This window comes from Oryzias latipes, chromosome 20 (assembly GCF_002234675.1).
Source record: "Oryzias latipes chromosome 20, ASM223467v1".
NCBI classification, from domain to species: Eukaryota; Metazoa; Chordata; class Actinopteri; order Beloniformes; family Adrianichthyidae; genus Oryzias; species Oryzias latipes.
In genome coordinates, this window is record NC_019878.2 from 6,534,869 (window position 1) to 6,679,047 (window position 144,179).

Here is a 144,179-nt window from a genome sequence, read left to right on the forward strand (position 1 = left end):
TTAACAAAAAAAAAGAAAAAAAAAGATTTATCTTAACTGAAACCAATAATTAAGTTAGATCAATGTAAAAAAAGTTTATCTCTACAACATCCATACGTGGTTTTATCACCCTCTTACGGTGGAAAAAGTATTATCTGAGCTTCTTCATCCACTAAATCATTTTCAAATGGACCCAACATGCTGCTTCACTATGGAGTCCCATACTGTTCATAATTAAATAAATAAATATTTAATTAAATAAATAAATATGGCCTCATGCAAATACACAATCAACCAATAAATCTCTCATAAATATATAAAAAGATCATGAAATTGTGAAAAACCTGCACACTGATTTTAAATAAGCCATTATATTATTCAATATATTTCCTTTTGCTTTAAAAACCTGTTCATTATTTTAAAACATCATTTTAAAATATTCATTTTTAATCATGTTGAATGGGAGCCAGTTTAGCTCGTGCTGGTTTGCAGCGCCTTCCATCCGTGAAACCCGAGTTCGACTCCGGGCTGCTCCCTGTTCCCTTCTCTACCTCTGCCGGTTCCAAGCCCGGTTTGAGAAGGTTGCGTCAGGAAGGGCATCCGGCGTAAAACATTGCCAAATCTACCGTGCGACTCGTTCGCTGTGGCGACCCCTGATGGGAGAAGCCGAAAGTGGAAGATTTTTAATCATGTTGAATATTATTATAATTCTGTCTTTTTTCAGAAGCTCGTATTTCAAAATCAATATTTTCCAAAGTAGCTTTGTTTTTATTTCATGTTGTTGTTTTTCACAATGGCGTATTTATTTCATGAAGACTTTTTTTCAGGAGAATGGGTCTATCTGTCAATCAGTGAAAGTGGGCGGGATCTAAACGCTCATTGGCTCATCCATGGAAATCGACTCTTATTCCTCGATACCCGCTCAGTGGTGTGCCAGTCAGAGAGATGACATATTTCAGCGATATCCGCACGGCTTTGCTGGCATTAGAGATCAAATAGAGACAAACAATCTGTCTGCTGCAGAAGATGCAAACATGGACCACTCTGTTTTTGTAGTTTGAGGGTTTGTGTAGACCAAACCACAGAGGAGCTCCGGTCGTCCACGTCTATGAGTCCCCGTTGAAACACTCCTTCTTACGCCATTCACTCGGAGCTCACATCGTGCCCCACACTGTGTCGGCTCGCAGGAGGTGAGCTGGCGGACCGACAGAGTCAGACCAAGCAGGCAGCTGCGCAAAGCGGAACAAGCCTGCTCAGGCCTCCTGAACCTTATGATATTTTTCTATTTTCATTGAGACACTGATTATAATCAGGTCCTCAGATTTTATTTTTCGGAATATGTTGAACCTTTCCTACGATGACGTTTCTGACCGTGGTCGGAAAACGGAGCGGAGATCCGGGATTGATTGAGCAATTCTGCAGCCAGGGCTTACTCCAAGAATCAGGTTCTGTACTTTGGAGGAAACCTTTTTTTACTATTACTTTTCCAGGGAACTGGGCAACAGACCCTTAACTTACGCTCACACACACACACTCTCGCACTGCCTGGGCGCTCTGATTTACACGTAATTAAGACGTAGTTTGACTGCAGGACCTAAAGCAGAGACTCTCTCTGGGATGATCTCATGAACTCAAACATGGAAACATTGTTATCATGTGGAACTATTCAAAATAAATAAACCTGATCCACACTCCATGTGCATTGTGCATCCATGCATTTTTACTGAGATAAGCGCAGGCAACCGCTCCATGTGGCTATCAGGCTAAAAACATTAGCTGGTGGCCCCTCCCACACGCGGAATGTTGCATTCATGGAACTCCAGTTCATAGAAGTTTTGTGGAACTCCAACAACCACCCAGCCTAACTTAGGCCACTACTAGATGTTCATGAGAAGATGAAAATTGCCGAACCGACCACAAAATCCCCCGAATTATGCACACTCGCTCAAAGCCACTTTTATCCGCAAATTTAGAACAAAAACTGCCCAATTTCGTGTAACACTGTGGATGTGTTGAGGTGCATACTCCCCCTAGTGTTGAAGAGTGTGCATTGCGCCGTCACGTTTGGTGAAGCATCTTCGATCGATGTAGTCAGGGTGCTGCTGCTCATGTCTGAGTAAAGGAGTAGCCAATCACAAAAGTGTCTCCACCTTGTCTAGTTTGATTGACAGACAGACACAGTCTCCTGAAAAAGCTCTTCATGAAATAAATAAGCCATTGTGAAAAACAGCAACATGAAATAAAAACAAACCTACTTTGGAAAATATTGATTTTGAAATCCAAGGTTCTGAAAAAAGACGTAGAATTATAATAATATTCCACATGATTAAAATGAATATTTTAAAATGCTGTTTTAAAATAATGAACAGGTTTTTAAAGCAAAATGAAATATATTGAATAATATAATGGCTAATTTAAAATCTGTGTGCAGGTTTTTCACCATTTTATGATCTTTTTATATATTTATGAGATATTTATTGGTTGATTGTGTATTTGCATGAGGTCATATTTATTTATTTAATTAAGTATTTATTTATTTCATTATGAACAGTGTAGGACTCCATACTTCACCTCTCTGAAAATAAACTAACCTTCACTCAAAAAACGTTCACTTTGAATGAACATAAAAAAAATATGGAAAGGATTTCCACCTGATTAGATAGCTTTACTCGAACAAAAATGAATCATATTGGTTCTACTTAATGTATTTAGGTTGGGTCAACTTAATGTATTTAGGTTCAAACTAACACATTTAAGCTGATTCAATTTAAATACTACAGTTGGACCCAAATTTAAATTAATATTGTTGCTCACTCTAAAAAGTTGATCCAACTTAATTGAATCGCTTCAATTGGTCACACCTAATTAAATTAAGTTTATTCAACTTAAATTTGTATGACTACCGAACTCAATTTATGTTGATCCAACTTAAATTTGTATTTCTTCTTTAATTTTATTTAAACATCTGAAATTAACAGGTCTTTTAATTGTCACATCACAGACATGAATTACCCAGCAATGTCCCACATTACAAGGCAGGAGCTGAAGTGCCACAAACTCTGGCTTTAGAATTGAAACATTACCAATTTGCCGCACAAGGGGTTGGGGATCATCCCCTACCAAACTCTAACTCATGGTGCAGAAAAAAAATAAACATAACAGTTTAAATTACTAGTTAAAACAGATTTAACAGCTAGACAGTAAAACCCATGGACAAAAACTCACACTTACACCCCAATCTGCCCAGATAGACAAATAAAATGGTATCCCACAATTCCTTGCGATTAGTAATGTAATCCAATTTAATGGTATCATGTTAGATCAACATGATTGAAATTAGTAAATGTTAAATTGATCATTTTTATGTACAATCGACATGATTCATTCACATAAGATTTACAAACATAAAATTTTCTGGTTGAAATGACAAGTTGCATTTTTGTAAACTTAATTGGCTGGTAATTTCCTTTTTTTGAGTGTTCAACTAAACATGCTCCAGACCAGCTTATGTTCAGAGCCTGAGCTGCTATGGGAACTAAGCATATCCTGAAACATACTTCTGTTTTTGGAACCGAAAGCTGAGGTTATCCGCTTCCTTAGCCTCAAACTTAAAGTGGTAACTCACATAAGCTGCTTTTTGGAATACCTCCCTGGACCAAAGCTTGTAAACAAACAAGTGACTAAAGATCTCTTCAGTCATTAGCCAGGAATTTGGAGGGAAGGGCAAAGCAACTAGAGACAGAAATTATCGAAGTTTTGCACTTTGTGATCCTTTTCGAGACGGTTCACTTATTATTATATTTCAATTTTTAATACCTGTATCAACGTCAAGTACAACACTTTTTACTGCTACTTTGGTATAGTGGAGGCATGCTGCAAGGTGGTTGCCAAGGAGACATCGGCTAGGAAGGTATACACTGATAAGTGTTTATAACATATGGATTGACAGGGAAAAAGTGATAAGCAATGTGTATTAAAAGTTGTTGTAATCTGCCTGCATTCATCCGACCAAATTTCAATGAGTTTCTGTGTCGCATCGTTGTGGTTTTATGGTATTGTTTTTAAGGGGAATTCTCTTAAGGAACTTAAGGTATCTTTTAGGATGTCAGCAACGCTGTGAGTGCTGCGTAACGAGACACAGAAAAGCATGTAAGAAGAGTTTTCAGCTGTGTTAAAATAAATGTTCTAATAAGTAAAGAGTTGGACCCTTTTTTCTGATTGATAACACAACAACCGTCTGTGGCTGAGCGGTTCTTTGATTCCTAATCTGTTTACATCACATGACAACCAGCTACGGTGGCCGTTTTGGTCCAGTTATACCGCTCCTAGGACAGATTGTATTCAGACTGAGAAATTTCAGAGTGAACCATAGCTCAGTCCGATTGGAAATGAACTAAGACCACCTTAAAAGATGGGTCTGAGAGCGGTTCCTGGTCCCAGACCATCATTATCCATTAATAAGGACAGAGTTTGGTACAAATAAGACAACTCCCTGTTTAAAATTTCACAGCCTTATTGCTTTAAACAGTTTTTATGTGTGAGCCCCATGGAGACAGGTGTTTGCTTACACTGCCAACAAGCATACATACGCTTTATAAGGTCTGATCATCTTTTGTAAACAAGTTAGATTTCAGCCAAAAATGAAAAGTACTTAAAAAGAATTAAAAAAAAACTTGCACTTTTCTTTCCTTTTTTTACAAGCAAGATCAAAGCTCCTCAAACTAAATAACCACTTATCTCATCTTTGGAACTGACTTGACACCAACCTTTTGGGCATCCAGAAAAAAACAAGAGCATCAGCATTCAGGTCCGGATCCTGCGCCTGCAAAAAGCCCACTGACAGATCCATGAAGTGCCGGTTACAGTCTAGCAGTTTGTCTGCAGAGCTCCCTCCGGGGGTAACTGCAGACTCTTTTCATCTTACCTGCCGTTGCAGCTTACGGGACCCTCCACTATCTTGTGAATGAAAGATGACATCCATAAAGTAGTTTCTCCGAGCCCGAGGGGACATCGAAGGTGGGTGATATGTTTTCTTACTTTTTATAACACTGAAGCAGTCTGCTGAAATACAATTTTTAATACAGAATTGGGAGCTTCTGTATAATTTCACCTGTAGATTGCAAGGTTTTCAGTTCCCCTCCTGCTTTTCCTCTCCTGCTGTCATGTTACAGGAGGTCTGTATTTATCCATCACTCTGTCTGTTTTCTGATGGAGTCAAGATGAGCCTGACTGCCTCCTTCTGCATGGCTGGCTGGATCTGACTTTTTGTCTGCTAAAGGAGCAGGGGCCATTGTCCTGATCATGCTGCTTACAGTGACAGATGGGTTGCTGCAAAAGCAGAGGGTAAAGTACTGAATCTTTTAGACTGTGGCACAACTTGAAGTCCAGGAAACAAGAGCAGTTTTAGCTTAATAGAACATAAGCATGTCCGCACTTCTGAGAAAGGGAAAAAGAAAACTAGACGAAAGCAAACTTTAATGCTACGGTCACAAGTACAACTGTCACTGCGCAATGGGGAGGCATCGGCAGAATCTTCATACTGCCATTTTATTTTTCCGTTGGCGTGGTCATGAATGTAGATGGCGGCCATCGGGCGGCAGTCAGTCAGGCGGGGATGATGCCATTATATTAAATTAGGCGACAGCTGAGTGGCTATAGCTGCATTGCCAGCTAGCAACAGTTCTGATTGGATGATGTGTAAATGTCCCTGGCAGGCCGACGTCCACATCAAGTGCGACTACTGGTCCTTGAAAACTCAGATTTTGAGCACACATTATAATCTTATCAGATTACAAATTGACAAATTTTCAGACAACATGCCCACCAGGAAACCTAGAAAAGGCAACACCCCAGTGCCCAAGAAAACAGTGGACCAAGCGGCCCTACAACAGCAAGAGTCTGCATCGGATGAAGAACATCAATGCAGCTTCAATGCTGTCTCCCCATTCTTATGTAGGACACTGTGGCCAGGATTGGCACATTGACTTCTGGAAATTGCCGGCCCTCCGGCCCATGTCAACAGCCCTCATCAACTCCACGTGCTGCTACTGCACAACTTCTAACAATTGCACAGTGGCAGTGGGACGGCAGCACGAGGCAGGGAAATGGCAATTAAAAAAAGTAATTCTTTGCAGATAAACTTGAAGTACCATATTTTCTGCATGGTATGGTGCACTGGATTCAAAGGCGCACCATCAATAAATGGTCTATTTTTGAACTTATGTCAAATATAAGGCAAGCTGAACTAATAGGCGTAATAATACAATAGAGTAATTGATAAGTTCATCAGTCAGGCATTATTAACTGCATTCATAATAACTCGAAAACTTGTTTGTAAAAAATAAACTGTCCAACATCACTACATGTAAGCTGTGTTAGCATGTTTACAACACCTGTAGCCTGACTACCAACTTTGCTTTTTGTTTTTTACATGATACAAACAGCCACTAAAACAAATGTTAGTAAAATGTAATAAAAATACAATATAACCCCCTTTTTTAGGGACCAGGGACACCCGCAAATACGAAGAACCATCCCCACGGCCGAGGAATGACTTTTACTCATCAAAAACCCTTTTGAAACATTTCTGCTGCTTTCTAAAACATGTATTAAAAAAAACATTGAAATATTGGTCAACATAAAGTTTTTTTTTTATTCAGAGGAATAGACTGTACCGTAGCACACTATGTAACACACATAAGAGTGTCACTCTGTCTCTCTGTCCCTTAAAACCAGTAGCCTGTCCATCCTCCTGCATCAGTTTAGTGCAAGGGGGCATCTTCTTCCAGAAGAGGCCTTTTTCATCCATCATTCATTCATCCGGATCATAATTATTCTCCACGATTATCTTTATCAGTGTTTCAGGATGTTTTTCCAATGCTTCTGGGTCAGCTGATGCCATTTTTCCGCGCAGGGGGCACAAACTTTGGTTGGTAGCAGAGAGGCTTTTTATCTCTGCTCCCCTCCTTCTCTGCAGCACCTCCTTCGGACCCAAAAGTCTCATAATTGAGCTGGGTTTTTGTGATGAACCGGAGGAGTCAAGTTATTAAAAAATAAATCTGTGAATACGTGAAACCGCAAATACACTGTAGTCCAACACTGTTTATTGTTTATTGAAATACAGTTTATGGGTAAATCAGCATCTCCTATTCTAAAAGTCTGAGTAGCTAAAAAAAAAGAAAGGCTGGATTTGTTGAGTTGCTGCTTCAAGTACAGCAACTTCAAAGGTTTGTTCAGAGAATACCTTTGAGGCAGAATGGGTTGTGGCAGCAGCTGTAAAGATTACTGAAAGCTACTTATGTCAAACTTATGCCTATATGGTGACAGGGACAAGGTGAAGCTTTCGGTGATCCTGAAAGAATCTCAATAAGCATCACTGCTTCTATAACTTGGATCCAGCCGCTTGAAGTTGTTTGGCAACTTGTTACAATGTAGGTTTCTTTTTAGATAGCTCCCACTAGAAGGAGGCCTCATGGGACATCAAAGATTCAATGGGGAGATTATGTCTTTGGTCTGAGTTTGGAACAAGGTGTCCCCTCAGATCCTCTGGATAAAGAAGCTGAGAGGAGAAGACCTGAAAATCTCTTCGCCTGTGCCCTGAATTTCTAAAGGGAAAAAAGTATGAGAATGAATATATTTTTACAAACGTTACCAATTCAATTCTTTATAAATTGTATGATGTAACTTTTTTCATAAAATCAACAAAACGTGAGTAATTATGCCTAGAAATGATTATTTTTTATGATTATTTTTACATAAAATTTAAGTTTACATATTAAATGTTTCAGTTTCCACCATCCTGCTTTTAGTCATTTGGATTTCAGGATCACTTTCATTCCAACTCCTGGCTGAAGGGTCTAACCTTCACCATGAAAAACTCTGCAGTAGCAGGCCGTATTATGGCACTGTGTTTCACCACAGGAAGTTCAGATCTTGGGCTCTCATCTATTTCACTGGATTTTAGCATATAGCATGCCCAATTATGAATATTTGCAAATGCAAGGGCATTTTCTAACTTTAATAAGTGAGCAGCACGCACTTTCATGCAGGCATATGTCAGCTGTGCGTGACTGCTGGTGTGATGTTCTCCCTCCACTCCCCACCCTCATCTATCCTTAGGAGGTCCATGTTAACAAGAAATGAAAATGCAAAAATTAGCGAGGATATCCATTAGCCAATCAGGAAACAGAAAATGAAATAGAGGCAAAAACCAACCGTACTGCGGACTTGAAACTCTGCTTAAACCCGATTAAGGTTTTCCTTTCAAGCCTCAGCCATTTCAAAACTGGATATCTGCTATTTTTAATAATATTATCCATTGTGTTGGATCATAATTTACTTACTAATAGTTTCTTTAGTTTGTGTCCTTTAGTACCATATTCTTTGACTAAAAGTCGCAGCCTTGAGAGAAATTTGTTAAACAATATGGGAACAAGAACAGACATTTTATCTGTAAAGGCAAATCATGATAGCAAAATAGATGATAATAGACTGAATATCTACATGCTTCACTAACATAACACATTGAGCTCTATGAGAGTTAGTAGGAATCTAGGATGTTAGCGAAACATATTAACAATCATCCAGATAACGATAAAGAACTTGCTAACAAGTCAACTAAACTCTATAACACTTTAGATCATTAAAACCAATTTCGTTTTGCCAACTCAGATGTGCTTCTTCTTCTGTCAGTGACAAATGCTGACATGCAGTGCTACAGTGCCATCTAGTGGTTGTTGCTATTATTTTTTTTTTAATGACATAAGTTGCACCTGGGTGTGTTGCACCCCAGGCCAAACTGTAGCCTGTTAAGCTGCGTTCACATGAACAGAATTCGCTTGTCAGGGTAAGTAGTCAAAATCAGAAGTGCTGTGCCTCGTTTTAAAGAGTCACGCGCAACGCAATGGTATGGCGACCAATGCTTCCATGCAGCGATCAAGTTAAAAGCTTTTAGAAGGAGCTCCTCCCACATGCATCTGGAGAATCAAGTTTATGAACAGATTTTTGGACAAGAATCCGATGCGCCTTGCAACACAGGCGGCAGATGCAAATTTGCAGCGCAAATTGTGTTTAGTGTGGATCCCGCATAAGGTAATTTCAATGAAGAGAGGTCTTGAAAATCTGATTAAAGGATTTAATAGTAAAACAAGAATCTATGCATGAAATATAGTCTGTAGTCTTTGGCGGTTAGGCTCTAGACCAGAGACATGTTTCATGCTTGGGATGACCTCATACCATGTGTAAAAAACCCAGAGCCAAGCCACTGATGATGGTTAAGGCCAGACCTCGCCAAAGCGAAGAGCCAAGGGGAGAACGAGGCAGAGGTGGGCTGGTAAAAATTTCTGGGATGTAAATAGACAAACTTCTGTGACTTTAAAGACAGGAATTTGAATGTAATTGGCTGTGAAACAAGTGAGCATGTTTCCATTAGTTCAGAGTGAGGAATAATTGATGACGTGATGTTAATGATGTGTGGAGCGATGAAACCAGCAACCCAGCATACCTGAAGATGTGGTAGATCTTTTTTTTTTTTTAATTGCACCAAAGCTTCAACAATGACAGTATTGTCATTTTCTAGTCATATCAGATTAATGAATAACTTATTAAATAGTGACAAAAAATTAAATATTCTAGCACAAATGTGTTTGCGGTCAATATGTGTCATGTCTCAGTTGTGTAACTGCATTATATCCTGTCAAATGACTCAAATTACCTGGAAAACTGTGTCTAATACATAGTTCTGCATGAATGTCAAAATGTGTGCAAATAACCACATCTTTGTCTTCAGATTAATTTTATACCATTACTAACATTTGTTTTATATTTTGCTTGTGCACATTGCCATCTGTTTTTACAATTTTCATTTTTAGCCCTTTAGAAGATGACCCTGCAGTGACTGCCCATCCTGTCTGTTTTGAAGGGGGTGGCCTTCACACTGCCTGAGGAGGTCTTAAGGGATTCGCCTCACCCTGCTTCAACTCATTCTACTATATAAAACTGCTGTTCCTATGACTATATTTTCTAAGATATTAAATTTTTTAGATTGCTTTACTGCAAAAAAAAATTCTTAAGAAAGTAAAAATACTCTTGTTTCAAAGAAAAAATGTGTCATTTTCTGTCTTGCAAGAAAAATAATCTCAGTTCTTAGTTCTTCTAAGTTCTGCAATAGCAAAATCATCTTAGTTTAGGAAAATGTGTATCAGTGACTAGAACTTTTCTCTTAATATAGGAAAGAAGATGTGTATATATATATATATATATATATATATATATATATATATATATATATATATATTATATATATATATATATATATATATATATATATATATATGTGTGTGTGTGTTTTTTTCTTATTTCAATAGGTTTTTGCAGTGTATTTTGGCCAGTTACAAGAAGGAGTCTATTTGTGACAAAACACTATAGGAGATATGTGAATTGTAATCCTAGATTTATGTTTTCATGAAAATGAGCACTTAAAGACCTGTTTAGAGCTAGCTGAACAGCGGACAGCTATTTAATAGGAGATTTTCTGAATGAAGGGACTAGCTGTGCATCAGACTAAGGAGCATTGGAGACCGCTGGTCTTCTCCACACTCTGCCCATTAAACCCTCAGCAGGAGGGGTTTTTCACTTGCTGCTCACTTCCAAACAAGACCCGTGCCTGAACATAAAGCTGTTAAACTGCAGCACTAATGCTTTTTTCAACAGTTTTGCCAACAGCATAGATTTCCTCTACTGTGCTGCTTTGCAGAGCTTGAATGAATTTAAAAAGGTTCCAACTGTCATTATTGCCATCCAAAATATGCCGTCTGCCTTCATGTCGTATGATGTGAAAAAGTTAAATGTTGCACAGTAATAAAAACGTTTTGAACATATTTGAATTCCTCCCAATACATTTTATTCAAAGCTTTTTTTTAGTTGACCTGGAAATGAACACACTACAAGCAAAGTGACAAAATGATAAAAACAATACATCACTTAAAAATAACTCAGGTCTCATAATGGTTTCAGTCTTTATTGTTTGTGTTACTACGCAGGGCAGGGTATCACCAATCATTTATATACATATTTTTATAGAAATACATGAACATTCTAAATATTTTTGGAATATATTTATTTTAATCTGATACAATTCATATTCTGTAAAACGTCGACAGACAGACAGACAGACAGATAATATTTTGAATCTAGAATACTATGTTTAGTAAACAATGTTATAAATTATAAGTACCTAACTTTTTTTTATGTACTAATATTGGGCACATCTATCTTTCCTTTATAACTCTATCCATATAGAGTGTGTTTGGGTGTGTAATTGTGTGCCCTATGACAGACTGGCAACCTGTCCAGCCTTCGTCCAACAGGCTGGGACCCCGTGACCCAGAAAGGGATACATGATGGGGGGGGGGTTTACTAGGCAGTGGCCCCCCTCCTGTGGTTGCCGTATGGAGTGGGCCCCCCCCCTTTCGGTTTTATTTGCACCTTAGACATGTAGGGCCCTTGGTAGGGGGGGTGCTTGGACATCACTGCCAGCAAGCAGCGGATGTCCTCCTAGCACCCTACCCGCCAATTTTAACCGCACCTTAGACATTTAGGGCCCCTTGGTGGGGAGGGTGAGGGGACGTCACTGTGAGTAATCAGGAGATGTCCCCTTAGTGCCCTACCCGCCAATTTTAACCGCACCCCCCTTAGTACACACACCCCTCCCCCCTCAATATATACATCCCAACATAAACACACACACATGCACACACACACCCTTTCAAACACACATACACGCACACACATTTTGCAAGGAAGGTGGGACCTAGGACCATCTGTCCCCTGCCTCTTCCCTGGTGGGGGGTATGGGCCCCTTTGCAACGGCGGCCGTGTCCCCGGGGTGCCGGCTTCCTGGGCCCGGCGGTGCTCTCTCCGCGCGGTGGGGGGGTTCACATTACATCTGAGCCGGGGGTGTCTGGTCCCTGGGGGGTGGGTTCTGGTCCTTGCTCCTGAGTGCTGGGCCCCGCCAAATTTCCAACTGTGGCCGAGCCTGGTCGGGCCATATTTACAACACCCCTTGTGGGCCCTCTTTTTTCCCCGGGGTTCCCCCCTCCTGGGCGGGGGCGGCGGGCCCCTGCCTCGCTCCTCCCTGGACCAACCGTGGGCCGGGCGGGTGGCTGCCTGGAGTGCGGAGCGGGTCTCCCTTGGGGGGTCCTGGCTCGTACCTGGGGTTGGGGCGGGGGGATGCCCGGAACTCCTGGGTGGTGGTGGGGTGCTCGTTTGGGGCTGTGGGCGTCCTTCTCCGGTGGGGCCCTGCGTTGGGCTCTCCCGGCGCGGCGGGGGGGCTGCTCTCCTGGTTGGGCTGGGGCGGCGCTCTCTTTCCCTCCGTGCGTCCCTGGCCTCTGGCTCTGGGGGCCTTGCGGCGGCCCTGCTGGCCCTGGCCTGGGTGGCAGGCTTGGTCGCCCGGGCGGCGGTTGTTCCCTGCCGGTTCCCGTGTGGCGTTGGGGGGATTCCGGCTGCCGCTGCTGCTGCGGTGGGGGTCTTGGGGTGGGGATGGCTGGGCACTCTCCCTCCTTCTTTTAACGTTCCACCATCCATTTTAGAAGAACATAAACACTCACCTGAGCACTGGTGTTAGCTCACCTTTGCACTAACAGTTTGCATGACTGAATGACTGAAATATTTCACACTAGTTGGTTTTAAGGCATAAGTATGCGTGTGAACACTATCTGTTTTGTGTACATGTCGACAGGTGGACATTTTTGCAGCTAGCAGGTGTGTTTATAACATTTGAGTGTGTGTGTGGACAGGCTCCGCCCCTTTTTTTTTTTTTTTTTCTACATTTGAACCTTACCATAATGATTAACAACCAGTAAACTTGTTGCTTTATGCTGCTTCATGGTCTTATCCCCCTTCCCCTCCTATTATCACCCCCTACCCCCCCTCTCTCTAACGTCCCTCTCTCTTCTTCCCCTCTTTCCTTTTCCGTCCGGTCCAACACCAAAAATTTTCAGACATGATTGAAATTAATAAAGTTTGGCCTCAATTACAAAAGGGGTTTATTCAGACATACCTTTGGTTTGTCTGAAGATTAATAACCCCTCTTGTTAAAGTAAAATATGTCCAACACAAGAGGCCCTCGGCTCTCATCTGTCTGCCCAGCTGTTGGACAGGACAAGTTAAAAAAAAAAAAAAAAAAAAAGAAAGGGATACATGGATACAGTTTAAGAAAGTGGATGAATTTAGATGCTGTTGACGTAAATCCGGCCTTTCTCACAGAAACTCAGCCAGGACCATAACGTGTGAAAAAAGAAGCTTTTTTCCTCTTTTTAAGCAGAAGTGAGGCCGATGTTGGTTTTTCCTGCGTTCCTCTCCAGTTGTGGCGTGTGTTCTGTCCATGAGTGCACTCTTTGTTTTCTTCAGCTGCCGTCAAAGCAAATATTTTTTTTGGCTTCACATCCAAAAAAAATCAGTCAACGGACTGTTAATAGTATTTTGACCTTTATTTGTTTTTAGTCAGGGCTGGAACAGACAAAAACAATTATGCTACTGCAGATTTGAATAGAATGCTCAGATTTACCTGGAGGGATTATTAATTATATTGCATCAAATGAAAAATAGATTGCTAACAAAAAGGTATTACGTGAAAGAAAGAATAAAATTCAGTTGTCCTTTTTTGTTATAGGGCAGCTTTTATTGACCTGCAGAGCAGCCAATACATCCTATTGTTAACGAGGAGCAATCCAATCTCATCAATTTAAAGTTAAACTTCTATAACCGTTGTGCTATCCTATGGGGTAAAGATGACCATTGACGTGTTATCCCTACCATGACAAAGGTGGATAAAGGTGGAGAGGATTTCATGTAATCCATGGAAACCAGTGAAGATCACAAATCATTGAAGGAAAAAGATCAGCGCACTGTCTTGTGGGTTCTAGATGACCTCACTCTGAATGTCAAAGTGCCTAAGATAGGGTTAAACATTCCAGAGGATTTAACCATAGATTCAGAGTCACAAGATGTTCTCCATCTCACATTGTTCATTTCAGTGCTTCTGTTTTTCCACTTCCAAGCCAAATAAACCAGGCTTTTTTCTGACAGCTTGGTTTGTATTCTTAGCTGTCAGCTGGGTTTTTTTCTTAGCTAGTTCTTCAGCATCTAGAAGTCCAAACATTCTCCATAAATGAGCTAAACTGGAACGTTCTTGGCCTTCTATATGCTTTCTGTTGTTTCTAGGATCAAGTTTTCTTTCTTACATTATGGTTGCTCAGTTATGCCCCTCCTCTAAATGTACCCCTAAATAATTGAAAGGATTTTAGACATGACGACAGTTCTCTCTGTTTCTCATTCCCACTTATTAGATTCTCTTGCTCTGAGTTGGTGATGTTTTACCTTCTCTGTTCTTTGTTGAGCCAAAGAGATTTCTTTCTTCAGTGTTCAACAACCATTAATAAATTAAGTTTGATGCCACCAAGAATCTTGTCTTCCACTAATGGGCCCTATGCAAAGGAGCTGTATGATTTATTTCTGGTTGAAAAAAACACCACTGAGTTACCTGTGACTAACTGCATAAAGCGATTTCCCAAAAATAGAGAACGAGTCTGCATTTTAATTGATTTATCATTTAATTATTTTGTGTTGTATGTTCGTTTGTGGCGTTTTTACACAATGACATCAAAAAGTCATGGTTTGCCTTCCAAAACTGAGTCACCAGCACTTCAAGCTACCATTAATGTGACCCTGAATTGGCAGATCAGCTAAATGTTCTGCACTTATTGCCCTTTCCCAAAAGATGGTGAGCAATGGAAAAAGTGGGTCAATAATATTTGGTGTGAATTTTGGCAAGTTTTCATTTTTATTTTTTCCTGGTGACCCGATGGAGCCATCAGATCCTGAAACCATTTAAAAAGAGGAGATGTCCCTGTTCTTTGTAATTGGAACAACTACTCTCTTCCTGCCATACTCCCTGGTGTTTGGGAACAAACAGAACAACCAAAAAACAGCCTGTAATGATGGGGAAGACCAGATCATAGATGTTGCCTATTGCCTATTACTACTGGGGGGTATTCCAGAAAGCAGGTTATGCTAGCTCCCAAGGTAAGTTTGAGGCTAAAGAAGTGTACAACCACGGCTTTCGGTTCCAAAAACAGAGGTATGTTTCAGGGTATGCTTAGTTCCCCTGGCAACTCATGCTCTGAGCATAACCTGGTCTGGAGCAGGTTTAGTTGAAGGTTAGTTTGTTTTCAGAGAGGTGAAGCAGCATGGCATGTCCATTTGAAGATGATTTAGTGGATGAAGAAGCTCAGATAATACTTTTTCCACCATGAGAGGGTGATAAGACCACGTATCGATGTTGTAAAGATAAACTTTTTACATTGATTTAACTTAATTATTTGCTTTAGTTAGGATAAATCAATTCTATTTAGTTAAGTTAGCTTAAAAATAATACGTAGTTATCAAACATTTATTTTACTTTCATTTAAATTAATTCAATTAAGTAGGTGTAACGTTGCTGCTGCTGTTAGATCGGCACCGCAAGGAATTGTGGGATACCATTCCCTTTGCCTGTCTGGACGGATTTGGTTTTTTTATTTTTTTATTTTTTTTACTTGTCCTGTCCAACAGCTAGGCAGGCAGATGAGAACTGAGGGCCTCTTGTGTCGGACATATTTTACCTTAACAAGAGGGGTTATTAATCTTCAGACAAACCAAAGGGATGTCTAAATAAACCGCTTTTGTAATTGAGGCCAAACTTTATTAATTTCAATAATGTTTGAAAATCTTTGGTGTTGGACCGGACGGAAAAGGAAAGAAGGGAAGAAGAGAGAGGGATGTTAGAGAGGGGGGGGGGGTAAGAGGGTGATAATAGGAGGGGGGGGGGTAAGACCATGAAGCAGCATAGAGCAGCAAGTTTACTGGATGTTTATCATTACGGTAAGGTTCAAATGTAGTACAAAAAGGGGCGGGGCCTGTCCACACACACACTCAAATGTTATAAACACACCTGCTAGCTGCAAAAATGTCCACACGTCAGGGCTGTCAGATGTCACCTTCATCTTCAAACAGGAACGTAAGCTGATGTCTGTGAGGCGTGAGCGATGCTTTTTTTTAATAAAATTCATGTTGAAAAAGTCCTGCTCACAGATGTATGTGGATCCGAAGATTGCCAGGACCCCAAATGCATACCTTTTCATGTTTATGTAGCTGTCGGGTATGGCATTCCATGTCTCAAACACAAGTTTGTCCTGTTTGGGAAGGTTTGCAATGTCGCCCCATTTGTGATTCTGAGCGAGAACGGCCTTCTGACGGGACACATTTTCTAGATCAGCTGTCAAGCTTTTGAACTTAAACACCCAGATGTCCTTGTCGGCGATGTTGGCCAGTTCCTTCTCCAGATCAGGTTGACTTACACCTGCAAATGCAGTCATGTTCAACTGGGATGGATCAATGGTCAGGGGAGTGACAGGGAAGGACGAGGTGTTTTTTTCTTGTCTGAACTCACAGAATCGTTTTCCAAATGATGTTTGCATTGCAGGGATTACAGATTGCAAATACTGTGAATTTATGGCATTGCCAGCTTGTTGGAACTGTCTCAAAGCGGGGAAGTGATACAGTGTACCTCGCTGTAAATCATAAAGCGAACACTGTCAATTTGCGCTCGAATCCCAACACCTCTTCCAGCATGTGCAGAGCTGTGCCTCCTTTCCCTTAAAGAGATGTGTTCAACGTGTTCAGGTGCGCTGTCATATCAACCATGAAGAGGAGTTTTTTCTAGCCACTCTGGCTGTTCCAGCTCAGGAAAAGTGAGCCCTTTGTTCCTGAGGAAAACTTTCACCTCTTCCAGACACGCTGCAAAGCGTTTCAGCACTTCCTTTCTGGACAGCCACCGGACCTTGTTATGCAGCAAGAGATCAGAATACACGCTGTCCAACTCATCCAGAAATGAGGGGAACTGACGGTGATTTAAACCTTGACGACATCCATTACTTCTGTGCATTCTGGAGGAAATATTTGCGCACACAATGCTTCTTGATGCAAGATGCAATGGAATGTCAGCAACTTTCTATCCAGTGACTTCTGCAGTAAAGCCACAAAGCCCTTCTGAGCTCCCGTCATAGATGGTGCCCCATCAGAAGCCACGGACACCAGGTGGGTGGTCTTTATTTCTTTGGTTCTTTAACAATTCAAGACAGCCTCGCAGATAATAATAATAATAATAATACATTTTATTTAAAAGCGCCTTTCAAAACACCCAAGGTCACTGTACAAAGTTAGAGGTAAAACACAATAAAATCACAACATGTTAAAAACAATAAATAAATTGGATTCATTAGTAAAATCAGCTGACAGAGAATGAGAAATTGTGTTCCGGAAATGCAAGCTTAAACAGATAGGTTTTGAGTCTGGATTTAAAGATCAGAAAGGAGTCAGTGTTACGGAGGTCTGGGTGGAGAGAGTTCCAGAGTTGGGGAGCAGAGGGACTGAAGGCACGGCTCCCCATGGTGACCATACGGGCCGGAGGGACAGAGAGCTGTAGGGAGGAAGAAGACCTTAGAGAGCGAGAGGGAGTGTTAACATGGAGGAGATTAGAGAGATAGGAGGGAGCCAGGCTATGGAGGGCTTTGAAAGTGTAGAGAAGGAGCTTGAACTTAATCCTAAAGGCTACTGGAAGCCAGTGCAGCTGCTGGAGAACGGGAGTGATGTGATGGAAGGAGGGAGTTCTGGTGATGATGCGGGCAGCTGAATTCTGGACCAACTGAAGCTTATTTAGAGTTTTGTTGGGATGACCAAAGAGAAGTGCATTACAATAGTCGAGACGAGAAGTGACCAGACTATGAACTAAAATGGAGGCGGAGTGGATGGTGAGGGAGGGGCGGAGTCGAATAATATTGCGTAGATGAAAGTAGGCTGACCGAGTAATGCTATTGATGTGGGATTGAAATGATAATGTACTATCAAGGATGACACCCAGACTATTTACTTGAGGGGAGGGGAAAACTGGAGAGGAATCGCTGGAAAGGGTTAAATTAGAAACTTTGGAAAGGGTGGATTTGGAACCTACGATGAGTTATTCGGTTTTATCACTGTTAAGTTTGAGGAAGTTTAGGGTGAACCAGGTTTTTATTTCAGACAGGCAGGAGGAGAGGGAGGCAGGTGGAATAGAAGAGTTGGGTTTACTGGACAGATAGAGCTGAGTGTCATCCGCGAAACAATGAAAGTCAATATTGAATTTACGAAATATATTGCCAAGGGGTAGCAGGTAGGTAATGAAGAGGAGGGGACCAAGAACAGAACCTTGAGGAACACCAGATGAAATGAGTGAGGGTTGGGATTTGAAAGAATTCAGTTGAATAAACTGAGTGCGGCTTGAAAAATAAGAATGAAACCAGCGGAGGGGGGTTGACTTGATACCGAGGGCTGAAAGTCTGTGGAGGAGGATGGAGTGAGATATGGTGTCAAATGCTGCGCTCAAGTCGAGGAGGATGAGGATGGTGGTGAGTCCAGAATCAGCTGCTAGGAGAAGGCCATTGGTGATTTTTAGTAAGGCAGTTTCTGTGCTATGAAGGGGACGGAAACCAGTTTGAAAGTGTTCAAAAAGATCATTTTGGGTGAGATGATGGGAAAGTTGGGAGGCAACTATTTTTTCAAGAATTTTTGAAATGAAGGGGAGGTTAGAAATAGGACGAAGATTATGAAAGGAATTGGGGTCTGAGCTGGGTTTTTTTAGGATGGGTCTGACGGCAGCGATCTTAAGGAGTGAGGGGACAATACCTGGTGTCAATGAGGAGTGGATAATGGCACAAATGAAAGGAAGAAGAGAAGGAAGGCAGGATTTAACCAGGGATGTTGGAAGGGGATCAAGCAAACATGTGGATGGTTTGGACTTATGGATGAGGCGGGATCAGGGAGGAGAAAGGAAGTGAATATATGAGTTACAGAAAATGAGTCAGACGGGATCGGAGGAGAGGAGGAAGAATGGAGATGCTGATGGATATCTAGAATTTTCTGGTTAAAGAATAACTGAAGAGAATTACAGTGCTCATCTGAATAAAAATGAGGGGGAAAACTGTTACGGGGTTGAAAGACATTATCCATTAGAGAAAACAACATTTTGGAATTTCCCTTATTTACATCAATCAGTTCAGTGAAGTAGTTTGTTTTAGTGATAGAAACCAAGTCCTTGTATTGTAGAATCTGCTCATTGTAGATTTCCTTATGAACGGGGGAGCCAGTTTTTTTGCAGAGCCGTTCCAACTGGCGGCATTTGGCTTTCATTTTATGGAGTTCAGGGGTGAACCAGGGGGAAGATTTAACAAATAAAACAGACCGGGTTTTTACAGGAGCGAAATTGTTAAGAACATCTAAAAGGCAGTTATTATAAAAAGAAATCAGTTCATCAGGGTTGGACGAGTTCGGGAAAGGAATGCGCTCCAAATGAGAAGAAAACAGATCCACATTTATATTCTTGATGTTTCGGAAGGAGATGAGGCGAGTGGGTTTAATCTCAGATAAAATCAAGGGATGCTAAAAGAAACAAGATAGTGATCAGTCATAGGAAGGTCATCTGTGGAACAGTTAGAGGGGGTTAACCCAGAACAGCAGACCAGGTCCAGAATGTGTCCCTTAGCGTGGGTAGGCAGCTGAACATGTTGATTAAAACCAAACTGTCCAGGCATGAGCAGAAGTCTCTGGTGAGGGGGAGGTGGTTGTTATCAAAATGTATGTTAAAATCCCCCATACACATAACATTAGGAGAAAGACACGATAGGTGAGTTAGCATAGTTCCAAAATGCTCCAGAAAGTCCTTGTTTGGTTTTGGGGGGCGGTAAACCACTGCTATTACAGTTGGTGTGGGTCCGGGAAGCATGAAGGCAGTGCACTCAATGGAGCTGAATGAGGGGAGCGGAACCGGTAGGACTTTCCACGTCTCGCGATATATCACCGCGAGACCGCCTCCGCGGCCATGGCAACGAGGCTGACAGAGGTAAACAAAGCCGGGAGGGGTGGAGTCATTGAGTGCGGAAAAGTCATTTTGTTGCTGCCAAGTTTCCGTAACGCAGAGAAAGTCCAACTTACGATCCACAATTAGATCCTGGATCAGCTGACCCTTGTTAGAGAGGGAGCGGATATTGATGAGGCCAAAGTTGACGGTTCTGATGAATTGGCGCGGCGCCGAAGAAGTCGAGTTCGCAGGTCCGGGGAGGCTGGAAAGCACTCCGTGGTCCACAGAACGTCCGATGTTACGTGGAGGACGGCGGGTAGAGGAGGAGAGGAAGCGGACGAGATTGGACGAGGCTTGGTAGTGGCGGTGCGTGCCACGGTGGATGTACCTCCGGCGTGGCGGGAGCAGGTGCTCCGTGCGGGCGTAGAGCAGAAGAGGAGGAGCTGTAGGCAGCCAGCGGAGACGGAGGAGTTCCGACGCTGAGTACTGCATGAGCCCGGCCGTGGGGCGGTGGAAAAGCCAGAGGAGGATCCAGGTTAGAGCCGACCAGATGTAAAGTTTGCACGTGAGCATAACTGACAGGAGAAGGCCCCGGGACTGCAGACTGAAAAACGTAACTCCTAGCTGGCCAAACCCCAGGTTGGAGGAGTGGCCTAGTGGAAGTTATCGGTTACTGAAGCGTGCAGTTGGAAGTAAATAATCAAAGTAGTCGATGGACACAGTGACATTTGTTCTCCGTTTTCACAGTCCAAAATCTGTCGTAGCAGAATTGTTTAGAAAAGCGAGAGTTAGAGTTAAAGTTACCGGTGAGCAGCGGCAACAGTCATGCCAGCGTCCACTCAACCGGAAGTTTTTCTGAGTGGAAAAACTTCCAGAAGGAGAAAACATATGTCCTCCCCTCGTGTTTGGCCTTTCAACGGCATCAATTCAATCTTTCTTCCTGTGGCCTGGCAGTGCTCACGTATCGGCAGAACAGCGCTATTTGTTCGATGTCATTTTTGTCTTTGGACAAATCACAGGCGATTGCATACGCCAAAACTGAATTGATATCTACAATCTGCTGTCTGGTGACGTTTTCTGCCATCTTCACAGTTCTGTCTTGGACAGTTTTTGCAGAGAGAGGCATGTCTTTTATTTTCTGCAAAATTTCATCTTTGTTTTTGAAGTCCGAGAACAGATGTTCTGAAATCTTAATAAATGTTTCTTTGAGGTATTCTCCATCTGTAAATGGCTTCCCATGCTTGACTATTTCCTGAGTAGCCACGAAACTTGCACATGTAGTTGAATTTCCAGTCTTAATCCACTTCTTGAAGTGACTTTAGCTCCGAAACGGCCTGTTTTCGCTCCTCTCCCTTGGGATATTTTTTAGCAAAGGCAGAGTGTTTGCTCTTGAAATGTCTCGCAACATTTGACTTTTATTGTTTGCCAATTTTTCACCACATATTACAGTAAGCAGAGTGGTAAACCAGTTTCATCAGCAGTGAAAGCAAAAGAATCTGCCCACGTAGCATTAAACGTTCTGTTATCTTCAGAAATTTTCCTTTTCCTGGATTTATCCATCATTTATTTACCTTCCAGGCAGTGGTCAAAAAAATCACGCTGCTAGTGTGCTGGAAAAACACCGGCTGCCAGACGTGAGGGACGCCAGGAATTTGAATGTCACACATCGGCGGATGTGACGCATATTTTGGGCGGCAAAAATATTAAAAACGTTTAATTTTAATGTTACAAGTTTACAATAATCTTCAAATTCAGAATTATATTTTAAAATTAACAAACTAAAATAAAATTAAAATTTTATAAAATACTTATTATTTTCCAAAGTCACAGGGAGCCACAACAGAAGGATGAAAGAGCCACATGTGGCTCCGGAGCCATGGGTTGCCGACCCCTGGTTTAGGTCTACATGTCACATGCTAAGATGTTTTTAGTTGTTTGAGTCTAGATGTGTTTGTTTTCATTACTCTGGCTGACATGAAGACTGCAATAAAATGCACTCACCGCCCACTTTATAAGGTCCTCCTCGCTGCATCACACAGCTGCTGCAGATTTGTCGGCTGCACATCCATGATGCCAATCTCCCCTTCCACCACATCCTAAAGGTGCTTGATCGGGTTGAGATCTAGTGGCTGTGGAGGCCATTTGAGTCCAGTGAACTCATTGTCATGGTCAAGAAAAATTGTCTGAGAGGATTCCAGCTTCATGATGTGGAGCATTATTCTGCTGAAAGTAGAATATTAGAAGATGGGTACACTGATGGGCACGGATGGACATGGTCAGAAACAGGTAGGCTGTGGGGTTGGAGCCATGCTCTATTGGTACTGAGGGCCCAAAAATGTGCCTAGAAAATATACCCCCATACCATGACACCAACACCACTAGCCTGAATCATTGATACAAGGCGTGGATGCTTGATTTTATGTTGTTTATGCCAAATTCTGCCCCTACCATCTGAATGTTGCAGCAGAAATGGAGACTCATCAGACCAGATGTTTTTCCAAACTTCTACTGTCCAATTTAGTAAGCCTGTGTTAATTGTAGCCTCAGTTTCCTGTTCTTAGCTGACAGGAATGGTCTTCTCTTGCTATAGCCCATCTTCCTCAAGGTTGGACGTGTTGTGCATTTGGAGATGTTCTTCTGCAGACCTTGGTTGTACCCAGTGGTTATTTGAGTTCCTGTTGCCGTTCTAGCAGGTGGTACCAGTCTGGCCATTCTCCCCTGACCTCTGACATTAACAAGGCATTTCTGCCCACAAAAATGCTGCTCACTGACACCAGCAACCTTGCCATGTACAAAGTCACTTAAATCATCGTTCTTCCCCATTCTGATGCACGGTTTGAACAGCAGATATGCAGTGTTGTTGCCATGCTGATAATATATGATGTGCCTAATAAGGTGGGCAATGAATTTGTGTCCTTAACACAGGTTAGCAAGTTATGCCCATCTGGTGTCTTTCTGAAGCCAGATTTAATTAACTGTGACTCTAGAAAACTTTAATAAACTATAAAGACTTAGCGATTTTTATTTAAACAACACTGTTCTACTATAAACTCCCCAAAATGGAAATGACTGAGCAGTCTTACATTAAACCTGGAAGTAGCATGCACATACAGCCCATAATAAGGCAAACTCCTGGGAGCTAGAAAAACATGTTACAAATGATTTAACCAAAAACTGCGTTTTAAAATATTAAAAATCTGATTGTATTGAACCCATCAACATCACTATATTACGGTAAATTTGTGAGTCTTTTATTTTGGTCTCGGTTCTTTTAAAACCATTTCCCCCTCATTTACATTTAAATATTCTTTGATCGCTGTCTTTAATGACTTTTCTAACGCAGAATGGTTGACCATGGAGAGGGTAAGCTGGCTTGTTTCCTGCTACCACTCCATTATAATGAAAGTGTAATTGAGCTGAAATGAGTCTGTCTGTGTCAAAGATCTAACATCGGGAAGTGAGGGATATGACAAAATCATTTTGCCCATGTTTATCAGGCAGTGATGGGGAAAGGAAAAAAAAAATCTTGTTCATATCAGAGTTTTCACAGCAAAACTCAATGTCTGTGAAATGCGCTCATTGCTGATGCATTTCTTTAATAAAGAAGACAGATTTTATTTATGTAAATTGCTTTTCCTGCATCTTGAATTTGATAGGTTAAAGAGGTCTTGTTATCAGATTGTGAATTCATGTGACACATTTCAGTCGACCTCTCTAACTGCCTTCTGTCATGATTTGGAGTATTTCCCAACTTTGCATTTGGACTTTCCCTATTTTATTGTCCTGTTGTTAGTCCTTTATTTTGATAGTTTTTGTTATCTTAAGACAAAAAATATCTGTAAAAACAATAAGAGGTTGAGGCCGTTGACTTCTTCCTATCTGCATTTGCCGGAGATCTAGGAATTGTGTGTCTGTGTTCAGGACCATGAACACACAACTGTTTTTGAATCTATGTAAAAACAAAGGAATTTTATTTGTAGCGTTGTCTTCACATTCCAAAAACTGAAAGAATCAAAAGTCACTTGGATTCATCACTAGTTTGTGTCACTTTTGATGTTCCGCAGTCATGACTTGTTTAGGATGTAGTCTGTCTTTACATAGACAGTCCACAGCCAGTTGGAGGAGCTGTACCAGCTGCTACTCTGGTTTGCATCACAAAGTCATGAGTGCAGACAATATTGGGCAGATGGTTTCGTTTGTCTGTTTTTCAAATTCAAATTAAGGATAGTTTCTAATTACCATCCATCTATTTTCTATACCAGCTAAATCTTTTTGGGGGTTGCTGGAGCCTATCCCTGCTTCTGTTGGGTGAAGGTGGGGCGCACCATGGAGGCTTCGCCAGTCTGTGCCAGGCTCTATTTACTAAGTTAATTACCTTCTTTGTATAAAAAAAAAGTTGATTTTTGTTTACTTTTTAATCTTTTTTTTTCTTTTTTCATGACTGTAAAACATGCAATATAGTATGCTAATATTTTTTTTTTTCATTGAATATATGGCTTCAAAGGTGAAGTACTTTAAAAACCCATGATAATGGTGTTTTGGGTGTTTTTAACAAGCTTTTTTCTGATGCTGAAGGATGTATACAAAGAAGATTTAGCTCAAAATTGCAATAGTGAGTATTCCTTTATTAAAACTGTTGTGAATGAGGAGCAGACAATTGCAAATGCAATGGGTGGGCCACATGCTTCCTGCTCCGCTCCATTCTGATGCATTCACTTGTGGACAAATAGATTCATGAACATCTTTGTTTTCCTCGTCTGAGCTGGAATCTGATTTTAAACTGTACGGCTGGATAGCTCCAATATTGCTCGCCATTTTTGTTGCACCGGTAATGTTAGGTTGGGATTTTGAGGGGCTGTAAGCTAGCAGGAGAGCTTAAAACAGAAGTAATGTGGGAAGTGGGAGCAGGGTTGCTCTGCGCCAATTGTCCCGCCCATAGATTGTTATGAACTATAGAAGCTGTCCTAGAAAATGACACAGGTTTTTTGATTTTGGCTAAAAACAGCATAATCATAATTAAAAGACCACTGGGAACACTTTTACAATAGAACAAAAGATGATTGGAGAGTCTGTAAAGATTTCACTGTCCAATTCCTTGCTAATTATCCAAATGTGGCACTTTGTAGCACCACAAATGTGCAGAATTATGGAGCCCGTGACCTGACATGGGTAAAACAAATTAATCTGACTGTTTCTGCTGTGAATCAAAGCATTGCTCACATCTGTGTTTTTGAAGGACTTATCCCATGAGTTTTTTTGTGGTTATTCGCATACATGATTTATTGGAAACAATGTAATTACATATTTTTCAAAGTTAAATTTGGCAAAATGTAAAGAAGAAGATGAAAAGATTTGCTAAATTTCCCACACAATCGGGGCGAGCCAGAAAAAAAACTAGAAGACAAATAACTACTTCTGGTTCATGCAAACAATAAGTCAGCTTTTAGGATTTTCTTCATTTTAAATAGGTCTTTGTTCGTACAAATTAATATTATGAGGGAACGATTTAATAATTACGTTCATTCCAATTAATTATTTCGTTGGGACAAAATCCTAATTCTTGGGTTTAATTATTTTTTTTAACCCATTTCCTCTACTCTTTACTGCCTTGTAAAAATCAAAGTGTCAGACATATGAGCTTTCTCTCAGAAATAAATAAAAGCAAATCAAGTTATATTTTCTGGTTAATTTCCTTTTAAACGATTATGCAACAGGCTGCCTTGACTTGAACTTTAAGAAAGGAAACCACCTTAAAAAAATATGCTGCAGTAAGTCAGCTTGTCTTCAGACATTGAATAGCAATTTAGTTTCTATAAAAAGCAACTTTAGAAAGGGCCTTGCTCATTTCTTTTTCCAGAAGAAACAAATGGCAGAATGACATCTCTGAGCCACACTGAAAGCAGCGTCACTCCACACTGAAGGGCGATGAAGAGCCGCATCTTGAAGGTTGCATTTACAAACACTAACAGCCAAGTATGCTTTTAAGGTATATTGGGAAATTTAAGTAGCAGCAAATAAGTTAAATGGAATTAGGCTAGACAGGCTTCAAGCAAAATGAATGTCAGAAATCCAGTAGTCAGACAGAGTGGAGATGTAAGCAGAGTCGGCAGAATGTATAAAAGCTTCTCTTAAACAGAAACTTGCTAATTGGTTAAGACAGCCTAATGCCAAGGACAGTAAGGACGGGTTGACTGTGTCTGCTAACCTGATGAAAGGTTTTTATGAATGTGGAATACTGTAAACCTTGCACTGTGCGCTATTATTGGGTACATGGGTGAAAAGTCAGTTAGACATGAGTGGACTTGTCACAGGAAGCCACAAATTTATGCATCTCCCAAAAATCACGCACAGCTGCTAAACATTTATATAATTATTCTGTATAAACTATGTAAAATACATGTGAACTGCGTAATTCTCAACTGACCAAAAAGTTTAAACAGCTCCAAATTTTATTCACCTAAAGACCCGTTGGCAGTAACCTTCGGCAGACATCGACGCACATCAACGAATGACAAATGCAAGAAACACATATAACATGCATGTATCACCAAAGTACAGAAATTGCATATGTGAAAAATATGGAAAATGTACGCTGTGGCTGTGTGACACGGCTTATAGTTAGTTGGTTCATGGAAGGACAACAGTTTTGGCAGAAACACACAGGATTCAGAAAGTTCATCAAAAACAGAACACTTAAGGAACACTTAAGGAACGCTAGTGGGAAGGGTACACAATGGTGTGGTGGTCAGCACTTTCACCCCATGCTACTTTCACATCGACATTGTGACGCATGTTCAAGAACTCCTATGTTCTTGAACTTGCACTTAGCCTATGGTGTTCGCAGGACGGGAGATACCCTATACTAGCGCATGTCTGCCACCTACAGTTGGAAGAGGCTTGGTGTAAAAAGCCTAAGTGGTGCAAACCTGGGGAATCTTGCTCAAGGCTTGTTCTTCCACAGCTCTGTTCCAAAATATGAAAGATTTGATGTCATATTATTCTGTTCCCACCGCAATTCCTCCATGATCAATTTTTAAATGGTTAGTACTCCTGTAAATTAAAGAGGATGGCATACGTCACTGACAAATCCAAATGCTTTTTCCTTTACAGTTCCTGATTGGTCAAAGTTCAACCTAATTAGCGATTTGCTCATAGAGCCCAAAAACTGTCTTAAAATTGGGCATAGCTATGCATGAACGCAGGAGTTTTGAACGCAGAAACCCAAACGTGCATATATCTGCCCTTTTGGGGAGAGCTAATGTAAGGATTCTGTGGTTTTGTTTCATTCTTGGTCATGTTTTTGGTTGTCTTTTTGTCAGTCACTCCAATTTCAGGTTCATGATCCACAAATGTCTTCAGTTCAGTTAATTGCCCTCAGCCTATTGAAGTGTCTACCTTTCTGTTCATCCTTGTCGAGTCATCTGCTCTGCTGTTTCACCTTTTTGTTTCTCCCTGTAGTTTTGTCATGTTTCGGTTTGGTTATTAAATATTTTATTTTCTGTCACCAAGCCTGGTCTCCTGCGTTTTGGGTCCTCCACCACCAGTTCATGACAGGATGTGGTAGAGAAACGTATGCCACAAAACATTACACACTCAGCTTGAATAATGTAATGTAATGTAATGTTTAGTGTGTTAAAGCGGCCATTTTTAATGGCCCAACATTTCTTCTCAGACGATCATCATCATATTTTCACCTTAAATTCTCTCCATATTCCAGATGACTTCACCTTCCTCCACCTTGATCTATGCTTTGACAGATCTGGTCATTAGCTAGCATCAGTGTCGAGGCTGGTGTTTGTTTATCTATGGTCTAAGTTTATCCTCCACACGCAAGACGTTGTTGGCCCAGAGCCTAAGCACCAAAGAACTCTTTTCATCCGTATTATTATGGATCATCAAAAAATCCTTACTTGTATCCCTAGAATCTCATTATTGGATGTAGGGGTGTCAAAGTATCTAGTTAACCTCATTTTTAATCTATAACTATTGGCATGTTATGAAATATAAAAAGCTAAGGTCCAACTGTTTACTTGTATGAATGTATTATTATTATTTTATTTTATTATTCTAACTTAGCTGAAAATGCGACTTACATTGCTCTCTGTGCATGTCTCGTGTACGCGGTTCATGCCTTGTTGCTGTGGTGACGTCGTCAATGGGCGACTTTGTAGTTCTTCACAGAAAAATAGCCACAGCTATTATCTATCATGTAAGGAATACAGCCCGACAAAGTCTTCGTTATCTTAATTAACAGGGTACAACAAGGGTTGATCGCATCGGATGGTAAACTGTTAATGAAGGTATGTGCACATTTCCTCAATTGTTCGGGATTGAAAATAATCCTCCTTGTTGTTGTAAAAGTAAAGGTCGGAAGTTTGGTATATTAGGAAAACTTAATAAAGCCAGTTTTTTAGTTTTGATCTTTTACTGATTCAATGTCATTAATTTAAACGAAAATATCTCAAATCAAGGCTTTTTACAGTAATTAGGTTGGATGAAAACAGATTAATTATTTACAGGTCACAATTAATAAATCACACAAAAAATGATTGCTTGACAGCCCTAATTGAACAAACTAAATAGTTAGTAATAGTCCTCTGAATCTGAAAGTGCTGATCTTTAGATCGCTATTGTACCTTCCAGGGTACCAGCACTGATAACAGCAGGTGAACTGATAGTACGTTTTCTCTCAAAGCTGTCAAATTGCTATTTTTTAAAGACCACTGAGAGTTCAACAAATTCTGTTAGCATTTTGTCAGTTGTTTTTTTTCGCATTTGTGTATGTCATGGATAAGACTAATTGTTTGAACTTTTTTTTTTGATGTCACACAAAAAGGATCCATCCTACATACTAGCTGCATGACCTTTCTTTTTTTTATCCCACCCACTTCAAAACCTTTATCTCAACATTTTCACGGTACAAGTGGTTTTTGCAGCTAAGAGATTAGTGCATCCCCCGCCCTTCCTCTGAAGTCTCTGATCTCTATTAATCCACTATTATGTGTCATCCAGTGCATACTCATAAATAACCATACACAGACCAACAACAACAGGATGCCAGGAACTAACATATGAACAGACAGTTTTTAACTAATTACATTTTCTTTTTCACTTTGAAACAAATCCTCAAACACGTCCAGAGGTATACATACCCTTCAAAAGCTAAGTAGAAATGAATTGCCATGGCAACACAGAACCAAAGAGGCTTCTGAGAAAAAATTCTAGACCAGAAATCAAAGAGAAGTTGTTTGTAAAGTAATGAAGATGAAAATCTGAGTGAATGTCTTTATTTTTCAGGTTTAAAGCATTTAAAAGGAGGCCGTCCAAAACTCTAAAATGTAATACATTTTATAAACTGAAAATAATGTTCCTTATAGATAAAGGTAATTTGATAGGAATTAGATGGCACTGTTATTTATTGCAGTTTATCACCTGTAAACCTTACTGAAGTCAGAAATATAAACAAAAATGTAGAGCAATTTGTTAAGTATGACTGCATTTCACCTGTGACACTGAATCATGTTTTTTTATATATGCTGAGTAGATGTAAATCTGCTTTCGTAGAAGCTCACCTTAGAATGAGCCAATGTTTTGCTCTTGAGTGTTATTGGGTGTTTTATACAGTGGGTTTTTGGTCATTGTCTCAATGGGAGACCCATGATCCGCCTCTGGGATCAATTCATAGTATTTTGATCCAGAATGCATTGACAGTCTTGAGATGTTAACCCTATATGGATTAAATGTCAGATACATACTACAGATCACAAAAGAGCAGTCTTGTTTTAGTGGATTGGCAAAGTTTTAAACCTCAGACGTACCAAAAAGCAACAGTTTTGTCTCAACTGTGCAAACTACATTCTCCCAAAGACATTGTTGTTTTCCAATATAGATAATGGAAAATTTCAGCCAAAGTCAAATTGGTTTTGTAGATGTATCAATTTACAGAATCTAAGAACCCTTAAAAATGTAATCAACAACAACAGAAATAGTTGATTTTTACAGTTTCATAGCCTTAACTTTTAATGATTATAAAAGTCTTCATTGCAAACTCAATGAGGTTGTAAAAAAAAACCTTGAAGCCAGAAGTAATCCAGTGTTTAATGACACTGCTGAAAAGCACCACAGGATTGATCTATTTGAACAGTTTTAAAAAGGTTATGACTTCATGGGCAAAATGTTTATTCCAAAGCACCAAAATGCATTCATCTCATCTCAAGATGAGGTTCATTTTTACAAAAGCTGGTTATTGTTACATCGCACACACAGAACCATGATAATCTGTCTACACTCCTATAAAAAAATTAATAAAAAAATTGAGCCATGAAAGCAACAGCAGGGTAAAAGTGAGGCCACTGTGACCACACATACCAATCAGGTAAGTGAAATATTAAAGAAATCAACATTTATTGGGCCGTCTGAGCTCTCATTTTACAACAGGAATGTAGGGCAGGGATTGAGTCTTTAAATGAATAGAAGCAAAAGAGAAAAAAATAAATATATATAAGCCAACATAGGTGCACACAAGGTTATTGAAAAAGCCTTCATGCACAGCCAAAGAAATAATACTCAAAATACAACAAAAAGTTTTAAACCCTTACCAATAGCAATAATCCACTGTTTCACCACGATGTATAGTCCCATTTAAAATCTTTGTTTTAGCACAGCAGCACTTTATGTTCCTGTGCTAAAAAGTGATGGTCATTGTTACTGTTTGTACTTTTTAGATCATGCAATACCCACCAAACATCAATCTCATGTGTTTAAGAATTTTGTTTTAAACATTTGTTTGATTTTCACCAGCAAAACCTCTAGAGCCAAGAAGAGAGTACATTTTTTTTCTTTACAAAGAAAACTGGATTATGGTGAGCTCACACCGAATTTCTCTTCATCTAAATTCTTGTTTTTTTTTTTCATATGGGAGAAAGAGACGGGACATAACAAAGAAAGCAATATAGGACAGCACCTGTTATGCTGTCTGAATGCCCTGATTATGGTGGCCACGGTGAACCTACTCAGGTTTGGACGGACTCTTAGTCCTGCTTCAGCCATTGTCATGCCATGGACAATGACATGGTCAATCACTGTTGCTCACATCTCATCCGTAATGATGGTGCAATGATGGTGTCTTGCTCTCCTTCCTGGACCTCTTCCTCTCCCTTGTTGGCCCGCTCCTCTTCCTCCTCTAATTTGAACTCCTCTTCCTCGTTGGCCTGCTCCTCCTCTTCCATGGCCAACTCTTCTCCCTCCTCCCCTGACTCTGGCTTCATCCATTGTGTTTGTTTGGAATCTTCAGCAAACTGCACTCTGAGCTTGGCTTTAATACATGTGGTCACAGCATTAGCAACAAGTGTCTTCAATTTTGAGTCGTGTTTAACCCTTGTGCCATCTTAGATGACCCCACCCTTGCATTGACGTGTCCTCCCTACCATGACAAAGGTGGATAAAGGTGGAAAGATTTCATGTAATCCATGGACACCAGTGAAGATCACAAATCATGGAAGAAAAAAGGTTCAGAGCACTGTCTAGTGGGTCTAGATGACCCAACTTCCAATGGTAAAGTGCCTAGGGTAGCACAAGGGTTAATGGATGACTTCAGGTGCTTTCATTGTGTTCAAATATTGCTGACTGTGGCAAGCATTTTGCATCACATGAGTTCTTTAGCAACGTGTGTTTTAGCAAAGAAAAATGTGTTACGATTCATGAGAACAGAGGATTGTGTTTTGTGAAGTGTGTCTTCATGTGAACTGTGTTCATGATATTGGAAAATATAGCTAGATTTAGTAAATGTGTTTAAACAACTTCTCATTTGCTTTAGGGGATTGGTCTTTGTGTTTTATCATTTAAGAAAAACTGTAAGACATAAAAGCTCCTCACCATACATGGAAGGTTCCATCCCAAATCCAGCACCCTGAGACTGTATGCTAGCTGCATGAAAGGAGGCTGAGGACTAGTGAGCGTGGAAGCCAATTTCCAGGATAAAACATCGAAGATGCGCGAAGACATCAAGCTCAAGGCCCCAACTGACAGTGTGCTCAGTGAATGTCTCAGGCAAAGGAGAGCAGAGGATACAGTGCTGGAGGAGATCCTGCTGATGTACCACCGGACCATAACTGAAGTGGCTGATATCAGAATCATAATCATTTATTTTCATTATGCAGTGCACAATGAAATTTTTCCAGCAGCTCTTTTCCAACAATATTGATAATTTCTATATAAAAAATATAATACAAAAATACTGTACAGTAGGATGGAATGAATATTGCACACAAGACATGAATATTGCGTACTTGATTTAAAGTGCAGCCAGAGCATTGTCAGATGTGTAGTGACAGGTATTAGTGGGTTATGTTAAGGCTGGGGGGAGGGGTAGTGATGTTGACACAATTGTGTGATGGGGTGGGGGGGGTGGATGGACCTTACAGCTCTGGGGAAGAAGCTGTTTCTCAGTCTGCTCGTGTGGGTTCTGATGCTCCTGTACCCCTTTCCAGAGGGAAGAGACACAAACAGTTGATGTCCTAGGTGGGTGGGGTCTGCAGCTATGCGACCAGCCTTACATCGGACCCGGCTGTCGTACACTGAGTCAAGTTGTGGGAGAGGTCCTCCCACAACTTGACTCAGTGTGGTTTCTATGGTTGCTCTGTAAAAGTTCCCCAGAAGTTGAGATGAGAGTCCAGTCCTTTTAAGCTTCCGGAGTAAGAAGAATCTCTGTTGAGCCTTCTTCACCAGGTGGGACGTGTGCAGCAACCAGGTGAGGTCAGATGTGATGTGGATCCCTGGAACTCGATCTGGTCCACCCGCTCCACTTCCTCGCCATGAATGAGGAGACGGGTGTGTACCACCTTCCTAGACCTTCTGAAATCCACAATGACCTCTTTGGTCTTTAAGGTGTTCAGGATGAGGTTGTTGTCGGCAAACCGTCCTATTAGGTGCTGGACTTCCTCTCTGTAGTGGGTCTCATCATTGTTGGATATGAGACCTACTACGGTGGTGTCATCGGCAAACTTTAAAATCATGTTTGTGGGATAAAAAGCAGAGCAGTCATAGGTGAACAGAGTGAAGAAGGCCGGGCTGAGGACAGTGGTGTTCCTGTGCTCAGGATTAGTGTGGATGATGTTGAGTCCCCGATTCTCACCACTTGGGGCCTGTTGTCCAGAGGCACAGGGAGGCTGGCAGTCCCAGGTTGTAAAGCTTCAGTGTCAGCTTGTCAGGATCAAAGTGTTGAAGGCTGAACTGAAGTCTACAAACAACATCCTGACATAGGTGTCAGTATGCTCCAGGTGGGATAGGGCAGCATGTAGGGCTAACGAGACTGCATCTTCTGTAGATCAGTTCTCCCTGTAAGTGAACTGATGACTGTCCAGAGTAGCAGGGATGATGTCCTTGATGTGCCTCAGGAGGATCTTCTTGAAGCACTTCATGATCACCGGTGTCAGAGCAACCGGCCGATAATCATTGGGGTACGAGACAGATGATTATTTTGGCACCGGCACAATGATGGAGGACTTGAGGCACACAGGAACTGAGGTGAGCTGCAGGGACCAATTGAAGATGTCCAGAAAAACTCCAGCCAGCTGACGCGCACATAGCTTCAGAACCCGACCTTATCTGGTCCTGTGGCTTTGCTGGTGTCAAACCTCCTCAGAGTGGAGCTCACCTGATGTAGCAGCAGGATGAGAGGTTGGGACTGTTCCTCCGGCTGTAAGAGAGGACCAGTGTCCTCCCCCCTGTCTTCTGCATGTGTCAAAGCGTGCAAAAAAGGTGTTTAAGGTGTCAGCCAAGGTGGGGTCATGGGTGATCTGCTGCGTGTTGCTCCTGTGGTTTGTGATGGTTCTAGTGCCTCCACATCTCCCGTGGGTTGTTGTTTGCAAAATGCTCCTCTACCCGTTGTCTGTATCTGCGTTTGGCCTGGTTGATGCCCTTCCTTAGCTCTCTCAGGGCACTGCTGTACGCCAGCTTGTCACCTGACCTAAAGGCTGCATCCTGAGCTTTGAGCAGAGACTGCACTGTGCCATCAAACCATGGTTTCTGGTTTGGGTACACTTTGATGGGCTTTGTGGGCAGAACAGCTTTGGTGCAAAACTGCACATAGCTCATGACAGATGTTGTGCAGGCCTCAAGGTCTGAGCCATCTTCAAACACCTCCCAGTCAGTGAGTTCAAAACAGTCCTGTAGTGCTGAAGAAGCCTCTTCTGTCCATACCTGAACTGTTTTGGTGCTTGGTTTGGTCCTGCAGATCTGAGGTCTGTATGTGGGGATTAGCTCCACAGAGATGTGGTCCAACATGCCCAGGTAAGGAGCTGCTGCAGCCTTGTATGCACCTGGGATATTGCAGTAGACTTGATCCAGTGTGTTGTTGTCTCTAGTGGGATCAGCACGGAAGAAAGAGCGGTGCGCTAGCTCCGCTATTGTTATTGTCCAGCCTGGTTTCTGTTATGATGGCCACAGAGCTGTCCATCCTCCGCGAGACAATCCGTAAACGAAACTCGTCTAGTTTGTTGGCAAGTGATCTTACGTTAGCGAGGAAGAGACTAGGGAGAGCTGGTCGATGCGGGTTAGCATGTAGCCTAGCCGGTGCTCCGCTTCTCTTCCCTCGCTTTTGTTTACGGTGTCTCCTTTGTCTCTTTGGCTGCAGGGGGGTTTTGGTGAAGGCAGTGATAGACAGTTGGATATCGGGTGGTATAAAGTGCGGCTTAGGGGGAGAATTAAATTGACAGTCCTTACTGATTTGAAGTAGTTCCGTACTGCTGTACTGAATGAACGCTTCCAGTGTCAGTAGCACCAGCAAAAACACACAAAAAAAAAAGCAGAGAGGGCTGAGCCGCTGCGTCTTCACGCGCTGCCGTCTTACTAATCTTATCAAGAAGTCCTACCGTTGGCTAGAAAGAGCTGGCCTTCACATCACTAAAGCACTTATCCTGGAAGTTTAGGAACAAGCTGAGCATCAGAGCAATAGAGGTTATGATCTACTACACTAGACATGACCCAAGGTGTATGCCGTGTAAAGAGGCGCCTGAAACAATCCAGCACATAACTGCAGGGTGTAAGATGCTGGCAGGAAAAGCATACATGGAGAAAAGTGTAGTGCAAGAAACATCTAAAATACTGCGCAGGACCCTCATGCTCCCAAGTCTCTGGTGGAAGACCCGAGCTTGGGTGAGAAACCACCCGCAGAGCGTAAGAGGGGCGTGTTTTAGAAATATATATGTAAAACATTTACAAATCCACTAAAACATATAAACCTCACACAGTACATTCATAGATTGTTATTGCTGAATTTATTGAAAATCAGTTATTACACAACAACATTTGTTTATTTTATGAAAATAAAGAATGACCTTTACTATTTCTAACATTTATTTGCAGTCAGAGCAATGTTGGCTCATGCACTCACTGGGCAGTGTTATTAGTAGTCATTGATGGTATACACATAAAAGATAAGTGGTCACTGAAAGAGTCTGTCTACACTGGTAGCCATTATGCTTTGTGCATGCATTATTGAACGCTGTCGTTTTATTGAATGGCAGACTTTTACAAAGAAACAAAAAGAACCCTTTGTTTTTTTATTAAAAAAACAAAACAAAAAAAAAACAGCAATACCGTTAATGTAAGTTTAATATAGAGCCCCTAAAGGGACATGTTATTCGACTTTGGCAAGTCCCTTCAGGGGTCGCCACAGCAAAGCAGCTTTCACTAATTTGCACAGGTGGTTTGGTAGAGATTTTTTACTCCGGATGTTCTTCCTGACACAACTCTGTATTTTATCCGGGCTGGGGACCAGCACAGGGGAACCAGACTTGGGCCCCCGGACATCAGAAAATATCTGTTGTGCAAAAGAAAGTAAGTCATGGTCAAGAGTAAGAAACTCATTTACAGCGCACCACTTGATCAAAGCTGGTGTATCCCCTGCGCCGAAAAAAACAGCGATAAGTTGACATTCAGAGATAACATACCACTGACCCCAGGCAAGCAAAACTGCAAAGGCTTTGTGGGTGAGTAATTTAAACAGAATTAAATGACTTGTATACACGAAGTACCAAAAACCAAGCGGAAAAAAATGAGCTGCTGAATGACCTCCATTGTTGTTGTTCTTAGCGTCACCACACATGCATTGTGACGGTCCATCTTTGGATAGAATCGCTTACCGTAGTTGTCTAGACCATTATAACAGAACTGACCGGACTGCTCAGTAGAGACATGTAGAGACATGCTTTAGTTTAACATGTGCACCAGTTTGTTGTGTGCTCACCAGATACTGGAAACCAGTAATAACTTCTGTTTTTTTTTTTTTTTTTTTTTTGGTGCTTCCATGTCCCTTTAGGGGCTCTGTAGTTTAGGCAAGGTCGGGGGAAAACAAAAACAAGGGGAATGAAAGGTAGTTTCACCCAAAAATTGGGTGGAGTTTAAGTTGGAAAGTTCAAGGTGATGCAATCCCTGCAGTCTTTTTCCATTTTGAGTAAATTACTTTTCTTTATTAATAATAAAGCTTATTTTTCATAAAATAAATAAATAGGAGGAATAAGTATTGATTCATTTTCAACAAACTCATAAGGCTTTGATCTGCACATAGCCTCTGTGCAGCAGCTTCCTCTGGAACAGATACTGTGTATGAGGATGAGCCTGTGGAAAGTCACTCTCTAAAAGTATAAAGTTCAAAGTGAAATTGAGCCATGTAAACACAGTCAGTGTTGTATTAATATCTGACCAGCATGATAAGCCAACATCAGAGGACTGTAGGCCTGCCGGATAGAATACCCAATGATCCCATGGCAGAGATAACATCTAATACAAGATAAAACTTGTTTTAGTTGGTGCTGAAGAGAGACATGTCTATTAAATCTTCAAAGAACACAAGAAAAGAATGTTTATTTATCACTTAATCTAAAAATCAATACTTTAACTTTCATTAAAAACAACTATTGGTGTGTTAAAAAAAATAACTAACCCTTAAACAAAGCTAATTAGCTCCCCTTCGCTTTCAAATATAGCACAAAAACATCTCCTCATTGATCATGTCAGTGCATAAAAGACTGTGATGTCCACATGTATTCATCTATCCAAGTGGATCACAAACTGAAGCCTTCAGGGCCTTAATCCTAATCTTTTTAAGGGATTATAGAGGCTGGCATATTGACAGGAAACTGCATCAATACCCATCAAAAACTAAATAGGGCAAAATAGTCTTAATTCTATGTAACACACATACTCAAACTTGGAAACATGGTTTACAAAGTGAAATGTCCAATTTAAGTCTCATGCAAGTCCTTTGAATGTTCTTTTATACAAATATAGAAAATCACAAGCTATGAAGGGAAAAAAGGCATGTTCCAAAAGGAGGCTTTTGATCCCAGGAATGAATTATGAACTGTTATGCTCATCCTTTGACTTTATGCTTTTTAATGGAGCCATCCAGCCATAGCACTGGGGATTACCCTTTTATGTCATGTGTTTAATGCTTTATGTGTGGTTAAAATTCAGTTGTATACTTTAACTGGGATGAGCATGTGCATCAACTTCCATCCAAATAGACTTTTGAGAAGGCCCTTTAAGTGTTTCTCCTCTAAATTCTTCCCTAAACATTTTCCACCAAAAGGCTTTAAAAAGAAAATACTGAGACTTTATATTTACTTTTCCAACAACTTAATCCAACTTTGTAAGTCTAAAAAAGTATCTACATTGAATTTTTGTACATTGTTCTTGGTTGGATGTCCTACAATGGTTCTCCTTAACGTTTGTTGAAAATTTGATTAAATAAAGATGAACTCCCACCAAGATGGGGGACCCCAGCAGGAGCCACAGCTGCGGAAATCCACGAAAAGGGGGGCGTCTTGAGTCGTAGCCGCACCCACCGTACTCTTCCCCCTTCTTGCGACCTGTCTTCTGCACGGCCTCACGAGAGACCTGACCCCCTATCCGGATGAGCCAGATGGGGGGACCAGGAGAGCCCCAGACGGTACTGAAGGGGTGAAAGGTCGGCCTATTTATATTCGTGTCACACAATACGCCAGTCAGGATTAATTATGTGTTTTTATTATGTAATCATGTGTTTATATGAAATTCATCAGTGATTTGTGCATCCATTACATAGTTTTAATATGATATGTTTGGCGTATACATGATATCAAAGTTATACATTGGTACAGGCGTGAAGACTTTGTTAGACATATGTGGGCCCCTTGGCGATGGCGGCCGTGTCCCTTGGGTGCCGGCTCCCTGGGCCCGGCGGTGCTCTCTCCGCACGGTGGGGGGGTTCATATTACACCTGAGCCGGGGGTGTTCGTGTCCCTGGGGGGTGGGTCCTGGTCCTTGCCCCTGGGCGCTGGGCCCCGCCAAACTTCCAACATGGCCGAGCCTGGTCGGGCCATATTTATAACACCCCTTGTGGGCCGCCCTTTTTTCCCCCAGGGTTCCCCCCTGCTGGGCGGGGGCGGCGGGCCCCTGCCTTGCTCCTACCTGGACCAACCGTGGGCCGGGTGGGTGGCTGCCTGGAGTGCGGAGCGGGTCTCCCTTGGGGGGTCCTGGCTCGTACCTGGGGTCGGGGCGGGGGGATGCCCGGAACTCCTGGGTGGTGGTGGGGTGCTCGTCTGGGGCTGTGGGCGTCCCTCTCCGGTGGGGCCCTGCGTTGGGCTCTTCCGGCGCGGCGGGGGGGCTGCTTTCCTGGCTGGGCTGGGGCGGCGCTCTCTTTCCCTCTGCGCCTCCCTGCTCTCTGGCTCTGGGGGCCTCGCGGCGGTCCTGCTGGCCCTGGCCTGGGTGGCGGTCTTGGTCGCCCGGGGGGCGGTTGTTCCCTGCCTGTTCCCGTATGGCGTTGGGGGAATTCCGGCTGCCGCTGCTGCTGCGGCGGGGGTCTGGGTGTGGGGGTGGCTGGGCGCTCCTCCTCCTTCTTTTCACATTCCACCATCCATTTTAGAAGAACATAAACACTCACTTGAGCACTGGTGTTAGCTCACCTTTGCACTAATAGTTTGCATGATTGAATGAATGAAAGATTTCACACTAGTTGGTTTAAAGGCATAGGTATGCGTTCGTGAACACTATCTGTTTTGTGTACATGTTGACATGTGGACATTTTTGCAGCTAGCAGGTGTGTTGATAATGTTTGAGTGTGTGTGTGGACAGGCCCGGCCCTTTTTGTACTACATTTGAACCGTACCGTAATGATAAACAACCAGTAAACCTGTCTGCTCTATGCTGCTTCATGGTCTTACCCCCCTTCCCCTCCTATTATCACCCTCCTACCCCCCCCTCGCTCTAACGTCCCTCTCTCTTCTTCCCCCTCTTTCCTTTTCCGTCCGGTCCAACACCAAAGATTTTCAAACATGATTGAAATTAATAAAGTTTGGCCTCAATTACAAAAGGGGTTTATTCAGACATACCTTTGGTTTGTCTGAAGATGAATAACCCCTCTTGTTAAAATAAAATATGTCCAACACAAGAGGCCCTCAGCTCTCATCTGTTTGCCTAGCTGTTGGACAGGACAAGTTATAACAAAAAAAAAAAAAAAAAGACATATGTGGACTGACCACCTGACCAAAAATTTCAAACAGCTCAAAAGAGTTTTTAGATAAAGACACGTAAGCTGAAACACTCGACGGACATCTGAGCAAATCGGAAAATGACTATTGCATATTGTTTTACATATATTACGTATATCGCGCATGTGATATGAAAGACCGAGACTTCATACATAGAAATGCACAGATTGTACGTAGAGGCTGTGTGATACGGCCTTGACTTGATCTGGTGCGGATCAGGGAAATCCAACTGTATAATTACAAAAATTTTGTACAACTAAAAAAAGAATTCATGTACAGAACCGTAAGCTGAAAAGCATGACGGACATCTGTGCACATCGACAAATTAAATAGGCAAGAAGCACATATGATTTACGTGGTCTGAGTCAACATTTCTAATAAAAGCACTACTGCCAATCCGACATGAGCTTGTTGGAAAGCCATACCCCTACCACTTGAAAAGGGCTTGTGAGAATCAAACTTTGTAACCCTTGTGCTATCCTGTGGGGTCAAGATGACCATTGACGTGTTCTCCCTATCATGACAAAGGTGGATAAAAGTGGAGAGGATTTCGTGTAATCCATGGAAACTAGTGAAGATCAAAAAATGATTGAAGAAAAATGTTCAGCGCACTGTCTTGTGGGGTCTAGATGACCTCACTCCCAATGTCAAAGTGCCTATGACAGCACAAGGGTTAAGCGTTCGATCTGGAGGCCAGCAGGCCCCATCTGCATTTATTAAAGCATCTCATTGGTCAGTTCATAACTTGAATAACTTGCAATAGGAAAAAAAAATGATGAAAAATAAAAATGAGGATATCAGGAAGCTGATGGGGCGGCCGTGGTGCAGCGGTAGGGTGGTCGACCCATGATCGTAATGTTGCAGGTTCAATTCCCGCCTTGAACGCCCATGAGTCAAAGTGTTCTTTGGCAAGACGCTGAACCCCACCTTGCCTCTTGTGGTAGGTGGGTGCCTTTGTTCAGCAGCAGAGCTTCCACCTGTGTGTGACTGGGTGAATGGGTCTGTGACTGTAAAGCACTTTGTCCTTGTAGGTAGAAAAGAACTACATAACTTTATGCCATTTGTTAAAAAGGTATCAGAGCAAAAATAGTTATTCAGACAGAAAGAATAACTGAGTCATAGTTATTTATTTCTCATTAGAAGTCTTTGGGATTTTGACTTCTTAGAGGCATTTTCTATTTCAAATGTGAGGGGGTAAGGTCCCTCAGTCCAGTTCTTCTAAATTCCAGGTCTGAAGTGATAAGGTTTTGTGCTCCACATCCAATTTTTCATAAAATGTGCATTTTTGAAAATTCACTATGTGCACAATACTATCACAAACACTAGGTCTCTACATAAAGTCTCGTGTTTATTTAGACTTTCATTTTGCCACCGTCTTAAGACTGGAAGGTTGTGAGTTCAAATCCAAGCCGAGTCAAACCAAAGACTAAAAATGGGACTCAATGCCAACGCTGCTTGACACTCAACATTAAGAGGGGGGTTAAACCACCAAATGGTTCTGTAGCGCAGCTGTGTCCGCTATCTTAGGGGGTAGGTCAAACAAAGAGAACAAGTTTCACACATCTAGTAGTGTGACAGCTAATGGTTCTTTGTCAATGTTTTTTTTTTCTTTTCTGTAAGAGTTAAGCATGCCAAATAGTATTTATAAAGTCAGGAGTATGAGTTCAATATGTGTTGTCAACTGTGTTTTTTGATGAGATAAAAGTGTTTCTATTGGAGATGGCACCATCTAAGATAGCTTTTTGACACAAGCCCAGTGTTTCTAGAGAAAATTAATTTTAACAGATTCTGCTGTATTGCCTCTAGCTCAATGACTGCTTTCTTTTGACCAGCATTTCTAACACGTCCCTTTAAAAGATCCATCATTGTCGCCACTACCTGTGTCATTCACTGATAACTCTTTTCCAGGCAATTACCTTCATGCTTTCATGTAGTGATGTTAACACGTTTTATTTAGCCAGTCACTGTATTACATCAAGAACATCTCTTGACTTCACTCCTTAGTTATCATGCCTGATTCAGAAAAGCTGGATCACACCTTTGTTTCCTCTAAAGTGGACTATAGCAGCCCTTCACATGGGAATTTAAACCAACGGGACCCAAAAACTAAAACAGATCTAGAACCATACTGTTGGTTCCTTGTGAGAAGCATACAGTAAAAGCATATTGAACCCAGTCTGTAATCACTATACTGGCACCAGCACCAAAATCCATTGTCTGTTAATCCTTAGAACCCAACTAATCCCTTTAGGTTATTATGATTTCTGCTTAGATGCTCACCAATTGTAGAACCCTCGTCCAGACCACCTGGGGGTCCACATCCAACTGCTACTCCTTTGTTTGTTTGTTTTTTACTTTTTTTTTTTTTTTTCTAAAGGACCTTTTCCCCATCCATACATCATCTTACATGTCAAGAACCAGGTTGCTAAGGACCAGACCTCCCTTTCCACAAACATTTCGTCCTGCCCTGCCCTGCCAGGGGCAGGGGTGCTCATTACGTCGATCGTGATCTACTGGTCGATCTTCAAAGACATGAGGGTAGATCGCAGGCCAGCAAAGATAAATGACCAAAAAAATAAAAAAAGTACTTCTAAAAAATCTGTCAACGAATCAAAATCCTCAAAGAGAAGTACGGGACTTGATTGACATGCAGAACGGCCAATCGAACATCCTCTGATACATACGTCACTGCACATGCTTGTTTAATTACACCGAGCGCAAATTCTGTCATGAGAAAGTCACTACTTACCCAACAGCATGTCAAGTCCCCGGTAGAAGACCACTCCGGACAACTGGAGTGTTTCTCCCGTGAGTCTCCTCCTGCTGCCTGCTCCATAGTCCCCCCCCCCCCCCCCCTTTCCGTGGCACATATATACTTATATGCGTGTGTGTGTGTATATATATGCACACATATACATATGTATGTGTGTATATAGATTTTCAAGACATTGTCGTCTCAAAAGTAGCTCACATGCCAAAAAAGTGTGAGCACCCCTGTCCTAAATCCTCCCATGGGCCTTGTCCAGGTAGGACACGCCTGGAGCACTTCATCAGGGTGGAATCCAGGAACAAATGCCTGAGCTAACCCAGCTGGCTCATCCTGCTGGGTTTTAGACTTTTAACCCTGTTCAATCCTATTTATTTGTCCCTTTTTACATTATTTTAAGTGCATAATAACCACAATTAATGACTTATTATTATAAGAGAATAGATAAAAACTGTTGTGTTTTAGGAATAATTACGTGAAATTGGATAATTTTCTATGCCCACTCCACCCCCCCAGAAAAGATCTTTCATGGTGCTCTAGTTTGCTGTCGTTGACATACCTGGCATGCAGGATTAGCTCCAAGGAAAGCTTATTCAAAGATGAAACACAAATCATGTTGACTTTAATACAGAACAGGAAAGTCAAGAAGAACAAGGTTAATGCCAAAAACATCTGGCAAACCTAATAATTCATTCTGAGAAGCACAGAAAAAAGCTGCGTGCTCAGATTTTGACATGTAAGACTATGACAAATGTAAGCCGCTTTCCACTTTCAGTTACAAGATAATTTTTCCACTTTCACTCCAGTTTTTATTTTCTGCTTCAGGCAGACCCGGAATGTCACTTAAAGCCATACAAAACTGAAACATCCAGCCATAAAGTTCACATATATCCTGCGCAACATTCTTTGCATCTATTAAAACAACAATTGCAACAATTTGTTATTGAGCTTCCAGGGAAGAAATCTAATCATTTACTCTGATGTTTAGTCAGTCCCTGTGAGGTAACACTGATTAATGTGTATTGTGTCTGTAATGAAGGTTGCATGCTTAAGCCGCACCGCAGTGAATGTGTTGGCTTTCATTTGCCTTCAACAATGCTTCTCATCCCCCTGTCTGCATTAGAACAAGATGGCATTTTACAAGCATGGGCAAAGCTTTCAATAAATTAACTTCAAAATAACACCAACTTCTGAGCTGTCTGTGTTTTTTTCTTTTTCACCTTTAAGATAGTATATATTTTCACATCAGAAAGCAATCCAATATTTTATTTTTTCTCCTTTTTACAAAGGACTGGACAGGTCCATATTTGTTTCCTGACAGTGGGTCCCAGGCACCCATATTTATTCAAACCCTGTTTATTCATCTTGCTGAAGCAATTTATCATACTTTCCAGGAGATAGGTCTCAGTCTGAGCTTCAAACATTCAGAATGAGAAGGCTGACCTGGGTTTTTTATGTTTCACAGGCTGATTTTTATGAAAAACTGAGTTCAAAGATGCAATCATTTTAGAAAATGTTTCTTTTTTCTTTTTTAACAGAAGTTCAAGTTTGTTAAAAGTTTTTATTTCAATCTACTCAAAGACAAGGATCTTAACAGAATAAATAATGGCTTGTACTCTACTATCTACTATCTATACTATCATGCTTTTTTAAAAATGTCTACTGTGAGTCATGCATGCTCATCCACAGTCCTGAAGACTGGTGGCGTGAAGCATATAAAGGCTATATCACACAGCCACTGCGTACATTTTGTGCATTTTCCAAGAATGAAATGAAATGGTTTTTCGTGATTTGTGTGCAATATGCGTGGTTCATAAGTGTTTCTTGTGTTCGTCGATGTGCGCAGATGTTGAACAAAGGTTTTGGCCTATGGGTCTTTAAGTGAAGTCAGTTTTGAGCTGTTCAGAATTTTTGGTCGATTGAGATTAATGAAGTGTACCAGTCTACCTGTATTTTACGTAGTTTATACACAATTATTACGTAAGTCATACGCACTTGTGCATGACTTTTGCGAAATGGATACGTAAATTTATGGCTTACCACGTCATGTTACCATCCTGATGTATACAGTGCACATTTGTTCAAAATACGCATAAATCACTAATGAATTGCATTTAAACAACACAATAATCACAAACGGCCCATCTTATACGTTGACTTACGTGTTGTTTGTGGGTTTATTCTTGCTTTTTCAGTGGTTATAATGTGGTTCATTTACATCTGTGAAAATTTCACGTAAAGACCACAACTTTTCTCACTCTATGTATGTTCACATATGAGCAATTTCCAACTGTTTAATATGCACAAACTGTATGTAGTGGCCTTTAGGAACGGAAGTATTCTTGGTCAGCTTTGTAAGAGTCAAGAACGTGATCTTAAAAGTCTATTTAATTAATTGTGTTTACACTTTACAAGCATTGGGGCGGGGGGGGGGGGGTTCTACTTCTTAATCTACTCTTTACTAGCGCATGTTTGCCAGTTGGAAGAGGCTTTGTGCAAAAATGCAGAAATGGTGAAAATCCTGTTATTTGGGGGTGAAACAAAGATGGTATGGTTTAATGCTAGCATCCTTCCAATTGGGGGATATGATGGATTGTCACCATGCCAGGAGAGTGGCCTTGGTTCGTCTTTATTTGAAAACAAATGCAAATGTTGTCAGGCCTGTCACCTTGCATCGGTTCACCAGATAAACCAAATCCATCCGTCACAACCAAATCTTAGTCCCTGTTTGGTCAATGTTTACTTTAACTAACAACAAGCATTTACTGGCCATTCATTTTCTATGTAGAGCTTGAAACACAGTCATAAATCTTGCCTAGCTACGTGTGAACGTGAGTTATAAGCGCAGAAGCCGGAATTGTGCGTTTATGTATGTTTTTACATAGAGTTTTCATTGGAAGTGGTCACTTAAACACACAATGTTGAGGGTGGTTTGAACATAGCTTAAGATGAAAACAAATATCTGAGTTTATCTTCCAAAAGGCAGAAATGCAACAACATGTATACAAATGTAAAGCAAGCCTAAAAGAAAAGAATATTACAAACCTAAAATGAAAGCCATGTAGTACTACAAGCCTGTTTTGTAACCTTGTCTTGATGGAAAATTGTTTTTTTTTCTTCTACATCCTGCCAATGATTACATTTTGAGTTTTATCTTTTAATGCAGAGGCACGACTAAATATCTGCAAAACCACGGGACACAGATAAGTATGAAGTGAACATGATGAGAATATCAAGAAAAAAAGCCATATTGCTCAGAGAAACCTAGCAGAGCAGTTTATTTGATGCCTTACCTTAATGACTTTTTAATCTCTGAAGGAAATCAAGCAGCATGTGAAAGTAGAGGTAAAACTTTAAATCTGCGGGTCTACAAAGCACCCCATTTGAGTTCAAACTTAGGTATTCTAGTTCCCACAAGCACCCCGCTCAACTCATCTAACCTTTGTCCCTTTTGCTGATATTTACTCCTTCTTTGACAGGTTCATGAAGTGTACTGAGACTGTATTCCCTCATGCAGTTAACTTTGTGTTTGCCTTCAAAAAAAAAAAAAAAAAGGACTCAAAGGAAACATTTACAATCATTTTTTGTGCCTTTCTCTCAGGCCCTCTCTTAGAACTCTTGTTAGCTCTATTTTATTTTTGTTTGTTTGTTCTTTTAATGTTTTTGTGCTTAAATAAGCACACCAAAAATACTTGGTGGGGTTTTCAAAATACTCGGTAATTCCTTGTATTACATGGAGGTCAACACCTTTGTCCACGGTCCTTTCTCAGTTTTCCAGTGGCTTCCAGTTAAGCTGTGAGTCCTGCCACCTGCAGAAATATTCTGATGATGCTGCAGAGGTGGGTTGCGCTTTCAAGAGTTGTGAACAGCAAACAATCTCCATGTAAGGACAAAAACTAAGGAGATGGTTGTGGATTTCCAGAAGGAAAAAAAATTCAGCCCATTTCAATTATATGTATGAACATTGAGTTTGTGGACCACTACAAATATTTGGGGAGTGTTAGAATTGGTCTTACAGTCCATTCATCTGTTCTGTGTACAAAACAGTGCTGAATATGTTTTTTTTTACTCTGGGAGCTCAAATCCTTAAAGTAAGCAGCAACATACTAGAAGTAGGCTACCAGTCTGTCTGTGGTTGTGGGTGCACTTCATAGTGCTCTGGTCTGCAAGTCACTTTGACAAAAGTGATCCTTTTTTTAGAATTCCTCAGATCGTCCTTTATCCTTGCAGATCTTTTTATATGTGTTTTTATGAATGCTGTCCTCTGTTTAATTATCATGAGTTTGAAATTAATGCACCTTCCAGATTATCCATTTATCCATTTTCTTAACCCGCTATATCCCCTTTCAGGGTCATGGGGTTGTCAGAACCTGTCCCGGCTACTGCAAAGGTGGGGTATACCCTGGACACCCTGGGCTAACATAAAGAAGAGAAAAGAAGAAAAGAAAATGGCAGTTCACCCCTTCAGCATCACTTTAGAATTAACTAACACCAAAACCCTTGACAACATAGAGTGGGTCTGAACACAAAAACACAAATAATACAAAGTGCAACACAGACTACATATCAGGTGGAGATGTGCACCAAGCTGCAGGTTGCAACAAACCTCCCTTCTCATGGGCTGGAGGTTCACAAAGTGCTTTTAAAGGCTGCCCCGTCAGCTTGGGTCCAATGAGAGCCACACCCTTAGCAGCACCACACCTGACAGTACTAAACAGAGACAGACACACAAAGATCCACAAAAACACAGACGTTCCACTGTGATACAGAAAACGAAGCACAAAAAACAGAAGAGAAAGAAAAACAAAACTAAATGCAGCTATGTGCAGAAATGTAAATGTAGATGTGCAATTGGGGCTGCACGGTGGCGCAGTGGTCAGCGCTCTTGCCTCACAGCAAGAAGGGGCCCTCGGTTCAAGTCCTGGCTGGGGGACCTGAAATAGAACAATGGGGGGACCTTTCTGTGTGGAGTTTGCATGTTCTCCCCGTGAATGCGTGGGTTCTCTCCAGGGTCTCCGGCTTCCTCCCACCGTCCAAAAACATGCCTCATAGGTTAATTGGCAACTCTAAAACGCAGAAGATGAATGAATGTATGAAATGCGGCCACAACCGTAGAAATTACCATATTTAATCAACCCTAACCCTCCTTGAGAAAACTGGTGGCTTGTCTACAATGCACAAGGTATAATGGGACTGCAACGATAATAGCTGTTATCCACTAGAGATTTAAACAGCAGTAAGCTTCTATGAATTTGTCTATTGGATGCATGATGGTTGTCTACGTCAAAATAGCTATGATTTAGATATTTAATAGATACGTCTGTTTCCCTGACAGGTTTAGGAAAATATGTTCTATTCAATGCAATTATTAACTTTTTTTTATTAATAATCCTTAGAAAAAAAACACAGATCATAACAGCACCATCTTTTTTGAAAGAAAAAAAAACCCTTTCTTTCTGAAAATCAAAAATGGCTTTACTGCACAGCTTATCCATCAGTTGGTTATTTTATGTTGTTAAGGCTGGATGAATTGGCTCAGGTGAAGCGAGGAGGATAATTCTCAATGCTAATAGTTATCTGTTTTAATTTTGCCTTTTTTTTCCAATACCAAGAAGAAGTGCAATATCCTGGTATGTTTCACAATTTTATTTTTATAACTAATTCTGTTACACATGGTGGAAAAGTAATGTCTGACTTTCATTGGATCAAATTTAATAGATTTTTTTATTTATTATTACTTTTGTCAGATTCAGTTTATCTTCAACCATTGTGAGTTTTCACTATTTATTAAAAAAGCTTGCTCTTTCCTTACTGAAAGTCAAAGCACATTTAAACTTTTCTCAGAGAAAACATAATGATTTGTTTCCCTGTGCAGAAAAAAAACTCTTGTACAACAGGACACACTTGAGTTGCTCTACTTAAAGGCTTACCATCCCATAGGAAAAATCTGTTGCTCATATATTGCTTGATCTCGTCTCTTGAGATCAGTTTGAGCGTCTCATATTTGTATCATTCTGTGATCATTTGCTTCTGAACTCTTGCTCCTAAGGGTCCCTTAGGAGCAAGAGTTCAGCTATAATGAGAAAAGACATCACTGAGACAAATGAGGTTGATTTGAGACAACTGTTAGAGCAATAATTAAGAAGTGGGAGAGACGAACCTAAGACGCTCATGAGACAAATCTGAGAAGAATGAGTCCTAAAAGAGATCTCATCATTGTCTGTCTGATGTCTCTTTCATGTCTTAATCATTTCTCTTCAATGTCTTACCAAAGCCGTTAATGAGAATGATATTTGAGATATATTTGAGAAAGAAAAGAGAATTTAGATGTGAATCAACAGGTGATTAACCACCTCCTGCAGAACTTGAACAGGAAATTCAACCACTGCAGCAGATCTGTTGGAGCAGGAAAACAGCTAAAACATCCAGAACAGTGACCTTCAAGGACCAGGATGGGAGACCACTGATATACAGTAACAGTAAAAACAATACTAGAAATGTAAATGCTTTACAGTTTATTTGGGCAGCACCATCATCAGTACAGCATTTGAATTGTGGTAGCAGTATTAGACACTTTTTAAAATATTAAATGCATTAAGTACATAAACCGTGGCATACTCAATCTGGTTGACACGCTGGTCATGAATACTTCCAGATTTTAAACAACACACTGAAAAAAAAAAACATTATAAAAACATAAACATAAAAACATTCTCTGAAACTTGCAGACTATCAAATCCATGAACCAATTTGAGAACCAAATTAAGATTAAAAATAAGAAAAAAGATGGAAGAGAAACCAGTCCGCATACTGTAGATCATAGCAGTGGCCTTAGAACCTGCTCTGCCCTACATTTGCTGACAAAGGCTTTCTTGAGCTTGGCCTCTTCAATTTGTTCCCAACCAGGTAGAGTGGCACATCTTAGGACATAAGCTGTAAGACAAGAACATTAAAATCTGGCATGAGTAAATTGATAATAGACCGCACATAACAAACAAAGATAACACTTCAAGCTCGAAGCAAACTGTAGTTTTATAAAAGCAGCTGCATAATGCTACCATAAGATTACGTTTCTGTCATCCTTAAAAGCAGCCACACGTCGCTTGAGAGGACATCTGTTTCAGTTAAAAGAATTGAAATGCAGCATACTATGGGCATTAAATATTTAACAAATAAGGTTCAAAAATCTGTTTCATTTCATTTTTCATGATACAGTCCAGATCAAACATTTAAGAAATGATCAAGTCACATTTTGCATGGTTGGCTCTTAACAAGGGAAAAATAATACCCATGTCTTAATTGGGACGCTGAGGGCTGATCGTGTCAGACGGCAAACTGTGGAATAAGATATTTCAACGAATATATATTATGCTATGATTAAGAATTTTGTGGTCAATATTTTTTGGATTGTTCAGAATATTTCCATTAGTTTTTTAAATTAGAGCACTTTGGCTTAGGTCTTTGTTCTGTTTGAGACTGAAGAATTACCACTTAGAGGTACAAAGGTAAAGGTTGGAAAAAAGTCTGTTATACTTAGAAAACTTCATAAAGCCACCCTTTAAATTGTATTTTATTTCTTTTAATGTGACACAATCTTGCTATTTAAATCAAATTACCCCAAAATAAGGATTTTCAAAGCTAAATTTTAGGTTAGCCAGGGCTGCTCATTCCTGGTCCTTGGGATCCATCACCCTGACTGTTTTCCAGATCTCCAAGCCCTGCTAGCTGTTGATCAGCTCAATCAGATGTCTCCACATACTGACTGAATGAACACACCTGGTCCAGGTTATCAGCAGCAAGCAATTCAGGGAGAATTGGAAAACAGGCAGGCTGGTAGATCTCAAGGACCAGGGATGAGCAGCCCTGAGTTAGATTAATAAAAGATTAATTAGAATAATTAACTGCAGGTCATGATTAACTAACCACACCCAAAAATGAATCGCATGACAGCACTCATGAATATGTACCTTTGCAGAAACTCCAGGGTTGAAGCCAGCTCAGTTGGATAATGACTGTTAAAGCAGAAGTAGCTTCTGAACATCAGGCACAGTGCTGCAATGTTGTTGTGTACGATGGAGCGGTCCCAACTCAGCATGAACCTCCTTGGGGAAAAGCAAGACTGTCCTAAAGACAGAACAATGGATAAAGTAAACATGTCACTCATGTACAGTGTACAAAGACAAAACCTTTAGAATAATTTAACACTGGAAACTTTACTTACCACATACAATAACAGTTGGAGTCAACGGCACCTGCTGCATCTGGACCTCGTCTGCATCTTCTACAAGAACATGGCATCCTCCTCATTAAAGTAGCAGAGCAGAAGAAAGCGCATCTCTTTAACATCTCATCTCTTCTGAGCAGCCACTCTGCTCTCCCCGCATCATCTGCAGCCTTTTAGAGTTTGGAAAAACGTCTTGCTTTCATCATTTCTGCAAAAAGAGTGCAAACCATTTCCTTCCTTAGTCTTGGGCCAGGTCTCTTTCCCCTCTGCACAAATTCCTCAGAAAACTTACTCCATGGAATTTCAAAGCTGTCCTCCCAGTCAATGTATGTACAGTCCTCGGCTTCTGGAAGATGTGGATGACAAACTTCTCGGTGACTATAACAAAAGTGATGATGATTGTGTTGGTGAGGTCTCAACAGATGACGATGTGCTGTTCTCTGGCGTTTGGTCTGCAACAAAAAACAAACAAACAAACAGTATAAGTGTATTAAGTTTATACTGTACTGTCAGTGTGTTACCCATTCATATTCATATCCACTTCCGTGCATTACAAAAACTCATTTGTAATGTTTGACACTCACATTTCAATTTCCAGAGAGCAAGACGTTTCCGGGCTTGAACAGGTCTCAAAGCTGGCAGCAAGTCAGCCTCTTCTATGAATCGTAGATCCTCATACAACTCCATTTATTCCAATGGACTGCAAGTGTTCTTCCAGGATGTCTTTTGTGGCTCTGGTAGGACCTCCATAATGGCAGTGTGGAGGAACATGGGTTCTGATTCACTCATTTTCACGTGTATTTAGATCACCTTGAATCAGAGAGGGGAAAAAAACATCATGTACACACATTTTATACAGCACAAAGTAAGATCTGGAAAGGTTTTTAAATATGATTTATGATTCACTAAAATCCTCGTACATATCAGTGTTGACATTTGTTGGCTTAGCTACATCTGTGCTCTCTAAACATCTCCACCACTGACAGAGGGCTGAGAACATGTTTCCCTAATATGCATACTTAAATTTTCAGATTATGCTTTCTAGACATGTGAGCAGTTAATGATGACTTTACTTTAAACACATGTCCATAACCAGTTTCAAAAGATGACATGACAGGCCAAACGTCTGCAAGATGATCTTTTAAACAAGATAAAAGCTTATACAGCGTAAAAATTGAACATACAGTGAAACTGCACATTTTGAAGTTTGCAATAATGGAAATGGTCTGTGGTGTCGTCACACTGTGAATGGGATGAACCATGCAGACCCTTAACTTAATGAAGACAGAGCAAAATGTCTTCCAACAGTTACTTAGCACTCACGCGTTTGGAAAAATATCGAGGCTCATTCCTGTAAACTCTGCACTGCAAATAACTCTTCAATGTCTCTATTTTTTATTACAAAAAGCACAAGTAAACCTTTATAAAATGTAATAATTACTTATACAGCCAAAGCCACCGCGAGTAGCCCAGACGTCTGCATTACTGGCAGAGCTAGCTTAAACAGCTTTAGCATTCAACTGAGTTCAGAGTTGGAGGAAAGAAATCGCAAACTTACCGTGCAAACTTCAAAGATTTTATTTGAATCTTTTCCAGACAAGCAAAAAAAATGTTGGAGATTCATCCCACGGATTGTTAAAACGCAGAAAAAATACGACAAACGGTCGTCAAAAATCTCTCGTTCTCTGCACTTCTCCCGCTTGCAGATTCCGGCCCGTTGGTGACGTCAACCAATGAGTTTTCCCTCCCACCGTGATCAACCAATCAGAAATCTGTGTCAAGTGAGGCTGTGATACAGTTTAAAATTCAAATCGGGTTACTCCAGGCTTCTGTTTGTTCAATATGATGCAGACTAAAATCAAGAAAACAGAAAATATTTTCAGCTTGTTAGGCTGCATGAAGGGGGATTTTTAAAGACAAAGATAAAGTAACTCAAACTGAACCCCATAAATCTGTACCGTCCTAAAGTTGATTTATTTATTTGATTATTTTTATTTGTGTATTTTATTTGTTTCAAATGTAAGATCTATTTTTTGTTCACTTTAAGGTGATCCAAATATGATCCCAAATGTCCTTTATTTAGTTCAGACATCAATGTGTTAAATGTTTTATACCCACCAATATATAAGTGTGTGTATATGCACTTATGCGTGTATGCATGTGTGCCAGTGCATGCGTGTGTTTGTGTTTAACTAAACCTAGCACCATTAACCCAACATACATTCTTGTTCATTTATGTTTATCTAAGCAGTCAAAAAAAAGTTTATTAAATCGACACTGCAACGTTGTCTTGAAATTTCATGTTTTTTAAAAAGTTTCAAAAATATGTCTTTTGAGGACATGACCGTCTTAATGATTTAACTTTTTTTTCTTGAAATTGTAATTAAGTTATATAAATATGTAAGCAATAAACAACTGTTTTAAGTTGAACATAAATAAAATAAAAAATGTTATTTTCTCGAGATGAACTGTAATGGTGTCATCATAAGACTCATTTTAGGGCTCGTACTACTCTCATTTTTCTTTTTGCTGAGACAATAAAAAAATAGGCTAAAACAAGATCTAAATTATTGAGCAACGAAAGACAGAACCATTTATGTCTTTCACTGAGACGTAACTGAGATAGGGATTTGAAGTAAGGATATCAAATTGAGACATACTTGAGCGCAACATAATATGGCTCATTTTTCTCTCAATTGAGATCTGGAGAAGAGACAGTTGTGAGAGAATTTTGAGATCTCAAACAGTGCTCACTGTGAGACTTATTTCTCAGGAGAAATGTTTGAGAAGAATGAGAAAAGCAGTTTAGTCTCAAACAGTTCTCATTTATGTCTAGGAGACGTAAATGTGACAGAAACGAGATCTCATCTTCAGTTTTGCTTTGCTATGGGATAGTTTCCGTAAAATAAGGTGCACTTGAAAGCCTTATTTAAAAAAAAAAAAACAGTGCAATTTATAAGTCATAGCATCTTATAGATTAATTCTGGTTGTGCTGTCTGATGTCTATGTGAGGTCCATGGTGCTCTGTCTAAATGTTCACTTGGGTATTAGCCAAGCTAGCGTGGCTTACATGTAGCAGTGTCTGACTGTTTTTTTTTTTGTTTTGTTTTTTTTATTTGTAACTAACAAGGTTGGAAGTTAGCGTAGTCACAACAATGACTTTTTTTTAGCAGTATCAGTCTATTACTAACAAGTTTAACGAGTATTAACGAGTATAGTTTAATGAGTATTGTGAATACGGTATCGCCGCTAGCGCTAATGTTGATAATGTGTAGCATGTTAGAAAAAAGCTCTAAAATTACTGTGCACGCAGTTAATGAACTCTAACTTGTGTTTTGCTTATTTTGCCTTGTAGTTCAGTATGCCTTGATTTTATAACAAAAGGAAAATACACCATTAACTGACCACACGCTGTACATAATCCATTCTGCCATATAGCCCAAAAACTATGGTAAAATAATTTGACTGGGTTTATTTTTCAGGTTAAGACAAGTTATTTTCAATCAAATTATTAAACACATTGCACTATGTGGAATCTAAATTTTGTGAAAAAAGATAAATCTGATGAATGAATGGAACAATATACCCAATTTTCATTCAAGGCGCAATTGTCTTTCTGTGCAAACACCTTAAACAGCCACTTTGTTTGACGTGCCCAAAAGCGATGATACTTTATATATAACTATATGCGCTTTAACGAGACAACATTTTTACATGTGTTCTCTGGAAGTACTGCTTCAGGGGAAAATCCTGGCCTTTCTTGTCCTCGCTAAATGACTTCCTGAGGCGATTTTACTCAAACAGGGTAGCGCAGGTAATCTGTCCAGATTTGCAGAGTGGAATTTAACGTGCCAAACTGTATGACAGCACAAGGACAGGACAGCATTATTCTCGCCCGGAAAGTTTTGGAAGGAAAACAGAAAGAGGCTTCTGGAGCCCAGCTGTCAGGCATGCTGAGCCTCCTGCTGCCTGTGTGGTCTGTTAGCAGAGAAAAACCTGGCTTTGTCGACAGAGCAAATAACATTTTGTATATTTTATTTTTTCCTGTCAATGTTTTGCCTCTTTGGCTTTGTTCCTTCTCAGCACAGACGCAGTACACCAGGGAACGAAGCGTGGCTAATTGATGACGCAGGATTATTGAAGGCGCAGGATTCATTGCAAACACACACTCAACGAGGAAAGTTTTCTGACACTTGGAAACAAATCAATTATGAGTTCTTTTGTTTTGTTTGTAAATCATTATTGCTCTGTGCAGGAATGGCAATCATCTTATGTCTTTGCAGCTAAATGTACTGAAGCTGCTGCTCATTTCTGGGAAACTCCACTGTAAATAAACTTCCCAAAGAGCTGACGTCTATGGTTCCCTGCACTTCTTAGGCAGCACTAGCCACACAGTGTACAAGCTGAGGCGGTTTTGCGAAAATCCTGGCTGCTCCCACCCCCTGTTAAGCTTAGTAACAGTGTTCATTTTCAAAATGTTTGTTTTTTCTGTGGGCACCATGCAGAACGAAGACCAACATCAATTAGCAAAGTTCACCAGTTCCCAGTTGGTGTGCCTTTAAGGCAGAGGCTTTTCAGGAGCCCTTCATCTTTCCATGAATGGATTACAAGCTCCTGTGATCAGTGCATGTTTCACAAGCTAATGATTTGTTGTTCCTGATCATTCTAGGAACAATTGATAGAAGAGATGAGCAATTCTTTTAAAAGAAAAAAACAATGTATCCATGCCCACAGTTGCTTGGCCAGTCATTAAAAGCAAGCAGCTCAACCTGCCTCTGAGGAATCCAACTTGTGAAAAAAAGTTCATAGTTCATGGAATATGAAAAAAAACAAACCTGGAAACTGCACATGAAGTGTCAGTTAGTGGTATGAATTTGTTGAATCAGTTCAACAAAGTATATGCAATTAAGCTTTGTTTTTATACTGTAGGTTGGTGTCAGTGTGGAACTATTTCTACCAAAGCAGTAGAAAATGCTTTGATTTCTGAGTTCAGGGACCCCAACATTCCTCTGACAACATTTTTCTTTTAATATGTCCATTGTTGAGTGGTGTTCTTCTCTTCTGTGTTCAAAAGTAGGTGGTAGAGAATATGAGAAAGGGCTCAGGAGGACACACTTCTATATGAGCATATTTGGAATCAAATCAATTCTTATTTGAACAAAAGTAAAGGCAAACATCAAGGTACATGAAAGCTCTCCGTGTAAGCTTTCATCATTATGCGACTCATGTTATACACATTTTGAAGTTAGAACTGTGCTCATGAGTAACACTGTCAGTTCAGTTGCTGTCTTGTTTTTGTGCTTAATCAAGTCTACAAACATTGATCTCTGTGTTTTAAATTTATTGGTAATAGAAAAAACAACAACTGTTATTTGCAACTCACTTTTTAAACCCTTTTTTTACCTTCTTTTCTATAATATACCTCTTGTTAATGTTTAACTATTCTTTTAATAATCCTTGTTGTTTTTTAGGATTTTTTATCGACTAAAGGACATGTCACACAGCCGCTACGTACATTTTGCGAAATTGCATGGGTGAAAATTGGTAATACGTGGATATACACAAAAAAATTGTGGTCTTTATGTGAGATTTTTACAGATATATCACAAATGAACCGCGTTAAAACCACGGAAAAAGTGCAAATAAACCACGCAAAGAACACAATCAACTTAGAACATGAACCACGCGTAATTATTATGCAGTTTAGCATTCATTTGTGCGTCAATTACGTAATTTTGAACGTGATATGTGCACTGTATATGCGATATAAACGTTGCACGCACAATTGCGTAAGACTTACATAAGTGCGTATAAAATCTGTTAAATACGCATAAACTGCATAATTAATTTTGAACTCAAAGCCAAATTCTTGTAAAGACCTGAAACCCTTGATAGACATCCGCGCACATTGACTAATGACAAATGCAAGAATCCCTTATGAATTACGTATTACATGCATGTATCATAAAAGACAGGAACTCATATGTGAAAAATGAGGAAAATGTAAGTCGTTGCTGGGTGACATGGCCTTAATTGACTAATTTATTGACTGTCTATCTATCCATCTATCAATCCATCCATACATATAGATACACTATATTACTAAAAGTACTTGCTAACCCATCCAAATGATCAGAACCAGGTGTCCTAATCAGTTGGCCTGGCCACAGGTGTATAAAATCAAGCACTCAGGCATGCAGACAGTTTTTACAAACATTTGTGAAAGAATGGGCCGGTCTCAGGAGCTCAGTGAACTCCAGCGTGGAACTGTCATAGGATGCCACCTGTGCAACAAATACAGTGGTGAAACTTCTAAATATACCACAGTCAACTGTCAACTCCATCAGAACAAAATGAAAAAGTTTTGGAACAACAACAACTCAGCCATGAAGTGGTAGGCCACGTAAACTGATGGAGATTGGGTCAGTGGGTGCTGAAAAGCATAGTGCAAAGATGCTGCAGACTTTTTGCACAGTCAATTGCTACAGAGCTCCAAACTTTATGTGATCTTCAGGCCAGCCAAAGTACAATACACAGAGAGCTTCATGGAATGAGTTTCCATGGCTGAGCAGCTGCATCCAAGCCACACATCTCCAAGTGCAATGCAAAGCATCGGATGCTTCTCATTTTGGCAATCTGATCTGGGTTTGGAGGTTGCCAGGAGGATGGTACATTTTGGACTGCATTGTGCCGAGTGTGAAATTTGGTGGTGGAGGAGGAATTATAGTGTGGGGTTGTTTTTCAGGACTTGGGCTTGGCCCATTAGTTCCAGTGAAAGGAACTCTGAATGCTTCAGGATACCAAATCATTTTGGACAAGTCCATGCTCCCAACCTTGTGGAAACAGTTTGGAGCAGGCCCCTTTCTCTTCCAACATGACTGTGTACCAGTGCACAAAGCAAAGGTCCATGAAGACATGGATGACAGAGTCTGGTGTGGATGAACTTGACTGGTCTGTACAGAGTCCTGACCTGAACCCGATAGAACACCTTTGGGATGAATTTGAGCGGAAACTGAGAGCCAGGTCTTCTAAACCAACATCAGTGAGTTACATCACCAATGCGCTTCTGGAAGAATGGTCAAAAATTCCTATAATCACACTCCTCAACCTTGTGGACAGTTGAGTTGAAGCTTTAACAACCGCAAAAGGTGGATCGACATCATATTGAACTCTAAGGGTTAGAAATGGAATGGCACTTCAGTTCATATGTAAGTCAAGGCAAGTGAGCCAATATTTTTGATAAGATAAGATAGATAGGTAAGTAAATCCCTAATTACAAAATTAATTATAAAACATTGGCATCAAAGTAAATTACCAAATTTAAACAGATTTCACAATTTAAGGAGCAAACTAGTGACTTTCAGGTGGTTTATATAACAGTTTGCATATTTTTAGAACTTCATGACAAAAAGAGAAATGCATTTTCTCTCAGACTAAGGTAGAAGGGGGCAGAAAATGAGCATGTTTTCAAGCTCTTGGAGAGACTTCAGCTGTGAGGTCAGTGTGGCTAACAAGATTAGCACACCTGACTTCAGCTGCAGTTGAGCATTAATATTGTTGTGACATCCTGCATAAAAGATCTGACCAGGAATTCAAAAAAGTCAAGGTGGACTGTCCAAGCCAGTTAGAAAAGTATCTATAAAGGCTCTTGAGCAATGTGCACCGATTTGGCTAAAACCAGATGTTGAAATATTTTAATAGAATGTGCACGAGCAGCATACAAATCTGGAGCTTACTCCTATCATCTGTATGTTTTTTAGAAACCAATAAAACTTGTATTAAGCTTCAGCTCAATCCTGTTTCTATTTATTTTACCTACTAGTTTGCTACAAAATTTTAACATTAAGCTGGAAAAACTACGACAGAACAAGTGTATTTTTTTAAAAACTAAAAGTTTAATTTATTTGTGTGACTCTGAAGGCTGACCCTACCATTCAGATAAAGTAAAAAGTAAAAAATAAATGTAAACAAACATGCCTGTAAAGTCACAATCCACCCAATAATCTGTCAATCATTTTGGAAATGTTGAAACAAATTGCAGCCGTATTTCAAAATTATCAAGCCATCATTACTTTTGAATTCATTTTGGTAAAGTAAAAGAAACAAATGATGTCACAATGGAATTTTGCAGAAAATGAAAACAGTAAATACATCAGAAAAATGTCCAAGTAAAACATTTAATTTAAAAAGCATTGGAATAACAAAGGTTAATATCTTCACAAATCCTTTTTCTGATCGATTAACTGAAATCAACTGAAAAAGATAAAACGTTTTAAGTCATTTTTTTCTAAATTTTATGTTGTCCATGCTATGTTGCGGTTCCAAGTTCACCGTTTCACTGATTTTTTTTAGTGCAATTCTACATGCCAATTTGTTTGTTTACAGAGCACTGCTCTGGGTACTGATTGGCTGTTGACCTTGTCAATCAATCTCTCCCGTGCCCTCTGGACCGAACACGTTCAGCTCACTAAATCTCTCTAAATTTTCTTTTGAGAGCATATTCTTTGGCATCATCTTTTAATGATGGTCATTTGTGTGACATCCTTCATGAACATTATGATCTGATGCAATATGTAGGAAACTCTGTTAAACTAGAGAAACAACACAACAGAAACATCTCATGACATAATATGAAAGGTTAAAGCTTTGCTTTGGATGGTTTTGCATGGTATCTTGACAAAATCAAAAGAAAGATGCTAAATTCGCCATCCCAAAACTCCAACCATCATTTTAAAAAGGATGAAAGACAAAAACCTAGAGGCATCAATGTCAAAACAAGGATAAAAATATCAGCAAAGCATAAAACCATGATTGTTAAAGAAGACTCATCTATCTGTTCACCTTTTAAACCAACTTAATCCTTATAGGGGGCATTAAGTTGCTGGATTCTATCCCAGCCATTGTTTGGCAAAGGTTATGGCATACCCTGGGCAGGTTGCTAGTCTGTTCCAGGAACTCACACATTCACACTTAAAGAAGACCCAACACATCAAAATATTTTGAAAGGTTTTGAAATTAAATAAAATAAAAGACTTCCGTTGGGGAGTACTGCCACAGTATTTGTAATACAGAGCCGTTTTCATCTTTAACCTTTTCACAATAGTGAAGTCGCCAGTAACACCTGAATAACACATGCTCTTTGACATGACACAACTCTTCAACTGTTTATGAAAACATGAATCAGCTGATTCTTATGTAGAAAACATGTAGTGTTGCATAACAGCACACAGCTGCTTTTCTTTGCGTCAGAATCAGCTAATGTAAGTTGTTTGCATGAACACTTGCCCACTGTAAAGTACTGCATATCAGCGCAAAGCTGCTTTTGAATCAGCTGGAATTACGTTGACTGTGTCAATGGTTGAAGAGACACAGTTGGTGAAAGATTGTCAACACTGGAGTTATAGCTCTGGTGTAAAACGGTTAAATCTTGTTTAGACTACTGCAATTCTCTTTCAACTTGTTTTAACAAAAAGTCTCTCAAACATCTCAGATTGGTCCAAAACTATTCAACAAGGCTATTAACTGGAACCAATAAGCGCACTCATGCCACCCTTCTGCTTTTAATGCTACATTGGCTTCCTATTACATTTAGAATAGATTTTATGATTTAGTTTTTAGAGTCTTTTATGGACAAACCCTTAAGTCTAACCTCTAAACTCCCTATAAACACCATCACGGTCCTTGAGGTCTACTGATAAGAATCTTTTATGTGTTCCAAAAACTCTTTTTAATACTAGGGGAGACCTCGCCTTTCAGGCAGTCGCTGGGTTCTCCAGGTGGAAGGATGGAAACAATGGACTCTTCCTTTTGCACAGCAGCAATAAACGCTGTGACCAGGTCCTGTTTTTTTCAGATGCGACGTCTTGCTAGGATTAAGTCTTTTATGTCAAAAACCAACCTTGAAATTGTCATCCATGACTTTGTGTTGTCCTGACTAAATTATTGCAGTTCTTTATATGCTGGCTTACCCAAGGCATCCATAGCCATGCTGCAGCTGGTCCAAAATGCAGCAGCCAGATTTATTTGTAGGGCAAAGAAGTTTGAAGTTTGTTTTTTATTACAAATTCTAGTCCTTACTTTTTAGTACCTGGCAGGTATAGCACCTTCTTACCTCTCCAGTCTGCTTTTAAGATATTCCCCCTTAAAGTGCTTCTGTTCCACCGACCAGCCTGTGTTAATGGCTCCCAGAACAAAATGTATGTTTCTGGGGTGCGTTTGTGTGACGGTGTAGAACCGTCAGCTGCCGCTGCAGGCGCACACGCTCGCACACACACACACGTGCGCATTGACGCGCACGCACGGACCCGGTAACACGTCACCTACATCAACTTACCCTTTTCGTTCCGTCCCTATCCCTCTGCAGGTAGCCCTGAGTGCACGCTGGGTTGCCGACTCACCATCCCCATGCATACATTAACACGAAGCACACACGACGCCAACATTAGCGTCTGTTTACCCGAAAGTAACCCAGAAGTGGTCATTTGACACACCGGGTCATGTGACGCATCGGTCACTGTTTCCCTTTCGGCTTTTCCCATCAGGGGTCGCCACAGCGACCGAGTCGCATGGTAAACTTGGCAATGTTTTACGCCGGATGCCCTTCCTGACGCAACCCTCTCAAAGCAACCAGGCTTGGGACCGGCACAGAAGTAGAGAAGGGAACAGGGAGCAGCCCGGAGTCGAACCCTGGTTTCCCAGACGGAAGGCGCCGCAAACCAGCACGAGCTAAACCGGCTCCTTGTGACGCATCGGTCACTATTTGTATTTATTTTTACTGATGATTATTGTTATTTCCCTCTACACGACACAGAATGTTTCTTTGAATGAAACTGTTTATTTCTGTTTTTGAACAATGTCAACACTTCTCCCTATTTTTCCTTTGGACTGATGGAGAGCAACGCCCAGGAGGAGGGGGGGCTTACCATTTAAAAGAGAACCAGTTACAGCTGTCAGTGTGGGAGTCTGAGTGGAGAAGTTGGAGAGTCTGAGAGGAGAATTTGAAGTGTCGGAGTGGAGAAGTCTTTGTTGGTCAGCCTTTGTGGAGCAATTGGTGTGCTCTATTCTTGTAATAAAACAAGGATACTTTCACCTTGGCGCCTCTGCCCAATTATTCCCTGACGGGACCCAAGACAGTTGGTGTCAGAAGTGGGATAAGCAGATGGCTGGCCGCAAAAAGGTGAGACACAGAGGTCTGCTTTCCCAGAAGGAGGAGATGGAACCAACATCAGACACAGGCCGTCAATCATCCAATTCATCCTCGGAGGAAGAGGTGGTGGATCCTGGTGCCTCCGGTGGCTCTCCAGGCCTGACCAAAGGCCCAGAAGGTGACTTGGCGGCCATAATGACGGACTTCCTCCAGGTACAGCAGCAGCGGGAAGACAGATTCATCGCTGCACTCCAGGGTTTGGAAGCCTCTTTTTCCAGGGCAGAGCACCGTTCTGGTCGGCGGCGGAACACCAGCCCCCAAGCCGCTGGACCAAGCTCAGCCGCAGAGGACTCCAGTTGGTCAGATCAACCACAGAGCAGAGTAAGTCTACAGCCACCTGATTGGAGACCTTACATGGAGCCAAAGGTCCCTCCATATCAGACAGGTGAGGACATTGAAAATTACCTGCTACGTTTTGAACGGATTGCCAGGACGTGGAGATGGCCAGAGACTGAGTGGGCCTGTCGCCTGGTGCCACTGCTGTCCGGAAAGGCGTTGGAGGCCTACACGGCGATGGACGAGCAGCAAGCCCACATCTACAAGGACCTGAAAGACGCACTCCTGGTAAAATTTGACATCTCGCCAGAGACTTACCGTCAGCAGTTCCGGTCTACTGTGGTGCCATCTGGGGAGAATCCGACTGAGACATACCACCGCCTGTAGGGCCTGTACCGTCGCTGGATCCGCCCAGAGCAACACAGCAAGGAGCAGATAGGGGAGATCGTCATCCTGGACCAGCTGCTGCGTGTGCTTCCCGCGGACGTGAGGACGTGGGTGAAGGAGCACGAACCGGAGGATGGCCTCACTGCTGCCCGGGTTGCGCTGCAGTACGTCAACGCTCGACGAGGGGCGTCTACACGGCTGTCGGGTGGGGATCAGCGTCATCCCATTTAAACCGCTCCACTGAGACCTGCACGGAGAGACTTCATTCAGGCAATGCAAGGTACCAACCCAGCACCTAACCAGCGAGCGGCGGGTAAGGACCTTGTGTGTTTCTATTGCCAGCAGATTGGTCACAAAGCCTCCGCATGTCCAATCCGCAAGACTAAATTCACAGGTGCTTGCTACGCACCCAGGCCAGAGACTGTCACAGGAGCAGGGCCTGTGTACATGGACAAAGACACTTTCCAGCCACTTAAACAGGTGACTGTGAACGGACAGCAGGTTACTGCTATGTTGGACACAGGCAGTTTTTTTTCTCTGGTCAAACAGAGTTTAATCCCTTTTGGTGGACTTGATTACAGCAGGCAAACAAGTGTTGTGTGTGTTCATGGCGACAAACATTTGTACCCAAAACGGATGTAACAGTGACCATAAATGAACAATCATATCTTTTGATTGTTCGGGTGGTAGAAAACCTACCTGTTGATTTAATTCTGGGGTGTGATTTACCTATGTTGGGGGACTTATTAACTGAAACAGCTACTCAAACAGCTAAAGCTAATGATGAGCTAGCTGTTAGTGTTTCAGCACCCGTGCTAACTAGAGCTCAGGCTAAAGCAGGGATGCAAAGTCTTCCGCATTTGGATGACAATTTCTTTGATGGAGGCAAAGAAATGCCCAGAAAGTCACGTCGTCAAAGACGGTTTGAGAAAAGACTTAAGTTGCCGGATCCTGAGATCGCAACAACAGCAGAAACATTTGACATACCAGCTGACATTTCAACTTTGCAGAAAGAAGACCAAACTTTAAAACCGTTATTTGCCAAGGTGACAACAGAGAGTGACAAATGTTTGGGAAATGTGCGGTTTATTGTTGTTGATGATGTTCTGTATACAGCTGAAGGTGAACACCTACGGTTAGTTCTTCCAACCATCTGCAGGCCACTCGTCATGCAATTAGCGCACACACTCCCATGGGCGGGTCACCTGGGTCGTCACAAAACATATCTGCGGGTTAGTTCACGTTTTTTCTGGCCATCAATGTACACTGACATTCAGACATACTGTGCAACATGTCCTACCTGCCAGAAAACTGCAATAACACACAAGTCTGACAGAGCATTACTACACCCACTTCCTATAATTTCCACTCCATTCAGGAGAATAGCAATGGACATTGTTGGACCTTTACCTAAGAGCAGTAGCGGTCACGAATACATCCTGGTGGTCTGTGATTGTGCTACACGGTTCCCAGAAGCTTTTCCCCTGCGCACCATTACAGCTCCTGCAGTCATGAGAGCTTTAATTCAGTTTTTCTCCAGAGTAGGAATACCGGATGAAATTCTGACAGACCAAGGTACCAACTTCACCTCTCGGTTGATGAAACTGTTCCAACAGCAGCTTGGCATCACTGCCATCAAGGCGACACCGTACCACCCACAGACCAATGGCTTGGTGGAATGTTTCAACCAGACCCTGAAGAGGATGCTGCAGAAGTTCGTGAGTGACACAGGGAAGGACTGGGATCGTTGGCTACCATTCATGTTGTTTGCTTACAGGGAAGTCCCACAAGCTTCAACAGGCTTCTCACCATGCGAACTCCTCTATGGCTGGGATGTCCAAGGCCCACTGGATCTCCTCAAGAAGAGCTGGGAGGCCAAATCCACAAAGACCTCAGAAAGGGGTGTCATCCAGTTTGTCCTGGAGATGAGAGAACGGTTGGCAAAGTACAGGGAAGACGCAGAAGTCAACCAACGAGAGGCCCAAAGGAGTCGGAAGACGTGGTACGACCAGCAGGCCCGTCATCGTGAACTCCAACCAGGTCAGAGGGTTCTGCTGCTTCTCCCCTCTTCTACCAGCAAACTACTGGCAAAGTGGTAAGGGCCATACACCATTCTCCACAGGATGGGACCTGTCACCTATGAGGTGCACCATCCTGACAAAAAGAAAGAAAAGCAGACATACCATGTGAATCTACTTAAAGAGTGGAAGGAAGGTGCTAACCATCCAACATAGAAGTCTTTGCTAGTCAGAGCTGTGAAGGCTGAGGAAGACTTGGACTCTGATCTGGGAGCACTGACCCACTCAACCCCTCCGTCTCTGTCACATTTACCCCCTGAACGGACTACACAGATAATGGACTTATTTCATGAAACACCATCTCTTTTTTCTGCACAGCCAGGAAGAACTACACTCATTAGCCATTCCATACGGCTCAAAGATGTGGTACCCGATAAGGCAACGGCCTTATCGGGTACCACAGAAGTTGGTGGGAAGGCTAAACGATGAGGTGAGGAAGATGCTGGAGCTAGGTGTCATCGAGCCGTCCAACTCAGAGTGGTGCAGTCCGGTGGTGATCGTTCCCAAAAAAGACGACTCACTGCGGATATGCATCGACTTCAGGAAACTGAACGAATTTCCGGAATTCAACGCATATCCAATGCCGAGGATTGAAGACCTGCTGGAGAAAATCGGGGCTGCTAATTTCATCACCACTCTTGACCTATGCAAGGGTTACTGGCAAGTACCTCTCAGCAACACCTGTCGACCGTACACTGCGTTCAAAACACCTGCTGGACTGTTTCAGTTTACAGTTATGCCTTTTGGTCTGCATGGAGCACCCGCCACGTTCCAAGGGCTGATGGACAGGGTGCTGCAGGGATGTGACCACTGTAGTGCAGCCTATTTGGATGATGTGGTGATCTACAGTCACACCTGGGAGCAACACCTGGATCACCTGCGTCTGGTCCTGAGGAAACTACAAAATGCAGGCCTGACCTTAAACGTGAGCAAGTGTGAGTGGGCCCGGAAGGAAACCCGTTACCTGGGGTACCTGTTGGGAGTTGGTGAGGTGCGTCCGCAGGTGGATAAAATTGAAGCTATCCGCAACTGCCCTCGACCACGCACCAAAAAAGAGGTACACTCCTTCCTGGGGTTAGCTGGATGGTACCGGCGGTTTGTCCATCTACTACTATCTACTACTGTGTAGTAGTAGTATCTACTACTACTATCCATCTACTACTAGGCCTTTGTTGGTCAGCCTGTGTGGCGCAATTGGTGTGCTCTATTCTTGTAATAAAACAAGGATACTTTCACCTTGGCGCCTCTGCCCAATTATTCCCTGACGGGACCCCCGACAGTTTGCTGTGTTGGCTCCTAAACTATGGAATCAGTTTCCACCGGCAATTACAGAGGTCATGCTCTTGGAGAGTTTTAAAAAAAGAATTGTTCCCCCATTTTAGCGTTTTAGCATCAGCCTAGCCCTAGTTTTAATCTCTTTTAAATGTATTTTATGCTTTTTCTTCTTCTATTTACGTCTTTACAATGTTTTAATTATTTTTTATGCTTTTTATTTTATTCTATGTATCTATGATGTTTAATTTGGTTTTATGCGTATGTTGTATGTCTTGTATGTTTTGTTCTCCATGTGTACAGCCCTTTGGGTCTCCTTGGCTGGTGGTGGAAGGTGCTTTACAAATAAATAAATGATGACGATGATGATGAATTGGTTTGAAAAGTAAAAAGTAAGTAAAAAGTTGTTTATGTCAGAGAAAATAATACTTTGTGTTTCTGAAAAAGTGTGTTAAATATTTTTCAGAGTGCCTGAACACCATTTAACTCATGAGTGTCACAGCCATCAAGGGACACAGTTGATGGCTAAAGGGTGTGTTCAGGTAGGTGGAACATGAGAATGGCACTTCTTTCTAGGTACATGCTTTCCTTTTATCATTTAAGAAACACAGAATTTAAAAACATTCCATTCCTCAACTGCCTAATGTCTTTTCAAGTGCTCACATGCACTTAACTGGCTGGGGCCAGAAGGGGCCCCAAGCTAACCCCCAATGAACCAACCAATTCCTTCTTTGCATTTAGATGTGAAAAAGACAACATTTGGGTATGGAATTGTATACTGCTCACCAAAAAAAAGTAAAGGCATTGATTTGTTTGGGGAACAGGGTCTGCCCTTTCCATTACCTCTCGTAAACAATGTGTTGTGAAGAGTATGATGAGGATGACACCAGCAAAAGTAATAACAGTTTATGACGATATTGACAATAGTTAATGTTTGACTTTTATTCATGGGATTGCTGAAAAATACTATTTCAAGTTTCAACAAAAGCATGCCTAACTGTTTTATCATTAACATAAAACAAGAAGAAAAAAAAGACTTCCTAACTTTTTAATTATCAATCAGAATTACAGTCAGATTACTTTAATAATCCCATGGGGAAATTGCATTTTTAGTAAAGCTCAGATCAACAAATTTCTACAAAGTCAGATAAACACTAAAGAGAGAAAAACTATTTAAAATACAGTTTAGTGCAAATTTGCAGTGTTCAAATTAGCAGTGTATATAAAGAAATATAAAGTACTAAATAAATAGGATCAACATATGCAATGGCTGGTACATACCAACTAGTTTATATCAGAGTTTGAGCTGCATGAAAAATCTACTGCGTACCCTGTCTTAAACATCTCATACCCTCCAGCACCCAGCGTGAGCCCTAGTCATAGACACAACAAGAAAATTAGTTATGAAGTGCCTCCCTTTCAATGTTTCTTTAGATGGCAAGCAGTGGGTCCTGACTGATCATCTTAACAAAAATTATGTATGTAACTACGGTTTTATGAATCCAGGATGCCCATCAGATTTCCTAGTCCCTCGGGTTCCTTGCATACTCACAGGAAGTGTTTGGGAACACTTTATAGCATCAAGTGGGTCACCGGGAGGTCACAGGTAACCGTTTGATTAATAAATATCCAAACTGCGCATCATCACATCATCAAGGATGACATGCAGAGGAAAAAGAAACAGAACACAATGATCCACAAGAACTGTATATGTAACAGCATGCAACATAGCGCTTAACTGATCAGAAGCTCCACAATGGTAATGCTGCACAGGTGATATCTCCCAAATCTCCTCTCCTGGCAAAACATCTAAAGCTACGTTCACACTGCAGGGCTTAATGCTCAATTCCTATTTTTTGAAAAAATTCAAGGACGTTCACATTTACAATTAAATGCGAACCTATGTGATCTCCTGTGTGAACGTGAAATGACCCAGAAGTGACCCGAATGCGCAGAAAAGTACTCAACGGTGAACAACGTCACTCGTTGTTTGCGGAAGTAGCTAACATTAACAATGGATGTCAACAACAGTGTTGTCAATAGCGGAGCTCTTTTTGCATTATTAAATTGAATCGGTTAGTTCAAAAGGGGCCCAGGTCTACAATTTTTCAAAATAGTGATGTTATATGGTCTATGGTCTTCAAGGGAAAAGATAACTGATCATGTCCAAAAAAGTCCCAAATCCGTTGTAATGTATTGACTATGCTTGACATGAATTACTGTACTTTGGCCTCTCTTGCATGGGTTTAGCTTTATCCCATAGATGGCAGCACTAGTTATCCAATATGGCAGCGCCCCTGTTTAATTCAAGAAGGGCCCAAGTCCAGAGACTTTAGTTTGCTAGTCCTCTGAAATTATAAAAGTGAGGTGCTTCATATTATAGCATTTGTAAGCTATGAACTGGAGCTAAATCTGGGTAAAGTATTAATCATTTGGCGTAGCCTCCCTTTAAGTTATGCAATTAAAATAATTTCCTGGAAAAACAAACCTCTTGGGCTTGGGCCCTTTTTGAACTAACCGATTCAATTTATTTTCACAAAGGAGCCAACACAATTACAATCTTCTCATTTTAAGAAGGCATTGGAGCCTTGATGTCTGTACCCACTGTTGTGGAATGGGGATGTGTATGTGCTTGGGCCACGTGCGTGTGTGTAAGAGAGAGGAGAGAGCGCGTGCAGTGCCAGAACAAGTGAGAGGGGGCAGCTTTGGGGGCGCGCATTCATGTTGTGTGTTACGGAGGAAGGCTTCCCCCAGAACAGAATAGAAGAAGGCTTCCCCCAGAATAACTGCTATTGACTCTTTATTAACCCGCTCTGGAGAATCTGAGGGTCTGAACGGGCAAATGAACCCCAAAGGAGGATCCGCCTTCGGTACTGGAGAAGGTCTCCCCCACACTTCTGTCCACGGTCAGAAAGGGAAAAAAAAAGTAATCACGGGGAAGGTTCAACACCACGCTCGGCCATTTAGCTGGAAATGTTTTCAAAAACCGCCCAGCTGCGATAAGAAAACCTCGAGTTTGGCCTGAATAGAGCTGTCACCCCAAATATTAATCAAGTCGGTGACCTCGCTTACCTTCCACTGACTGGTCTCAGCAGCATCGTCCGGCATGGTTGATGTTTATGTTCTCATTCCTGCCTACTTCAACGCAGAATTATGACGTTTGTAGCGTATCAATGAGGTACTGCCCGGAGACATGTGGCCTGGCCGTTCAGACAGAGGTCGCATTTCAAAAGATCGGATACGTATCGGACTCAGGACCACATACCCAAGTGGACTGGGTCGGATTTGAAAAGATCGGATCTGGGTCGTTCAGACTGTCATGGAAAGATCAGATAAAGGTCGCATGGGGCAAAAAAAAATCGGAATTGGTGTCATGATGCCTCTGGCAGTTTCTCCTCCCCCTCTCCTCTCTGCTCTGCTGATTGGAACCAGCTGCGGACACTCACCTCATCTACCACCAGCCTTCATAAGGAGATCCAGCCCCAGCATTCATCACCAGGTCGTTGCTCCTCTTGGTGCTTAGTCTGGTCGCCAAGCTAAGTCTTGTCTTCAAGTTAGCCTTTATACTCGGTCTCAGGTCCTTTACCATGAGTGTCCACCAGGAAATCTCTTCTCTACAAGCTCCCCGATCTGACTCTCTCCACGCCACAACTCCTGCCATGCTTACTCCAGCCACACCACGATTCCTGCCACGAAAGACTCTCGCTTCACTTCGTATCCTGCCACAGCGGAACTCCAGAAATAGCAAGACTGCTGTCATTGTTAACCATCTTTCCTACTACGAACTCTAAAGACTCTATTACTTTTCCGCTCTGGAAAAATGATTTTTTTGTCAATCTACTATGCCTGAATTTTCTTCCGGGTTCCAGCATCTGGGTCTGCCACGTCATCCATATCATGACAATTGGGTCGTTTCAGCCTGCAGTGTGAACGTAGCCTAAGTGAGTAGTACTGTTGCATTTTAAAGTGTCTTTGGTTTCTTTTTGCAACATAGTTGGTACAGGTATTGTTTGCCTTTTAAGATGTTCTAGGTATACATTTTAGTCACAACCTTTACAGGTAGATACAGGCTGTCTGCAAGTGGCCCACGCAAATTATCAAGGTCGTTGATTCAATTACAACAGTGTCATTTCAAAAATGAACTGTTCAAATTAGTTACAGAAAATGTCTGGGCAATGATGTTGAGTTTATTTATATTTTATACCGTTCACCCAAGGAAAAGGAAGAACGTGCTAAACTGACATCCTTGAACACGCTTTTAGTATATGGTGTTCAGACTGGACTGTCACTACCCGACACTAGCGCACGTACTCAGTTGGAAGAGTTGGAAGTGAAATGTTGAAGTGGTGTAACTCTCACAAATCTTGCTTCAGGCTTTTTCTTTCACACCTCTATTCCGAAATATGAAAGACTTGGTGTCTCATAAGTTGCCGCAATTTTTAATTTATCCTCCATAAACAATTTTCTAACAATTGGCTCTTCCAAGTTTTGAAAAGGACGCTGCCCATACATCACAACCAAATCCAAGACCTTGAACTGGTTTAACTTTCAACTTGCGTTCAATGGCTGCGTGTTTTGTACCTTCACCCCGAAAAAGGACTAGTGTTGCGTGAACCCAAGAACCTCGAACACAGAAGCCTGAAACATGCAAATATATTGGAATAGGCCGTTTCAACTCACGTATCTGAGCCCAGTATGAACGTAGCAATACGTACAGTACGATCAATGTGGCGTTTGTGTTCTTCACTGCTAACACGACATAATAGTTGATGCTCTTGTGAAGTTTAAGTAAATAAGGTCTTGGCTATGGGTGCTTTAGCCAACACTGCTGGAGTGTGGGGGACTGGCTTTTCAAATGCGGCTTCACAAAGTTAACTTGTTGCAAGTTCACTACGGGTCCCCGGCTTCTCCATTAATTATAATCCTGTCACCAGCGTGTCATATACATGGGGAAAGAGGCCTGCCTCCGCTGTCGCTGTGCAACCTTAAAAATATAAGCGCGGCTGGCATGAAGGAAGAGTGGGCCGGATACGCTCCCCTTCACTGGCAGGCGAGGCTGCATTATGCTAATGTAACAACCATAGGAAAAGACAGAACGCAGGGAGAGAGACAAAGAGAGAAGGAAGGTGAACAAAAAAGAGAGAAAGAGGAAGAGAGGCTGTAGCGTGAATGCAAGCAAGAGAAGTCACTGAGTCTATGCATGCGGGGGCGAACATGTTTTCATCTCTTGCATTTAAATGCTCCCCACTCATGCTTCTCCCCACGTCATTTAAATTTGGTCAGACAAGTGTTGGAAAACCAGTTCAAACGTTTTTCCTCTCAGACCTTCCTACAGAGAAGTAGAACTGCTGTTCTAAGGCTAATATCTCATAAAGGCAGCTGGAAACGCAAGTTACATTCCCATTTTACATTTGTTTTGATATCTGTCCAAATGTCTTAAACCTGATGATGAAGCTGTGCTGGAAATAAGAGTGTGTTTAGTAATTGCACCACGTGCACTAGCGAGTCATGGTTTGCTCTGCTAAATGAGCCTTTCATACTTCTGCCCCCCCTTTTCAATGGGATGAAAGCATGATCTCACTGCATCTAACCAGCGTTTAATAACATGGAAGGGAGAATGCTAAGTGAGCACAGTGCAACAGGATGTAAAGTTCAGCAGATTCTCAGCAGAGAGGAGCTGTTTCAAGCTGTAAAGAAAAACAGAGATTCCTGTCTTTCAAAGCTTCACTCTTTCTTCTGCTGCCTCAGGAAAGGCAGGCTTCACAGCAAGGGTGTCAAACTCATTTTGGTTCGGGGGCCACATTCAGCCCGTCTGATCTCAAGTGGGTCGGACCAGTAACGTAAAAGCAAAATAATTCCTTTTATTTAGTTTTTTACTGAGTTGGAAAAAATGCCTCAACCAACATAGTAGCCTAATCACTTGGGGCCAATGGATCTCATATAAAATTAATTTCACTTCAAAAAAAGTTGGTCTATTCAAATTTTTACAGACTGAATATTTGACATCTGACACTGAAGCAATCCCGATAATAAACTCAAAGAAGAAGAAACACTGCGCCTAAAATGTACATGTCCAAACCATAAAAAAATAAATTAAAAAATTAAACCTGCTAACATTTGTGAACATAATAATTTGACCTCCCTTTCTCTCCTTAAACTTCAACATCAGGATTCAAATTCTGTGCAGAATCAGATTCACTGTCATTCAAGTGTTCAAAACACGATGAAATGTCCAAGAATCTTTTCGTAGTTTCTGCCTGAATTTTGTGGCAACACCTGCCTTCTTCCTGACCTTTGATGGGGCGCCATCAGTGACCAGACTGACATCATGTGACCAGTTCACTTCAACATCGTCTGGCGCAGTAACTAGAGAGCTGACTATGTCATCAGCTGTTGTTGTGTCCATCAACTCCAGAAACGTCAATGTGACAGTCTCTCTAACATCTCTAATAAATATGCACGGCTGTATATATCTGTGATGTTAAATCACAGCAACTTAAATAGCAACTGAAAATGCAATAAATGACTGGATTCCTTCATTTGGCGTCCAAGTCTCCTCAGAGATGTTGGATCTGTAATCGTAATCCTGATAGACTTATGTTGGCAAAGGTCGAATGCTTTTTGGGACACAAGTTCACCTCTGAAAAGGGTTTGGATATTTGCACCAACGTGTTTACAATAAGGTAGCTGTCACTGCTCCATCACTGATGTAAATGCTGCAGTGAATGCAAATTTTTTTTTTTCAGTCCAGCTAATTGTTGGTAATTCTTCTCTTTTCTTAATTGAAAATGGTGAAACTTTTCTTTATGGTGAGTCTCACAGTGGTGCTGAATGTTGTATTCTTTGAACACTGCGACCTGTTGATGACATACCAAGCATGGGGGTTTTGCATTCAGCTTTGTGGAAAAAAAAAACTGTCTATTTTTCCTGGAAAGCTCTTCACTCCACTTCACTTTTTGACAACATTTTGGTCTTTAGGGTGTCACTTATAGAAAGATAACAGGTAAGGCTCATAGGGAACCAAAGTGCATCTTACCCAGACACGGAGCTGTTAGGTTTCGCTTTTGGCACGTGCAGAGATATGCTGTTTCACCTGTTTTGCTTTTCCTTTGCTCCCCCTAGTGGCCGCATTGCGCATTTCATTAAAAAAAATCATAACTAGCCACAGGAATGGACTAGAAACTTGCTTTCTATTTTAAACATCCTTATCATTTTTACTCTTCGTGTGTGGGCCGGACTCAGGCCGTATGTTTGACACCCCTGCTTTACAGCTTTCAGGGGTGAAACACTAATCATAGCATCATGTGTGGAATATTAACACATACGGAAACATAGAAAATGTATTAAAAACCTAAAAGAAACTTTTTCAGTTTAAAAGATTTTTCAACAAAAGTCAAAATAATGCTAAGCTCATGATGTTACAACAGTTGACTTTTTCTGAAGATCCTGTATGGCGTTTCATCGCTGCCATAAAGTGAAACGGCGTAAAGACAACTGAGCGGGTGAATTCAGAAACTGAGAGAGCGAACCTTACAACCACGCAGGTGCAATTCTAACTGAGCGACCCCACATTTTACAACTGCACATCTGCAATCCTTACTGAGCCGTGATCCCACGCGGTCAGTTCCTCTTTGCGCCCTCACCAGGATTTGCGCTCAGTGTTAAGGGGGCGTTTTTGTCACTTGGGGGGCTGTATTCAGGGGTGTGTTTGTCACTTGGGGGCAGTAACCTTTCTAGTTGATCTGATTGGCTAAAATTTGCATGACAAGCAGAGGGGCGGGACTTTCTTTTTGGGCCTTTAATAAAAAAGAATGGCGGCGGTAATGTGGATTAAAAGGATTAAAACGGTAACAAATGTAGTGATTTTCACATGAGAAAAACTTACAGCACAGATAAACCTGCTGCACTTTCTTACCTTGGTCTTGGGTCGTTGGTTAAGATTTTAAATCACGTTCCATCTGCCGTTTTTTTTCTATTAAAGCCTCCAACACTATCGGGGGGGGGCGAACAAGTTTGAGAAATTTTTAACTGTGATAGTCAAAGAGCCACACCATGCACTGACCTGCCAGACATACACACACAAACACACAATTAAAGCCATATTATTTCCCATAACACACTCCTTTACTTACAATACAATAGCACTGGATTAAACGGCGCCGTTTTTAGTTATGGATGTTTTTTTCTGCATTTAACGTTAACACATACCAGTAAAACATGCATGCTGGTATGTGTTTTAAAAAAACAGCAAGGGCAAAACTGAGTTGGTTGCCTCTCTCAGTACCGTTCTCACTGTTCTCTTCTAGGTCCTCTTTACCGAAGTCGCACTACAACACATTAGGGCCGCTCCATACATTTCAGAGAAAATTTAAGACTTTCAAGTGCGCCTTATGGTTGTGAAAGTACTGTTTATAGAAACGATGATAAAAGGCAGAGAGCCGCATGCAGCTCAAGAGTCGTCTGTTAACCCCCCACCCTGCTCTGAAAAATGAAGGTTCACTCACTTAATTCCTGAATATGCCCGCTGAGTCGTCTTTACGCCCTTTCACTTGATGGCAGCCATGAAACGCCATAATCCTGGGATGAGGTTTTGTCATTGACTTCAAGTAATAAACTGAACTGCAAAGATATGTACATACCGATGCAGTATGCATGGTGACCCTGATATACAAATTACATCAACTTACAATTTACTGTATCAAAGATCGCATTCAACAAATTAAAAAAACAACAACCTCAATGGCTTCAAAACAAAATTCCAGAAACTGAGAAGTAAACAATAAAAAAGACATTTCGCAAAAAAAAAAAAACTAGGAACAACGCTTTTTGTTTTTGAACACATCAAAATCTTGCAACTCAACTAATACTTTATCAATAAAAGAAACATATGGTTTAGAAATTAGCCAGTCTTGTCTTATTTATTTTGGCCAGTATACAACATGTTGCCAATTTTCCCTGCTTCCTTAAGTTTTTCTTTCTCTCTCTTTCATCCTCCATCTTTGCACTCAGTTTTATTCATGAAAAAAAACTGCAGCAGGCTGTACTCAATGTCAAATTGACAAAAGGTAAAGTGCAAATTGGAGGCTTAATCCTACAGAGAGGCAGGCTTTTTAAGTTTCAACCAATAGAATTTCAGGGACATAGTAGCCAAAATAACTGAGAAGATTGATAGGATTTTGGAACTCTCCACAACCAATGACTCAATAAGATGCTCTGTCTGATCACACAGTCTCCCTGGATGGCATATTGCCTTCAATTCCACAGTTAGAAATGTAGGGTTTTTATTTGACCAGGATTTATTATTTAAGGCTCACATATCACTGGCTTGTAAAACTGCATTTTTTTCACCTACGCAACATAGCTAAGGTTTAGCTCAGTTTCTTTATTCAAAGTTAGGCTTACAACATTCCTCTTGGGACAGGCTTATTACCAGGCTAGCTAGTAATCAAAGAATATTTAACTAACATGTTTAAATTATACTGAACAACAATAACAATTAGTTGTTAGTAGGCTGCTAGAAGTTAGAAGATGGGGAAAGTATGGTGCACTGGGGTTCTGTCCTCTATTCTCATCTACTTCTACTCTCCTCCTGTCCTCTATTCTTGATAATTTATTTATCATTTAGTTCTCCAGGCCTCTGTTTGGTGCTCTGCGATTCATGTATTGTCCCTTTTTCCTCTTCCCTCAAGGGGAGCGGGAGTGATTCGTGATTCCAGTTGGCTCGTCCGTGCTCCTGTACTTGCCTGTGGACCTCGCCTCTACGTAAGTGGTATTTACATGGTACCTATTGTGTAACTACTGGGTACTTTCAGGGTGTTTACATGGTACTTTTTATGGGACTTACTGGGTACTTACATGGTCGTTTTTTTTTTAAGTACTCTGCACTGACATGGTACTTACTGTGTATTTATGTGGTACTATTTGGTTCATATGTGGTACATACTGGGTATTTATAACATACTTACTGGCTACTTACATGTTGTGCAAAGTTGTCCTGTGTGGTAGTTACCACATGTAAGAACAAGGTAAGTACAAATTAAGTACCTTGACCTTTAGGTCTGCACTCGTATTTACCATGAATTTACCACAGAAACTACCCCCTAAGTACAATGAAACTGGAATGTAAAAGAAAGTCAGCCCTATTTCCACTCAACTACATGGTACTTTCAGTAGTAAATGCTCGGTTTGTAAAGACCACTCCGATAAAAACAATGTTTTTGGTGTTTTTAACATGTTCTTGTAGATTCTTCTCTGTACGGAGGACATATAAGAAGAAGATTAAGATCAAACTGTACTTCTGAGATATTTTTTATTTTATCTGTGGTGAATCAGGAGCAGACAATGCTGTTGGAGAAAGCTTGTAGTTGTAACCTGCTCCACTCCATTTTGATGCATACACTGGCAGATAAATAGATCCATGTACGTCTTTGTTTTATTCGTCCCAACTGGCATCCTTCTCAAAACTGTACGGCTGGATAGCTTCAATATTGCTCACCAATTTTGTTGCACCGCTAATGTTAGGTTGGGATTGTGAGGGGCTGTTACCTAGCGGGAGAGAGTTTAAACAAAAAATGATGGGGTGGAAAGGCTTACACCGTGCCACAACTTAGAGATGAATTTCTAATGAACTCCTGTTGCTCTATGTCCCAGAAAACAACTCAAGTTTATTTATTTATTTTCCTACAAATGGCATATTCATAATTCACCACCAAGGACGCTTTTACAATAGATCCAAAGATGATTAGAGTGGGACTTTAAATAAAAGTTGAGTTTAACCTTTGGAGAAAATAAAAAGCAGAAACAGTTGAGTTTTAGCAGCGGGCTGCATTAAATTACTAGGCTTTTCATCTTTTATTTTCAGATGTTAGGTTAAAAATATTCAAATAAAAATGACTTCTTCGTTTCTGGGATACAATCAAGGTATTTTGGCATGGTACAAACCATACAGCATGACATGTATTCACTGCTGGGAAGGATTTAGTCTTCAAGTCATCTAAGTACATTTTGTCCTCTGCATGTTTGCTTGCACCTTTTAAATAGTTTGTGCCTCACGTTTTTAACAGCCGGTGCAGCTTTGTTTCTTCTCATCACAGGTCTAATGCTGATGGATGTGTCTTGCAGGCTTACGTGCTAAAACTCAGACGGCTTGATTGATTCATTCCATGCTGATGCCTTCATTTGTAATTACTGTTATATTTTTACATCATTAACGCCAACTCAGTCTGAAGGATAATACATCTATCCACTCTTTTTGCTGGGCCTAATTGTGTCTCTGAAATGCAAATTCACTGAGTTTATTAAGGCCTGACATTCCAGAGAGGGATAACGGTAGGACTCCATGTTGCTCGTCACTGCATGGTTGTTTGTTGTGTGTGTTAAAGAATATTTGCCCTGTGTGAGACCGTAGCTGCAAAGATTAGTTTGACAAAGAGGATTATAATGAAGCGTTCTTTTTCCTAAACATCTATCATCATTTAGAAAACTAATTCTATCATAAATACACATTTTTTAACATAGAGTGGAGAATATGACTGAGTGAATATGGTGTCTTTTTTTAATGTATATTTTGGTAAGGTTGTTGTGATTGTTCTACAGTTGCTCTGGTGTTTTTAGGTCTTCAATGCGCCAGTTCCAGGTCATTGGTTATTTTTCAGTCTATTTAATAAATCTCGTTCCTATCCACGAGTGCGAGTCTCTAGCTTTGAATCATTCATCACCTTTCCCGATAAAATCAATGTACATTTTAATAATAAAGACTGATAGTTTCTGTCTTTGGATGGTCTGTATTTGGGCTTAGATCATCTTTTTGACCACGGCTGATGACGATGATGAAAAGTTTCCCAATGATTGGACAACAATCATTGTATTTATGTCAGAAAACATACAGTACATACTGGATGTGGGGTGCTGTCATCACTGCTTACTGACAACAGCTGGTGATTGTATTTCCACTATTGAAAAAAGGGCCCCAGCTGTCTCTCCCTTTGGTGTTGGGCATCTTTACTTGAACACATAACACCCAGATCAATGCCGAAGGGTTAAGCGGGCAAGTATCCCTATTTGGTACAATTACGCATGGTCACTCTTGTTCTTTCCTCTTTTTGGAGTCCAGTGGTCTAGCTGTGAGTAAGAGTGTCTGCTCTAAACCTGATAGTAATCGATTATTGTTAAATCCCAAATTGGTTATCAAATGTTGCTAGTTACCCAGCAGTTCTGCATGTGTGTTTGCGCTAAAAATAAAACCTAGCCTGGAAGTACTGGAGTGTCCCCATTGAAATCATTGGTGAGGTTGCGCAGCATTTGTGTGAAGGCAAGTGATGGCTTGTAACTAATCAGCTGCCCACCTCTGGGGTACCACATTCATCCATCTTCAGAACTTGCTGATTCAATTATGAGGTCATAGGGTTGCTGGAACCAACCCAGTCACTGCTGGGTGAAGGCGAGGTACACCCCGAACAGGTTGCCAGTCTGTGAATTTAGATTAACCAAAAAACCAATGAAGGATTTTTTTGGGAATGTGGGAGGAGGATGGAGTGCCCAGAGAACACAGGAAGAACAAACATGTACAAAAAAAGGTCCTAGCCAGGATTCGAACAAGGACCTTTAAACTGTGCGGCACTCAGTGCAGCGCAGGTTCCCACATTGTAAGTTAAAGCTTAATACTGCATTTAAATTTGTCATATAATTTCTTTGCAGTTATTATATTTAATGCAGCTGCTACACACAATGGTTTTAATATGACACCTTGTGTTGAAAACCAATAATGGACCAACAGAAGTTTTTAGTAAATTAGAAAAAAAAAGAAATTACTAATTTTCATGCATGGAAAAATATTGAGTAGGTGTACAACTGGGCTTTTTATTAAACATAGGTAGAGCAGTGGTCTGTTAATTGAAAAGTTGGCCTTGTTACTCTTGGGTCCTTGAATAAGATACTGCTTATTGGCTTTTGGAATGTAGCTGGTATTTTAATGTAGCAGTAAATTTTGGGCATAGAAAAGCAAATACTAATCTGTTTAACAACTTTTAATGCTGGAGCCAGAAGAAAGGAAATAACATTTGCTCTACTCAATCTTGTAACATCTTTGACCGCTTACGCAATAATCATAATTGTGAGGGATTCTGAGGTTGGAGAATAGGTCAAATGTTTCCTGTAGGTCTTTTACCAGGTTTGCAGATACTGTGGTTGCTATTTTGGTCCTTTCTTCTATACAGATCTTCTCAAGAGCTGTGCAGTTATAGGGTTGTTGAAGGGCAACGCAGACTTTAACTCCCTCCACAGATTCTTTTATTTGATTAAGGTCAGGAGAATGTCGTGGGCATCCCAGAACCTTGAAATGATTCTTCTGCAATCCTCTCTCTAATTGATGGAGGTTTCATAATTGCTCCAGCAGTTAATCTCTTCTCACCAAGCTGAACTCTTTTAGTACATTGGTTCATGTGATGTTATGCTCACACCACCCTCGGCAACAGTGTTCCGATGATAAGTAGATGTAAACATCCAGATATGTGCATTTCGTGCTTCCACATTCAAAATGCCATACATTCACGCATCACTGTGCATGTTTTTAATTCCTTTTTTCAGAATCTACATACAAAATGCAGTTAAACTTGCACTGAAAGTTAAACCAGAGATTTGCATTGCTTTGAGATTTCACACCAAGCCCCTTCCAACATTTAGTACATATGCTAGTATCAGGTAGCGACTGTCAAGTGTGAACACCATATGCTAAAAGAACAAATTGAAGGCAGGTTCTTGAATGTCTGCCAAATGCCTGATGTGTACATGAGTCTTGTTCAGAAGTGCAATTGTGTCCCTGGTGTCTTTAGACAGTTAATAGCTTGATCATGGTGGGGAGATTGCAGTCTGACTATTTCAGGGTGTGGGCAGGTGTCTTTAAAACATATATCTAGTTTAAACAGGTGACTTTGATAGAGATAACAAGTAAATGATAAAGGAGCTTCTTAAATAAGTAACAGATCCGTGAGGGACAGAATTCTTGCCATTTCTGAAGGCTAAATATTTCCTTTTTGCACAGTTAGACACATTTAAAAAAACATATACAGTACAATGTGACTTTCTGGATTCCTTTTCTCATAGGATGTCTCTGATACCTGAAGTGTATCTATGATTAATATTAAAGATGTCAAATCTTTTCAAAGAGGACAACATCCAAAATAAGTTACTGTCGAATACTTTTTTGCCAAATGGTTGTCAAAAAGTCAATCTTATTTTCCTTGGTAATGATTTTGCTCTGCTTGCTTTTGGCTTAGTTTTATCCCAGTTGTCCTTCTACGATCAGCATTTTCTGCTCCACTCCCAAATGATGACCAAGACACTAGTGTTGTCTTAAGACAACTCTCCAGACAGCATGCAGATTATCCTGGTACTATCTCTGAACTTTTCAATACGTTTTCCTCGTCTAACATGAAAAATATGCCAAAATGGAATATTACTCTTACAATACCCTTTGTAATCCTCCTTTCACTTTAGTGGACGCTTGCCTTAAAATATCAATTCTTGGATGTTTCCCTTATTGTGACAAACGCATATTTGTTGTTGCAGATCTAATCCATAACTAATCTCCCACAGGCCTGATATTACATAAAGCCAGGATTTGCTGTTTGATAGTGCATTGAACTCTCATTGATCAGTGTCAGACACGCCAAGTCAGTTAAGTGAAGTTCAGCAGCAGGAAGAAATCCTTATTCTGTGGAACATCAATATGACTGCTGTAGAGGAAAAAAACACTTTGATGACAGACTAAAGTGTTGAGGCAGGGAGAAATATGATACTATTATTAATAGATTATGTATATAGGGACATTTAAGGTCACCTCTGAAGTCCATATACAACCAAAGAAAATATGCATAAAAAATTCGGAAATTTAAATTAATACACATATTCAGATGTCATAGGTCGGCCAGAGAAGAGGTCTGAAGCTCAGTTCAAGATGTTGTGCGTGAATTAACTGTACAATGATCATAGTTAACCCTTGTGCTATCCTAGGCACTTTAACATTGGGAGTTGGGTCATTTAGACCAGTGTTTTTCAACCTTTTTTGAGTCATGGCACACTTTAACCCTGAAAAAAATCCCGCGGCACACCACCATCCAAAAAAAAAAAAAAAAAAAAAAAAAAGCAAAAATTCATGGTCTGTATTGATCGACAGCCCCCCCCCCCCCCCCCCCCCGCAATCTCACGTGGATTTTTGTGATAATTGTGGCAGAAAAAGCAGGAAGTTGCGGCTGTTTTTTTCTAAGAGACGAACCACCAGCTAAAGATGAGCTTTAGCTGGTATTTTTGTTAGAACTGAGCGACTTTCTCAGCAGGATCAAGAACAAGGAAGTGAAGACTTTAACCACTTCTGATTGGTCAGACTGATGACATGTGATTAAACCTTCAAGAATGATTGGCGGAGACAGTTAAAGGGGCGGGACTTTTTCTTACACAGTTATAGCTGCAGCTAAATCGCGGTACCGTGATTCTTATCAAAATGTCTTTAATAGAATTAAATAAACACAAAGAAAAAGTAATTTTAAGATCTTTTATATTCCTAACTACTCAGTGTTTTATCAGGGCCTGTTTGGATGAGCAAAGAGCTGATTTCCTGGAGATGGAAAATGTTTTTAGATCAGTTAATGAGGGCAATTTCTCCACGGCGCACTTGACCATCTCCCACGGCACACTAGTGTGCCGCGGCACACTGGTTGAAAAACACTGATCTAGACCCACTAGACAGTGCGCTGAACCTTTTTTTCTTCAATGATTTGTGAACCTCACTGGTGTCCATGGATTACATGAAATCTTTCCACCTTTATCCACCTTTGTCATGGTAGGAATAACACGTCAATGCAAGGGTGGGGTCATCTAAGATAGCACAAGGATTAAGGAGCACCACAGACAAGGAACTTATCCACTAAATAAACAAAGTCAAGAGAGATTGGGAGCTTTAAAAGTGAACACGGCCGGGAGCTAGTGAAGCTTTTTGAGACTTGTTGTGGATAAAGAGATAAACAGGGACCAAAAGAGGGATACAGTGATCCTGTAATGCAACATTCACTCTGGGCTTGGAAACGCACATTCGAGGGAATGCTTGTCTACATAAACGCGCATTTCGGGCTTCCACATTCAAAACTCTTGTGTTTACGCATCGTCATAAAGGTTTTTAAGGCTGTTTTTGGGCTCAACATACGAAACTCTAGGCAATTGGGTGTGTGTGACAGTTAAACTAAGTTGATCTTTGACCATTTAGGGACTTGGATTTGGAAATGACAAAGGAGATGCATGCAGTGTTGGGAACCTTACCCTAAAAAAGTAGTTAGTCATAATTACATTGCCCCAAAAGTAATTAAGTTAGTTACTCATTTACTGCATCCTCAAAGTAATTAGTTACTCAGCATAGTAACTCTAGGTATACAATTTTTAAAAAATGCAGTAATAAATTTGTTATTTTTCCTGAGCTGCCTAAAACACTAAAATAACTTCACTACAATAACCCTTGTGCTATCTTAGATGACCCCACCCTTACATTGATGTGTTCTCCCTACCATGACAAAGGTGGATAAAGGCAAAGAGGATTTTATGTAACAATGGACACCAGTAAAGATCACAAATCATTGAATAAAAAAGGTTCAGTGCACTGTCTAATGGGTCCAGATGACCCAACTCCCAATGTTAAAGTGCCTAGGATAGCACAAGGGATAATTAAATGTAAGCGACCCTTTATGTGTGCTGATATTGTCAGAAGTCAGAGCTCTGTCTCCCCCTATGGTCACCGGCGGGAACCGTATTCAGAGTTCTAAATGCATTACATCTCCCAGCAAAAAAAAGAAGCACTCGTGGCAGATTAAACTATGAATAAACTATGAAGTAATGCCGCACAATAACTATAAGAGCGTTTTAGCGGGGGATAAAAGTCATTAGTTAAAATTATTTTGTTACTTTCAAAGAAGCGCACTCAAGGAAGAGCTATCTTGAAAGTGTCTCACAGTGTAAACATAGTATTAGAAAGTAAAAAGACCCTTGTTTCAAGTAACATCTTCATATTCTTGTTTTGCAAGAAATATTAAAACCTAAAGAAAGTTTTTCAATAGCAAAATAATCTGAGTTTAAGATAAGAACATGTTTTAGGGACTAAAACGTCTTTCTAATTCTTGGTAAGAGCATCTTTCTTATAACATTGGCAGATTTATTTGCTTATTTAAAGAAAATCTGCCAAAGGGGTTAGTATTTTTGACTTAGTTCTGTTTTGGCAGTTTTTAGCCGAGTATAGGAATAAACAAATTGAACTTTTTCCAATGATACAATCTTCATTTTTAATCCCAATTTAAACATCTCCTTCATCTCTGTGGCCAGCTGCCCGATTCCTCATCTCTTCATCCCTATCCAATTCCCCTAAAGGTGTCTCTGTGATCCTACCACACCACTGGTATTGGGTTTCTGCCTCAGAAAGACAGATGATTTGAGTTTGTCATGTACAGATGTACAGTCTCACAGGTGGGACTAGAGCCAAGAAAACTGTGGCTTTTCACAATGGCAGTCTAGTGTGTTTTAGTGTCTTTGTTGTACAGCACACTTGTTTGGGGGGGGGTCATTGCTCCTAATCCGTCACTGGCTCCATAACCGATGATCCCTTTTCTATCATTTGTTTCACTTGCGTTTTCTTCAAGGTCAGTCTTGATCGTGAAGCCCTCCACCGGGATTCAAATTGTTCCTCTGGCCACTTGAGCTCCCCACAGAGTCTTGATGACGTTTAGTGCCCTCACATGCATCACAGCTCTCATCTCTCTCTACTCTTCAGACTGCACGCTGTTCATCTTCACCCATGCTTTTGTGCCTCTGGGTGAAGGAGAGGGGGGCACTTTTTCTGACTCTGAGTGGTATAGTGTGTAATTGTGAGGTACAAAAAGCCAACAATTTCCACTGGTGGACAGCCTCTTCCTCAGTGCAGCAGCTTCTTCAATGCTCCTCCATCTTCCGTTTGACCTACATCACTCAAGTTAACATGTCCCTGTTCTCCTTATGTATTTAATCACTTAAGTCTACCATTTACCTTCTCTTACATCAGTGACAATAAAAAGGATTAAAAGCAAGCTGTCATTGCTATTATTATTCCTCAGTAAAGGATGGGAAGTGGAAGTGCCAAATAGCTTAGACCACTGTAGGTTCTCAAAGTAAAGATATGCAAAGATGGCAATAAATCCCAACACAAACTGTTTAATACAGTCAATTACCGGCTACACTCACTTTCTTTTGATAGTTAAATGGAGTCCCTGCCCCGCTCTTTCACTGGAATACCAGGCTAGGGCACTGTTTATCATCCAAAGGAGATCTTGTGATAAAAGAAAGCAATCACTCTAATTATTAAAGGATAAAACATGTAGAAAGGCCCACTACCCCTGCAGCTTGAACCCAGAAAACACCGTCAGTAGACTAATTATTAGCCTGAACACTTATTTACACATGAGCTCCAAATCACATTTTTTTACAGCCTGTGTAAGGCAGGAATGAAATCCCCAGTCAGAAAACCTAGTGATATTTATCAAGGGGGAACAAGTCAAAACTGAACGGAAACAAGCTGCAGGAAAAATTAGTGTAGGGAGGGATGCTTTCTTTTTTTTTTCTCCTTTGCTAGAGGGGTGGTCAGCTTTGAAACTGCAATAGTTTTTGTGCCAGTGATTTAGCGCACACATAAATATAACACAATTAGACCTACTGTCTGTTTTTGCAACCAAATTAGACCCATCACAGTTTGGAAAACAGACCTCAGGGAGCTATTCAAAAATGTGTCTATGGAGATCTTATTTTCTGGGTTTAAAATGAGAGAATTTTGTCTTCAGAACATAAAATATACTTTTTTTTTTATAAACTGCAAGGCTGTGGTTAAAAAAGCAAAAAACAAACTTGCTGTTCCAACAGTATGTCAGGTTTCGTTTTGTTAGGTGATAACAGTATAGAGGGCAATGAGTCAGTGACTGAACAAGGTCAGAAATGTCAAGTTTAAGTACAAACCAGCTACAGACAGGCAGGCACCATAAAAACAGCTTTAAACATTATTTGTTACCATTAGACAGAATAAAATTCAATACCAACTTTTTGTTGATGAGTGCTGACACTAGAAGTTGAGTATTACTGCTACTAATCCTTTCTTTTATTTTGAAATTTTAGTTTCACCTTTGAGAATGTGTTTTCCTTATTGCTGCTGTATTACACTCTGTCTCCGGACTACAGATGCAAATTATCTCTTTAGTTAACACTGTAGTAGTTACAGAAGTCTTAACCCTTTAACACCACAGATGTCCCCACTGACACCTAAATAAGACACGTTCTTTGACATGTCGTAACTACTCCACCTTTCACGCAATCCAATGTGAATGAGCGTGTTCTGTAAACGGTTGAGTAGTTATAGTAGTCGAAAGAATGTCAACACTGAAGCCAACGCTTGGGTGTCCTTAGGGTTAATGTGTCCTGTCGCTGTCAGTGATTAAAACAGAACTTGCACCGTTTCATTGCAGTTTTTTGCGCATCATTTCACCAACTGCCTGTGTTTTATAGAGTTCCTTTTAAAATTATTTTGTATTTTTTTAGTGTCTACATGGTCTTGCCCTCCGTACCTCTCTGAACTTGTTCACTTTTATTCCCCCTCTCGGTCTCTCAGGTCAGCTGACCTGCTGCTCCTGCAGGTACCGAGGTCCAGGAGGCGTTAGGGCCTTTTCTCTGTTGCTGCTCCTCAACTGTGGAACAGTCTTCCCTAGGTCTTTGTCCACTTTTAAAACCCATCTTAAAACACATTTTTATTCTCTGGCTTTTAAAACTAACAAGACTTAGTTTAAAAATACAAAGAATTAAGAAAGAAACTATCTTTGTAATATTCATGCCTGTTTTTTTTTTTTTTTTTTTTAAAGATGTACAGCAATTTGGTCTCAGCTACAATTGTTTTAAAGTGCTTCATGGATAAAGTGGATGATGAATATAAGTCTGGATGAATTATCTATCTGTCTGTCTGTCTGTCTGTCTATCTATCTATCTGGTGCATGTTTGAAGGAGCTGTTTTTTTTTTTTTATCTTTGTAGAATCTGTGCATAGAGGTCAACCATAAGAAATAAATAAATAAAAATAAGACGCCAGTTGATCCTGTATGAACACACTCCTTTGATGTATGAGAAATATTAGAAGTAAATGAGGTCAAGAAAAGCTTTCAGAAGGGGCTTTCAGCACATCAAGCACATTCACCGAACTCCAAAAACTTCAATAGCCACTCAGCTGATGCATCAAGGATATGATGTCAACCGCACTTTCATTTTGCGTGATGCTATCCTTTGTATATTTTATTACTTTAAACTTTTAGTTTTCTTTTTTTTTTTCAAAACTATATTTTGCATTAGGCAACATTTAGAAGAAAAATTAAATGGATGGATAAATGACGCACATAGTTCATGACATACATGCAGCTGTGGCTTCTAATAAGTTATTTATCCATTTGTTTATTTTGAGTGCTCCACTCTGCCTAAATTATCTCTAAATAACCAAGTATCATTGCTGCAAAAAGTGATGTGTAGGTTGTATGTTTTATATTAACACGCGCAGTTCATCTTCAAGGGCTAAATGTGCCAGGATTGACTTCACAGAGCCAGAATCTTTCTGTCTGCAGGGAATTCATTTCTTAATGTAGCACACAGTGCTGGCTGGTGTTCTAAAATATGGGCCAATTCAGGGTCTAGGTTTTACTGCAACACCAGAGCCAAATGATATTTATCCCCACAGTGTTTGCACCCACAGGCAGCCACACAAGTCTGCTTGCCATCTGGACTATTTACAGTTCAGTAATACTCCATTATGGAAAGCAACTTTGGCCAAGTTAATTAATTCCAACAATAAAAACCTACTATTGTTACACTTGCCTGCATCCTGATAGTGTCGGAGTTTTACAGTGATATTGATATATATATTTAAAACTGACCTCTACAACTTCCAGCGACTGCTTTTCATAAGATTGATGGCTTTCATAGGACATGTTGTAAATTTAAGAAGTTGTGCTGCAAACTTTGCTTCTTCTGCCACAAGGAAAGCATACAGATGAACAAATCCATGGTTAAATCCAGCTTTGTCTCCTCCAATCCCCCCCTCCAGCCCGAAACCCTCAGCAAAGACTGATGATTCCTAACCTTCTTAGGGAGCACAGCCTCTTTTGTCAGTGCATGAAGGCAAACCTGTGTGGATAATGGAATGGCAAGAACCACTGCTCTCTGCCCTTTAATGAAACATCAGAGTCATTGGAACAACCTCAAAGAAATCACACAATACTTGCAGTTTTACATGCCCTGCAACATAGGATATTGTCCAATCAAACTCAAAAAAATAAATGCATTTAAAAATAGAAGCACAATACCATGAGGGGCTTACAACCAAACATATAAATCAAGTTTTACCCAAAAAAAACTGCTAAACTAAATAGACACTATAAATAATAAAATGTACAGTTTAGGGGAAAAAAAAGCACTGAAGTGGGTAATGAATAAGTCACAGCCATTGACTGTTCAAGAGAACTGTACCGAGTGACTCCCCCCCCCCCCCCATGTTCCAAACAGGTAGTACCTGCTGGCTCCAAGAAGCCAAAATCCCATAGACTTCTATAGATAAATAAAAAGCCAGTACTCAGTTATTCTACTGGTCAAAATAACCATTCTTGCTCTTCTACCTTAGTTGCTCTTCTAACAAGCTCACTCCTGATTGGCGAGAGTGGTTGCTGTACACACATAGACACAGACTGACTCAGACCAATCACTACATACTGACCTCATCTGGCTCCGCACATGGTGGCGTCCGTAATATAAAAAATGGCGATTGAATTGACATCATTTGGCTGGAGCCAGTAGTGAGCCATTTTCCATGGCGTGAAGCATGAAGTCATGCTCACTTAAAACAGTTAAGGTATAAGCTCTAAAGAGCTTTCTGCTTGTTCCTCCTCTTTTTTTAAAGAAAAAATGTGTAACTATTATTTATTTTTGTGTTTAAAATGGTAAATGCTTTTATTTGTGTGTTTTATATTGTTTGGTTCAAAATAAATAAAATGAAATTAAAACAAATAACGTGTTTTTTTAGATTTTGTTGCATTTTTTGCATAGTTTAGTCCGGTGGGGTGACTTATACTTTTATGCGGAAAAAATATATAAATATAAATAAATATATATTCACAGCAACAGCCACTAGAAGACGCTGTAGGTTTGTGTCAGTATTTGCTACTGACAACAACGCAGAAGATGGGCATATTAGTCTTATGGCGGGTTTACTAGAGTTGTTCCATAGCGACACAGAGGATCAGTAACTCAACTGACTTAGTGATTTGAATTAGTATAAAGAGTTTATTTGACTTGTTAGCATGATTTTTATGGTTATTTGAATAATTGTTAAAAAAAAATTCCCAGATTAAACTTTATTGCACATCTTTAATTTACAGAAATTCACATTCAGTTGCACAATAAAGAAACAATTGTTAATCTCAAACACACATATAAGACCAAAACAACAATAATAGTAGTAATTTTTCATATGTTGCGCTAATATACTAGATTTCTCCTATGATTCATGAAGTTAAACAAGCCTCAATTTGTTAGAGTAGTGGAGCGTGTTATATTCTGTTATCATGATTTACCTGGGAAGATGAAAACTTCCGTTCTCATTCCCGTTTTTAAATACTTTTCTACCAAAAGTGCGACTCATATATGATTTTTTCTTTGTCATTATGCTTCTTTTAGGTTAAGATTAAGTCAATACAGTCTTAAATTAGAAAAACTGAAAAGATACTTTTGGAGCACATAGTTATTAAGATTAAAGATGTCAGTTCAACAAATTTGTGAAGTGTATAAATTAGTAAGTATTACAGCTTCTGTATTTATGTTTTTGCACATAGACATTTGAAAATCCTTAATACAATGTTGGAAAAATATTATGGAAAATATTTTTTTAGTTGCTGTTATTTTTAAACAGTTGTAATTTAAAAAGTCAGAACAGGCACATTTGTTCTGAAACTGTTATGTCAAATCATTTCCTAAAATTATTAGACAATTTGCTTATTTTTTCTCAAATACAACTTTTTACAAACAAACTTGAATGAAATATGCAGCTTAGTATACTCAACCAAATGCACTTAAATTGCATGTGACATAAGGGATTTCTTTACTAGAAAAGCCACAAATAATTATTGACAACCTTTCCCCGCAACATTTCCATCAACACCTGATACTTTAAAGCCATCAGTCTGTTGGATCTTTGCTTTGTACTAAGTCAACTCGTTTGGTACTTCATTACTAGTTCCCACCTGCCCGATTATGCAAACAGCCTGATCCTACAAACAACACATTATGTAATTGAGGTTCAACAAAACACACTGTCAACAAGCTCTGCTGTTCTATGACAAAACCTTAAAAATGGACCAGCTGGCACAAATGTCTGTCTTTAAATGGGAGCTCTTTTAATGTCAGGCTCAAGGGCATCGGCCTCTTTAAATTCTACAAACTCCTAAAAGTGTTATCAGCTGTTATCATGTAGCTGCAAGCCATTTTTAAGAGTAAACATAATAAAAGGCTGTCCAGTCTTAGTTACACCAAAAGTAAAGACATGCAGACAGAAGCCAACACAGCAAGAGAAAAAAGTTAGAAGAAATATAAGGAAAAAGTTTGTTTTTTTTAGTTTTACTAATGATGAATAGAGCAAGTATCACTAGAGTGCTGCTCTGCAGAAAAAAAAAAAACAATAAATAAATGGCTGCCATAGCTTTGGGGCACAGTTTGTGCATGTAAACATTGTACCTAATTGTGACAAAGACTGAAATTAGCAATTGCACGAGAAATGTGAAAAAGAGACTAAAACATTAAGAAAAATGATTAAAACTTTTGCTGTTGAAACTAAAAGTCAACACCAGTATACACCACACAAAAAAACACAAATGCTTTTTTCTCTCACTGTCAGACATGAAATAAAATTAAAACGTTTCCTCTTTTTAGGTAAATTACAGTTAACAAAATTATTTCTATTTTTCTAAATGCTAGAAATTAAAGTCTTTATCCTTGTGTGCATTAGCAAACTTTAATCTGGCTTTTCTACGTTTCTTTTGGAGTAATGGCTTCTTCCTGGCAGAGTAGCCTTTCGGCCTATGTCTGTCCAGTACTCGTTTCACTGTTTACCATCTTCTTTTATCACCTTTGATAAAAAGTAATACTTGCTAAAAGTGGGTTTTGGATAGGTCACATCCATTGAATGTATGAAGTACTTGATAAAAGTAACAACAAATTGTTTAAAAAAACACTAGGCTCACTATAATGATTTTGTTTACTGTTATTGACCTAAAACTGAAAAGGTTTAGTTTTATTTCATGTCTGAAATAAGCAGGAGGAGTGGCTGCAGCAGAGACCTGGAAAGACCAACTCTCAGTCCAGAAAAGTGCAGTGATAGGAACAGCTAAGTTACAGACTTAATGTTTGTCACAAAATTTTGAAATCGCACTAAATCATGTGAACTACAGTTAATTGCCCCTAAATCTTCTCAGACAAGTCAAAACCCCAAGTTACATTAAGTCAAGTTTTTTTTAAAATGAGAAAAAAGCACTGAAAACATAACATGGAAAAATTAACAGAGAACCAGAATGAGCTCAGTAAAACATAATCTACCTGTTGCATAAAGATGAATGTAAGGAGTCCTTTTGTTTTCTGCTCTTTGAAGGAGGGATAAGGCACAACATCTGAAGGATAGACTCCAAAGATTGGTGTTAAGGTAAAAGAAAAACTGCACGAAAAGGCTTATTGTGAATCTCTGTAAAAACTAAAGATGTGTCTTGTGAAACTGTTGAAATTATTTAAATGTCTTGATAAGGGAAGAAATCTAAGAAAACTGTTGCTAAAATTGCTTTGGTCAAAAAGTTTAAATCTGATCTTGAATAGATCCTTAGGTGATCCATTTTTTATTTGTGTTCTAGATCTAAAAAAAGAAGAGCAGTTCTGACTTCCAGAGCTTTTATTTTGTTGTCTAGTATTGTTTTACTGGAGCAGTAAATGCATTAAAGCGGAGAATTTGGCTGCCAGAAAGGGAGGCAGTTTAGCCATTTTTACTTCATGATATAAAAAATTTAAAGTATTATTACTAAAAAGTAATAAAAACTAAAGTAATAAAAGTAATAAAAACAAAGTTTTTATTTAGAAGAATTTTCAAAAATTGATATATTTGTAAATGGTGAAGGAAAATGAGAAATCTCCTCAAACATTGTGTCTGAATTTCTTCACTACTCCCTACTCCCTCGACTAACCAGTGTGTATCAATGCTAACTAGATTGGCGAATGTAGACCACAATGCATTGTGTTTGAAGGAATTTTCATGTGAAAAAAATGTTTTTAAAATAACTTTTTTATCAAAAACATTGAAGTTTTCATCATCAATTCATAGCCTTGTAAATTTGTCCGTATTGATTAGGTTTTTACTTTGTGAAATCAGTGGCATATATAAAAAAAAAAAGAAAATTGAGAGCATGGTGTCTAAATTACTTTTAAGATCCAAGAAAACTAGATCGGCACTATATAGTTTTAGGTAGTAGGGAGGGAATTCGGATACAACCAGAGACTGTTCTCAAACAGATTGTTTCCCAGAATGCTTTGCTTCAGACACTTGTTTACCTGAAATCTCAAGAGAAATCTTCCCTATCCCAATATGGCCTATCTATCTAAGCTCCTTGCAGTTTGTCAAGGTTTGAAATGTCCAATAAAGTTATACTTTTATTAACTTGCTGAAAACAAAACAAAAACAAACAAAAAAAACATGGATGTTAAACTGCAGAAGACAGATGAGCTAATACTAAGTGTTGAGTTCAACATTTTAAGCTTATAATGCATTTGGGTAGTCTGACCGGAGTTATTTTACATTCTGCCCACACTCTCAAACAAATCTGCTGGTGCTGACCAATGTTGATAAGTGGCCCAGATGACATTGCTTGTTTGGCTCCTGTATCTGATTAAAAACCACCAAGAAGGCAGTTTTTCCTTTTCTTCCCCAGCTGCCTGATCCATACTAAACCCCTGCAAGATTAGAAATGTAAAGTGGCTGGCCTAAAGTAGCTCCAGAGTCCTCATCACTTGTGTTTTCATAAAAGTAATTCAGTTATTGATTCCCCGCTCAGAATTGATATGTGTGAGAGGTTTGAGGAGCATGGACAGGATGATCTATAGATGAGGGGAAGAGAAAGGAGATAAGCGATAGAGTCAGAAAAACCCAGGAGGAAACATGGGTTGTTCAAAGAAATCAAAGCAGAAACAGCTCCAGCTTCATTTTCTGAAGATTCCGTTGAGTTTGTATTATGAAAATGCCAATAGTACACAAGAGTAAAGAATTTACAAACATCTTTTATTTTTTCATTGTACAAAAATGTTTTGGATTCGTTTCTGTGACCATCCTGGAAGAAATGAACTTATAAAGATCCTTGAATGCTAGTTTCACTGGGTTAATAACTTTATTGATCAAAATCTCATTAAATATGGATATTGACTAATATTAGACTATTACTAATTATAAACCATGGAATTACCAGTTCAAATATACATGAGGATTAAAAGTAAAATAAATATTTTTTTTTTTTAAATCAGGCACATAAATCAGCAGTGTGATGTCCTCACACAAACATTTAAGTCATTGTTTAGCATTGGTTGGGTTTGGAAAAAACTTATATAAGGATTCCAGAAAAGTTTGACAATATATGTCAATCTCTCCAAACCTAGACATGTCATCAATTCTTTCCTCCACATTGCCATCGAGGGTGTGTCCATACTCTTTCACAACATTGCAATAATTCCTCTTGCTTGTAAAAGTCCAAAGTCGATGAGCAATTATTTTTTTCTGTGTTACAACAAAGTGTAGATGATATACCCAACACACATAATCTAGAAGACAATGGAACATTACTTCCAATTATATGACCAATATATTCAGTTACACTCATCCAAAGCATTGGATCCATGGGCATTCCCATAAGCAGTGGATTGAAGTTCCCTTGTTCTCTTTCCACTTTACACAGATGTCTGGAATGTCTGGGAATATGTGGTTTAGTCCAGTGTTCCCCAACCTTTATGTGGCTGCGGACCAGTCAACCACTGGGGATTTTACTGTGGCCCGGCGGAAAGGGGTGGGGTTTGCCAGGGATGCTTAATTTTGGTCAGATTTTAAAAAGACAAAAAAATACTCTGATCATCACAAAAATCAGATCTTTTAATAATAATAATAACAACAGTTAACACCAATAGAACATCAATCTCTAGTAACATATGACTGTTAATGAATGTTGTGAGTACTATGTAAATAGACTCCGTGTGTGGGAAATCACTTGTTGCAATTATTTCTTCTGGGGCCAGGTGCCAATTGATTGACGGACCGGTACCAGTCCGTGGCCTGGTGGTTGGAGACCACTGGTTTAGTCTACTAGGTGTAAGGTATGTACGCATCAACCATTTATATTGCAGCAGCTTAAATTTGGTGTTGATTGATTGTTTCTAAGCCTTCAAACAAGCCATTTCCTATGTTTTCTAGTCTTTTTGAAGAAGATTCTTTTGAATGTGCTAAAAGCAGATTGTAAAAAAAAGAAATCTGTCGTTTTCAATCTATGCAGGATTTTATTGATTCTTCAATTTTAGACAGTGCAGGTAAGGGCAATTGTTTGTGTCTGGACAAAATAAAGTTGATGAGGTTTACTAAAGTGCATGCTTCTACCACCTGACTGCAGCTAGGTTAACCATCCAGCACCGTTTGTCTTCATCCTCTTCACCCCAACCTCCACTTTTTCAATGCATTTTTGTCAATGCACTCCTCCCATCCAATCATTTTCACCTATTTCAGACTTTCCTCATCCTTCCCTACCTTACCCCATCCACTCATCCATTTCTCTAGCTTTAGCCATACATATATGTTCATCTACCTTGTTCTTCTAAACTGTTATCCATCAATCCATCCTTCACCTTTTACCTTTACCTCTTAATCATCTACACAGACATCCCTTCCTTCTGCTTTTACACTATCCTCACCCGCTCGCCTATTTCCACATTCTCTTAATCAATTCCTCATCTTCTTCCCTTCATCTTTCCTATCTTCAGACATGTATAGGCTCTGCAGTCAGAGCAGATTGGTCATATGATTGGCCTCTTCTCATGAAGAGATAAGGAAATGAAAAAAAAGAAGACAGTTTTTTGTGAGCCCTTTTTTCCATGCAAGCTTGGATGTAAACTGGAATGAAAAAAATCTTATTTGTGGATGTAATTTTCATTTCAACACTTTTCTCTTATTTCTATTCACAGTGTTTCATAAGCCTTGATATAAGATGCATCAGCTTAATTTGTTGCACTTTGTTGATGTAAAACAGCTTGTTTTCATACATTTTTAGCATGGCGATTTCTTTAATCTTAGTTAATTGGCAAATTATCTTCTATTCAAAAAAGAATAGATCTGCTCTTTTTAAAATTAATTGTATTAAAAAATAAAAAATCAGTGTTTGCCATGCTTTTATTTGTGTGTTTTCGTGGTTGCCTTGTCAGTGTGTATCTCAGAAACACACTGAACCCCCAGCATGGAAAAAGCTTTAGAAGTCACAGCACTTAACCTTCCTTAATAATTTATAGCCTGCTTATCAAACACCGATAACAGCTTTTCCCTTCCGTATCTTGTTGTGTCAAACCGATAAATACAATTACAGTACGATAAACTCTGCCATGTCATCATGTTTCCTGTGCTGTGCACTGATCCTCTTGGACACCCCTGGTTAAGTGTATTTCAACTCCACAGGTTCAGTAAAGCGCAAAGACTGCAGATTTAAAAAAAAAAAAAAACTTGCAGAAGAGATGCCTCTGCTTTGCAGTTGATCTCTTTGGATTAAACATTTGCCGTCTTGTTTTTTTTCTGGTATTGCACCTATGAGCAAAATGCAAATTCCAGCAACTGCTCAGATAAAAATAATGTGGCTGATTTTAAAAAGGCTTTATTCCAGCATCACTTTGGATTTTTTCAAAGATAAAACCACAAATCTTGTTTTAACCAACAAACACAGACTGCATGTTGTTTTCTGTCACGGTGCCTCTGTCAGCTCACCTCCCCCCTCACAGCTCCTGCTCTGCTGATTGGAACCAGCTGCCCATCATCACCTCATCATTCTGCCAGACCTTCATAAGGGAGCTCCACTGCAGTATCCATCGCCAAAATTTGGTTATGTAATCCCCACTCTGACCCACACTCCAACACAGTAGGTGGCGGTAATGCACCTTCACGTTAGTGCCTCCCGCCAATAAAATCACAAGAAGAAGAAGAAGAAGAAGAAGAAGAAGAAGAAGAAGAAGAAGAAGAAGAAGTATCCATCGCCAGTTCGTTAAACTCACTCCGGTTCATTTCCACTGGTCTCGCTGGTTCCGCCTCATCCAGAGCTCCACACCTCAGTCCAAGCTGGTTACGCCGTCCTCGGCGCCCACGCCTCGCCTCAAGTTGATTCCGCCGTCCTTGGCATCCACGCCTCGCCTCAAGTTGGCTCCACCATCCTCGGCGTCCACGCCTCGTCTCAAGTTGGTCCCGCTGTCCTCAGCGCCCACGCCTCTCTCCATCTGGCTCCACGCGTCCTCGCGTCTCTACTCACAAGCTGCGCTGTCCTTAGCGCGTCACGCAGAAGTCACCACCTTCAACCTCCAAAACGCTAAGTGACTTTCTACGGAAGATCAATTTCCAAGCTCTCCATATTACTCTGTACCTCCCTGGGTCAAAATAAATCTTTTCCAAGAATTCCTGGCTCTGAGTACTTCTGGGTTTCAGCATCTGGGTCTGCTACGTCTACAATGTCATGACAGTTTTCCATTAATTCAAAAGCTGCAATTAAGAATATAAAATCTAAGTGGCTATTCTTTCACTTTTGTTTTCCTTGTGTGATGCTATGTTCACTCTGGGCATGTGTTGCGCCGTCCAGGACATGCTAAAAGTGTACTATTGAACGCACTTTTAGCATTACTTTTAGGTTGGTACTTCCATAAATTAAAAGAGATGCCATCCATACATCACTACCATTTCAAAAACCACACACTGATCCCAAACCCCAAGAAAAACATTAAAAAATTCGTCTAAATTGAGGTTTTAGTGGTTAACATGTTACATGAAGCAAGTTTCTTTTTGATTTGAAATCAAGAAGACATGGTGTCTCCTGGGAAGTACAAAATAGAGAGACCACGTGCCCACTGCAAAAACGGAATCTTAAGAAAGTAAAAGTCGTCTTACTTCTCCTCAGAAGCATGTCTGTGTGTTTCCCGTGAAAACAAACAACATCCAAACTTTTGCAAAGATAGATGTACATACCATATATCTGCCTTTAGTAGCACAGGGGTTTAATCCATCACAGATAGAATAATGATGGCTAATGGGTTCCTTTTGCTGTGAAATTCGGTCACAAAATGCAAACAGCAACACCAGATGAATATTTCAGGATTTATTGAAATTATGCTCTGATTAGCACTGGCTGTGAATGTTTCTTTTCTCTTAGAAGCCTCATCAAGTCCCCTTCGCTTTCACGTGGATCATTATCCTGGAGACACGTCCACCTTTTCGTCTTTGCTCAATTATCCATGTTAAAACCAGTTCTTCTGATTTGTCGCTTGCTTCTTTTGCACCTCCACCAGAAAATTATTTGCTAGTTTCTGCAGCAGTCTTGTCAGTATAATCTGTCTGCTTACGCCATCCTCAGAAACGTTTAGGATCCACCGCAAAAATGTCACGCAGATTCCTCACCAGAATTTTCTTTGTGCGTATGCCAATGCACAAAGTTTAAACGCTAAATCGAATGAGCGTATTTTGACCATCACTACACTGGCTAAAAAAGACAAATCAACAGAAACCTGGGAGCGGGACGATTGTGCACAACTTATCTTACATACTCAAAAATGTATGAACAGATCAAAATACAGCATTGAGACTGTTTATAGTGAGGAATGAACATTCTGATACATTTCAAAACTCAAAAAGTTTATTTTGCATGATATGGGCCCTGTAAAGAAGAATTCTTGGTAACATAATTTTTCTTAAACCATTGACAGATTTTTTTTATTGCCTATTTAAAAAAAAATCTTTTGATGGCGTAGAAAAGGTTCATTGCAGTGGTAAGGGAAAATTGTGGACATTTAACCCTTGTGCAACCCCAGCCACTTTAACATTGGGAGTTGGGTCATCTAGACCCACTAAACAGTGCGCTGAACTTTTTTTCTTCAATGATTTGTCAACCTCACTGGTGTCCATGGATTACATGAAATCTTTCCACCTTTATCCACCTTTGTCATGGTAGGGAGAACACGTAAGGGTGGGGTCGTAGGATAGCACAAGGGTAATAGAAACACTGGCATATCTACAATTTGCCAGCTTTTCTAAATTTTCAAGAATGGCCAGGACTCCAGCAGCTGTCATGTGCCAAGCTCACAAAACCTGAAAGACTGCTGCTAAACATGGCTACACAGTTTTGACTCAACAACCATCCGCTCACACTCTCACTCCCAATTCATCACCTAAAATCGTCCTTAGTCAGGCCGATCAGCAGACGCCTGCCAACTATGCACTATCCACCCAAATTACTCCCGAAGCAACCGCCAAGCCACACCCTCCCACCATAATTAATACACTGAATTCCAGATTACCGATTAAATCTCGATGGCTGTTCAATTCCATTTCCTTACTTGAGTAACTGGCTCAAGGCCCCGAAGGCAGACATTATCAGCTGCTTTTGCAGGAGAACAGGAAGTATTGAGTCACATACACCATCTTCGTTATCCTGTTGCTACAACACGGCAGATGTCATACAGCTTATAGATGCTGATGACAGGAACTTTGAATATGTGGCAAAATAAGTTTGCATCAAAACAAAATTTTGCAGGGCTACAATGTCAACAACAACAGGGTCAAACATTGTGTATATATGACTATATATAACTAATTTTTGTAGATCTCATGACAGAACTGTATGCTCAGAATCTGTTTGTTTTTTTCAGTGGGGTTTTCTAACTTAAAAAGAAAAGAAAATTGCTTTAACAGTTGAGAATAACTTATTTTTCCTTCCTAATTTCAGACAGTGTTTGACATTTATCAGTAGCCGTTTGTTTGTGCATTTAAAAATATTGCTAACCTGAGTCCCAGCTAAAGCTTACAGTGAATTTTCCAACATTAAATCATAATACAATTAATTTCATTCAAGTATTGTTCAAATATCAAAATTTCGACTTTATAGAGTCATTAAACAGCAAAATATTTAAGCAGTGCTAAGCCAGAAGTTCCAGACACACTGGGAATATAACGGTCATACAAGAATGTGCATTCTTGAACACTTATTTATCCCACGGTGTTCATACTGGGCTGTTGCTACCAGATACTGTATACGTCAATACCAAATCCGAGTCTCTGATTGCTCAAAGTTTGACCTGGTTTGACTTGTGGCGCGTGAGCAATGGCCATGTGTTTTGTACGTAGAGCCTGAAAACCATCTTAAGAATGTTCGTAGCTACATGTGAATGCAACAGTTTTAAATTTGGAAGCCCAAAATGCACATTTACGCAGATTTAGAAAGACTTTTCATTTGAAGTGGCTGCTTTAACACATGTTGCTGAGGCTGGTGTAAACGTAGCTTCAGTCACAGTCACCTGTACGGGTGCTGCAGGGTTTTGAATTGAGTTGGCCTGTGGAGGGTCATAGAGAGAAGCAGTCCTATATTAAGGGTAGCACACATCAGTCTTGTTGTTCCCTTGTATGACCCCCTCAAGAGACAACATAGAAAATGGAACATATAATTCAAAAGGTTAATGCAAGTTGCTGTTGTACGGTCCCTTTATGCCAAGCGATGGGATCTGGTGCGTCAGCACTGTGTCAAGTGCACAAGAGTGAAATATCATATGGGTGCATGTATCGCTTTGACTGAGACAGGACGTTTGTCATTTGGATGTGCTGTGCCAGTTGTGTTTTTAAGGAAACAAACTGAATTAACGTGGAGCCTAGGGTTATGGATTTGTTGAATGGAGATGAAACTGTGTTCAACTTTTGACATTATGGATCATTCCAATAAGAAGTTTTCCCCACTCTGGAAACATTTTGATGTTTTGACAGAAAATAAGGTATATATTTTTCACCCCTACTTCCGTGTTGCTTTAGTGTTCGCTATGACCTGACGCCCACAGTATGCGCATAGTAAAATGTGCAACATTTTCGCTCTATCGCTTCACTTACGCCCTTGCTATTTTGTGCAGGTCACTTTCATATCCCATACAGGTTTTACCATTTTTCATCTGCAAACAGCCAGTATCCACCTGGGAGGACAGATGTGATTAAGACTTTGGGCACTACCTTTTGGTTAATCAAGAACACATTTCGACATTTAAAGTGTAGACGCTTTGTCTCAAAAGCCCCCTGAAAGACCAGTTCAGGACCTGGAGGATTCAACGCCCCCTTTTATGGTGGATCATTCCCCACATTAATCGATAAACTCTAATCAGAACTGCAGGAATCTGTCGTGTCATATAAAAAATCCTACTTTTACTAAAATGGCAGGACTCCACAAGACAAATTGTTTACTGCCAGAGATGGCCATTGCTGACTCTGAGGAGACATCATTTAGAAACTGTCAGTGCACAGAAGACATGATTCAGCTTAAAAAAAGAGGAGCAAGTACTAAGATTTAGAAAAAAAATGATCATTTGAAAAAATACTTCCACTGTCCTGGAGACATTGTAACAGCTGCTCACCCATAACTAAACTGTTCCATTTATGCCTTTGTGTTCGAAAACCAGCTGCTTCTAACTTACTTAGCCTGACAAAGAATCCTTATCGTGTTTTTTCTGATGTATCCAAACATTAACAGAGTTCTAAGATGGATGGTTGCCATCCTTTATTCTCTAGGAGACATGGTGAAGTGTCTGGGTGTAAATACTTCAACTCTGAAACACTTCAGTTTATAGTTTTGATGCATGGGTCTGGGTTCAGCCTCCCAAGGCCAATATAAAAGAAATATTTTTATGTATGTGCCAGAATCTGATCTGAATACAAAATACCTACTTAGTGGTGAGTGTTGTAAGCATGACGACTGCAAACACACACACGCCCACACACACACGCACACAAAACAATGTTTTCTATGAATAAATGCCAGCAACAAAAAAATTGATGACAAGATGTCTGACTAACGACAGATACCCAAAGGTTTCAAGATAAACAAGACTGCAGGGGGGTATTCCAGGAAGCATGTTTAAACTAGCCTGAGTTTAATCCTGAACTCTGGCTGAAATCCGCCTGAACTTGCTTACTCTGGGTATGTCGGTTCCAAAAGACCGGATATGAGTTGCCGTAATTACGCTCGACTTCGTAACCCTGGGTTAATGCACGTGCACAGCAGGTACATAAAGGCATTCTCAATAGATCGCCGATTTGTGGAGTCACCATGGAAACGTGTGGTGAAAAAAAAGAAAGCGCTACATTTCAGTGAGACGGAGTCTGAGGTTTTAATGACGGCGTATGCAGATTATACATCCATCAAAAAAGTAACACGGCTGCATCATCAAAAAGAGTTTCTTCTTGTAGAAGAAGAACAGACAAAGTAAACGCACGAGTTTCTGATCTTATTTCCATTTTCCTTGTGACGCATATATATATATATATATATATATATATATATATATATATATATATATATATATATATATATATATATATATATATATATATATATATAAACTTATCCAATTTTGCCAACTTAAATGAATTACTTCTATTGGTAACAAGTAATTGAGTTAAATTTATTCAACTTATTTCTTACGTCTATAAAACTCAATAGTTGTTAATACAACTCAAATTAACATATTTATTTAACTAAATGTCATATTACTCCAATTCAATTAATATCGATCTTAATTAATTATATTTCTTGAACTCTCATATGTCTAAGTTTGAGCCGGCAGATATACTCATTTTTATAACAATAAAAAGGACGGAAAAAAATGTGCGGAGTGCATAAATTCATCAAATGATTTTCCGTCATTGTCATTTCAAGACATCTGGGTAGGGGTGCTATAAAAACTCTTCATCCTCTCCTTCACTATAACTCATGGTGCAGAGACGTAAGCTTAGTAGGACAAAATAACTCGGCAAAACACAGTAAAACAGCTAAACAACTAAACACATTTGGTAAAAAACCCACACTTAAACCCAAATCCGTCCAGACAGGCAAAGGGAATGCGCCCCACAATCCATTGCGGTGCCGATCCAACAGCAGCACCAAAGTGTTATTTTTACGCTAACTTAACTAAAAAAATGATTTATCTAAACTGAAGCAAATAATTAAGTTAGATCAAAGTAAAAAAGTTTATTTTTCCAACATCCATATGTGGTCTTATCACCCTCTCACGGTGGAAAAAGTATTATTTGAGCTTCTTCATTCACTAAATCATCTTTAAACACGCCATGCTGCTTCACCTCTCTCAAAACAAACTAACCTTCAACTAAACCTGCTCCAGACCAGGTTATGTTCAGAGCATGAGTTGCTATGGCAACTTGACATATCCTGAAACATACCTCCATTTCTGGAACACTGAGGTTATCAGCTTCCTTAGCCTCAGACTTTCCGTGGGAGCTAGCATAACCTGCTTTCTGGAATACCCCCCCGGTCATGTCCTTAAAAATAAAAGATAAGATAAACAACAAAGGGATTTGTATTACATCCCTCCTGAGCAGACATGGTCAAATTTGGGGTTTTAAACAAAACATGTGTTTGTCATGTCATTTTGTTTTTAAATTTGATTGTATTTTCATGCAACTTTTATGTACTTTGAGTGACCTGTGTTGTAAAAGTGCTTTATAAATAAAGCTTGATTTGATTTGATTTGAAAATTTGGCAAGGGCAATCATTTTGTCTGACATTGTTACAAGAAATGTTAAGTAAGTGACCCTCATCTAGCATGACCATTTACATAATTTATATATTTTTACCACTAATTTACTGATTTAAAATCGGACAAAAAAAAAACTATAATAGGCCTATTTCTGAACATATTCTGAAGCTATGTTCACACCGCCAAGAGTTCAAGTGGCCACTTCCAATGAAAAGACTGTGTAAATGTGTGTGAACGCGTGTATGAACATACATGTTCAAAATTCATACATAGCTTTGAGAGTTTCTACAACAGTTTTGGGGCTCATACATAGAAAATGCAAGGCCTTGAAGGAGCGTTTTAATTGAAACCATGTTGAACTTTGACCAACCAGGGATTCCAATTTGACAGTGACGTATGGGTGGCATCCCTTTTCATTCACAGGAAGTACCAACTGTTTGAAACTTGATCATGGAGGTGAAATTAACAATTGCATCTTTTTCACTTGGCCTCTTCCAACTGTAGGTGTCAGACATGTTAGTAAACAGTGGAAAATGAGAACGCCCCTCTCTTCTTGTTTAGTGATAAAAAAGGGCTAAATGTAGATTTAAGAACATGTGTTTATCGCATTCTTGAACACTTGTTCGTGGCTTTGTATTAGCATAACATTTGGTAATTAAGGAACTGAAAGTTACAAAAGAGATTTTCATAAAAACTATAGAAAAAGCAGCTAAAAGGACGATGATTTAAATGCAGATATTAAACGCATTTAAATTTTTTTCCACAATAGTGTCTAATAGTTTGCACAAGGGATGCAACAATACACAATATGAAAAGGAAAACTGTATAGTACATCCTCCATGGTTCAAATACGCCGTTATTAACGATATGCTATATATTCTAAGTACAACAGGCATGTGATTCTCCACATGTTTGCTATTGCTCTATTAGCATTAGATATAGGGAATTCCACCTCCCTCATCCAATCACTGTCTTACCTCACTCCCGCAGCATAATCAGTTCTAATGTTGCTAGCAAATGCCAAAAAAAATAGAGAAAGCCATGGAGAGCAGAGTCGAAAGCACTGGCTCTATGGCCAAGAGGGGCACACAAAAAAAGTGTGCTGTGTGCAGCTTTGCTGCTACTCTAACATGAGCAGCATTTCCAGTTTCACCATCCAGCTGTGTTGCTGTTTAAAAGTGGAACAGCCGAACAGGAAGCATTAGCAAAAGAACAGCAGTCTATCACAGAGCCCTTTCCATTGTTTCTCCTAGAAACCCAATAAAGTCCAACATTATTGTGATGTTATTTGTCACATGTTTTTTTTCTTCAACATACTCATGTTTTAGTACTGAAGTCAAAGTATCTGTTGAAGGGAAAGTTTTAATTCTTACAGTAGATTCAAATATTCCGTTTAAATGCTTTTCTACAATATAGCGTTGTTACGTTAGAGTTGTGCACTTGAATTGCTCTTAATGTTATGGTTCACTTTTCCTTTGACAAAAGAAAAAATATAATTTGTGAAATACAAAATTTTGGTAAAGCTTTCTTTTACAGTACAGTACTTACAGTGTACTTAAGTGGTATTTACATGGTACCTTTTGTGTAACTACTGGGTACTTTCAGGGTACTTAATGGTACATTTTATGGAATTTACTGGGTACTTACAGTGTGTTTACATGGTACTTTTTATGGGACTTTACTGGGTACTTACATGGTACTTTTTGTGTCTACTCTGTACTTACATGGTACTTACTGTGTATTTATATGGTACTATTTGGTTCATACCTATGTGGTACATACTAAGTATTTATAATATTCTTACTGGGTATTTACATGTTGTGCAAAGGTGTATTTTATGGTACTTACCACATGTAAGAGCAAGGTAAGTACAAATAAAGTACCTTGACCTTTAGGTCTGCACTCGCATGTTTCATAGTATTTACCATGAATTTACCACAGAAACTACCCCTTAAGTACACTGAAACTGGACTGTAAAAGAAAGTCAGCCCTATTTCCACTCTATTACATGGTACTTTCAGTAGTAAATGCTGGGTATGTTCACGTATTACCTTCCTGTCCAGTGTACATACACACTTGGTCTTCTGACCTCACCAAATGAGACAATGCTAACTTGTTGGTAAAGGTCAAATAACTGCATTGTAAAAACATATTCTGGTCTGATTAATTCTTGTAACATGTGCCAAGTTTAAAGAGAAACAAGACAGCAGTGAAAACAACAATATTTAATATAATACATGTCTGCAGCATACAAAGTGTCATCACAATAAAAAAAAATTCAGTAAAAAACAGTACAAAGGAGCATTCCAAAAAACACATTATTGGCCTGAGGGTCGTGCTTTTTGTCCGTCAGAATTCCTTCAGCAGAGATTGGTAACGGTGCAGGACTTCTTCAGGGTTTGTCACTGCAAGAAAAATCCCAATAAAAGCTCAAATGAACATAAAAAGCATAACGACTTTGATGAAATTTTATTTCCTTTATTAATTTGACTGCAATGCTTGAAATTAATCAATTATCCTCATTTATAAACATGATTTGTTTTTATTTTACATTGCTGTTTTTCAGAATCAATGATTTCATAATGAGATTTTTCAGCAGAATGATTATATCTGTCAATCAAACCAACACTTTTGTGATTGGCTACTCCTTTACACAGACATAAGAATACATGAGGGCCAACCAATCGGTTTGTAGTCTTTGAACTATTATAGTAAAATCAAATGCAAATTAACTGTTTTTCATGTCTTTTACATAAAACATAAATATATCTAAATACCTTTTACTTCAATTGCTGTGAATTATGTATTTGAAAACCAGAAAAAAAGAGAAAATATGTTTGCCAGATTTAAAGTTTGTCAGCATTAATTCTGGGTTTGCATGCAATGTTAAATATTACCGGTATTCATTTTTAAATGCTCACTGTAAATTTCTAATTTTAAACCTTTAAACCAATCACTATCAAGAAATCATGCTGCCTATTATTGATTATATGACATGAACCTGCAGTCACCGTACTTTGGACATGCCTGGTGTAGAAGAGGGTGGAGGAGAGAATAGCGTGGAGGATAGAGTGCATTTTCCAGAACCCCCTCCCATGGTCCGCGGTCATAGAAGGGTCGGCCGGTTTTTTTGTTGGGTCAGACGGTTTTCAGATGACTCTCAGGCTGGAAAACTGGAACACTATCTAGCAATCCTGCACAGATAGCGAGAGTCGGGAGTATTTCAACGGGAACTTCAAGACGTGGACGACCGGCGCTTAAAGAAAGCTCCTCTTTGGTCCACACGAACCCTCAAACTAGAAAAACAGATTTGTCGATGTTTGCATCTTTTGCAGCAGACAGATTGTTTGTCTCTATTTGATCCACTAATGTCAGCAAAGCCGTGCAGATGTCGCAGAAATACGTCATCTTTCTAAATGGCACACCACAGAGCGGGTATCTAGGAATACGAATCAATTTCCAGGGATCAGTCAGTATGCGTTTAGATCCCACCCACTTTCACTGATTGACAGAGAGACTCATTCTGTTGAAAAAGCTCATCATGAAAAACAGTAATGTGAATAAAACCAAAGCTACTTTGAAAAATATTGATTTACAAATCTAAGGTTCTGAAAAAAAACAAAGAATTATAATAATATTAAACATGATTCAAAATGAATATTTTAAAATGCTGTTTTAAAATAATGAACAGGTTTTTAAAGAAAAATGAAATACATTTAATAATATAATGGCTAATTTAAAATCTGTGTGCAGGTTTATCACAATTTCATGATCTTTTTATATATTTATGAGAGATTTATTGGTTGATTATGTGATTGCACAATATCATATTTATTTATTTAATTATGAACAGTTTGGAACTCCATACATTTTAGTGTGTATAACATAACTTCTATTTGAGGAGTTGTGAGAGTCATACCCACTGTGTAAATGTAATCCTGTTTGGTTGAGAGCAGTGCAGTTCAGGGCCCTACCCTTCTCTTGCCATGATTGGGTGGAGATTCTAGAAACATCATTGGTTGGTCAAAATTTGCCACTTATTGATTGTTTTAGGCATGCCAAATATGGTACCTATAGGCATTTTGTACCTGTAGCTTGGAACTCGAAACTTATATTTTGAAAATGTGTGCAGGTTGAAAAACATAGCTTACAAATACAAAACGTAAGCTGGAGGTACAAAACAAAAATTGCAAATACAAAAAATAACTTACAAGTACAAAACTAAAGTTTCAAATTGTAAGCTACAGGTACAAATGGAAAGAACAAAACTAAAGCCCCAATTCTAGCTTCATACTATTCTGTGACATGAAGGACAGCCAGTATAAATCTGGAATGTGGTTTGCAGCGTCTGCATGCCCCACTGCACATAAAGCAGAGATGCATTAATACCAAGCCCTCTTCTCAGAGCAGCACTCCAGATCAGGAGTTAACCCAAAGGTTGTGACATTTCATTTTAAAAAATTGAGAGGATTCTTAATTTCTTGACTTCTTTCCATTTATCTTAGCACTGTTTGAAGAGCGGTCAATTATTAACGCTCTTTATACTAAATTGGACACGCATTGTCTTTATCTGAACGGAATGCTAAGAGGATACCGTGGCAAAGAGAGGAATGTGGCATGAAAGCAAGAGGAAGCAAGAATACATATTAGCCACAAAGCCCACTGTGCCATCCAATAACAAGACAGGTTCTTTGATGCAACATGCACAGGGAAAAACCGAGGAAAATAATCATTTGTCTGCAGGGGCTGTTTGTATAGCAAGTTATAATTTAAACAGTTTGTAGAATGTTTAGCTGAAACAAACCAGAAAATTACTTTAGCAAGTTTCATTGATGCTGTTTCCCATTCACACAGCATGCATCTCCTTAACACTCTATTGTTCACGACACAATGCATGTAAAATATGTTTTCAGAGAAAAGCTTGCAAATGTGCTTAGTACAAAAATGGCAGAACTCTGTGTGACTATTAGGGCTACATTTTTAAGGCAACGCTAATTTGTAAAAGATTGCACTGTTCTTATTTGGAAACCTGGCTGCCTAAATGACTTCCTGCTGGTGATGCTTGATAATTTTTCCATGAAATTGGTCAGAACCTCACTTCCAAACTTGCCAGAATGACACACAGGAGGAGAAATTGCAGACCAAGGACAAAAACAAAGCAACAAGGCAGGATTTTGAACATTTGAATCCTTGACTCATCAAGAAAATCACAGGCAAATAAAACTGAGAAACTTAAGTTTGAATATCAAGCACAAAGTTTGATGCACAGTTTATTTTGGTGAATAGAAGAAAAAAAGCTTACACCAACTGGACATCAGTGTTACAAATAATCAACAAAAACAGAACAGTTTTGTTAGAAGTACAACCCTTCAGGTATCCCTGAACACATGTTTTTGTACTTCACATTTTCGCAATGAAATGAACATCCATTGCAAATAACTGTTGGTCACAGACTATGTTAGAACTAAAAAAAAAAAAAAAATTAAAAGTACTTCATTTTGAAAATAGAAACCACTGTAATGTAAAGAAATGCATTCACTTAGAGATTCCTGCAATTTAACCTTTGTGCTATCTTAGATGACCCCACCCTTACTTTGACGTGTTCTCCCTACCATGACAAAGGTAGATAAAGGTGGAAAGATTTCATGTAATCCATGGACACCAGTGAAGATCACAAATCATTGAAGAAAAAAGGTTCAGCGCACTGTCTGGTGGGTCTAGATGACCCAACTCCCAATGGTAAAATGCCTAGGATAGCACAAGGGTTAGTATACAGAGGCTCACAGATGTAAACGCCTTTGCACTACCCAAGACATTCTTATAAGAAAAAGGACCACTCTGATGAAAAATAAATTTATCAGAGATAAACAGTACAACGATACTTTTATGCTCAAAGAGATGACTATGTTAAGTTAATTTTAGACATATTTTATCTTGATGCCAGGAATTATTTTGTTTCCATGAAAGTCATGGGGATTACCTCAGGGTTCATATCTATGACATCTGCTGTTAAAATTTTGGGTCAGACAATGCAACCTTAATACTGTTTAGTATCACAGTTATAGGGATGATCTATCACCAAATAACTATTAGACTGCTTCTGATGTTTAGAGCAGATAAATTCTGGTAAGCAAACTTCTTTCAGTCAAACCACTGGTATTCAAACTAGTGAGAATTGTTGGAGGGGGGGTTGATATTACATAACGCGAAGTATGTTAATTTAAACAAGTCATACTTTTTGTAATGTCTGTGTTTAAACTTCCCACACATGACGGAGGCAGTCATGGCAAAAGGAGAACGGTCTATGGGGTCTGTCCATGTGTTTTGAAGTGTCCCTGGGCAACACACAGAAACCCACATTGATCCTGCTGGCCGGCTCGCTGCCTTGCATCGCAGTTCTGCCACCATCAGTGTATGAATTGTACTGTATGGTAATGGCTGAGTAGGACTGAGACTGTGAAGGATTAGGTCTTTGAAGATTTTGAAAAAGCTCTGAATATGCAATTTATACAAAAATATAAATCCGAGTTTCCAAATTTGGTGATTAAAGCAGAGCTTCAACCAGTACTGCCATGTTTAGGTTTTTCACATTTATGTCTGGAAAGAAAAAATTGGAGTTTTGATTTTGACCGGAATCTGAAGAGTAAACCATGTAAGTCTAGTTCTCTAGATGAACCTACAATTTTTTTTACGTATGACTTTGTTTAAAATACTGCCCCTTACTGTTTCATTGTAGTCTCACTTCCATCATCTTTTGATCTATTTTCAAAGCGTTCCCAGAGGTCTTTTAATTATCATTATGATGTTTTTAGCCAAAAATACAAAAAACATGTCTTTTGTTTTTCTAGAACATAGTTTCTGCAGAGCGACAGTAGTTCATTAGCAATTCAACTAAGAGTTTTGGGAGGGTCTATTGGCATGGAGTAAGACTTCCTCCATTTCCCATCATCCAATCTTTTTACATGCTAATGTTGGAGCAATAATGGAGCCATCCAGATGTAAATTTTTGATCCAGATTCCAGCTCATATGAGGAAAAACAAAGAGGTTCATGGATCTCTTTGTCTACAAGTGGATGCATCAGAATGAAGTGGAGCAGGGAGCTTGTGGCCCTATGTCATGATCTTTTTCAAACAGAATTTTTTCATCTGCTTCTTTTTCACAAAAGTTTAACTAAATGATTACTCAAAAATACGATTTTAGGCTTAATTTTCTCAATGTCTGTCCTTCATCTCTGATAAATTTATATTTTTCATCAGAGTGGGTCCTTTTTCTTATAAGAATGTCTTGGGTAGTGCAAAGGCGTTTACGTCTGTGAGCCTCTGTATAGTAACCCTTGTGCTATCCTAGGCACTTTAACATTGGGAGTTGGGTCATCTAGACCCACTACACAGTGCGCTGAACCTTTTTTCTTCAATGATTTGTGATCTTCACTGGTGTCCATGGATTCGTGAAATCTTTCCACCTTTATCCACCTTTGTCATGTTAGGGAGAATACGTCAATGTAAGGGTGGGGTCATAGGATAGCACAAGGGTTATAGGTGGCATAAAAATAACATTTACTTGCTTTTCTTTTTTACTTTAAAATGCATAAAGAACAGTTCTTTATTTTGTCTGGTATTTTGTAGGTCTTTGATTGAAAATACACAAAAAAAACTATTTGGGTAGATTGTTTATATTATTTGTAATACATTTCTTTATAAGTGCAACATATGTTGTAATTGTGATCATCATATGATTTGCACCGAATTGAGCAGAAAAAATTAGTCATCAACCAAAGACTTAGTGGTGTGGTTCATAATTTTACAGTTTCCCACCTTCAGCCCAACAAAGAACATTTTTTTGGAGGAAAAAAAATACTTTCATCCTGGCCCAGAAAAGGTTACCATAGAAACCTCCTAGTCCTTACTTTGCTGCAGTGTTGTGGGGTGAAGTCAAAACTAAAAAAAATACAAAAAAAACATGTAAAAACAGCACTTACTCTGGAGAAACCTTATGTGATGTTTCATTTCAGCAAGTTTTGCATCGTTTTCCCTAAACTCGTCTAAAAAAGACCCCTGACCTCATTAAAAAGGTGAAAATATCTCACATGAAAATTATTTGTTGATTTTTTTTTTTTTTACGTTTGAGCTGCTTTGTCTTTTCACTTCAGGTGGGGAGAGGGGTCGCCTCTTTTAAGTAAAAAACTTTATGCAGAAAATATTTTGAGAGCCTGAAGAAGTCTAAAGAAAATGCCAATGTGAGTGTTTGTGGGTGGGCAGTTGTGTGTATGTGTGTGACAGCAAATGGTTGTGTGAGCAGACAAAATTGTGTGTCAGACCATATGTGTGAACAATACAACCAGTGTGAGGCAGGCAGCCAGGCAAACCAAGGCAGCCCACAACAGCTGTGTGGAAAAAAACAAGCTAAATGCCACTGCATTGCAAATAAATAATCCATGCCTTTAATTAGCAGCCCCACTACCAGTACTACTTCCTCCTCCACCTCCTCTTGATCTCTTGTCTTTCAAGGGCTGGGGACAGGATTTCGTTTTCAAAGAGAATATAAGAGCAGCCACCTCTTTAGTTCAAGGGTGAGCATAACCAGCAGCTTGGAGCTTGTTATATTTGAAAGCTGGGGTGTGTTCACATCCAGCAGAAGGAAGAAGTGCTGGGGCTGATTCAAAAGCAAAGTGGGAGCCTGCTAAAGCTTTGAGAAATGGTAAAAAGAGGGGAAAAAAGTCTCAGCTGACAGCTTCTTTAAATGAGAAGAAGACTTTTTTTATATGAAATAAACCTCAATCTGCTCATTAGGTGAAATTAAGATTAGGAAGACATTAAATGTCAAGGCAAAGTTTAAAGTAAATTAGTTGAATACAAACCCTTTATAAACATATCAAAGCAAAACAGAAATAAAAGAAAACCTAGAAAAGCCTAATGACTTGAACTTTAAGGAGCTCACAGAGCTGAAAAAAGTTCAATTAGGAATGCTCACGATGTTCATTTTCCCAGCAAACACCAGTTCTGTCCACATAGGAAAATAAAAAGTGGAGAATAAAAGACCAAAGAAAAATACCAAACCATCAACCAGTGCTTTCCACTGAGATTTGCTGTTCTTAATAAGTCTGAACAAATGTGGCATTTTGTGCTGGAATGAAACTATGGATCGAGTAAAATGAGTGCAGAGACCACATCCTATGTGAAGGGATGGATCCCATCATATAACACTATTGACTCACTTTTTCTTCTTTTCTTTCCCAGAGCTCTGCAAACTGAATGTGTTTACTACCGGGGTTTGCTTCAAGCCTCATGGGTCCCCAGGTTTCACAGTCTGGTCTAGTTAGTGATAAAAACATCATTTCCAGGAATGAATTATGACAAAACAAAGGAATAACAGTATTAGAAAATGTTAAAGTTTGGTTGTATATTGTTTAGAGTATTCAGGTGGACTGGAATTAAACTGTTGAAAGGGTAATATTTTTTGCAAAAAGTTACTTAACCCCATGACGCCTATTGATGCTACCACTTTGGCTTAATTTCTACTTAAAGGAAAAATGTAATTGTAATCTGCGACAGACTGGTGACCTGTCCAGGGTCTCCCCTGCCTTGGCCCACAAGTGGCCGGGATAGGCCCCGGCAGCCCCGTGACCCCGAAAGGGACAAACGGAAGAAGATGAATGAATGAATGGAAAAATGTAAGTGATTTTTTATTTTTCATAGCTGGAGATAAATCAGAGGTCAAGTGGTTAATCCTGAGTCACAACTGTCCTTACGGATTGATACAGGCTATCTGCAGGGGAAAAATGGGGAAACCTGTGCGGGGACACAGGTAGCCCGCAGGAAATATCAAGGTTTTAGACCACTGAGGGCCCCCTTTGGGCGTAAATGTTCATGCAAATTTTCTCCATTAAACAACGCGTAAGGGTAAGTAAGGGGAAAGTAGGAGAGACGCAGGCATGTCGTACTAATTTTTCCTTTTTTTCAACCCCCCAAACCCTGCACAAGGAGCCCGGTAGTGCTGTTCAAGTAAAAACTCCATGCTCCCTGTTGGCTCTTTATGTGCAGCCTTACTATTATAAATGAGGAAATTACACAATCAGACTGTAGTTTAAGGGGGAATTCTACAAGTATACTATGCACACTTACATATTACCTGCACACCTTGTGCGTGTAGCATTAGCACACAGTCAGTTGAAGGTCGTGTCACACAGCCACTATGTACATTTTGCACGTATGAAATCTATCTATCTATCTATCTATCTATCTATCTATCTATCTATCTATCTATCTATCTATCTATCTATCTATCTATCTATCTATCTATCTATCTATCTATCTATCAATCATTGATGTGTTCTCTGTGTGGTTTATTTGTACTTCTTCCCTGGTTTTAATGTGGTTCATTCGTGATACATCTGTGAAAATTTCATGTAAAGACCACACCTTTTCTCACTTTTTCCACGAATATTTATGTTTGACCAATTTTCATCTGTGCAATATGTGCAAAATCTACATAGTGGCTGTGTGACACTGCCTTTACTAATGACTAGAATGTGGTGTGAGGGCACAGTAAGACAGCATCACCGGTACATCACAAGCAGCTTATATCAATCGTCTTTATACTCCAAGATAAACTTACCACATGCACAACTCTCCTACACTCTATTTTCCCTTGAGGTGGCCCGCACGGGTCAACCCCGGTACAGGGGCATGTGACTAAAGCTTTAAGCATGTTTAACTGAGTAAATGTAATGATGCATCTCTGGGCAAAGACAATCTTTGAGGTGGTCCTGTCTTTGGTGGCCCTTACATTACATCAGCTGTTCCTAATCCGGGGTACTTAAGCCAGTTGAGAGTATGTGGAACACTGCAAACATTAGAGCAACACTCCAATCATTACTTCAAAAACATGGTGCAACTATTGCAGGTGTTCCAAAAGTTACAAACACAATTACTTAAGAAGTAAACTAAAATAAAAATACAAAGATCTACAGTCAAGCCTGAAGCTGTGAATGCCAATGGCAAATGTAGGACGCATTTGTTATAATAAATTGTGTCCTTTTTATGTTTGTTTGTTCTGTTTCACAGTGATGCCTCTTGCCTGTCTTAATATCTTCTGAGTTATACTTCTATACTTCTATACACTTACCCATTCACACAATGACAGCGGCGCCACTGCATAAACTGGCGCTGACCTATAACCACCGGCAGCAATTACGAGGTCAGTGTCTTTCTCAAGGACACTACACAGCCCGTGACCTGACATGGGTAAAATTAATTCAAAGGAAGTAGTATTTAAAATCCTAAGAGCTGATTTTTTTTCCACATGAACCAGAATTAGTTTTTTGTCAAGTAGTCTTTTTTTCTGGCTAGCTCCAATTTTGTGGAAAAGGAAGCAAATCTACTTTAGATTTGCCAAGTTTCACTTTACAAAATGTGTAATTACACTGTTTCCATTAAATCATTTATGCAAATAAACACAAACCAACTCCACGATAAGCCATTCAAAAACACGGGTGTGAACAATACTTTTGTTTACAGCAGATACATTCAAATTTCTGTCTGTGTATATGACATTACAATGCATGGAAGACACGAGGGATGTTTAGAATACAGATACATTTATTTGAAAAAGCTCTACAAAATCCTGTTTTCATGTCTGACCCATGACATCATTCAAAGTCTCACTGTCAGGATTTGCAAGGAACAAAAACAGACCCAGATGCTGGAACCCGGAAGGAAGACAGGAGAGAGAAGGTAAGTAAAAATGATTTATTTCTTTGCAGGTTGTGTAGACGTTGGCGAGGATGACAGCTGGCGGCTGCAGGTGAGAAGCTGAGTGAGAGACTGGTATACAGGTTTGAGGTTGTGGCGTGGCTGGAGGATAGGCATGAACAGGATTGTGGCGTAGCGAGGAGGTCCAAATGGTTCAAGGAGCGTTCCCAGGTTTCCACTCGTGGAGGTATGTTTTCCTGGAAGCATGGCATAAGTAGAGATTAACTTGGATTCAAAGTTCAAGAGCAAAACATAGATGACCAGACTAGGCACCATGGAGGAGCAACGAAGTGGCAATGAATGCTGGATCTGGATCTCCTTATGAAGGCTGCAGGTAGATGAGTTGAGTGGAAACACCTGGGAGTCCTCAGGAGCAGAGCAGAGAGGGGAGGGGGAGGAGCGCTGCCAGAGGAACCATGACACTCTCCCAGTTTTGTGAGCCCCACTCCCACTGCAAGGGCCGCTTTCCGTCGCTACTTGCATGTCACTGTGACTCACATTCGTTCGAGAGGGGACTACTTCATGGGAACGAATTAGTAATTTCTTTGACCCATGTCAAGTGGGCTCCATACACTTCGACACATGGACGCACAGAGCGGGATCCAAACTTGAAATCTTCCCATCAGAGGTCGACCGCTCTTCATAAAAAGATAGTTCAAATAACTAAATTAAAGATCCAGTTTAAGATAAATACATTCAAAAATTAAATAAAACAGCTACTTTTGATTGTTTTTAGAATATAATTGTCCAGTACTATTATTTGGATTCCATTGTGAGTCCTTTTTTTTTAGAATAACAAATAAAGACCACTAGACAAAAAAAAAGCTGAGAGCCTCTGAACTAGGTAACAAATTAAACGAAAACCTCAATTCAGCTATGTGTCACTGTAAAAAAAAACAGTGAGCCATAACTGGCCGACTGAAGACTGTTTTGTTAGTTTGACAATTATGACTATTGTCTGCATGGACATATTTTGGTCTTAACAATTTCAGCATCTTTATAATTAAACGACTGAGTTAATAAGAACAGGAACAGCAACGTGTTTAGAATTTGTATTTAATTTAATCTAGCCTCATGAGAAAGTCATGTGGGTTTTCTGCAGGAACTCCAGTTTCCTCCTACAGTCCAAGAATATGCTTTGTAGGCCAACTGGTGTCGCTAAATTGTCCCTGGGTGTGAATGTGTGTGTGTAAATGTGTGCTCCTGTGACTAGCGACCTGTCCAGGGTGTTGCCCAACAGTTGCTGGGATATGCCCCTGCAGCCCTGTCACCCCAAATAGATTTAGCAGCTTCTGAACCATTTTCAGAATTTGTGTTTGCATTGTTAAGCAAAGCTTCCAAATAGATGGTAATACACCAGCATTCTACAGTAAAATTCAATAGGCAGAGCACTGAACACTGTTGACATTCACACAAGCTGAAGGCATCAAAGCAAATTTACTCAAATGTCACACACCCTACAGTGATTAGTGAGGTACAAAAAACATTCATCTTCTGGTCGTCTTCCAATCTGATCCCAGCTGGGATTTAGAATTTGTCATGATGCACGCCTTAACAAAACAAGAGCAAAAACAGCACACACACACACACAAAAAAAAATCTAAGACACCACTGGTTCTAACTGTGCAGGCTACACAGATGCTACATACACATGCTGACGAGGACCCAAATGCAAGAAAAGACACTTGGATTCATTATTAAACTCAAACAAAAAGTGAAGGCAAATTAAAAACAAAACAAAAAAACAGAAATTCTAACAAATAAAACCATAAAACAATAGAAATACAAAATTATAGTAAAACTGTTGGTCTGGCAAAGACAAAGTGAAAGTCAAGCTCTGAAATAGGCTGAGAGACTATTCTGAGGCTTTAAATAAAACAAACACCAATCTTACTGAAAACTCCCACCACAAACACAAGAGCACAGATCATGATTCATGACATTGAATCGAAGCAGACAAAATTTATGTCAATGTTTTCTGCAGAAAATGTAAAGCAAAGACAGGATATGTGGATTTAATCCCAACCCCCATTAAAAAAACAACTTTCATATTATCCAACATGGCAGGGGAAGGGTCATGGTTTGAGCTTGTCTGCTTGATTTGCAGACAAATGATCTTACCTGGTGGATCACAAAGGTTTCTGTGTGTAAACTGTCATGGTCTCAATAATAACTAACAGAAATGTCCTTTCATGATCTCAGAGTGACAAGGTTTAGAAGGTTGGTCAGAAATATTGATAACATTGATCCATTCAGAGTTGTGACTATTCTTACTATAAATATAGAACAAAGAGATGTTGATAAAAGGCAGGATGGAGTCATGCTTTTTAATGTTGTTTATGCCAAGTTCTCTACCATTCAAATGTCAGTAGAAATAAATAAACTCAACAGGTCAGACAACATTTTTCCAATCTTCTATTGTCCAATTTCAGTGAGTCTGTGTGAATTATAGCCTCAGTTTCCTGTTCTTAGCTGACACGAGTGGTACCTGGTGTGGTCTTCTGATGCTGAAGCCCACCTGTCTCAAGGTTCGACGTGTTGTGCGTTCAGAGAAGCTCTTCTTAAGACCTCAGTTGTAACCAGTGGTTATTTGAGTTCCTATTACCTTTCTAGCAGGTGGAACCAGTCTGGCCATTCTCCTCCGGCATCAGCAAGGCATTTCTGCCCACAGAACTGCTGCTCACTGGATATTTGCCCTTTCTCTGACTATTCTCTCTAAACACTGTAAACCAGCAGTTCAACAGTTTCTGAAATACTCAGACCAGCCTGTCTGGCACCGACAACCATGGCAAGTTCAATGTCACTTCAGTCACCTTTCTTCCCAATTGTGATGCTTGGTTCGAACTGCAACAGCTCGTCTTGACCATATCTACGTGCACCAATGCATTGATTTGCATTAATGAGTCTTTGGATCGACGTACCTTATAAAGTGGCCAGTGAGTGTATATTGAAAGCATTATTTCCATGTGCTCTTTTTATGTTGTTATTCATAGATAATTTGGGGGGGTCATGTTGAATAAACTGGTGAATCCAAACTTTTATTTTTATTTTTTAGCCATTTAGGAATGGCACACGTGTCACTTTGCCAAGTAGAAGACTGCAGGGTTGCAAAACATGTCATAATGGAGATAAATGATGCCATCACAACTTTCCTGCTGAAATGGCAAATTTTAACAGTCTTGGCCAACTTCTGATAAGACTCTGGACCAGTTTTATTTTATTTTTATTTTTTTCTGCTGGACAATGAAATAAACCAGATGATTGATGAATTCAATTGTAGCTTCTCTAACTTTACAGTGTCGCAGCTAACCTTTGCAACCTTTGAACTTTTTCATCCACTGCCCTTGTCGACCTGGAACCACATCACCTGCAGACCCACTTCACAGAACTTTTAGTGCAAAAGCAGCTTCAGAGCAGCATTCGAGGAGGCTGTGGAAGAGGGGTTTTGCCATTGTCCTTTTCATTTGTAGAGGCCACTGCTCTGATCTAAAGCTGCTGGTGTTCTGCTCTCCCTCCTACCTCTCTAAGCACCTGCCCAAGAACTGCCATCTTTAATCATCAATCTGGACAAAACTAAGCACGGATTCCACATCGATCATGACAGCCTCCCTCCTGTTTTACAGATTGCTCCTGCTTGAAACCTGAAGCCAGACAGCAACAGATTGACCCCAAAGAAACAACATTCATCATCTAGCTGGAGAAGAAATTTTGCTACAACATTTTAAAATTTTCCAATTGGTGCACAATTGTTTCCAATGCATTTCTCTTTTTTTGATATATGAAGGGGTAATCAGGGAAGGGATATGGGTTCAGTGGTATTTTGCACGTATACCCATATTTTTCGGATTGTAAGTCACTCCAGAGTATAAATTAACTGCACTAAAAAAAATGCATAATAAAGAAGAAAAATGATATATGACTGGGGTATGAGGCACACTTTTGGGAGAAATTTACTTAACAAAATACGGGAACAAGAATGAACATTTTATATCAAAAAGGCAATAACGGAATAGAAAACAATAATAGAGTGAATATATGCTTCACTACCATAAAACATTGATGGTAGTTTCATGAAAGATTGGAGGAATCTAGTATATTAGTGCAACATTTGAACAATTATTCAGATAACAGGGCTCTATAGAGTGCCATCAATTTGGTCGCACGTGCGACTGGGTTTTTCAGTGGTTTGCCTAAAATAAATCCACGGTTGCACTTGTGCGCCCAGCCATTGTGAGAAATAAAAAGGCTAATCTCTACAACTCTGAAAGCCTCATTCCTGTATGTGTGTGCAGGTGTAACCCTCCATGACTAATAATAATAATTATTTTTGTTTTTAAGAATGTACATCTGAGTTGTTCAGTTTGGGTCAGTGCGCATGCACCCTGTGCACACGCGCCCGGTGCGGCAGTTGGAGCAGATGAAAAAAAGTCTGTTGAAACTCCTAAACATCAGAGCTTCAGCTCCAGTTCTTTCGTCCACCGTAACTTTTCAACCATTAATGCATTTAACGTAATTCCAGCGGTGAAAAGCAGCACAGAGCTGATATGCAACACCGTACACTTGTGAAGTGTTTACGTGATCAGCGTTTATCAGCGGGTACTGCCACAGAGAAAAACGGTTTCATCCCGCAGCTCTACGTTAGTAATGTGTTGCATATCGGTGCAAAACCAAAAAGAAAAGCCGCTTTTCTCAGTGTTAGAATCACCTGATTTACATGGATTGTGAACAGTTGAATAGTTACATTATGTTAAAGAATCACAAACATTTTCTCATTCAAAACTAATTTTGTCATGTCTTGGAAAAATCCATTAATTAAGTAGTGTTTTTATGACGTTTAACTTTTTAAAAGTTAGACTGGTGAGAATGATATATATTTGAAGGCTGTAAAGCTCATCACTACACACTTAATACAGCTTTTTAGACATGTTTTTACACTTTTCATTCTTGTTTAAACTCTCAAGGTTTAAAACTTCATGGAAAACTAAGAACGAAAATACATAGAACAAAGAGATATGCTTGTGATTTAAGATTTAACAGTTGAACCGTGATGTAGCGAGGGAGCACTGTCCAAAAACCAAGCAGAAAACAAACGCCAATTTTTTTTTCCATCTTAAGTTCATCAAAATTTTTAGGAATATCAAGAATGAAGTTGTTCTGACAAAGTCATCTCTTAGGAATATTTTCATTTTTTATGAAAGCTGCACAACTTTGGAACATATTCTGCATAGCAACCATTGTAAATAAGAAAATGTGTTATTATGTAGTTCTTCATCTTTCTTAGGTTTCATATTGATGCAATTTGTTTTAAACTTTCAACACAAACACACTTTTGAAAAACCTCTACATTAAGTTTTCTAATAAAAGGAAGAAAACATTTTTTACACAAATGATGACAAGTGGTCTGCTTACGACCTGAGAAATCCATATGAAAAGCACTCTGAATGGTGGGTTTCAACACCATTAGATGGGCACTGATCTTAGCTTTCAATGCCCTTCTACCATCTTCTTTTTCAGTTAACATATCAGAGGTTTCAAGCTGGCTGTAGCAGGTCTGTGGAATATAAATTGTCTTTTTGGCACCCCATCCATGTATGACCTCTGGGCCTCTATTGATGATCAAACGGTCCCTGTGGAGCAGCTGACAACAGGTTGACACTAGAAAGTTAGAAAAGTGAACCAGGTGCAGACTTTGCAACTGGTTTAATCTATTAAAAAAATAAATCAGGTTTATTTCTAGTGCATTTACCTACATTTGGAAGAGGCTTGGTGTGAAATGTTGAAGCAGTGAACACCTCACAAATCTTGCTCCAGGTTTTTTCTTTCACAGCTCTATTGTAATTTGTTAAAGACTTGGTGTCATAGAAATCAAGCTGGGCACAAATCGGAACAATTAATTTGTCATTCATGATCAATTTTCTAACAATTGGCACTTCCCCGAAATAAAAGGATGCCACCCATACACCAAATCTGAGTACCGACTGGTAAAAGTTTCACTGGTTTAACCTTTAGCGAGCGCGAAAATGGACTTAAAAGGTTGGCAAGGCAAGAGTTCTGAACGTGGAAGCTTGACACGAGCATGTTTTTGTAGACTTTTCATTGGAAAAGATCAAATTGATTTGGACAGCTATATCCCAGAAAAGAATATGATGTACATTTACGTCATCTTGTTTGAAAAGTAGAGTTCAGAAACAGGACTTCTCCTGTTGCTGTTACATTTTCCTAAATATTATTTGTCAAATATTCTCTATATATTTAACATGGGGGGGGTATTTTAAAGAAAATGTGAAGCCATTAGTCCTACAGATACAGTTAAGTTTGGTCACACAAGAGAATAGTAACCTGAAGTGAAGCAGCAAATGGGCATGAAATTAATAGGGGTATGCATGGTTATTCTCTGTATTTTTGAGTTCTTACAATCTTTCTTTGCACAGTCAGCTCCAGATTTCCCCTGTCACCCTCAGCACAAAGCCACCACTTATCAGCCTTTGAGGGTTCTCTGACTCGCCAACTTTCCTATTGCTGATCGCTGTGAACAAAAATGCACACTTTACCCCGTATTTGATGTCTAAAGTCAAACAATAAAGAGGGGTCCTGACCGGTCTAATGTCCTACTTATATTAGAGCTTAGTTTTTATAGGTTACCTGAACTTAAGCTGAAAGCTTCTGTAGTTTCTGACCTTAAGTAAGAGGATCCCAAGCCAACTAAATTCACCAGATAACTGCAAAAAACATTCACCATATTTTCATCACTCTAGGGCTCATAAGATTATAAGGCGCACTGACAATGACTGGTCAATTTTTGAGGGAGCTTCGAATTAATGGGCGCATTAAGCAAGATGAAATTGTCAGAGATAAGTCCATCAGTCAGTCAGACTTTATTAACTGCATTTAACAGTAACTGCAGTCTCGAACATGTCTGTAACACGCATCGCGTTAGCTTATTCTCAATACATGTAACTCCAAACCTTGTTTGCAACATGTAGAAAAAAACAGACTGATACTGCTAAAACAAACGATACAGTGACAATGCTAACTCCCAACCTTGTTACAAGTAACATGTACAAAAAAAAACCCACACACACAGAGGTTATGTTCGAAAATTACGACCCTAAAGTAGAGCTATACAAAAAAAAACCCACACACACAGAGGTTATGTTCGAAAATTACGACCCTAAAGTAGAGCTATTGTGTCGAAAATACTGTAATTTCATCTGTTCAATTTTAAAAAAAAGGAAAGAATAATTTGGTTATTAAAATGTATACATTTTATCTTTAATACTTATATTAAAGATTTTTAAAAAAGTGGGGTAACACTTTATATTAAGATTCCTTAACAAGCTTTGTTAACACATTAACAAGCATTATAAATGAATTTATAGGGTGTTAGTAAGACATTTATTAGTACAATAAGTCTAATAAGGTTTATTAAATTACTTAGTTAACACATTTACAAGCATTATTATTAGGATGTTTTCAAGATGCTAATGATGCATTTACTGATATTATAGGTGCTTAACAAATGTGTCAGTGTTAGTAAGTCTAATAAGATTTATTAACAACCTTTGTTAACAAATTAAGAAGTATTATTATTGTTTGGGGTTCTAGTAAGATATTTATTAGCATTATAGACGCCTGACACAAGCTGAAGTGTTCATAAGCTTAATAAGTTTTATTAACTAACTTAACAAATTAATAGGCTTTATTAATGTGTCAGATGCTAGTAAGATATTTATTAGCATTATAGATGTCTTGCAAATACCTGAAAGTGTTAATAAGATTTATTAACATCTAAAGTCAGAGCATTGTCTTCTGAATCCATATTACTAAACTGCTTATAAGCTTTACAAATGTATTAAATAACTCTGTTAATAGTTTATTAATTGTTTTGAAGCACCTCATCTAAAGTGTGGACGTTTTTTAGCACAAACAACCACAAAGCATAAAGATTGTAAAAAGTCTACTCCCATGTAAACGTATAAAAGTCTTGCCTTTATTTTCATTTTTACCACTTGTCAGTAAAAAAAAGATTCGGTGCCAGAGAGGGCAATTAGAACAAACGTTGTTTCTATGACAACCAGAGGGGCATCACAAAATCAAGCAATAAAATTACAGGGTTTTCTTGGCTCAAGGATAAAACATGATCCCATGGTGGATCTTCCCCTTGCATTTTACACCCACAAAAATGTGCCTATATAACTCATGTATTAAGAAAAATTAACTGACTCACAGAAACCTTTTTTTTACTATTTATTCATTATTTGCTCATCGCTAACAAACTGGTGTGTAGAAAACAAAAGTCAAAAAGATCAAATGAAATAGGCAGTGTTAATATGACTGGATGTAGAAACACGAGACAGAAAAGTGTCAGACTGAGCAGATGAGTGGTCAGAATGTAGACAGATTCCATGCTCAGTCAAACACATGTAACAATGGAAGGAGACAAAATGCTAAACCTGCTACCCAGCTTGTTCATGCATCACCGTTTACACACTCTCACCCCCCCACAGGCTATGCGGCTTTGACCCAATGTTGTAATGTGCCCACACAGAGTTTTCCTGTGCAGCGAGGCATTATTAGCATTCAAGTGCCCTCACTTTCCGTTTGACCTCCAAGCAAATTGGTTTAGATAATATGGATAAACCGACCCCTTTGTGTCCCATCTGACTTTGTTGTAGCTATTTAATCCTGTTTTCAGATCTTGGTAATTATTTTGGGTGAGCACGTTATTTTAGCTGAAAGAAATGAAGGTCAAACCCACCAGGTTAAGCCTCAACTACAAAAACACTGTCAGCCTCTTAGGTTGGGTTTTAAAAATTTAGACACCTCACTTAGCCATCTGGGGAGGGAGAACACACACTTGAGACTGCTCTTCATTGACTGCAGCTTGGTATTCAATACCGTAATCCCCTCCAAAGTGGTCACCAACTCACCGCCCTGGGTCTAAAGAAGTCCATCTCTAACTGGGCATGGGACTTCCTCACCAACAGACCCCAAGCAGTGAGGATTGGCAGTCACCTCTCCTACACGTGTCCTCAACACTGGTACGCCCCAGGGATGTGTCCTCAGCCCGCTCCTGTACTCCCTATTCACCCATGACTGCACAGCTAAAGCACAGCTCCAACATCGTTCTGAAGTTTGCACAGAGACAAGGTGACGTCACTTACCAGCTGGTGTCAACTCAAAACAACCTGTCCCTTAATGTCAGCAAAATAAAGGAGATGATTGTGGACTTAAGGAGACAGCACACAAACAACCTCCTACCCATCCACATCAACAGCATAGAGGTGGAGCAGGTCAGTAATTTCAAATTCCTCAGTGTACACATCATTGAAGATTTGTCCTGGACCCTACATACAGACACCGTGGTGAAGAAAGCCCGTCAAAGACTCTACTTCCTGAGAAAGTTGAAGAAGTTTGGTGTGAATGCAGACATCCTCAGGAACTTCTACAGGAGTACCATTGAGAGCCTTCTGACGGGCTGCATCATGGTGTGGTGTGGAAACTGCACCTCACCAGCCGAAAAGCACTACGGTGGTGCGAGCAGCAAAGGACATCACTGGCAGCAGCCTTTGCCCCATCCATGACATTTACTGCAGCAGGAGCCTGCACAAGGCACACAGCATCATGAAGAACCACACTCATCCAGCAAAAAGGACTCTTCCAACAGCTATCCTCTAGCAGACGATACAGGAGCCTGCCGGCACGTATGAAGACACTCAAATGCACCTGTTACCCACACTCTGTCAGGCTTCTGAACTCCAAATAGCAATTTCAACAATCAATGCTGGACACGTGTAACAATATATGTGCAATAATATGTCCCAAATGTAACCTTTTTATTTAATTTCACCTGCACTCTGTTACTATACCTCTGTACTTCTATATATTGTATTCTTTTTTGTACTTAATTTTAGATTTTTCTACTTGATTTTACACTTTATTATTTTTATAATTTGTTTTTCCGATTTTTGTATTTTTCTTTACAAGGCTGGTACCTTCCGATGCATTTGTTGTTACAGTCAACATTAATTGTTGATAACTGTAAGGCTAAAAAAAGTTGTAGGGATCTTTGTTGCTTCCGGCTGGATCGTTACAGAGGGCTGCCTCTAAAATGGCTGAACTGGTGCCTGACATAAACAAAATATTAATAGCTTCTGTCTTTACATGCTGTCATGGTTCGGGCTCCACATTGCCAACCTGTACCTGTTTGTGCATGCATCCAGCTTCACCCTCATTACTGGGATGTGACTCACCTGTTCTACCTGTCAGAAAATCCTCCGGCACAGTGTTTGTCCTTGCCAGACTATGCCTCAGGACTGTGACATTGTAGCCAGTCCTGACTGGCCGGAATGTTTTCTGCTTGTTTGTGACCTGTCCACCTCTGTTGGACAGTCAGTCTGACACATTTAGATGCCTCACAGGTTTTGATGCAGCATTTAAATATCTGAGTCAGGTTGGAAGATTTATTATTACAGAATAACAGAGGTTTAAGACAAAGTTTAAACCAAAAAACTCTTTATTATATATATTCATCTGCCAGGTAGCACATTCTCCACTAGGAAGGACAGGGAGAAACCGTTTCCCCTATTTAATAAGTATTACTAAAACTTTATGCTTCAGTCACATGCAGTCATATGGCTTGCACAGGTGCTGTGAGTTTTGTGTGGGCCAGTGGAGGGTCATAGAGGAGAGGCTACTCCTGAATGGGAGTGCAGGTGTGTCTCAGAGTTCCCTTGAGACTCAAATAGCCACCTTAAGACACATCATAAAAATGAAATGTATCATTGTTGTACGTATGGTGAGTGCATTGTAAAGCATCTGTAAAACTACCAACACACCATGCTAAATGCAGGTTCTCGAATGCATTATTAGCCAATGGTGTTAACACTGGACAAGAAGGGAGGGTTTTTTTCTCTGCTGTATTCTAGCAGATGTCCACCTCCTACAGTTGGAAGAGGCTTGGTGTGAAATGTTGAAGCGGTTCAAATCTCATGAATCTTGCTACAGGCATTTTCTTTCACAGCTTTGTTCTGATAAATGAAAGGCTTAGTGTCATACAATTCCAGATGGACACAAACAGCATTTATTAATTTCTCCTCCATGATCAATTGTCAAACAGTTGGCACTTCCGTGAATTAAAGGGGGCGCCATCCATATATCACTACCATAACGGAGTCCCTGGTTGTTTGAAGTTCAACCTGATGTAAATTGCAACATGCGTTCATTGGCTGCACGTTGTATACGTGAGCCCGAAAATGGCCGTAGAAACTTGCAAAGCTAAGCATGAATGCGAGAGTTTTGAACACAGAAGCCAGAAATGCATCTTTACTTATGTTTACATAGACTTTTTACCAAACTTATGATGTACAAGTGATGCCGTTGAACGATGCCCTTAGGCCATACTCTAGTCAGTAGGTACACGTACTTGCCCCTTATTTACCATGCACAAATGCTGCATGCATGCAGTGTGCAGTTGATGTGAACGTGCGCGTATGACACCCATAGGATGTCAACACACATAATTTCCTAAGGCAGCACATAAGGAGTGCACACTTATCCCTAACAGCACTAATAGGCTCCTCGCGCATTCTGCAGGATTGAGTGGGTTAAAAAACAAGAAAAATCCGTACAACATGTTTGCGTCTCATGTACTGCACCCTTACGTTGTTTATATGTTCTATGCAACCTGTCGCTCACAATGTGCATGAAAATTTTAACTCTCCTGGCTTTTTTTTTTTTACTTCTGGCTCTCCTTTATTAATAAATTCATAATGATTAAAACAAAATTTGAAGATATAGGGTTGGACGTTTTTTTCCCCTAATATTTTCTTTTGTTATGCTAAAACATATTTGCAACTGTATGTACTTAATAATGAAATCACATCTACAGATATCTGGAAAAGACACCAGACTAAAAAGAATTCTAAATTCTCAAACTGAGTAGGTCATGGTTAAGTTCTGCCCGTAAATCCTAAGTTTTGCATGTAAAATGTTGCTCCAAACTTTTACAGAATTCATGATTTACCAGTTCAGACATCTTGCACTGCAGTGTTCATCCATGCAAGGAGGCATTTTTGCCTGGCTGTTAGGCTAATTTGCATGCTAGCATAAGGAGACCATCAGCCAGGTTGCTTAGATTGCGTCTCTCATTTCTTTTTTGATAGCCTTTGAAAGATTTAATGGGCTTGCTGACCCAGATCCAGCACCCGCTTCTTTCAGTTTAATGAAAACCTTAAATGCTTTAATCTCCTCCCTGCCCTCCATCAAGTCTTCACTCTTTGACTTTCCAGTCACTGTGCTCAGAGTAATATCCTCTCCTGCTACACACCTTCTTTTTTATTCCATCTTGTAAATGTTTCCAACCTTTTTCCTCACACCTTTCCTTTTCCCCAAATGATTTCCAAATCAGTATGGCAAGAGAGAAATGGCAGACAGGGAAGAGGAAAATAGACATTGTTTAGGAGTATTTCACACTTTTAAGCAGCCAGAGAGGCCACAGCTCTTGTCAGAAACAAAAAACAATTTGGGTGCAGATTGTTTGTTACCATTCACCATGCCTGATTCCAGCACAAAAAAAAAATCTTTACATTTAGAGGAATTCATCCACACAGTTTCAGCAATTAAAAAAAAAAAGAGACAGACTGCAGATAGCGTGTTACCATACAATCCATCAAACTGGATTAATAGCATAAACAGATAATTGAAGGAGAGGAGCGTATTGTCCATAACCTTCACGAGAGAAACATCGAAATTAAAATTGTAATACTGCCAAAAAAAGGGAAGATTGACATACATAATTAATGTCACTTTTAATTACCATGACCGGTTCTGTATCAGCTCCCAATGAAACCAGAAGCTCAAAGATTGCTGGATGGTAGATATGTCACTAATCTTTACCTCTGGCTTTCCGTAATATTCCTCTCAATTTTTGTCCTGTCAGCCAAATACATCCATGTCACATATTTATTAAAAGCCTAAGCATGTGTGCTTTATTTTGGAATTCAAATTCTGCTCATAGAAGATACTTTAATTTGTTTCAATGGTATATTTCATTATTACACTATTGATTTGAACATGATAATTTAAGGTAGTTTATGACTGGTTGCTGATAACCGTCATTCAAAGCTTTGATGCATAAAACAAACTTGAAGATAAATGTGATCCTGAACTTTAACTCATCTGCTTTATTTTATCATCATGGAGAAAACTGCACCGAAAAAAAGCTTTTAGCCAGTTTGACAAACTAACATTTTTGAGTTTCACATATTCTACATGTTTTGTATTTTAGTGTTGAAAACATTTTGAGATTGTGTTGATTTTTCCGTATTCCTTATAAGGGGTGCATGCACTCAGCAGTATTATTAACATGTATTTAAAATTATTAGCATTAATCTACAGTGGAGGAAATTCATATTTGATCCATTTTCCCATCAAAAAAGAAATTGAAAATTTGTCATCATGATGGTAGGTTTATTTGAAAAGTGAGAAAACACAAGGAAAATCAAAAAATTTAATTTTAAAGAATTTATATATATTTTTTGCATTTCCTTGTAAAAAAAAGTATATCAACCCCTAGTAATCATTAAAACTTCTGGTTTACACACAGCAGTTAAGCTCTCCTAATAAACCTGTCACTGAATTGAATACAACTGTTTGAATAATCCCCTGTATTGAGGTCACCTGTTTACAGAATCAGTTCATCAGACCATGGCCGACCCTCCCTGTACACGAATTACGCAGCTGTATAGGCCCCGCTGTCACCACCAGGGGCCCGTAGAGGCGGAAAAAAGGCCCAAATCTGGTAACCCATTTCATAGCACTTCCGAACCAACGTGCGCTCTAAATGTTGTGCAAAAGAATGTTGCGTGCACTTTAATGATCCCCTCCTTCAACACACCTGAACCAATCTGGCAACCCAATTAATGACGTTACGCCACTCTAAGCAACAATTGGTCAATGTCATTGCATCTGAGCCTGGTATAGTGCGAATTTACGAGCGCATTTTCTCACACTGATCAAAGTGACCACAAAGGACATCATGCCAAAGAGACTTTATTTTTCCATATTTTTACATTATCCTGCCTTTCTGTGCAGCTGCGAGATTTATGTAAAATAAAAATCAATTTGAGGTAAAGTTTGCACATAAACGACCCCGTTTGTCGTGATTTCCAATGGGAAAACTCTAAAACAATTCTGATACCCTATTTTCCAAGATGAGGTCGGACAAGACCTTCCCAATCGGCGGAGAGCAGAGAAAAGTAAATAATGGTATGGTGGGCTCAAAAATGTTTTAACTCATGTTATTGTATTGTTTAATTATTTTGCTAACACACATATTTAGTGCGTTCTACATTTTTATGTCAGTATAAAAACTGCTGTTACTCTGTTATAACACGTCAGGTAGTCTTTATCAACGAGTGTGTCTTAAAATCTTGCATTGGCATGAAATTTGGAGAATCAAAACTGCCAAATACAAATAGGAAATAAATGTTCTCATTTAGAAATGACAAACAAAATAAATGAGCTCATTTTAAAATTATGAACATGCCAAATGATAGATAAAGAAGTGTATAAATGCTTCTATTTCCACTTATACTCAAATTATTGTTCACATTCATTATTTATAAATGGTTACATTTACCTCTTATTTGTGTTTTGCAGTTTTGGTTTTACTTAATGATTATGTTTTGCACAGTTCCTTCTCAGCCGACAGTTTTTTCTGCTCTCAAAAAGTATCAAAAAGTATTGGAGGTGGTGCAGCATCCATATCCCAAGATTTTCCTGACACCACTGAAGATGTTATCTTGGGTAATACCTAATTTGCATGCACATTTTACTTTACATGCATAGCATGTATTGCATAACATTTATGAATGGTATTGCATTGCATGTAAAGTCATTCAAAAAACAGTGCCTGCATAACCCCCTTTTTTCATAAACAGCAGCTGAGTGGAGTTCCAAATTGTTCATAATTAAATAAATAAATATGACCTTGTGCAAATACACAATCACCCAATATATCTCTCATAAATATATAAAAGATCATGAAATTGTGAAAAACCTGCACACAGATTTTAAATGAGCCATTATATTATTAGTAATATTCTGCTATAGGTATTTTATTAGCTTTATCATTGATTATTGTATAATAATAATTCTTGTTTTATTTAGCTGCAGAAGAAACTTCTGTTGAAAGAGAAAACGTTGATGTTGCTGTTGGTAAGTTCAAATCTAGCCAATATGAAACCCATATCAAACTTATTGTTTCATTTTACTTAAAAGAAAGTCATACATTTGCGCACACACACAGAAAAGCAAAACCAAATACTTATTTCCCTCCCTGTATGAATGCTTCCTATGTATCTTCAAATAAAAGGGGTGGGGGTGTTGAGGTCTGATGCTTAAATTAGCTGACTAATTCCTCATTGGGATAAGGAGACTTTACCAAGTTTGTCAGAAGAGAAGAATCTCCTTATTATTTGCTCAATCACTCTGCAAGTGTTTTTGTTTTCTGAATGCCTCTGCCTGCTTACCGCTGCACTCCCACTACTGTGGCCAGGTCTCCTCTCTGACAGCTTTACTGTTCAGTTTTTATTAAACTGATGACTCCTTACAGCATAGCAGTAAAAATGACAGGTAGGAATAGACTCCAGGTTACTATTCTTTCTCTGATCTTTCTGGCAGGTTTCCACCCCCTTCCATGCATCATAGCTCATCAGCAAAACCCACAACGGCTGGGTATAAAACCTAAAGTCCTCAACCTCCTCTCATACTGCCTGACAGCAGAAAATAAAAATGGAATTCAGTTAGGAAAAGATGTGGAATGGAAAGAGACAAAATTAACCAAAAGTTTTTTCTCCCACTACATTGAAGTACTTGATGCTTTTCACAAAAAAATTTAGTAAAAGCCACAAGCATTACATGTTTATATAATAAATGAAAATACACAGCTGCAGTTTTAATGATCATATGTTAAAAACTTGGACTAAACTTTGTTTTTGTTAGAAAAACCTCCCACGTGCGTGCTTGTGATTGTGTGGTCTTGTGAAAGGCTAGGGACCTGTCCAGGGTATCTCCCGCCGTCGCCCAACAGTAGCCAAGTTAGGCGCTGGCAGCCCCGCAACCCTGAAAGTGACGCAGCCGGTTAAGAAAATGGATGGATGAATTTTCAACTCTTGCGATTGCAGGTCGATGGCTACACGTACATGTACTGTATGCAGCCGTTGTAACAGTGTATGTCCCTGAAGAACATGTGAGCAGATCCTTGACATACAGTTTTATGATCCAACATAGCTGCCCTGTATTAACTCTGTTAAAGTCTCATTAGCTGTCCTCTTTATTTGACACTCCCCCCAGGGGAGGGAGGAGCTGCGGACACAGCTCAGCAACCATTTGGTGGTTCAACACCCATGTGTTGAGTTTTAAGCAGAGAAGCATCTGGTCCCATTTTAAGAGTCTTTGGTGTGACTTGACCCTGGATTTGAACTTATAACCTTCAAGTCTCAGGGCAGACACTCTACCACAAGGTCACTGAGTTGCTCCCCTCCACATGCTGTATAGTCTTTACTAATTAAACTCTAATAATAAACGCTCTTGCCTCAGAACGAAGAAAGGCCCCGGTTCAAGTCCAGAACATCAAGGGGAGACCTTTCTGTGTGGAGTTTGCATGTTCTCCATGCGTGGGTTTTCTCAGAGGATTCCCGTTTCCTTCCAGAGTCAGAAAACATGCTTCATAGGTTACCTGGTTACTCTAAATTGTCCCTTTAGTTGATTGGCATGCGTGCATGTTGCGGCCATGCATCAGACTGGAAACCCCCGCCTTCGATCACGAGTCGACCTGTGACCCTGAAAGGGTCAAAACGGATTTAGAATGTGGATGGGCCATATCTTTATGTGGTGATTTTTTCCCCCCCGCCCAATTCCGCAAACAGTAGCTCAAAATGTTTCACTCTGTACTTTGTTGTGTTTGGTCTAACAAAAAAAGAGTAGTAGTAAAAAATTCAAGACAAGAATTGTCGGAGAGAAGTTTTCTTTCCTCTTAAAACATGACACAACCCAATAAATCATGAAATCAAGAATTCAATTAACTATATTTGAGTAGCACTTTACATGGTTATCAGGGAAACAAAGTGCTAATCGATCATAAAAAGAGACACGTAAAAAATAACTTTAAAGTTATTATAGACATATTATAGTCATCAGAATGTAATATTTTGAATGCAATAATTTATGCCCCTGTCAGCATTTAAAACTCCATCTGTCTAGAAATTTCCCAACTTATAAAAAATAGCTTTTTCCCTAAAATTCGGAACAGTCAAGGTCAGACTTTCTCAGAAGTTTGTTTTTTCAATAAAACTGTAAAATACGTTTTTATGATTACTGATTTATTAATAACATTTCTGATTCAGTTTGAAGTTTATTTTGAAAGGTGATTGGAATTTTTGTTAGTCTGTTATAAGGAGCAGAACTTTCTTTCTGATTTAGTGAAGCATTTTGTGCAATTTAAGAAGTTTGTTTTTTCTTCCTATTCTTTCGCGTTTGGTAGATGCTCTTTCAACTCAGCTGCCCAATTCAATGCTCAGTATGGGAGAAAATACCAGAATTTAGCAGTTTCCTGGGCCCGTTCAGAAGATGTTGCACCATAAATGCTTTAAACTACAGCTAAGTGCAACGCTGTGCAGAATAAACTCGCTATAAATGCCTTTAAAACACATTCTCCTTTAAAAGATTGCACTTTATAAAATTATATGCCAATCCCTGCATTCATGGACTCTTTCCAACAGCATGGGGTCACAATGAGTTTGTTTTTTTCATACAGGTGTCAAACCTACAAACCTGAATAGATGACAAGTGATTTTACTGACTTTTACTACACATAAAACATGCTTTCATTTTTCTTGAGTTATACTTCATATTTTACATTAAGCAGAAGAAAAGTATAATCACTGTTATGTTTTTAATGCTGCTGAAAACTGCAAGGCTTTGCCCAAACCAACTGCTAACTTTTCAAGTAGAATTCAGCCAGTTTAGATTTTTTTCTTTTTTTTTGCCATGAATTGAAGTGCAGGCCTGATTTCCCTACAGAGGCCATTACCATTTCACAGGAATGTTTGATCATCTCTTAGAAATCCCATATTTATGAAATCCTGGAGTTTGCCAACAATTTTTGTTTTGATCTAATCGCCAGCTTTCTTTGTCTGACAGACAATGACATGCTTTAAAATGTTCTGTTTACAGGAGATTGGGGAATGCCCATAAAAAAACCCAGAGCAAGAGGGTTTGCTTTTTGTTTTCTTATGTGAATTGGAGAATTCCAGAGGTTTTTCCTTTTTTTATTATCGTGGATTCACCTTTGTCCAATAACATATTTCAGAAATGGTTTTTATTTGACGATAAAAAAAAGGATAAAAAAGTTGCAAAGTGTTAAGCTACATTTGCTAAGTACATGCATTAACTCAAACTATTGGCTTGAACTAAATTTAGCAGATATTTTCATGACATCTAAATACCCACTCCGATCATCTTTTGATCTATTCTAAAAGTGTCCCTAGGGGATCTTTTAATTTTGATTATGTCGAGTTTAGGCAAAATCCCAAAACCTGTGTTGTTTTCTAGGACATAGTTTCTGAAGAGCAGTATGAGTTTATTTTAAATTTGCCTCCAAGTTGTGGGTGGGACTGTTGGCGTGGAGTAAGTCCCACTTCCCATCACTCATCCATTTACATCCTCTCCCACTGCAGACCTTCTATTCTCATCCATTTGTTTTTTTAACCTGCTAGACCCTTTTCAGGGTCATGGGGTTGCTGGTGCCTACCGGGTCAAAGCTGGGGCACAGTTTATCACGGGCCTGGGTACACTCACTGGAAGAAATTCAAAGGATTTAAGGCAATCCCATCGAATACCCACAGGAGGGGATATGGGGCCATAGAAAAAATTGTTTTTCATTTGTGTTGTTTGTGTGAGAAAGTTGCTCATCAAACAGTGAATAAGCTAAAATAAGTAATAAAATACTTCTGAACAAGAAGAAGGACAGATCATACAAGCTTCAAATACAAGTAAGACCTGTAAAAAATGAACTAAGTTATCTTTTTCTCCGATTTAACATACTGGCTGCTTATTTAAAGATAAGTTAGACTTTTGGAACTATCTGAACCACTCATTCATTTAGCACATTATTTTGAATTAACACATTTTATTTTATTAAATACACACCTGTTTACCCTATACATTTATGCATTGTTTTTTTTGGACACAAACTAATCAAAAATGCCGTTGTGCTTATTACTGATTCCTGTGAGGAGTAATTGCTTTTTTTATTTTAGTATGTTTCCTTGTTTTTTGTGAACTGGCACCAATGTAATCAGACAGTTGGCGAGAAATAGAAAAAGGAAGTAATTAGAAATACAGCGACTTTTATGACGATAGGCAGACCAAATCGGTAAAGAGCATGCATCAGCTGCAGCTCAGTCAGTGCGTGCGCCACAGTCTGGGAGCAAGGGAGACACGGGCGGCTGGTGCCTCCCTTGCTCCTTTTTATGTGTATTTTTAACAGGAAATCTGTAAATTTTCTACTTTTATATTTATATATATATATATAAATATATATAATTTTTTTTATGAAAGATATGTTGAAAACCCACACCGAAAAAAGTAATTATAGAATAGACATGTCTAAAAAAATTATTTTATTTAAAAACAGTTTACGGTATGCACCATTTTATTTTAATTTGCAGGTGAGCCACCTGCCTCCCCTAACTGCACGCCACTGTATGTATGTATATGTGTATATATATATATATATATATATATATATATATATATATATATATATAAATAAAAAAAGAATCAGATGCTACATTTTAATTTTTTTATGGTTATGTCCAAATTCCCTCCCTAATCCCCAACTACTAATTGGCAAATATGACATCACCGATTTCACAAAGTAAAAACCTAAGTAATATTAACATTTTACAAAGAATATTTATGAATCCACTATATTATAAAGAAGAGAATCTTAATTGATTATAAGAAATAAATTAAAATAACATTCCTTTCACAAAACAAATCTTCAAACGCAATGCATTGTGGTCTATATTCACCAATCTAGTGAGCATCGATGCACTCTGGTTTTTCGCAGAGACTTCTGGGAATTGTAGATTCGGACACGCCTACAAAACGTGTGAAGGAATTTTGACAGAATATGAGTCATTCGTTTAATCGCTTCTTATTTCTACTTTATTAAGATTTTACAAGTTAATACACTTTTGCTGAAGTATCATTTGAGTATTTTACTCAAGAAGTACTCAAAAGTTTTATTTGCTAATGTTGCACATTTCAACAATAGACTTACATTTCTCTCAGTTTGGCCCTTTTTCTTTGCAGTGTTGCAACAGTCTTTAAAGCTTGCATGCTTCCAAATCTTGTCTTATTAATATGCTAACAATTCCCACCAGTAGTAAAGGAAAAGATTAAATTGACTTAAATCATCTTATTGAAATGTTTCCAGCAATAATAGTAGCCCTAAGACTCTGATCTGAAGCACCATTACTAGATTTGTTTTGGCTCCCTAGTGAGAGCTTCCTGGGCTTTTCTAAAACTTATTGTTAAATAGTTTTTTTCTGCATGTTGATTTTTGTTGTATTAAATATCACAGAAACAGCTCTGCCTCTAAGTACACCCTGATATTAGGTCTTCTACAGTGAGCTTGTCACTGAGCTGCTAACATGAGGGGGTTTATTTTAGATCAGAGGAACATTCTGTTTGAATGTTTTCTTCCATCTGCTTCCTCCTGTCTTCAGCTCAGAAGAAGATCAAACTACACATGAAGAAAGTTTGTTTTCATTTCTCACATGTGTTGTTTCTTCTATAATATTTTGGCTAGTCTTTACTGCTTGCTCAACCTGTAGACAGATTCGCAAATTTCACCAAAAACATATTTGAATATCATTCAAAAATCTGTTCAACAAAGTAAAGCTACTGCCCTGATATAGAGTAAGACCAATTCCTTTTTGATCGCCATGATAAAAAGTTCAACTTAAAACAAAAACAATAAAAAAACGTTTTTATGCATAGGTCCACAAATCTTTTAATGTTAATTATTTTAGTTTTTATTCCGGACAACTGTAATTTGCTTCTTTTTTAAGGACTCATTCCAGTAAAAATAGTGTTTTTTTGTGTTTTTAACCTGTTCTTGTGGCATTTTTCTGATGATGTAGGTCATATATAAAGACAATGAACCTTGAAATAGCTTTTCTGGATATTTCCTTATTCAAATCAGTGTGAATCACGGATGAAATGCCATCGGAAAAAGTCAAGCTCTATGCTTTGCTCTATTCCAATGCACCCACTGGCAAAAAACTAGATCCACGTACGTCTTCATTTTGGTCTCTGGCTCAAAACTATACGGCTGATAACTCCAATACTGCTCGCAATTTTTTTTGAACTGCTAATATTAGGTTGGGGTTGTAATAGTGGAAGAGAGTGTAAACAGATGGGTGCAGGCTTACTCTGTATCAACAGTCAACTCAGAGGTGAATTTCAAATGAACTCCTATCAGCTGTGTCCTAGTAAATGACAGTTTGTTTGTTTTTTTTTTTTAGCTAAAAACAGCATAATCATATTTTAAAGACCACTGGGAACACTTTGAATAGAGATCCACAGATGCTTTAAGTGGGACTTTCAATCAACTGTTTTAGTTTTATTGGAGTTTTCATTTGTGTGTGCAAATAAAGCAGAGGTCCCCAACCCTGGACCATGGACTGGTACCGGTCCGCGGGAGAGTTGTCGTTACCCGGCTGCAGCACAAAAAACAACTACAATAAAAAAATTCATCTTCTTCTGATTCTAGCGTTTGACTTCAAAATAAAAGCTGAATGTAACAGAAAAAAACCTGGAGGCTTTACTCAAAAATATGGATTTCTTGTGACAGTTGTTCCTTCAAACCACAATAGGAATGCAGAATATTCAGCAACCGGCTGTTTAATGTTGCGAGAATGCTGCTAATAAGGTTGCTCAAACTGTGGATTCATGTTTATGATTATATTTGGAAAATACCAGTTTTAGTCTTTTTTTTCTTTAATTTATTTGTTCCACCTTCAAATCTGGATGACTTTGAAGTTGGCATGTTTTTTTTCTGTAAATGTTTTGAATATTATTAAATATTATTAAATAACATTTAAATCAGCAGCTGATATTTTACAAAGGATGAAAATAATCTGACACATAATCTGAAAAATTAAGGGACACAGGGAAAAAAAAAATTCAGTCTCAAACAGGTCTTTAAAAATATTGTCTGACGTTAAAATGGTCCATGGCCTGAAAAAGTTGGGACAACTGTTATAAAATGTGCTTTTTTTGATTGGCTGGTAAATGGACCAAGGGGTGGACTGAATAAAACTCACATTACTTTGTCCCACCCAGTCAATCTGTATTGTTTGTCATGGTTTTCAGGCGAGACAGACCCAGACGCTGGAACTCAGAATGATCAGGCAGGTAAGTAGATTGGTAAGGGATTTTAATCACAGGAAAGGTTGACGAGAGTAATTCCTTTGACAGAATGGAATTCCGACGTGGCTCGTGGCGAGGCTGAAGGGAACACTGCGGCAGGGTGGCTCCGAGCTTGGTTCAAGACAGCAGGTGAGTGACAGCAGACTTCCACACAGGTGACCTTCGTTTGGGTGAATCCTGAGACAGAGAGGCAGAACATGAGAGCAAGACAGGGCAAAGGACACTAGACATGAGCTGGTAGACCAGGCGTAGTCACCGTTAGGGGTAACGAACTGGCGTCGATGAATGGGCTGGATCTCCTTAAGTGCAGACAGGGTGATGAGGATGAAGTGGTCACAGCTGGTGGAAATCAGGAGCAGAGCTGAGGGGGCGGGGCTGACCGAGGCACCGTGACATTGTTACTGTCATTCCACAAAATAAACTCCAGTACAATTATAGTTTACTTATATGGCACCTTAATATGCTGAAAGTCAAACAAGAGCGCCAAATAGTAAAATCTAAAAATGATGAAAAAGTTAAAATAATTTAAAAGGTTATATAGTCAAATATAAATTGAGTACAATAGTAAAACAAGAAAACTGATAAAAGCAAGAGCAATTTAAAAAGAGCACCAGCAGAGGACAAGCGGGGCAGAGTTTTATGATGTGTCAAAATCTTGGCGATAAAAATACGTTTTATTAAGTTTTTTTTGTTTTTTTTTTATCAAAGAAGCTATTTCAAGTAAACCATGAATATCCAGTTAAGGTCAGAATCATGTGTGTGCTGTTTGGTCATTAAAGGATGGAGGTACACCATCCTTCTGCACAAACAGACTGGTAAGATTGAGCCCAGCTGTTCAGTCTTGGAAAGGTCAATATTTTTGGTGGACCTGCATCATACATGCTTCTTCTGTCTAAGAGACCAGGTGTTTCACTGAAATAAAATAAGCACTAATGACCAGATGGGTTTATGAATGAAAATGAATGAATTGCTCCATTATGAAGTGGAAGTGACCCCTTCCTAAACACAGAGGGCACCCCCTTGGCACACAAGGCTAATGTTAAAGGCTATGTTAGGTTAACTTACAGTTTTCTTTAGATTAGATTTGCTTTTATTGTCATGAAAGTAAACATTTATAAACAAAAAAAATGCTCTTAATCAACAGTTTAAACCAATGAGTTTAGGCGCCTCTGTAATTTGAAATCTTTCCTTAGTTAGCAGATCAATGCCATTTCAATGTGGTGTGGACTCCCAACCTGCTCACTGCTAATTGGCTATAGCGGTTGCCACAGAAATGTTGACTCAGTTCCACCAGATCAATCACTGCTTATTGACGCAATCTGGCTCCAACATGGCGCAATCATGCAAAAATGGCGACTGAATTGACTTCTTTTCGTTGGACCCGTAAGTAAACCATTTCCATGGGTGACGTCACATATGGTCTGACTCCCGCATAGTCCTAGTCCAAGAAGGCCTTTAAAGATGCATCCATGTGTTTATAGGAATATACTCCAAAAGACATTTAGATGGATTTTTCATCCCAGAAAGCAAACATAGCTGAAGCTCATCTGCCTCGAGGTTGGACATGTTGTGCGTTGAGTTGCTGTCATTAAATTGGCTGATTAGAAATGTATGTATGTATAATTTTTGTTTAAGCCCTCATGTTTCAGAAAAATGAAAAAACCCTAAACCGGAAACTTCTTTAACGTAATATCAGTGTCCTTCTATGTATGAAGAAAAAGTTATGTTCTGATAGTGAGCTTAATGATCCAATAACTGCTTAGAACAATTTACTCTACAGCCAGAAAACAATGCCTGGAGCTCACACATCAAACAAACCTTCTGACGTGAAGAAAAGTCACTTTTAGAGGTGACTCAGTTGACTCCCAACCCTATAAGACACATCCTAAAATGGCAATAATCCACCGTCACTCATCTTAGTAAAGCTGCCAAGTAAAAAAGAAAATGTATTTACAAGAAAGTCCTGATAATCCATTAAGAAACGCTGTAGAGTCATTCTCTTGCTAGTTCATGGGGTTGTGTAATCATTAATCCCAACCTCACCACTCACCCAGCCATCCCCCTCCTTTAAAAAGAAAAGTGGTACCAAAAGTGGAAATGAAAAGTTTGCTTTATGCAGAAGAATAAAAACGTGCTTTTTCCAAATCGAGAGGCCAACTTATTGCCTTGAGATGGCAGGTCAGAGGACATAAGGCAGAAAATTACCGATACTTTGAAGTAGCCTGAAAATAAATAGTCCTCCACACTTTGACACTGAGCTTTTTACAACACAAACACAATATAAATGCAGGAGAAGATTGTCAGATTCTCTATAAATACAGCTCTTGCCATTTAAACCTCTAGGCTTCATATACACCATCTACAGATGGTGATGCAACCACAAGAAAAACTCCACACTATGTGTTTTATCTAGACACATCTACAAGATGTGGGGCTTCCTTTTCGCTGGACGTTCAGAGCCTACATATAAAAAAAAAGTCCAGTGTTTATACAATGAAAACAAAGATCTGACCGTAATCAAACATTTATTTAGCATTCTGTACAAGACACAACACGGACATTAATTGACAAGGTGTACATGGACACAAAACCTCTACACAATGAAAGGTGAACCAGGACGTTGCGAGTGAACACTGTATATTAAAACATCAGACCTACCTTTTGGTAGAACTCCCAGATCTCCTTGCATCTGGTTTCCCTCCACCCTATTAAGGTACTTGATAAAATACTTAAAGTAGATACAAAACAACAATGAAATAGCCAAAAAATGCAGAATTCAGGTTGATTGGCATAAAGAAAAATAATGTCTAAGCTTTGAGTAGCTGATTTAGTTCTTACTGTTTTTGCTCACCTGATTCATGAAATAGTTTTTCTAAAGAGTCTAATGTGGCTGCGATGCACAGTCTCCACACCATTAGTGTTTTTTCTCACCTTTATCTGCTACTTCATGTTTTTGTGCCTGCCTGTTCGTGTTCATGCTCAGTGTGGACACACATATGCAACCTTCAAGGAATGCATACAGTAGATGACCAATTACTGCAGTTGAAAAAACAAAATAGCAATAACAGCCATTGCTCTTGTCTTTAGCTCCAAAATGGCACCTTTAAGAGCTGACTGAAAGAGCGTGACAGATTCTTGCAAAAGAGACAAAGACAATGTATTTATTTTAACTGGAGTAAAGTAAATCTCAACCTAATTGCTGCTTTAAAACCAGAAATTTTCCCTCACCCGGTGACGCCAGAGGAAAAAGTATTTGTCTGTCTTCTAGGTAAAGGAGCAGATAGGGGGTCCTTGCAATGACTTAGTGATATTCATCAGAAGAGACACATGGATTAACATTTTTTATTTATTTTAAGGTGACATCCTTTTTACTCTACTTGTTTAATTTTGACACAGTGGATATCAATAGCTTCTTAAAAGAGTTTCACGTTACAAAACCATGTTCTTTTCTTCTCTTATTAATAAATAACACAATTAGCAAACATCATGCCCGTCTCGCCATTTCTCTGAGGGGCTAATGGCCGCGATCCCGAGCCCATGCAACTCGGCTCCACCCAGCTCTCTCCAGGTGATTGAGTGAGGCGTTTCCGGGAGAATCTGTGCTTTTACAGCAGTCACCCTGACCACGTTCGCAACACCTGTCCCAATCGCCACCCAAGACGCTCTGCAGAACTGCTGAGTGAATCCATACTTTTTTGTTGTTGGACGTTTTTCGGTGTTCTCAGACTGCGGCACTGGCTCAAAGGGTCAGCTCATCCCTTCCTGGTTCTAACCGATCACAAGAACCTGGAATATGTAAAGTCCGCCAAGTGGCTGAACCCAAGGCAGGCACGTTGGTCTCTGTTCTTCCCTCTCTTTCAGTTCCAGATCATATATCGCCCTGGCTCCAAGAATGGAAAGGCTGATATGCCGTCTCATGTCTTCGACACCTCTGCAGAAGGACCACCTCACCAGAACCTGTCGTGCCCTCGTCACTGATCCTGGCGCCTGTACAGTGGGACATAATGACGGAGTTGACAGAACACAACGCTGCTGAAGCTCCACCGTGTGCAGCCAGACATCTAGCTCTGACAAGCACACACAAATTAACTGCATACTCTTTCTGGTGGCCCACGCTGCAGGCTGAAGTAGCCCAGTATGTGACCCAATGTGGATCCTGCCAAATGGCTATGTCCCCTTGACAACTTCCAGCCGGCCTCCTTCCGTCCCTGGTACCACATCGCAGTGGATTTTATCACTGATCTCCCCCTTGCAAGAGGTAACACCACTATCCTCACTGTTATTGAGTGCTTTTCTAAGTCATGTTGGTTGATCCCTCTTCCCAAGCTACCCACAGCTCTCCTCTGTCTCTCCTCTGATTTCATGCTTGTCATTGACCCCTGCCTGCTTGACCCTGCTTTAGCATTGTGGATTTTTAGCTGAGCTAATAAACCTGCTGCATTTGGGTCCAGCCGTCTGACTGTTTTTGTGACTTTATGAAAGCTTTCACCAGTTATTTATACAATGGAATCAAAATTGCCTGAGGAGGTCCGTTAAACTAAAATTAGCTAAAAGAAGGCACACTGGTAAGATGGCCTTGATAAGGCGTAATTCATGGGCAATAAATGAATTGCCAAAGGCCGTGTCACACTGATGCTACGTCCAAGTTGCGCATTGACCACGTATATAAATTTGGTTTTTTGCGATACATGTGTGATGTATCGCAAAAGACCGGATCAGCCTCGTCGGCTGATCCGGATGGAGGCGATGGAAACGGGCGATCATCGAGGCGATCATCGAGGGGTCGCAGATGTGACGTTTGGGCACCCACTGCCGATCTGCCGGACCGTAACCCTCCCAGTCGATTAGGTACTGAATACCCCGTCCGACCCTCCTGGAGGCGAGAATCTCCCGGATGGTGTAAACTGGACCACCTTCTACCATCCGTGGAGCAGGAGGAGGAGTGGGAGTGGGCTGCAGGGGGGAGTCCTGGGCAGGCTTCAACTTGCTGACGTGGAACACGGGATGCACCTTCATGGAGCGAGGCAGGTCCAGTCTTACAGCCACAGGATTGATGACACGGGTGATGGGAAACGGACCAATGTATCTGTGGTGCAGTTTCCTAGGACCACCCCGCAAACGGATGTCAGACGTGGACAGCCACACCCTGTCTCCCACCTTGTGGTCAGGAGCGGCAGATCTCCTACGGTTGGCCACCGTAGTGAAACGCTCCTGGTTCCTTAGGAGCTCCAGCCGGAACCTGCTCCAGGTGCGACGACACCGTCTCACGAACGCCGCCGGTCCCAAGGAGGATGCCAATTGCTCCTGGTGTGGAAACAAGGGTGGCTGAAAACCAAAGGCGGCCTGAAAGGGAGAGTACCCCGTAGAGTTAACCAGGGAGTTATGGGCGTACTCAACCCATGGGAGTTGCGAAGACCAGGTTCTGGGGTTCCTCCCGCACATGGCACGCAGCGACGTCTCCAGGTCCTGATTGTACCTTTCTACCTGGCCGTTGGTCTGAGGATGGAATCCAGAACTCAGACTGACCTTGATCCCAAGGAGGTTGCAGAACTCCTTCCAAAAGGCGGCGATGAATTGTGGGCCCCTGTCCGAAGTGATGTTCTGAGGAAGTCCATGATGGCGAAACAGGTGGCGCGAAACCAGGATAGCCAGTTCCTTGGCTGAAGGGAGTCTCTGCAGGGCTATGGCGTGGGCCAACTTAGAAAACCGGTCAATGATTGTGAGAATAACCGTGCTACCTTGTGAGTTAGGTAATCCGGTAATGAAGTCCATGGAAACGTGGGACCAAGGTCTAGACGGCACAGGTAGAGGGTGAAGTAGTCCAGCTGGAGGGGTCCTGGGGGTCTTGACACTGGCACACACATGACAGGCTGACACAAAAGCCCGTATGTCAGAGGACATAGAGGGCCACCAGAAACGCTGGGCAATAAGGAACCCAGTCCTCGTAACACCAGGATGGCAGGCCAGTCTGGAAGTGTGCCCCCACTTTAACACCATGGTGCGAAGAGTTGAAGGCACATAGAGTCGGCCCTCCGGACAGCCCGCGGGGATGGAGGAAGGATCTGGGACGGATGCCTGTACCTTTTGCTCCAGCGACCAGCGGGTGGTCCCTAGCACCATGCGCGAGGGAAGTACAGGTGCGCCTTCAGCAGGTCTCTCCTCCTCCTCCAGTTGGTACTGACGGGAGAGTGCGTCCGGTTTGACGTTCTTACTCACCGGTCGATAGGAGAGGGTGAAATCGAACCTGTCGAAGAACAGAGTCCACCTCGCCTGGCGGGGAGAGAGGCGTTTAGCAGACCTGATGTATTCAAGGTTCTTGTGGTCCGTCCAAACCAGAAACGGCTGCTCAGCCCCCTCCAACCAGTGGCGCCACTCCTCCAGGGCCACCTTCACAGCCAGCAGTTCTCTGTTCCCTATATCGTAATTTCTCTCCGCAGGAGTGAGCTTGCGGGAGAAATACGCGCAAGGATGAACTTTATTATCGGACGCCCTCTGTGACAACACAGCCCCCACACCTGACTCAGACGCATCCACCTCCACAATGAATTGTTTGGAGGGGTCAGGCTGAGTCAGTATAGGGGCTGCAGAGAAACGTCTCTTCAGCTCACAAAAAGCTTTCTCGGCTTCTTCGTCCCAAAGAAAAATGCATTTTATCAGACGTAATCCTATGAAGGGGTGCAGCAATGCCACTGAAACCTCTGATAAAACGCCTATAAAAATTGGCGAACCCCAAGAAGCGCTGAAGTTGCTTCCTACCAGAGGGAACCGGCCACTCCAGAACGGCCTGAACCTTGGAGTTATCCATCTGGACCTGGCCCGGAGAAACCACATACCCCAAGAACCGAGTCTGCGTAGTGTGGAATTCGCATTTCTCGGCCTTGCAGTAGAGGTGGTTCTCCAGGAGGCGCTGGAGGACGGCTCTGACGTGCTGCACGTGTGAATCTAGGTCAGGAGAAAAAAATCAAAATATCGTCCAAGTACACAAACACAAATTTGTTCAGCATATCCTTCAGAACATCATTAATCAAGCATTGAAACACTGCCAGAGTATTTGTTAGCCCAAAGGGCATGACTAAATATTCAAAATGTCCGCTAGGCGTGTTAAACGCAGTCTTCCACTCATCGCCCTCTCTCACACGAACCAGATGATATGCGTTCCTGAGATCCAACCTAGAAAAAATACGTGCCCCGCTTAGCAGGTCAAACGCAGTGTGCAGCAGAGGTAAGGGGTAGGTGTTACGCACAGTGATCTTGTTCAAACCCCTGTAGTCAATGCAGGGCCGCAGGCCCCCATCCCTCTTGCCCACAAAAAAGAAGCCCGCCCCAGCAGGCGAGGAGGCCGTAGAAAGGCAGTTTAGTAGACAAAAGGGGCTCCAAGATAGAAACCGCCCCGTAGCCCAATCAATGTGCGGTTGATGCCTGCATAACCAAGGGAACCCTAGAATTACAGGGGGTGATAGAGCCTCAACAACATGAAAAGTCATAGTCTCCGTGTGGTTTCCCGAGACAGTCACAGAAACCATAACGGTGCGGTTAGAAACCTCGTGTATTACAGACCCGTTTATGGCATGGATCTCCAATGCTGGAGACAAAGGTTCGAGGGGTATCATAAGTCTCTCCACCACCTCCAGGGAGATCAGATCCCCATCCGAACCCGAGTCTATGAGAGTCTCAAACTCCTCCTGGGCCCCGGCAAATGCTACTAAGACTCTGGTTGATGGACGAGAGGACGAGGAAAAAAACAGTATTGCGGCTCACCAGTCTCCTCATTGCTGGGGAGCCCCTGGCGTTTCCCGGGCAATGACGCACCATGTGTCCAGACTGTCCACAGTAGAAACATAGACCCTCTCGCTGGCGACGCCGATGTTCAGCCGTGGAGAGCCGGCCTGCTCCTAGCTGCATGGGCTCCGGGGGAGGGATGGAAAACCGACGCGGAGGGCTGGATAGAGGCCTGCCAAGTCGATCAGCTCCTCCAGGTCCTCCGGAAGCTCCCTCGCCGCCAGCTCATCCTTCAGAGCGTCGGACAGCCCCTGAAGGAAAACGTCAGTAAGAGCCTCCTCCGGCCAGCGGGTACTGGCAGCCAAGGTCCGGAACTCCAACGCGTAGTCCGAGACGCTGCGGGAACCCTTCTGGAGGCTGAGAAGTTCCGAAGCGGCGGCTCGGTGAGGTGTGGTGGGGTCGAACACCGTTAGTAGCCGGGCGGAAAAGTCACGAAAGGAGCGTCTCAGCTCCGATCTGCGTTCCCACTCCGCCAGTCCCCATCGTTTGGCTCTTCCGGTGAGGTAGCTCAGAGCAAACGCCACCTTGCTCTGTTCGGAGGGGAAATCACATGGATTAAATTCAAAGTGAAGACGACAGGAGGTGAGAA

The 144,179-nt window shown here is 40.0% G+C and overlaps 1 long non-coding RNA gene across 3 annotated transcripts; it reads right to left on the reverse strand.

The window, feature by feature from the left end:
- Positions 1-48,702: 48,702 nt before the first annotated feature.
- LOC111946675 lies at positions 48,703-52,416 on the reverse strand. 3 transcript variants are annotated; one of them, XR_002872407.1, is made up of 6 exons: positions 51,985-52,414; positions 51,011-51,236; positions 50,719-50,878; positions 50,424-50,634; positions 50,170-50,326; positions 48,703-49,135 (listed from the first exon to the last, which is right to left on the reverse strand). It is a non-coding gene; the product is annotated as an uncharacterized LOC111946675 (long non-coding RNA). The 3 variants fall into 3 exon arrangements; XR_002872409.1 differs by having other exon boundaries at positions 50,424-50,596; positions 51,985-52,118; XR_002872408.1 differs by lacking the exon at positions 48,703-49,135 and adding an exon at positions 49,977-50,065 and having other exon boundaries at positions 51,985-52,416.
- Positions 52,417-144,179: the final 91,763 nt, after the last annotated feature.